This window comes from Daphnia pulex, chromosome 10, assembly GCF_021134715.1.
Source record: "Daphnia pulex isolate KAP4 chromosome 10, ASM2113471v1".
NCBI classification, from domain to species: Eukaryota; Metazoa; Arthropoda; class Branchiopoda; order Diplostraca; family Daphniidae; genus Daphnia; species Daphnia pulex.
Window position 1 is genome coordinate 10,994,848 of NC_060026.1, and position 124,270 is coordinate 11,119,117.

General features: G+C 41.7%; 2 protein-coding genes across 3 annotated transcripts; both read right to left on the reverse strand.

The window, feature by feature from the left end:
• Positions 1–12,934: 12,934 nt before the first annotated feature.
• Positions 12,935–14,858, reverse strand: LOC124204370 (mitochondrial basic amino acids transporter-like). 2 transcript variants are annotated; one of them, XM_046601421.1, is made up of 6 exons: positions 14,703–14,858; positions 14,507–14,625; positions 14,134–14,371; positions 13,869–14,025; positions 13,659–13,783; positions 12,935–13,574 (listed from the first exon to the last, which is right to left on the reverse strand). In XM_046601421.1, exons 1-6 carry the CDS (start codon positions 14,740–14,742, stop codon positions 13,330–13,332), a joined length of 924 nt encoding a protein of 307 aa, XP_046457377.1. In that variant the 5' UTR covers positions 14,743–14,858; the 3' UTR covers positions 12,935–13,329. The 2 variants fall into 2 exon arrangements, with proteins under 2 accessions (XP_046457377.1, XP_046457378.1); XM_046601422.1 differs by lacking the exon at positions 14,703–14,858 and having other exon boundaries at positions 14,453–14,583.
• A 34,999-nt stretch (positions 14,859–49,857) lies between these two features.
• LOC124204944 (homeobox protein homothorax-like) lies at positions 49,858–120,459 on the reverse strand. The gene is made up of 13 exons (XM_046602192.1): positions 118,852–120,459; positions 115,768–116,135; positions 113,812–113,953; positions 109,348–109,398; positions 107,920–107,970; positions 106,425–106,625; positions 95,906–96,047; positions 76,644–76,697; positions 69,497–69,645; positions 68,104–68,180; positions 53,400–53,458; positions 52,076–52,794; positions 49,858–51,899 (listed from the first exon to the last, which is right to left on the reverse strand). The coding sequence occupies exons 1-12, from the start codon at positions 118,864–118,866 to the stop codon at positions 52,616–52,618; spliced, it is 1,488 nt and encodes a 495-aa protein (XP_046458148.1). The 5' UTR covers positions 118,867–120,459; the 3' UTR covers positions 49,858–51,899; positions 52,076–52,615.
• Positions 120,460–124,270: the final 3,811 nt, after the last annotated feature.

The window sequence follows — 124,270 nt, forward strand, 5'->3', positions numbered from 1 at the left end:
GTTCAGCCGTTTTGAAGCGCCCAGCTAGTGATTTGTGTTGAGAGAATATATCTTATGCGTTCTTCTTCGCACAACAGCATTGCACGAATGACAAACGGTAACAGAAAGGAGCAGAAATCCGATTGGAGAAGGCAAACGGGTAAAAGATTAGCGAACAAATTTGGAGGTCTGAACGATCCAATCATCGTGCAAGTCAATCGGATTATCCAAGAATGTTCAGCTTGCTTCCACAGCAATTCATCGATGTTGTTGATATTAAAATCAACAGAAGAAGTAAAACGATATCGTAATTAAAATTAAAATATTGGATTTTTTTTAAATAAATCTAAGTTTATATTATAAATTAGTCAAATGAAAATAAAACTGAAAACAAGAACACAGTGAGACAAATGAGTCAAATAATCGGATGTATTGATGATAAAAAGAATGAGCTACTGAAAGACCGCAATGAAAACATTTTCAAACTCTTTTGAAGAAAAGTAAATTTGCAAAAGGATCCATTCCCGATCTAGCGTATGAATAAGTGAAATGTTTTCTTTTCTTATAATATTATTGTTATTGTTAAATGTTATTGTTATGCCATTGATAATATTATTGATTAAAAACATTATTTTTTCGTTTTTTTCTCGGTTTTTTTTTAAGAAATTAAAAAAAGAGAAGCTTGATAATGCTATTGCTGAAGTTCGCAGCGGCAAGGTGCAGCACAGCCCCCTACCAAACCTGCTATGCGGCGTTCCCATTATAGGCTTTTCGGCTATCAGAAAGATGAAAAACGAAAACCGAAAGACGACAAAATTTTGTTTTCGTCTTCAACTATTCACACTATAAAAATAAGAAAAGAATGACAGCAGACAGATTTGGCATTGCTAATGTTGCCCCTTTATCAAAAATTATTTGCGCTTCAAAAATGGAACGCTGGGATTGGCTGTTCAGTTTTCAGCTTTCGAATTTCGTCTTGCCGTCGATGTTCGCCGAAAAGTTTGGATTATTCCGTTTCCCCCCGTCAAGTAGCCAAAGGCTTCTTTACCATTGGTTGAGGGGTTCGGATGGCCAGATGCTCACCATAGCCCCCAGAGACCAGATCGGTCTATGATCTGGTTTTCTGATGACTTTGTTGGCATTTTGTATGCCAATTCGGCTTAAACTTCTCTAATACTCTAATAGGTTCTGGATTTGGAATTTAGGTGATCATGAGCCATTAGAACATTAGCAAAATGTATACATGCCAATACATGCCAATAGCGAATAGAATACGAAGGCAGGTGAAGAAAGATACAAACTGACCTGACGGTGAAACAGCGATCGATATGTCCTCGGGTAGATGTCCTCCATAGAACACATGTATGATTAATACAGGTATGGTAAAATTTTGTAACGATTCCGGCCCCAAAATTTGTGGCCGGATTGGTTATAACCGGAAAAGTTGGGGCTAAATAATAACTATTATTATTTAATATTATGTAATAACACTTACAGGGTCAATGGTGGTGGTGAAGTTATCCTTTTTTACTTCCTTCCCCCAAGTGATGTCCAATGGATGGGAACAATGGATGGAAACTCGGCTTAACTCAACTTTTCCACATTCAACATGTAATATGGTGGAGTACTTTCGGCAATACCGATTTCCTTTGTTAAGTAAATTAAATATGAGAAGGTTAGGGGGGTATGAGGCTCTTCGGGAAAAAACTTCCTCCAATTGTGCAATTTCCAAATTAAGGCCCATAATCTGGTGATTTAGAAACGAGCTCTGTGCTTCTATTACACCTCGTATAAATTATCTATGAAAAAGTTTGTATTATACATATATATCTTTATAGCAATTACGATGACAGCTCATGCCAATGTACCTGACCGTAGATTCAACAAAAGAATGCAAAACAAAAATTGCAAACGGTTAAGGCGAAACCGTTATAGAAACCTTAACAACTTGGCCATCTTCAGGTAGGACCAACTCCCTTGAACGAGCAACAGTCTCTCGAGAAACTGGAATTGGGCTACAGTATAATCCGATGCCAAGACGGCCTGAATAAATGAAAAATGAGAGCGTCACAATTGAAGATTTTAATAAAATGATAAAATGAAGTTTACCTCCATGCCTTGCTGGCCACTAATTCCAACTCCGATGTGATCCGTTTTGATAATTTTAACTTCGTTGGCTCCATCAACGATAGAAAGCGTGACGGCATGTTTATCCTTTTTGACAATATCGACCACCATGGCCTTTTGGAGTGTTCACCCGGCAACAAATCACCGCCTTCCCTGAAAGAAAATGTCAATGATGTTTTTGTTACTAGTTTCCAAGGGAAATTCGGCGACCACTTACATTGAAGGGTGACATCAAGAAAAAGCATTCTCATCTCGGTTTTCAGGGCGTAGACCAGCGAGTGGCGTAAACCGTGTTGCTATCCTCGTTTTCGTTACTCAGGGATTCTTTACTTTTCTCTAGCTGGAGCTTGACATCTTCGAACTGGTGTCCGTCGGCAATAAAGATGTTGACCATGTCATCAGCCAACAGTTTGCATGAATAGCCAATGTTGATGGCCGTTTCTAGAAACAAAAACAAAAAATTTTCACTGAGTCTGAGTCACTGAGACAACGAAACTTATTTGGAAAATTTCGAGGAATTACTCACCTTGTGTTGGAAAGGATTGGATTGAAAATTATTCTCAATTATCGACTTAATACTCCTTCTTGAAGTTTATCTTCAATGGCCGCGGCACCTAAATGACTCAAAATATTTAAAGCTACATGTTTGGGTAGTATTTATGACATCTTAGTCGCGCCCAAAGGGGCTGCACCTGTCGAATGTCTACTGTTTTCTATCAGTTTTGTTTTTTTGCAATTCGCTAACTGAGTTATTTGTCCTTGTTGGATTGTTGGATTGTGAATGTGCTGGGCATCTTTTGAGTGTAGTTTCAAGTTATCTATCGTAGCCATTCAGTGCCAATTTTTACTTTTTCTGTTTCTCGTTAGTTTTGTCAATGTGCCTACGGCAGTCTTACGTCTTGTACTTGAACGTCTGAACTTTCTCATTGCAGCGCAGAAAAGACCAAAAGAGAAAAAAGATTTCATGCACATAGACACACACCCAAGAGTTGGATGGGCGGCTGGAAAGAGTCTTGTAGCTCTCGTTGATCTACCCCCCATCTATCGATCGCCGATTGTGAACACTCCGTCCAAACAGGAAGAAGAGCACTGCAACCAGCTGTTAAAAGGTTATGGGAGAATACTAACTTAATCAAATGAGCGTCCCAGTAGTGATGGAGAAGTAATTAGTTTTAAGTTCATCACAATGGCCCAAATATTACTGGATTTCATTGACAACAGTACCGTGCAGCTAAATTAAGGAAATGAACACTTCGAAATGAAAAAGCCGATAACTGTTTCTTTCTTAACGACGGCTCTGTCTTCTTAATTTGAAATTTTGTAAAGCAGAACTCCCAATTTGTTGTCGTAGGACAGAAATTTCAAGAAAAGATTGATTTCTATTCTGAACATGTATTATCAAGTGAGATTGGATGTGTAACTGTACGAAATTTACAAAACAACACTTTTGTTTCAGTTGTAGAGATCTTTGCAAACAGATTTATGTTGCCGTTGTTTTTAGGATCCAACTCCTTCGTCGTCATGACTTTGCTACAATCACATGACCAGTGCATTTCAAGATGTAAGTAAAATCTAGAGCTCACTATGACATTAGCTTATTAACAAAGCGTAACTTTTTATCCAATATGTTTTTTTTCTTATTTATTATTTCAAATGTATGCGCGCCAAAACTACTGAAGGAAGACCTAAACGAAGAATATAAATATTTCATAACTCTTTTCGCTGTGTATTAAAATGTAAATACAAATTTTAACCCTGACTACACTTGTAAACATTTCATATATTAAAAAATCAATATGTTATACTATCAAATAGTATTAATTTAACAATAAATTCCAATTCACATTACTGCGAAAATTTGAAATGACTAATTAGAAAGAAATTTTAGTGGTCACTAGGAATATTCTGTGGATATGTAGTGCATATGAGCAGCAAAATTTCCCCTAGATATCCAAAAAAATTGGCTATTGGATGTCCACATGAAGAGCGCCTGGATCCAGATGTAACAGGGACATATTTATAAGATATCCATAGGAAAACTTGTGTCGGCTGGGATTGGGTCCTTTTCCTTTTTCTCAGTAATATAAAAAAAAAGTTTGGAGTTCTTGATAAAAGTAAAATTGGTTCATCATTAATTTTTTTTTCTACACCTTTTATTGAATTTCTTCCATCATTCGTTGCTTCAAAGATTGACATCTCTTGGATTAGTTTTCTACATTGTCTTCGACCTTTTTGTACATTACTTCTATTTTTCCTTCTAAATTTACAATCTTTTCACCATATGCTTTTGATTTCGCTTCTTTTTGGAAGGAGAATATGAAAAGTTCGAATTGATGCTCAATTGTACTATCTGTCAGATTTACGCAAGAAAAAGAAATACACCAATTCTTCGATCCCATACATTACTTTTTTTACCCAGAAAAGCAAACTTTAAACCGAATGGGCAAAAACGGACGTCCTTTTTTGAGAAAAACGAGTATTTCACAAAACGACTTTACAGTCAGCAATTGGAACTCAAGGTAAGACCATTTCTATATGGCCCTATCTACGGTACTCTAAGAAACTTTTAGTCCGTAGTAATGTTTTTCGAAGCATTGGATTAAGACATACATCAGAATAAAGCCAAAAACAAATGACGTAGGATTGAGGGAGACAGATTTCTCATCGTCTTTTTTCTCCTGCTTTACAAGATGACCTGGACCATTTCCGCGAAACATCGCAATTCAAACAATGCAAACCACTGAGATTGCTGGACTGGGTCCAAGATCACAGGATCTTCGTTTGAATAACAAAACTTGTTTATGTCTCAACTGGAAGATCATGTCTGTTTTTAAGACCACAATAGGTAGTTAATTTTATTTATTTGGATCAAGATATTTCGATTTTTCAATAAGCCTATTTCTTAACTGTTTGGTAAGTTTCAAGGCCAAATTTTTAGAAACAAAACTCAAAAGTGGTTCAAATGCAAAAGTAGTAAAGTACTATTGCTTCCTAAAAGGTTCTGATAATCTTGGGGAAATGAATACGATATTCCGAGTCTAATTACGCCGAGATGGATCGAAATGGAAAATGCGAAAAATTATAATAATGAAGAAATCTCTTAACTACAAGGTAAAAGGACGATTGCTTTATTTGCCAGAGGATAAAAATTCGTTATGAAAGATGTAGTTAATTACAAGAAAACAACAGGTTAAATATTTGCCTCCGAAGTCTTGTTACTGGGCTTCTTGGGAAAGTGACTTCTTTACTTAACCCCCCATTGAAAAGTTTTTTGGGTCATCCATCTCCCTTGTTAAAAAATTTCAGTTGCCTGTTGTCATTTTTCCTCGCCTGTAACATTAACTTTACTTTACTCGCTAGTTCTACAAGAAGCCTTTGATAGTTGGTACTTTTACTTTTTGACACATCGATTTCAGCAGGCCTATCCATTTAAATAAAAAATTTATGATTCTAAAGTGTTCAAACGGATTTTTGTACCTATAAACTTAAGGCGTTCGGCTGCCCAGAGTGAATTTTTTTCAAGTATCGGCGTAATCGGGCTGTAGTTGTGTCTTTTATTCGGTTAAGCATCGTCATTAATGTTGACGTCAATAGTGAAATGAAGTGTTTTTTCTCTAAAGTATATTCTCAAATTCTGAAACAAATTTCCCTCCCCGTAAAATCTTCTAAGATTTTATTCTGTAGTTGAACAAATGCTTCAATGCTTCAATCCATTACAGAGTTAAGTTAATATGCTATAGATGGGAAGATTAAGTTACAGCATTCAATTTTACCTCTTTTCGTAATTCGTTGGCAAAAATAATAGGATTTTTATGGTAGAGGTCAACACACTGGATTAAATCTACGTCGTGATGGATAAGCCCGGCAGGGTTTCTGCTTACGGCAATCTAAGCCAAAATGGACATACTTGCGGGTTTTATTCAACACATGGTGTATTCTTAGTGAGGCATTATTAGTTAGAGACTGCCAATCACTGCCGTCAACGTGCTTTTCTCCTTTCCAGTGCTAGGTAAAAAAAAATAATATGGTAAAGTCTCTTATAGAGCTTAAAAAACGTAAGAAGAGAAGAGTTCTTGCTTCTGATTTGTAAAGGCTGAAAAATGGCGCATGAGCTTAATCAAAGTCATTTGCCTAACTGTGATGTTTCCATCTTAATGTTCTTGTTCTTGCATCTGCTATTATTGTTAAATTCTACATTATGGCTGCATCTTTCAACAATAAATCTTCTTCGTTGTTCTACTGACCCGATACACGTGACCGTCAACAATGTTATCATCACCTTGTCCTAGTTGTTCAACAATATATTATGTGTCTTTTTTTATTGCTCATTGTCTATTGACTATTCGTATACATATAAGTAGTATAGATATAGTCGTACAGATAACTTTATCCAACTTTCCAGTATACCAATCATTTAGGTAACTGGATAAAGTTCTACTACGAATATTAAGTAAGAGGTGGCGATATGGTGAGTTGGGACGCTTTTTTTAAACTATGTCAAATATTTGCATCGATGTCACAATTTTTTAAATTTTTCATTGTTGGTTTGTTTTCAATATTCTCAGTCATTTTTTAAATAATTTCACAAAAATTGTGTACCCATAATAGTTCAGTATAAATATTTATAAATCGTGGGTTGCATTTGTGTTGAATTGACTAAAAACCAAAAATGCTGCCAAGCTATGTAACCTGGAAATGGTCAATACCATTGTGAATCAGTGTCAATCATTAACCTAGACTAATGAACCAAGAAGTACTATTTCTGTTTCATATTCTGCATCGATGTTTCAGAAACATAAAAAACACTGCCAACTTTTCATCATCTTTTAGTATCTCATCTCATCCAATCTTATCGTTTTCGGTAAAGTTATCATATTTCCAATTCTTTACACAAAAAAATCAACTGTAAGACCTTCACTGTGTGGTCGTCCTAAACCGGAGACGCAAATATTTAGTTACTAAATCAGATTTGAAAGGTGCATCATAATTCATTTATAATTTATTGCTGAGACTTTCCAAGTACGCCATAGTCCAAATACTTAACACAAAAATGAAAAAATAGTGCCTTAAGCTTCCGTGGTCCTCTGTCACCGAAGCTAAAAAAATTTGATGTTTGAAGATCTTCCTTTTTAGTTTAACGTCCACCCCCTGAAAATGTTTATTTCTGTGAAGCTTACAAAACTTAAAAATTATAGAATTGTAGTAAAGCTTACAAATTACAGAAATTATTACCAATGCCATCCGATAAAGAAAATTTTCGGCCGCACAAACGAGCAAAAAAAACATAAATTGCCATTGTAGTTTTACAGTTAGGGTACTTTATTCCCTTTCAGTGATGGGTCGTACTGCTTACATTCAAGAGTAAACCTAGATTTTGAGAGATCCGGACCAGAATTCCACTCAGAATCCCTATTCAAATTACAGTCCCCTTGAAATTTGTATGCCTGTAGGCTATAGACCTATTTTTTTAATTTTGTATTGTTCTAATGCCCATTCGTCGACTCTCATTAAGATTTTTCATTTGACAGCGCCACTAGTCTAGCTCTACTAGTTCCTAATTTCCATGAGAGAAAAACAACTTAACTCAGCACATTTTAGCGCTAGAACAATTTATATTATATCTAAAATTAAATTTATTTATATTGCAAAAAGTGTGAATCACATTCCGGGCCGGCTTTGTCCATTTCCGTCGCGATGGCATTAACTCTTAGAATGTGTAATGCCAGTGTTCTCAAAAGTGATTGGCCATCCACTGGACGTAACAGTAGTGCTCACAGGACAATCGAGGAAAGTCACTGGTCAGCATATCAGAGATTGGGGCTCTAGTTAAAAAGTCATTTTGGGCTATTAATCAGAAGTCGTCAGCGTCCGAGCTGACGTAGGTCAGTTTTCTGGAGTTAGGAAGGCATGACACTTCAAACAGCAGCATACGGAGAATTTCATCATTTAGGTTGCATTGGGCATTACTTTTCTTGCTGGAACCACTACCGAATACCAAAGGTCTATTTAGCATACGGGATATTTAGCTTGGAAATAATATGTAAGGGATATTAAGAAAAAAATTAATTGTTTGACGAATGATGAATAACAAAGGAAAAATTAGCATATCTTGAAAAGAACAAAATCTCAGATGGATGAAATTTACCTCTTCGAGAGTATTTTGACAAATGCGTCTCCTGGGCGAATCCTCTCCTTTGTAGACGATGCTGTTCTCCAGGATTAGGTCGACGTCGTAGGAGGAATTCTTCGCGATTGTGGTACTTGTGCGTTTTGACTTTTTGGTGACCGTTTCCAAATCCATTGGGTTCTTGACGATGTTGTAGTAATCCTTGACAAATTTCTTGTTGAAGGGCTTGAGGATCGGCTGGCAGAGGATTCAACTTTCCGTTGGTGATGTTGTCGAGGACGTAGGAAAGGACCACCTGATCTTCGTCATCCAGCAATTGATTGATGACCTTTTCCAGCCTCATGCACCTCTCTTCTTTCTAGGAAAGCCTTTCGATGCAAAGATCCAGCATCCACTTGGCAGTTGTGGTCAAAATGCTTTAATATTCGTTGTACAACGTGGAATTTCCCAGGATGAGGTTGATGTCGGACAGAAAATCTTCGTGGCACTGCTATCGCTGGTATCGCACAGGAAAGGCTGGACATCGGGCAAGCTTTATTGGTTCTCACGTGACCCACCTATCGATAAATTACTATTAGCATAATTAATACCAATCAAAACAAGGCTGTTGGTTATACGAAAGTAACCTGGCCGCAGGCACCGCATTTCATTTTCAAATCGGGCTTCATCAAGATTGACTTTACGACGACGATTGTTAACGATGCCAAATTTCTCCTTTTCTTGATTACTTTCAAATCGTCTGAGTTGCTCCTGGATTCGACGTTTCTTACATTTCATTTCCTCCTTTTGGTACTCGTTGGGCGTGAAAAACTGTTTGATAAAGGCGTCATATTTGGTTGTTCGTATACGGACAACGTATACTTCATTTTTTTTTTTTTTTAACACAAGAGCTACTTTTTATACTATTACAAGCTCAGTAAAAGGAAAGAAACAGTAAAAACTAAGCTGTTTTTCCGAAGAAGAATTCAGATAGAAATCGACCAAATATCTGAGGAAAGCATTCAAAATTCGAAAGCTATGCGAGTTTTAAATCTCAAAGTATTTATATTTACTATAAAGTTAAAAGCTTTTCTTCTTGAACGAAATGGTCCACTTACTGATCGTGTGTGGAGTAAAGATTTCTTATCTATAATTGAAGATTTAGTTTCCTTTCTTCTCTCCTAATCTTGACATGAAAAATCTATCCTTGCCGCCATAGTGAATATTATTTGTTGCTCACAGATAATTCCATAAATAAACATGGTTGCATTATTCTCTGTTTTGAGTCCGTGGTAACGACTCAAGAGAAAGGAAATGCTGTGAATTCGCAACGGTCCCTGAATTGACGAGTAACAAGCGCGTAATTGCCGGGCTGCGGGGGACCACCCCCCCCCCCCCCCATGAAATTACATTAAGGAGACACAGATCGTGGATCAAAACTGGAACCAAGTTTTTTTCGAAACACCTGGAATTCCTATCTCACGGTGTACATAACTCAACTTCATCCATCATTTACTGCTCCACAACCCTAAAGGTGATACGACCTGTTGGACGACTTTACACACAAGATATAAGAATATGGAATCTGTATATGTCCTTTCTTCCTTAAAAAAAATTTTAATGTCCACACGATTTCTTCCTGAAAAAAATATGTCTATGCATAAAATGACACGCCGATAGTGATTCTGTAATTTTTTCCTTGAGACGTAAAAAAACGAAAAGAATTACAAACAAATCCCATCAAATCACAAAATTAGCTTCACGAGATTGCGGTCACGACTTTTCCTCATTATTGATGAATAACTGATGAATCGTAAAATTTGTATTTTACTTGGAATTTAAATAATTTTACCGCCATTCTTATAAGAATAACACACGTTCCACTTTTAAATCAACAATCAGCATCAAGAAATCTAAACGTGTCAAAACCTTCGAATGAAATGCTGAAACCTGAAACTCATATTGGTTCAATCACTACCGTTTTTACGCTTTTCTGGTTTCTCGATTACTAGTGGTTCCTCAACAACTTCTGGTTCTGGGACAGGCTCAGGTACGGGAATAGGTACTTCCGGAAATGATTCTTTGGCTACTGGTAGTTATTTTGCGACAGGTTCTTCAACCACTGTTTTTTTATGTTTCAGCCACTGTTTTCTCTTTTTCGATGAAAGGTTCACTATTTCGTTCACTTATTCACTCAAGGAAAAATGGAAAACCTTAACCAAAAAATTGAGAAACCGATCGATCTGGAAGAGAAACCGCTCCCCATATTATCCACCACGACCTGGACAACCAATTCACTCTGTATTAAAGCCTTGATACGTTACATCGAAATCAAATTTCTGGAATCAAATTGAAAATGCAAATTTAAAATTTCCCATTCAAGTTTTTTTGTTTTTCTTTAATTCCTTTCCCTAAATACTAAATACATCCCCCTAAGAATTTTTACACGGTCAGCAGTGAGACTGCCCAACACATCCCTAGTGGTTTGCCTATGAATAGTGATGAGCCCGAGAAAAGTGAAAACCCCTGTGGTGACCCCTCTTCAGGAAGACCACCAAACAGGCGCAACAGTTTTGACGTAAGTTTGCCCAAAATAATTGAGATAATAATTTTCTAACATTTTTGTTTTTTTTTTAGATCTTGTGTTTGCAACATTCCCCAGAATGTCTGCAAAGATGAACTAATGGAATTGTTCATCTTTTTTGTTTTCTAGAATGCCTTTCCCTAAGCCAGTAATTGTAAAAATACAGTCCTCTAAGACTTTTTAAACGGTCAGCAGTGAGACTGCCAAACACATCCCTAGTGGTTTGCCTGTGAATAGTGATGAGCCCGAGAAAAGTGAAAATCCCTGTGGTGACCCCTTTTCAGGAAGACCACCAAACAGGCGCAACAGTTTTGACATAACTTGGCCCAACATAATTGAGATCACTATTTTCTAACATTTTTGCTTTTTTTTAGATCTTGTGTCGCAACATTCCTCAGAATGTCTGCAAAGATGAACTAATGGAAGTATTCAAAATATGCGGGACTATCTTGGCTATTCAGCTAGCTATGGACACTTCCAGAAATCTTCACCTTGGATACGTGTTTATTAAATTCCTGAAGAGCGAAGCAGCCCATGAGGCAATCGTATGAGGTAGCTGTTACCAATGAGGTGACATTTAAAACAGTTTCTATACCTTCAGATGTCAATAGTGATTTTGTTTCTTTTATCCAGTTGGACGGTGTCAAAGGATTATTTTACGGAAGACATATTGCAGGAGATTTTTGAGGTTCACGGACCGATCTAGTGTGTAAAGAGGGGCAAAATGTCGACTGCTGGACTTTACACAGATTAAGCCATCTCCTTATCTCTGGTCCAAAATGACAAATATCATTTTCAATTTGAAATTCATTATATTAGATGAAACTCAAAAATTTGAAAATGACAAATGTCATAGAGCTAACAAAGCTCTTTAATTTTGCACTTTTTGGCGTCTTTGTGGGGTTATTTTTCTTTTTCCCTATTAAGAGAGCGGTGAAGTAGCCATTTTTTAATACGCTTCTACAGCGTGTTTCCAAACTTCTACATCCATTTGTAGCTGCTCTTCCCTTAGATATAAAAATCTGAAAAAAATTCAGGAAGTAGCCAACAATTATGGCTACTTCCAAGAAAAATTGCAATACCCTCCGTCAAAAACCTGATTTTGGGGAACTCGGCGAAAATCGGCTTTTTACATAAGCTTCTCTCGCGCGTTTCCAAACTTCTGGTAGGTAGGAGAGACTGGAGTAAGGCGGGAAGGTTTTCTTTTTCCCCCTATATCTCCCAAACTAATCATTAAATTTATTTATTTATTTGTTTTTTATATATTCCATACTGTAATGTACCCCCATATTTTTTATATAATTTATTAATAAACCATTTTCCCATAAAAGAATTTAAAAGTTTTCTCAGATTTATGGAAGGAACTTATTTTGAGGGGTAAGAGAGGACATTAGGGTGGGTGGTGAGGGACGTCCTACGTTTTCGCCTTAAAATCCATTAGGAAAATTTTGAAAAATTGAAATAGCGTCCCACTGCATAGACTCTATAAGTTAATAAATGTTTCAATTTAATTATTGTGTTAATGAAATTTTTGTCTTATATGATAAAAAAAAACCTTATGGAGCAGTTGAACATCCTGCGTTGCCAGGTCTGGAAATCAATTTTGTGTCCAAAAGAGCCACTCAGCGTACCGACAGCCTCATTAAAACGCTGGACGCTGATTGGCCCGATTTCCCGATAAAGACAATTTTTAAAAACGTAAATATTATCTAAATTAATTTATTGAAAATTAAAATTTTTGTTTTTAACGATAAAGAAATGATTTAGCTTCATTTCTATGATAAATTTACATACCCTTTGCTCTTTTTTTCTATAAACCTTATATGGCGGAGAAAAAATTAACTAACAAAAATCCGTTTTTTTAGTTTTATTAATCACTGACCAGTATAGTTATTGCCAAAACTTAACCAAATTCCATGCCAAATTAGATGGCATGCGTCTAAATAACACAATGAAAAAGTTTTTAATTTTATTAAAATCTACTATTTTTCCCCCTACTGTCCCTCTTGACCCGGCGTCCCGGCATACTCCAGTCTCCCCTATTGTATATATTTGGGTTTTTAATCTTATCAGACACATAGTGTTCGGCAATTCATTCGACTGTCGATCGAACAGAAAAAAAACAGCAAACAATTTTGTAAGACACAGAAACAAACCCCTTTATTGAGCAATTCAAGTTTGAAGAAACATTTTGTAGTGGCAGTGAAAAATCACACACATTTTTGTAAATATAAACATTTTCCTGAAAAAAGAATACATTTAAAAATCGCGCTAAATTTGTCGGGATATTCTATTAAAAAGGCGACTCCTAATAAAGCCGTTCGTTTTTTTCTTCCAATGTGGGAAAAAGTATTAGATCGCATCATGCCCACACTGTTAATGTTTTACGACCCCCTTATCCAATTTTTGTTTTCTATACCCGCTGCGAATTTCATTGTATTTGCCAACGGTCTCACCCAAAATATAATGACCGAGGCTATATCGTGACCAAGTAGGCGATGAGTAGCCATTTTCTCTCCTTCTCGGTCAAAAATCACGTCTGCGCTGCGGTCAAATGCGTCAAGGTACTTTGATAGACGAAAAATGTGGCCGCGTTTACGATCATTGCGCGAAATGCGATAGCGTAGAATCCGCGAAAGAAGACGCGCCAACCTTCGGCCCTGTAGGAAACTCGTATGCAGTCCAACATTCCGCGGTACTTTGGATTAACGACGCAATCCGCCTGGATGCGGGACTTGACGACGTCAATCGGCAGGACTGAAACCCAAGTTACAGTTCCTGAATTAAGAACCAATTTCTTTTTGGTTATTCGGCCATTACTATAACGGGAAGGTCGTCATCAAAGAACTATTTGTTGTTTACCAGTTACACCCCCGGCAATCAAAGCCAATAATCCTTCACCCAATCCGCTTGTCGAGTATTTCTCTTTGCCCTCTCGTAAAATCAATTCGTAAAGGAACATATACAGGCCGTAAGATGGACCGTCCCTGTATATAGAAATGGCCGATAGATGGCCTCAGCTGTTTAGAAAACAAACAAAATAATTATCACAGGTAGTTTTTTGGTGTTTACCTCCAAAACATGGGGACAAGACCTTTATACCATCCCCTAATGCCCTGTGTTTTATACATTGTCATTAAGCAATCAATTGGCCCTTTGAATGGTTTACTAGCAATAGGACTAGCATTTAAAGAGCCATTTGTCTTTGGCATGGGACCATTCACAGCACCTGCATCAAATAGATAATTTGGTACTTTACACTGGCATTACATACATATTATGCCCCACTATTACTGTAGTAATATAGTTAGTTAAGATAATAAGGTCTCTCTCTCACTTGATCCTGTTTGCAGCTTGATTTTGACTAGATCCACAGGGCAGCAAACCAACAGTTGCACAGTGCCGGCCACCATCCCAGCAGCTGCAACAGTTTTATATTCTGGCACGCTGTTGACAGGTTTCTCAGAGAACTTCAACATGACTTTGACAGTTCCACCGTACACTCCAAAAAAGGTGGCATTGACCAAAGCTGCTGTATAAATTGGGGAGCTCATCCCTTTGAATAATCCAGTGACCTGTAAATTTTGTACGAAAAAACAAAAAAAACATTCAGCATCTGCACACTCACACTGCAGTTACTCATCAAGGATTCAAACCAGGGATTTTTCTTTCTTTCAATTAGGGGAAAAGGGCTTTTTATTCAAACTCACTCCTTCATTTTTCAAAGCCAATTGAACGCAGTGACGTGTGCTCAGTTGTCCATGGGGATGAGTTTGCTGTCGCACCTTGACAGTGTCAATAGGATGGCCAAAAAACGTTCCCGCGATCCCTGCACAAACACACATCGATAACAGACATGTTATATTTTAAATGGATATTAAACTTTGATGGATTGTTGACACGAACCACCGCAACACCCCGCGAAGAAATCCGTCCAGACGTCCATTCAAAATAGTGGACGACGACATCTGACACTGGAATTCAACAACCTTGAATAGGATTTTTTTTTTCCCCCGCCGTTCGATAAGAAAGCTAACAAACACACACACACAATTGATAAAAACACACAGACATTCCGGTATATATCAGACGATAGGCCCAAAAAGAATTTGGGAATGGAATGGCTAATGTCCGATAACGTCCAAGGGTCGTCCTTTTGGGTTTTTTATCATTTGGAATTTAAGTGAGGCCGATAGTTATGGGTTGACTTCTTTCTTTTTTAAAATAAGGCGAAGCAAAGCATGTGTGCATAATATACGACGGCAATATAAATGAGGGGGGCTAGAAAGGAGAAAAAAAAGGCAAATTAGCGGGAGCAAAGATGCATGACACATTTCACGCCGCGTTGGCTACTTGAATGTTTTTGGACATGTCGACTGTAATAGCTATTCTATGTGGCACACACACACGGATGCGGTAGCGAAGGAATGTGCCTCACGGTTGAGAACCGTATCGATTTTTTCGGAAAAGAACTCAAAATTAAATTCCTCAACTCTGCCATTTTTAAATTATTCAAATTCCCCAGTCTCATCTTTTATTGTTGGTGCGAAAAAGCGACACCCGATGACGAAAAAACGGCGAAATCCATTTTTCGGGAAAAAATGATCAAATATCCCGCCAAGCGTGAACTTTCTCCTGAAAAAACAAAAAGAAAATGGTGATAATCATAAAAAATAGAACAGAAGAAGAGAGAGAGAAAAGGTATAATAGTAATAAAAAAAACGGCTCAGACCCGACGGGCTGGATCGCTTATTATTAAATAATAACGTTTTCTTCTTTTTCTTTCTTTCTTTTTTTTTCCCGATCGAACCGGGAGCTGTTGCCATCCCGATACACTAGACGGCCCGAAAAAAATATAAGCGATGTGCGTGTGTGTGGGAAATATGGGAATATAAATACATATATATATCTTGAATGTAAGTAATATATATATATATAGATCTACGTATATATATATACGTTTTCCTTATTTATCGTTGCAATTCCGTCTCGGTCGGTTGAGAGATGCCGACGCGGAGAAACGTAAGAAAATGTTTTTCTTTTTCCCTATATATATAAGACACAGCTGCCACCTTTGTCTTGTCCACAGTTTTCTGCCACGTCTATGATAGGTAGTGGCTCATTCTTCTTAATTATTTCCACGTTTTTCTCGTAACATTTATTCGAAATTGGCGCGCGCGCGCGGGGTGGAAAGAATAAAGTGCTATAGAGAAGGCGATTGATTTCGGGCACTACTTCAAAATAAATAACCATACTATACATCTCTCACATTATTATTAGTTATGAAATTCTTTCACGTGTAACTAGACAATACTAACCGGGTGGGCGAAAACACACGTATGGCCGTCATCGATAGCAGAAGCCGAGTGACAGGTCCGTTTGATTTAGCCGTCGTCTGTCGCCTCTCTTTTCTTCAGGCCAAGTTCTTCCATCTTTTCTTTTTCCCCAATGGTAGTTTTTTTTTTTCGATAGACACTAGTATAGACTGTATATAGGAGAACAACTATCAATTACACAACTGTAGATATATATACACACACACACACGTTGCAGCAGCAGCTAGGGTCTATAACGTATATTTTCTTTCTCGTTTTCCCTTCCATTTATTTCTCGACAGGCATTTAACTCATCTCATCACAGGCAGGCGGGCCGGCCGCAGATTGCGTATTCACCGCATTCATGCATAATCCATTCGGGATGGTGGAAAAGGAAAAAAAAAACGAACGGACGGACGGTGGTATTATATTATATCCTATCCTCTCTCTCTCTGCGCAGCGCTGAGGAGAAATGGTTCGAATTCCAACAACTTTCAGACTCTTATCATCGAATATATAAAAGAAGAAGAAGAAGAAGAAAAAAATCTGATTCATGCAATTACAGCAGAGCAAAGGAGAGAAGAGGACTGGCACGGAGGTAATTGCCCACACGATATAAGAAGGGCCGGCGTTCGAGAAAAACCGTGCTTCGATCGTTTTCTTATATATAAGAAGAAGAAGACAAAAATTACTTTTAGACATTCTATATAATAATAATAACGGCAACATTTAAAAGACTCTGAAGGAGAGTCTGAGCATGAAGAAAGATTCGAGCGTGCGGGGTTTTTTTTTTTGGGGGGGGGGATAATATATATAAGAAAAAAGACACACAATAACTACAATAATAACAACAGCAACAACAACACAAAATGAATAAGGAGGACTAGTAGTAGTTATATCCCGCGATGACTGGCATCGCACAGAGTAGCCGAGTGCTGCGGTACTTAGACCATCTCTCTCGTCTACCTGGTGGTATAATTAAAGTGACTCAACTTTGAGGTACACGGCCGAGTCCCGGCCCGTTTCATCATGTGAAAACAACAATACAGAGGGGTGGGGGAGGTGGGGGGTTGGGATCCTATTCGTTGAAAAATAAAAAAAAAACAACAACACGACCGCGCGCTATTTACATTTCAATAAAAGAACCATCTCTCGGCATGTCGTTTCCTTTTGGCCGTCTACACACGGAACGCTCTGTTGTTGTTGTTGTGTGGTTAAATACCCGACATCATAATATACTTTTGATTCTCATTACGTTTTATATTTCGTAGATTATTATTTCTTTTCCCCCCTTGTTTTCTGTTTTGTGAAAGGGTCGAGGGGGCCTCCTGTTTTCTCTCATGTTTCATTTGTCTTTTTTAAATACATATTTATTTATAATATATACCGTCCGTGTGCTAAAAGAAAAAGAAGAACAAGTCCGTCAGATGCTTATTGCCTTTTCCGGGACCCGTTTCTTTTTTTGTTGTTGCTGGAGGAACTAAATAATAAAATTGTTTTAAAAAGGGCTGGCGTGGAAAAATGAAAAAGAACATGTTTTTTTTTTTTTTGTTCCAGGCTTTGGTTGTGCTGAGCTGTGTAGTAAGGTTAAAGGTTTCCAGGATGAGAGTTTGACACGAGAGTAATACTTAGCGATCCATCCATTTGAACTGCACTAAACGCAGATGGGGCATTATTATTAGTTGCTCTGCGCAAAAGATAAAACTCCGCCGGATGTGTTCCGTGGGTGGCAGTATACATTCCCCGATGTTGTACACTGCCTTCCTCCCCGCGCATTTTTATAGGAAGATGAATACAAGTCGCTCAAGTTTAATTCCCCAATCTTTTTTTTTAAATAAATGATTCGTTCCATTTTGAATTAATTTTATATTCCGCATCGATGGCCAATTTTTTTCCACTTTCGCTCGCTTTTTATTCAAATAAAACGAATATATAGGCCTACACGTATACAGTGAGATGGGCTAAAATTCCATAGTATACCGGAATCCACATACACAAGTCAATCAGCGGGCCATAATTCACACCAGACACACTGGAAACCCCTTCGCAACGAAGGAAGAAGAAAAGGAAAAAAAAAAAGTTATTTCCAGAAATAGGGGGGGAAACTGGGTGTTGTGTACATGACACCGTATCATTAAACAAGACCAAAAAGTACAACCCACACAGCTAGGAATTATATTTTTCTCTTGTAAAAAAAAAAAGAAAAGAGGAAGAAGAACGACACTGTCAGTTTGTTGGTTGCCCATCGGTGATGAGACAATTGCTGAGGGAAAGAAACAAAAGAGCCAAAACATTTTTTTTATTTTTTAGTACACCACCACGAATGATAAATATTAAAAAAGGGAAATCATATATCTACGGAAAAAGTCAGCAATGGTTAAAAAAAGAAGAACAAAAAATTATTTTTTTTTATTTAGTCCCGGTCCGCTGGTGTCTCTTTTAAAAAAAAAGAAGCAGCAGTTGTGTACAGCAGTATAGCCTCTCTTCTTCTTCTCCACGTACAAGAAAATTACAGGTTTTCCCTTAAAAAGGTTCTTTTTTTTTATTTTATGACGGCCGGACAGGAATATAAGAGTATACGTAGATATAATGCCACGGTATATGCATGTACGGCCATTTTTCCGCGCTACAAATTGAAACAAAACAACAGCTCACACAACACAAAAGAATGCGGCTCTATAGACCGTACGATGAGCTAGGGGGAAGAAAAAAGTTTAGCTCTTTCCGGAGGAAAAAAAAATACATTTTATATATATATATATATGCTCGGTGGGATATTGTGTGTGTGTGTCAAGTAGGTATACACACACATATAGTAGGCCTATATTATAAAGTCGAGGGGGAATGAGAGGGGCCCCCTTTTCCCCCCGTGGAAACACAAATTATAGACCTTTACCTGTGTTTTTAATATGCATGCGATAGTATTGAGACTCTAGCTGCTGCTGTTGGATAGCCTATATTAGAACTGGGGTTATTGTATACAGAGGAAATCGAAACATGTATAAGAACTCCCCTCCTCAGATATATATACATGTACATGTGTACACGGTTCTTGGAATCTAACCGGCAATTAAAAAGAAATGTGGAAAAAAAGACAATCAAACTATTTTTATTTTCTCTGTTGTTTTTCCAGTATATATCTGTGAAAAGAACGAAATGCATATGATTAATTATTCATGTTTGGCGGCATAATCACAATGGGGCGTACGTCTACAATACTGGATGGTCGTGCTGAATGTTGACACGACGGCGAACACGGTCGGTGGACGATATATTTTATCGGCAGTCATCGACGTGAAGGAGCCGCAGAGCAGCAGCAGCAGCGCGACAGGATTACATCGAGCATGACAGACACTCTAATTGGCTTTTTTTCTAAACCGAAAAAACCGTCGTCAGCTCAACAAAAGAAATTGATATCATTGACTCCCATCGAGCGATAATATAGTGAAGAAAAAAAAATGAATAAAATTTTTCCAGCCGGATCAGGCCGGATGACATGACATCAATGAATTTTTCTATTCTCCAATCTATCGATTTTGTTTTTTCCAAAAGAATCTGCGAAGTATAAAAGAGAAGAAATGGGGGAATTGAATATCAAACTTTTGTCTGGCTGTTGGCGATATGGCGAAAAATAGAAACTAGTTAAATAAATAAACTCCAAGTGTATATACCTTATAAGAACAAAGACGCAACAAGAAAAAGTAGCTGCTACTGCTGATCATATAATGGATCATCTACATGAGTCAAGTAACATTACGAAGGGCCGTTATATATTTCTTGGGTTGCTTTTTTCTTCTGGGAAAAAAGTTTGAAAAAATCTAAAGTTTTTTTTTAAATCGATAGAAAAAGGGGAAAAAATAAGAAGTGGGGAAATAGCATCGGCGTCTGTCGGTGCTGCTGCTGGAGAGACGCTGCTGATCGCCTGACAGTCTTGACAAACTGACAAACTCCTAGTCTCCCTTTTTTTGTTGTCTTGTGTTGCTCCTATCTGTTCCTCTTCCTTCTTTTATTTTTTCCCAGCGCGTGTGTGTCTCGGGATTCGCTCCCATGTCGTTCGCTTTCTTTCTATCGCCCACTGTTCTTTCCTTCAGAGTGACAGACACATAAAACAAAATAAGTAAAAATAAAAGGAAGAAGAAGAAGAAGAAATAAGAAAATCCTCCCTTATATATTTTAACCCGCTCTCGTTTTTCCCTCAGCGAGGGAGGGACCGAGCTCCTCCTTGTACACTCAGCTCCCGCCGACCCATTGCGACTATTGGCTGTACAAAAAGACTGGTTTTATTTTCTATTTCTTTTCTGATATATATTTCTTTTTGTTTTTGTGTGTGTCGCTCTCAGCGTGTGACTTGTTTCTTTGTTTCCGTTTACTATTCTTCTCTTTCTCTCTCGGCGGGACCCAGCCCCGTCCTGTCAATTAACACGTCTCCTTTCTTCGTTCGTCCCTAGCTCTCCGCCTTCTTTTCTTACGCACAGATCTTCCCCACCCCCCCCCCTTTCTTTTTCTTTTACACGCTTCTGACATCATCACGAGAATTTCAAAGATGATCTTCGTTCGTCTCTCCTTATTCGTCTTCATCTTTCTCGTATAGATGTGTACAAGTTGCTCCTAGTTTTTTTTGTTTTGGGTCTGGCGAGGTCCTGCCAAACCGATCGGATGATGACGACATCGTTTCGATCATCTTTTAATAAAACAAGTTACTAGAGTTGCCAACATAATCAGTTTTTTGGGGAGGGAAAGAAACTCATTCACGGTTCGACGACTTTTGTTTCTTTTATTTTGTAAAATAAATGACCCAGCCCTTTTGATATTCTCCTGGTTGTTCTAGACAACAACATACGGAGCTCGGTTTATATTATAAGTCATAATGGAGGCAACCCCCACCAGGCGAAACGCCATTGAGAATTACGCCGATTCGATATGAACAGTTACATTCGGATAAAAAGCGGCCAACAACAGAAAAATGGTACCGACTTGCATATTATGAAATATATATAAAAGAGTCGAGACGAGTTACAGTCACGAAAATTGTTTAGCGCCGAAAAAAGAAAAGAATGGTCTAAAGGGTCTAAAGGAAAACGAGCTCGTTAAACGTCTGAAAAGGAAGACAAGTCGCAGCTTATCATCTCAATTATACAACGGGACATTGATTGTCTACAAATGAACGAACATGATAGGGAAAAAAATAGGCATCACGCCGAATCAAAAAGGGCGCCAGTAAATGTATATAATAATAAACAGCAGCAGCAGCAGCTAGCCGAGCGATGAATATACTATAACCTCCGCCGGGGAAAAAAGAAAAAAAAAATACAAAAAAGAGAATATATAATATAAGTGGGCGCATAAAAGTCGAGCGTAAAACGTCAAGTTATTGGCCTCAAAGTTGACGTGACAACGATCCCTGATTTCATGCCCGTACATAATATTATTTATTGATATTTTCTCTTCTTTTTATGTCGAGAGAGAGACCCCATCGCATCACATTTTCCAATAATAATCAAGTAGCTGCATGTATATTTATCACATCTACACACACACAGTCTCCTTATATTTTTATCTATTTTTATACGGCGCACATATATACACACACACACTCTCTTTTTGATGATTATAAGCTCGTTTCTCCAGTATAAACCAAGCAAGCCAAAGAAGAAGAAGAAGAAAACAATCTTTCGTCTATTATTATATATTATATATAGTATATACAACAGGGATGAGATGTGGCGAGTTATTTGCGCTGGCATTTACGAGTCCCATTGGCTTGACGATCTAATAGGCTGTGCGCTGTGTGTTTTCATACGGCGGCCACCGACGCCGTTTGCCGAGGGTTATACGACGCAATCAAAGGCGTCGTCATTTTTTATATTACGCCGTAGTAGTAGTAGTAGTAGTAAGCTATACACGCGCATATAACAGCACACACATAGAGTCGCGCTGTGTGTAAATTTCGCCGTTTAACAGGTGCTGCTGCTCTTCTTTCGCCACAGTTATAAATTTGAAAAATGCTCTCATATAAAGTCATACGCCGTTTGAACTCTTTTTGTTTCTTTTCAATAAGAGAAATCACAAGAAGAAAAAAGACTTTCCGGTTATTTCGTTGTATATTTCCTCTCCTCGTTAGACACACGGGGTTTTTGAACAAATTGAAATTCATAAAAAGGTTAAGCCATTTTTCTAAAAAAAGGTCACCATCTTCTTATTATTATTTTTGGGGAACTATTTTACCTGTCGAGAGTTCATGGTCCTCGTTTCTGATATATTTTATAGACGCTATACATTTCTCTGTGTTGTTATATATATACGTGAGTGTGCTGTGTGTGTGTGTGTCTTGCGGAGTAATTGTTTTTTCTTTTCTTTTCGTCTACTCTGCTGATGCCCGGAGATATACGTTTGTCCCGCGGTGTTTTTTTTTTTTTCTAGATATCCTTTATGTATGTAATCCTCTATATAACTTTGATACAATAGGCAAGAACAACGTTACAAACACACAGGGGTTGATTACAGTCACGCTATACCCTCTTCTTCTTTTTCTTTTTTCTCTCTGCTCGTGTACGTACATCGCGGAGAGTTGGACTACATTACAACTGGTGTTGGTTGTTGTTTTTTTTTGTTTTTTTGATTTGGGAAAAAAGCTAAAGGGGGGGGGAGAACTGTATTTTTTTTTTCACACAACAACAACAACAACAACAACATGGGAGAGAGAAAGAGCAAGAGAGAGAGAGAAAAAGATATATACACACAGCACGACAAGGGGGCCACATAATTCGTTTGGATGCCCGCCAATCAGCTTTTTCTTTTCGTTATAGACCGTGCGAGCTGAGTCGAGAGCTCGACGAGCTGCGTTATGTACAGTGGGAAACTCGTCACTCGTCTATACACCTGGCTCCTCCTACTCTATACACTTTTTTTTTTATTTTTGGTTGTTGTATCGTCCTTTCCTTCACTTTGCTGGATGTATTGTCGACATCAAATTTGATATGCGGATATATATCGCCAGGAGAGAGAGACGGGGGTGGGGTTGAATGTCCCCGCATAAAAATCGTCCACACAGGGAAATTTAAAACGACTCGAGTTGTTTGTTTGTTTCAACATTTTGGTTTTAAGGAAGTGAAAAAAGATGATGATGATGATGAACAGGACGAAAATTATTATCCGGTCGTCATTTTTATTATTTTATTTTTTTCCTGGCTCGATTGACGGCCGAACCGACAGATGGCGTCGGTATTTTTCCTCGTCCAGCTCAAAGTAACAAAAATCTATAACGACGCCCAGTGTACCGCATAGCACTTACTGTTATTACTTTTTCTGTTGGCCTGTGTGTGTGTGTGTGTCTTTTTTTTTGTCTTGTCGCTCAACGTGAAAAAAAACCGCAAGAAGGGAAGGGAGTTGAGGGGTGGGGGAGAGAAATAATTAAATGGAAAATGACTGTTCAATTCTATATATTCTATGCGGGGTTATATGCAGCATTTAACGCCGTGCGTACTACTACATCTACACACACACACACACAAGTTGATAACGCGGGAATAAATTAAATTTTCAAAATAGAAATGTGTGTGTAGTACAGCAACACACAATAGAGCGAATGTTGCAGCGTCACGGCCAGCTAGATATATATATTGTATAGCTTAGATATATTCTTCTATTCTTCTCTCTGATGTATCGGACATGTGTTATACGATGATGTTTCAAATCAAGTGACACGTCACGTGCGCTGCTCCTGCTGCTGCTGCCCGTCTGATGCCCCCTCCTTTTTACTGGAGCGCAGACGGAACCGTCCGGCCATCCGACTCGTCTGCTGTGCCGATTGCCCAGCAAAAAAGGAAATGAAGTTTTCAGGACGGAATGAAATTCATCAATCCTCTGAGAAATATCTAACGAATCAAAAATTAAACAAACCCCACAAAAGGTCCAAAAAGTCAGAAATCATTGCGTCCTCCTGTCTGTGTCGTTGTTACATTTAAAAATTCATATCGAAAACCAGCCGGACAAATTTGTGTCTATGTGATGGACAATACTTGAAATTTGGACTTTTAGTTTTCATTTCTTTCTTTTGATATCAGTTGGAGTCTTTTTTTTTTTTTTTTGTTTTGGACAAGGTGACTGAGAGGGACCCATCATCTATCTCATGAGCCTCATCCGACAACTGGCTGCTGTTGTTAGCTATACAGCTGGCTGACTGGCATTCCGGCACGAACGACACAGAGAGCCACAGGAATCTGACGGCCATCTTATTCCATAGTGTGTGTGTGTATATATTTTTATAACTAAAAAAAGAAGCTCTCGTCGTTTTGTTCCACTTTGATAGGATCGATAGGTTACTATACATCTATACGGTGTATAATAAGCGTGCCATGTCTCTTGTGTGTGTCAAGACAACAACAAAATATACATCAGGAAATAACGCAATAATCATCGGCAAATAAAAATTGCTGGGCGTGTCTGTTATTCTGCGCTGTGCTGTCTGATTCGCTCACGCCGTTTATTTGGAGAGACGACATCGCCAAATATAAAAATTCCTTTTTGTTTTTTGTTTTTTCGTCCCAATTCTTAAATAGTTGATTACATTCAGACTCTCTCTCTGCTTCTCACTGCCTACAGCAATAATCATAATAATAACAAATGTATGTGTGAATGCAAGGAGCTCGCCGGCAATTCAATTAGTGCCGCAGCACACAGCCCCCTCACTCTCTCTAGCTCTCTAGCTCTCTTTCCCTTTCATATAGATGAAGCAAGTGTCATTCTTCGTTTAGATAAATGTGTGTATATATATGAGTGCTCTACAGCTCTCTGCGAGAGAAGGGGAAAAAAGAATAAAGAAAGAAAAAGGGGGGAATGTGTATATGTACAACTATTTATTTATTTATTTATTTATAGGATATGGCAGATCTATATAGAATAAAATAAGAAAACAAAAAAGAAGAAGAAGAAGATCCTCTTTTAGAGACGTGTTAGACGTAGTTGAGGAGATGTAGAAAATGAAGGGAAGATGGAAAGCAGTGCGAGCAATTGAGAATGTACGAAAATATCCGGCCAAAGGAATCCCAGAAATATATACACAACTGCATGGATAGCAAGAGAGAGAATAGTTTTCTATCTCTCTCAGCAGATATGTAATATATATATATGTATTAGATACTATTATTATATATCGCCGTATTTATTGGACCCCCGGTTTCTCTCTCGAGCTGGTCCCTCATTCCTATTGAGACGACGCTTGTATTTATATAAATAACAGGGCGCCGAGAGTCTAAGGGCTAACCGAGTTGGATGGAGGGGATGTATAGACGAATAAATATATCTACACAGCGCCGCGGAGAGAGAGAGAAAAGAGATTGTTTCATTCTCCAAATGGATCGGAATGATTGTATGGCTATACCGCCAACGCCTTTTTTTTGGTTCAGCAAGTGATGAAATGGTTGTGCCCGGCTCGCAGATATACAACAACAACTCGGCAGCAGTATACATCCAATGGCTGGCCTATATGATGGATATGCCCGACAGTGTTGCACTATACAGCCAGAAGAGCGCGGTTGGTATATATAGCGATTGTGTTGTGCGCCTTATTCGGTCGCCGCGACGCCAACGCGTCGGCTTTGATGGAAACCTAACGACGACGATACGACGGCTCCGCATTATTATAATATGCGCGGTGCTGCAGAGAGAGAGAAAGAGAGGCTGTATATTCAAGTGGTGTGCTGCTGCCACATCTCTTAATGAGAACTAATCCAAACCGACTGGTTTACGATCGCACTATTATTATAAATCCCGACGCCGTTTCTAATATATTTTTCATTTTTCCCAGTCTTATAGTTTCCCATCGAAATTCTGCTTTTAACTCATTGAGTGTCGCATCTAGTTGACATCGGCATCGCTCTGCTTAACTCCTTCTTAACGTCTTACAGATGATGGATCAGTAGTTCCGCGAAGAATGACGAATAAAAACATAAAACAGATCCACAGTTGAGTATCAAGTCATAAAATTGAAAATTGATGAAATTGACAAATCAGTGTGATGATGGAACAAATGTCAAATTTCACTGAACGGAGTAATTGGGCTGACAGGCCTAATTTGCTTCGGTTCATTCAAGAAATTCGAGTGCTGGGGGCGGCCGAAACGGACGGTTCGGCTGATTCTGCTACGAGATTATATAATACACACAACATCACAGAGCCCGCCCGAGTTATACAGATGACAGGCCCGCCAAGAAAGATCGATGAGATCCGGTGCGGTCTATACGAAGAAGAAGAAGAGATCGAAGCAGTAAAGGGAATAAGTTAGACGAAATGAGAAGATCGCTATCCAATTGATCCGGAAAAAAAAGGCTATGGAATATATTCGGCTGTTGCTTTATTCCAAGCAATATGAGACTCTGTGTAATATTAAAAGGGCCAGCGAACGCGGCTATATCGAAGGTGTGTCGAGTAATTTGATGTTGGTGCGCTGCGGCCTATTTGTGTGTGCTGGTGTGGAGAGTCTAATACAAAGTCTGCGGTATATAGTCGGATAGAAACCGCGGGGGAAACCCGGGGCTTTTTAGATATATATTATCCAACGGTTCAATTACATTCGCAACTGCTTTCAAGACTCGCTGCTGCTCTAGATTTTCCGCGTTTGTGCCTTCCCCGTTTTAAACACGTAAATTTTCCAAGTGACTTGGGCGCGTAAAACAGAACTTATATGCCTGTTGGATCCTTACATAACACCCAGCAGCAGCAGCAGCGACTATAGAGTTAATCCCGGCGGCTCTAATTTCATTACAAGTGCCAACCGGTCGTCTTCGTCGTCGTCGTAGCTCTTCACAAAAGACAAAAAAAAAAATAAAAGGTCAAAATATATTGATTTAAAAAAAAAGAACGCGGAATAGACGATAAATAATCAAACCTTTTCCTATAAATTCAATATCTTATATGCATTATTTTTTCCTTTTTTTAATCAAACTGGAATTCATCCACAGCGGTAGTTGCTTTTTAAAAATTGGAATGTTCAGCGATGTTCAGTATATTTTTTTCTAAAAAAAACTTAAAGGGTATTACATGATGTATGTATAAATAGTGTATAAGCGTATATACGTGTAATGATGAAGGCGGCGTTGGGGTGAAAAAAGAAAGAAGAAGGGGCCGCATACTGTGCGACCCGGCGGTTTTCTTCACGCGTTCGGCCATCTTTTTTCTTTCTTCCTCCTCTATACATGTACACCATACCACCCTCGCATCACTATATAGGAATATATCCTATTTAAAATACGTAAGGGGCTAAAAAAGAGAGAAAAAGAGAAAAAAAAATACCAGTGGGGTTTGTGAGGTCGTAGGAGGTTTTCAGGAAATGGTTCGGGAATGAAGAGTCATGGGGGCTAGAGAGCAGCAGCAGAGACGACGGCGAAGCTATACAGCAGTTTTCTGAGCTGCAATAGCACTTGGAGGTTTTTTTTTCTTCTTCTTCTTTTCTTAAAAGAAAAAAAGAGAGGGGCTAGAAAGAGAGAGGTTTTTTCTTCTTCTTCTTTCGCCCAAGCAGTTGCGTGGCCAACGATATTGCCCGAGCTGCCAGCCGGGGGTTGATATATATTTCTCAATCGCTGGTATACATATAGCTATAGCTAGCAAGCAGAGAGAGAGAGAGAGAACTGTGCTGCGCTTCTATTCCATCTTATAGAAAAAGAAGAAAATATATAATATCAGATAGAAAAAAGGGGAGAGAAAGAGAAAAGTGATGCGGGAAAAAAAGGAAAAAGGAACGGGATCAACTTGGAATGCTCCAATCTCGACCCGACCAACGTTGGTCGGGACTCTCTTTTGTGTTTTTATATATAATACGCACAAGTATGAGATGAAGAAGAAGAAGAAAGTCTAAAGCCCCGCTCCGCCAGCAGCAGCAGCAGCTCTAGCGCACAGTGAGCACAGCAGCAGACGAGTATATGATGGCATTGATTCCTGTTGCCAGGGATGAGCATCTCATTCAATTTGCTCGATATTTATTGATATAACCCGGCCAGCTCAGATTATATTAGACACAGCGAATTGTGGTCGTCGTCGTGGCCAGATCAATTTTGATACAGCGCAGCACACACACACACACACAAAAATACTAAAGGCTATATAACAAAAAAAGGCCTCGTATATATAACGAGAGAATGCTGTGTGTGGGAAGATGCGGTTGTTTTTACACGACCGAGACAAACTTTTGGCTTTCATTCGGTTGGGAAAACAACAGGACAACTTGGAAATGAATTTTTTTTCAGCCGTTTTACTGTTAAAACGGAATTAGATGGAAATAACCAGACCACACAACAGGAACATTTAGTAGACACATTTGTTTTGTTTTTTTCCCCCAGAAAAATCAGTTAACTAATAATTTTTTCAAAAATGTGTAATATACTGGTTATATTGATCAAGCAGCTGATTGTTATTCGTGGTTGCCAGTTCGAGTAGCTGCTGCTGTGTGCTGCCTTTCGACTGCCATTATATAAAAGCCCGAAAGATATTCGGACACGACCCGCGTGAATCATTGCGCAACGCTAATAATACATCGGCTGTATTCGAGCTGTATTATATTGTATTATTGTATCTATAAAGGGAAAGTAAAAAAACTATGTCTTTTGAAAACAAATCTGTTCGGCTAATAATATTTAATACAGAAAAGAATGTTAATCACTAGTGCCGAGTGGCTGAGTGGGTTATAAGGCGTTTCTTTCAACAACGGTTGTTTGCTTAGATCCGTACTTTACGTTGGCGAGAGCGCGGCGTTGAGTACGAAACAGAGTAGTAAAGGTAATAGTTTGACGTAATTACATTATTGCTTGATTTATGCTTACGGGAATGCCAAGTTAATCCTTTTTGAAAGTGCAGTTTTAGATGTTCGCGTTGCGTGTTCATTCGAGTTTAATTTAACGCGGGATATACCGTATTGAATTTGGTTCATTTGATGTAGTTTTTAGTTTTAGGCCATTACATGCAAATGTAAATTTGATATAGTGACTGGATAAGAGTCCCACATTGAAATATTTAATAGAAATAAAAATTAATAGACAGCTTTTTAGATATAAACCTACTTATTTATCTTTACTCTTTTTCCTACCTACACTAAAACTCTATCATCATCATGAGGACGAATGCCTCTGATGGTATGTAAATATGCTAACATTCAAATTAATTACTGGTGCCAATAAGTGGTTGAGTGGGTTAAGGCGCCAAATTATAAAGTTAACTGAATTTAACTGGGTTTCCTTTCAACGATGGTTGTTTGCTTTGTCCGTACCTTACGTTGGCGAGACCACGGCGTTTAGTATGAAACAGAGTAGTTAAAGGTTAGGCTTGACGTAATCGTATTATAGCTCGATAAATTACTTAGCGGGAATAATCCTTTTTGAAATTGCAGTTTTATAGATGTTCACGTTGCGTGTTCATTCGAGTTTAATTTAACGCGGGATATACCGTATTAAGTTTGGTTCATTTGATGTGTGGTCGAATTCGGAAGTCCCGGATCAATTCCAAGATCAATTTTGATACAGCGCACACAATTTTGATACAGAAAAAACCTTAAGACCAGTATATTAAAAAAAAATATGCCTCGTATCAGTGAGGGACTGCTGTGTGTGGGAAGATGCGTTTTTTTTTTTAACACGACACCGAAAAACTTTTGGCTTTTTCATTCGGTTGGGAAAACAACAGGACATTTTCGAAATGAATTTTTTCAGCCGTTTTTACTGTTTAAACGGAATTAGATGGAAGTATAACCAGACCACACAATATCGGAAACATTTAGACACTTTTTCCCCCTAGAAAAATCAGTTAAACAATATTTTTTAATGTGTCTACTACTATATTACTGGTTATATTGATCAAGCACCTGATTCTTATTCGTGGTTGCCATCAGTTCGAGTGGCTGCTGCTTGTGCCACGGTCATTATAAAAAACCCGAAAGATATTCGGACACGACCCGCGTGAATCATTGCGCAACGCTAATAATACATCGGCTGTATTTATATTGTATCTATAAAAGGGGAAGAAAAAAAGCTATGCCTTTTGAGAAAAAAAATCCGTTCGGCTATTTTATACAAGAGAGACGCGCATCTTCTATACGTAGTTATATACATAAAAGGGCATTTAAGCGCAGAGCTATCCATCTTGTTTCTTAATGGTTATTGCCGGTCTGGACTTATAAATACGTCTGTAATCGTCCCGGGGCCCCCCCCCCCCCCCCACACCCAACCGGGGAAGAAAAAAAGAAGAGAAAACAGAAGAAATCCCAACGATTTCTTCGGGATTCCTCTCTGTGCTGTTGCAAAGAGTAAAAGAGGGGGGATATCTATCCCCTCATCACTGATGACTTTTCGTCCTGCTGTATATCTATACAAGGCCTATTGCTATTACCAGATAGATGAGCTGAAGAGATGCACACCAACGAGCGACTATTCATTTCGTCAAGATCCTACAGAGCTAGCTATATATATACGGCAGCAGCAGCAGAAATAAAGGGGCATTAAGGACCTTTTTCTTATAGTCCTTATAATATAAAAAAGCCGGCTTAATTGGTTGGATTAGACTCTCTCTCGTCTCTAATGTGCAGCAGCCAGCAGAAAAAAAAGGGCAACATTCGTCTCTTTATATTTATAGTAGATATAGATAGATATAGCGCTCTGCTCTCTTCTCTCACTGCTGGGTATTTATGTGCATTTAGTTGTTTGTGATACATTCGAACACGCTCGACTGGCTCCGCACGGATATTCCTCCCGGTTCCTCCCCTCTCTGGTTGGGCATCGATCTCCTGAGCTCTTCAATATATTCGTTCCAGTATAAATAGAGACGTGAAACTGCTGAAAAGGCAACGGACCAATTTTTTGATGACCGTCAAAAATTCCCGACAAATAAGACCCCGCCATCCGAGTCTTTCTCGATGGGAAATTCATGCTGAGCGCTAGAGGCTCGCAAAAGAGCAATAACAACCGATGGCTCGTCAACTGGACATTCGCCCCCATGTCGCTTTTTCTTCCCCCCTGTATGCATGTGCGTATGGGCTGCGAGAGAAAGAGAGGAAGGAAGAATAACATCAGGGCCCCCAGTTTACGAGAGGAAATAGGCCTATGCTATATGTAGACGACCACATCATATAATATAGACGAAATAGTAATTACAAAAACAAGTTGGTGGTATATTTATATTCATGTGTGTGTTGCTGTTGTCTAGATATCCTTTTTCGGGTGCCTATAACATGTCGAGGTCGTTCGTTCCTGGCATTCACAGCCGCAACCTGGAAAAAAAACATTAAAAAGAAAGGAAAATTCCAATTAAATGTGTTGAAATAAAATGGGGGAAAAAGAAAAAAATATAGAGAACCAAATGGGAATTTACTGGTCCATTTTGAATAATTTATAGGGAAAAAACTCTTCTTTTTTTTAAAGGAGGTGCCAAGGTAGAGCCAAACAATCTTTTCGCTCATTTTTAATGTAATACGGTTGTTATTATAAAAAAAAGAGCTTGGAAATAGAAGCGTTTTTTAATGGCAACAATCCAATTCAAAATCGTTAAAATGTATTTCATTACGATGAAAGTTTTCTTTTTAAAAATTCAAAAAAGTCAATTTCTGGCCGATGTGGTGCAGCAAACATATATATAGGTCATTAAAAGGTCACCAGGTTCATTTTCGTTATATATTCGCTTCCCTATCATTGACGCTGAATTAATTTGATTGTTCAAACTGATGGGGAGAATTGTTTCTGCCGTCTGGTCCGTCGTGAATGTAACTGTGCCATTTGTCTTGACCCGCCTGTCAACAAACGCCGACCACGAAATGCGGCCACCATCTTTCCAGTGTCTGATTGACTGTCTGGTCAAAATTAGCGACTGTCCGTCTGCCAGTTGCCATTCACGTCCAGCCGTCGTCAAATTATTGATTCGCCCGTCTACGCCAAAATATACGACACGAGACCCAGGAGTACAGACCGATTATTTCGTTCGCTGTCGGCCGCTTCCTCGATTGGCTCAAATCGACAAGTCGGTCCTGTTTAATCAGATGTTCATCTTTATATATACAGGCGAGAAGAGGGAAAAGCAATTGATTTGCTATACGGTATCATCAATCCGATCTTGCCCGTTTTATTTAAACGAATTCATCGAGTCCTGTGAAATGGGAAAAAAACTGCGACGGCCAGCAGTCGCGCTCGACTTGACAAATTTATGTTGGGTAGGCTGGAAAACGGCAGTTTCGACGTGAAACACTTGAGAGTTTCTGTTCAACAGCTTCGGGAATTTCGGGTGATTTCACCCATGACGTCTGACAATTGAAAAAAGTGGATTTCCGTTTAATGAGTCGCAATAAACGAAATTTTTTGTAACGCGTAATAAGTCACCAGATTCATTAAAAATACCATTTATTTTTTTTCCTCTTTGTTATTTATTGCGATTTAATATTTTTGCAATTTGGGGGAAATAAAACTTGTTAAAGTGATAAAATGGAAAAATTAATAATGGACGATTTATTCAATTTGAAGGAAGGTCGAGGAATTTTAAATTCAGGATCTTTCTAGTTATTTTATATTAATACGGTTTTTTAACACGTTGAAATTCGTGCGTTTTAATGGCAAGAATCCAATTCAGCTTAGTTTGAATGAATTGGAATCATTTCAAATATTCAAACATTTCAAAATGTTCGAAAAATATTCACTGCGGGTAGGACTGGCACGGACACGAGTCTATAAAAGTCCACCAGCAGTTGCCATCATCACTCACATCTTCTAATTGGCGCTGAACTGATTTGAAAATCAAAATGGAAAACGATACAGTCCCACTCATTGAGCCGATCCTTGACGATGTTCCAACATGTTCATATTGCAATGGTCCAGCTTTAAACTTCAATATCCGCCTGATGTGCGACCATGCGATTTGTTTGCGATGTCTAATCACTCCTGGGCTAGAAAACTATAAATGTCCTACCTGCCAAATGCATTTTACTCGTCCTGCCTTGGCCGTCCCTGTTGCATTCGGTGGATTTGCTTTCAGAACGATGACAGCGAAGGAAAAATCGCGACTGATGAGAAAAATCACTAACATCCTAAAAACGCAATGGCGTCTAACAGTGTGGAAAGAACGTCGCAAGCGACGACGCAACCCACTGACAAAGATGATGTACTTCGTGGCGGAATTTTTGGATATTTGCATACTTAGCGAAGATATTCCTCGGCTGGAACAGGAAATGGGAATCTTGCTACTAGAAATCGGACATTTCCCCCCCGAAATTGCTTTCTTATTGGGAATCATCCGTCGGATTAAAGCAGTCAATCACGTGATCTCTGAAGTAGGCTAAAATGAGAAATAAGTTCGAATTCCAAATACCGCGATCACTCCAGCTACTCCGAGTTGCAGCGAATAAAAATGTCAACGAATACTCTGATGTGTAACGTTATTGATAAATGCAATTCAAGATTACTTCTGAATCCTCCTTTTTGTTTTTATTGCGATTTCATTTAGATAGAATATTCAACGTGTGCTATGAGATGAAATTAAAAAAATTTGAAATACAGACTAGTCCAATTTAATAAGTTGGGAAAATTTTTTCTTATGTTTTCGGGATGTTTTTCCCCATTTTATTTTAAACGGGCATTTTAACCAGTTCAAAAGTTTTTGAAATTTATGCGTTTTAATGCCGCGAATCAAATTCGGATTAATTTGAATGTAATTTTCCACTTTAAATATTTTAAAAATTCAAAATAACCAAATAATGTCCATTGCAAATAAGAATTGGACGACACAGGTCTATATATACAAGTCAACCAAGTTCAGACGACACACATCGCACAACTGGCGCTGAACTCGAACAATTGAAAAATACAAATGGGCAATTTTTTCTCGCGCACTCTGGACTATTTTTTCCCCGCTCTGGACTTTGATGATGGGCAGTGCGCCATTTGTATTGGCCCGCACGAAACCAAATCCCGACCGAAATGCGGCCATGTCTTTTGCTATCAATGCCTGACCCAATGGTCCCACATCAAGTTGGAATGCCCAACGTGCAAAGAGCCATTCAAGTCGTTCAATCACCAGGCCATCGGTTCACCCCCAACTGGAAATTATGACTCCGTTTTCCAACCCGATCCACCCGCCATCACCAACAACCGGGCGACTGCCAGCGAAGAGCGGGAAATAAGGGCGGACCTGAGGATCTATTTCCAACTGATAGTTGACATCCATCAACAGAGAATGGAACGAATTCGTTTGATGATTCGCTCAGGTGTGCAGGAACAGCCAAACGCCATTCATACCGAAATGACGATTGAAATCGGAGAAAATGTGCAAATTGTACTGGCCTTGGATCAATTGGAATGGTTATTGCCTATCATCGGACGGTTTTCGGCAGAAACTCGAAATTTGATCTTCTATGCCTTTCGTGCTGGAATTGGACTTATCAACTCCTGAATTTCCAGACTGATTATCCGGCAGAGTCGCAGTTAAAACTTAAAATGTCAAAGAACTCTTGATTTTAATTCTGTAACGTCATTGAGAAATACAATTCCTAAAGATCATTTCATTTCTCCTTCTGCTTGTTTTTTATTGCGTGATTTTATTTTGAAAACAAGAAATGACCGAAAATTTATCCTCCACTTTATTTTATTGAAGCCTTTAAAAAACCAACAACAACAGCAACACGGGGTTTATTATTATTATTAGCTCATATAATATCCCCTCTTTTTGTTTGGTTGTTGATCTTTTTTTAAATGACTATCCCATCGCACTCCAACAAAAAGAAAAGAAAAACCGACGCAATTTTATTTCATTTTCTTTCTTTTTAACCATTGATTCGGTTTATATATTTCTAGTAGTATAGTGCCTCAAGTGTGTGAGTTGCGTCCCATTTATTGGTATGCACATATGCATTCGAGTGTGGGGCCTCTCTACACACCAGCACAGCACATATATATATCCATCCAGAATATATATAAATAAATGTATAATGTTTAATATGAAGCAAAAGGCGATGCATAATGTTCCGTGTTTTTTTTTTTCTTTCCCCCCTCTCTATTCCATCGAGTCGGTCTTGTACCTGTTTTTTTTTTCTTCTTTTATTTTTTCGGCTGAAAAAAAAAAAGACAGCGGGGGGGTTGGACCAAGAATATTAAAGTGAAGAGACCCCCTGCTGTTTTTAGTTTTCTCTTTTTTTTTTTTTTTTAATTCCATCTCTCTCTCTTATATATATATTTTTTTTTTGCTTTTTAAGGACATGTTTCCATCCTTCCATGGCTGGTTGGGTTCTTATACTTCTTCTCTTCCTGCTTCTCTCTCTTGACCGTTCCCGATTCCGCGCACAGCCACACACACTCGGTTCATTATCTCAAACACGTTCGGTGCGTAGATATTTTATATTTATATATTTATTCGAGGAGGTGGTGGTGGTGGTGGTGGAGGCGAAAGAAGAAGAAGATGGTGATGATGAGATGCCACAGCATATTTCTTTTTTTTTTCTGTTAAGAAATTCCCTCCGCCATTCATCGTTGATTATATTCACAAAAATATTATAAACGCGCCACCCAAAAAAAAAAGGAAAAAAAGTTATTTATTTGAATTTCGCGCCACTGTCAAGTGCAAGGCAACGGTTCCAATATCTCCCCACACAGTGTCTGCCTTTTCTAAAAAAACGAATCTCATCGAACGGTGACGTTCTCACTAATGCGTCATTCACGAACGTTAGAAAGAAACCAAAAAAATTCTCCCGGTGCGGTAAAGAAAAACGACAGGAGGTAATATCCTCATCGTTTTTATAACGACTGAAAGAAGAAGAAGAAAAATCTCTCACGAAACAAATAAAAAAAAATCCTGGGGTCCGCTCGATAATAATAATTCTTGGTAACATTTCATTGCCTCATCGACTCGCAGCTATACTATAGGGGTAGTAATGTAGAAAAATCTGGATTAGAGTGGGAATTGTCAACACAGCCATAGCGTTCGATTGTTTTAGACTTTCTCATATCACATCAGTTTGTATATTGAATTGTGTCTAATATTTTCTTGTTCCTCGTAGAGAAGAAGAAAACATTAGAGGAGCGCTGGTGGTGGTACACTGCACAGTAGTTGCGAGTTATATGGCGACAGCAGCGGGGCCGGTTGTATATTTGCTGGGCGCTGCGCAGTAAATAGTCAAGAGGATGAAATATTCATTGGGTGGCCGAGTTTGTGCTAGACACACACACGGGCGAAGAAAGAGAAGCAGACACACACACGCAGGGCCGTCTTCTTCTGGCTGGCTGTAAGGGTGTGCGGGGGCCAGGAGCCACCGCCGTAAACTTGTCAGGAGAACACCCCCAAGTCGCGCGCCGATCGCGCCCAGCTGAACGGGCACAAAAAAGAAGAAGAAGAAGAAAACGCAGCGGGCAATCCGGCGGCGGGCTGGATACGTGTGTAAGGGGCTCCTTATTTTTTTTGTCTGTTGTGTTCCGGCGCGCGGCTGTCGAGTCTCCTGCCGTGTCCCCCCAACCGTTCGACCAGTCACTTAAATATCGACAACTAATCCCGGTGATGCTGCTGCTGCTGCTCCTGGGCCGCCCGGCTCCTATATCCTATATATTCGTTTGGAGGCTTTTAGTCGGCTGTCCGGCTGGATGAGGCACTGGCCGGCTGATTACATTATACACGAGAGAGTAGCCAATATTATGCGCGCCAAGAGAACGGACAACATCTCCACAGCTGCCGGACACAGCAGAGTTTTTCACAACGACAAGCCGGACTTATTATTTTCGGTGGTTTTTCCTTTTGTTTCTTAGCATTAAAAAATATTTTTTAAAAAGAAAAAAGAAGAAGAAGCAGAAGAAAAAAGAGAGAAAGAGAAGTATGGTCAGACGTCGACATGTCAGAGCTGGAAGAAGAAAAAAAGAAAAAGAAAAAAGAGATAAGCCGGTGATATTTGTGACCTGCCCGTGACTATCGTTGTAAACACGGGCTCAACCTTCCAGTCGACACATCTCTCTCTTTCTTCTTCTTATATTCTGGCGTTGCTTTATACAACACACAGCACAGAGCAGCTAGAGAGCAGAGAGACGGTTTGGAAAAAGAAAAAAAGACGAGAAAAAGAAATAGCGTAGATATATAATATCAAGATTCTCAGATCAGATAGACGCAGCTTCTCTCTTCTTCTATATACGCACCCGGCCATCTGTTCCAGCACAGGAGAAAAAAAGGCAACCTCAGGTGTGTCCGCCTCTCAGATAGTTTGTGACACACTCGGACACACGACGCTCTTTGATTCATTTCGGCTCTTTTCCACCTTCTTTTCTTTCTTATATATTCTTCTTTTCGGACCATATCTTGCAATCAAACACGTCCATATCCCCCACACACAGCACACACACACACACACAACCAGCTCTATCTACTAGACTCTCTCTGTGTGTTTTGTGTTATTGTTTTGTGTTGGTTTTTTTCTTCTTTTCCTATTTGAAAACGACCGCAGTAAAAGGCACATTATACTCTACAATATAATATATATATGTATTTTTTTGGTTGTGTTACATGTTGCTTGTGTGTGAGATGCGGGACTTGGGGGTATAATGTTACTACACTGACTCGGAGGAGGATATTAGACCTATTGTTTTTTTTCTGCAAAGGGTTAGACAGTTTGAGAGAGAGAGCTGTGAAGGACTTTGGCGCAAAGACGGTTTAATGTCGTCCATCAATTGTAGTTTGATGTCAATTATAAAACTCCACCCACCGTTGTGTGTTTCTTATCTTATATTCTCTCTTGTGTGTGTTTGTATGGCGATGATGTTGTTTTCTTCTTCTTTTTTTTCTTGTTGTTTTCCACGTCGCCCTGATATACTTGGGGGCTTCGTTGCGACTGACTCCCTACTCAAAATGTCAAGTCCTTCGACTTGAGTGTCTGTAAAAAGCCCGGCGCAGACCGACAGACCGTAACATTAATTTTTGTTTTAATGCCATCAACTGAGCTAGACTGTTATATATTTACATTTTTTTTCAAGTTTTCTTGGGAAGCTTGTCGAGTCGAAGTCGTCAAATCCAGTCTAAGATCAACCAACAGTTTCTCAGGATTCGTGGTATCATTCACTTTGAATCAATTGAAATCCATTTTTTTTTTAATTAAATACAGCGTGAAAGATCGAAATTTCAAATAACCCGCCAAAAATAATTTAAAAAAAAAAAGCTCAGCAACAATCTAGCCGAGGAAAATTTCTAGTAGAAAACTATGATAATCGTCTAAAACTAAAAAGACATTGCGCTTGGTGATATGTTGATTCTTATTCCCATTTCACACGCGAACGAATTGCATTATACCTGGCTGGTTGTTGGGCCATTTCACGACGACTTTTCCACCCACTTTGGTATCAGATAAAGGTCTCTCTCTCTACACTACCCCTCGCGTCTTCCTCTATCGAATTAAGAATAACTCTCTCTTCTTTCTCTGCTGGACTGGGTTGTATAATTGACGAACGCTGGAGCAGCTAGCGCTCTGGCTAATTGCATTTCAGCCGAGGGAATGAAGAAGAAGAAGAAGAGAAAATGCCAAGCGAAATAAGGACGAGCTGCTGCTGCTGCTCCTGCTACACCATCATCTAGATTGCTACTGTGTGTGTGTGTGTGTGTGTGGTTTGGTGGATTGGCTTTGCAAGGCTGAGTGATGTCGCAGCACTGCAGCGCCAACACAAGGGAGCCAATTATATCCAGTCCCGACCGATCAATAATTGTATATATATATACACACGTCCAGCTATTCACATCTCTAAACAGTTGAATAGCTCACGTTTGTACATCGGCTGCTGCTTGTGCATTAGAGCTCGTGGAAATTCCTCAACTTGAAGAAGAAGAAGCAGAAGCAGAAAGAGTAGCCGGTCGTAAATTCAACCGCACTATGCTGCTGCTGATGCTGATGCTCCTGCTGGCATGTCAGCTTCGGAACTTTTATTTTTTCCTTTTCTTTTCTTTCCCGGCAGGATTTAAAACTGGACGGGGCGGACGGGTTATATTCTATACAAAACTATTTTTTTTTTCTTTCCCTTCTTTATTTTTCTTTACTTGTAGTATTATGCTGCCATCTCTTCTCCTTCATCTCGGTGGTGGTGGTGGTGGTTTGTCCGGACTATGTCATAATTCAAGTTGCAGCAGCGCTTCTTCCTTTCTCGTTATCAGACAAGACCCAACATCAAGAAGAAGAAGAAGAAGAAGAAGAAGGAAGAAGAGGAAGCCGAAAAAGATTTATTTCAACAGCTCGTCGAAGACATTCAAATTTCTTCTTTCCTTTCCCCCCTCCGAACTGTATGTATGTATATATACACGTTGTGCAACCGTGCAAGCTTTTTTGGCCGGACCCAGCAGCGCGTATATAGAAACGATGCTGGCCGTTGGCCTCCCCTCGGCCACTCAAAAAACCCGCCCACCTTGTATCTATCTATCTATTCCCCCTCCTCTCCTTTGTCTTTCCTATATAGGTTCTTCTTCTTGTATAGCTGGCCGTGTACATATATACATGTATGTATGGTATAGAGTATTCATTAAGTGGGAGGATTTGATTCATTTCCCTGGCCGTTGGATTTACGATACGACCTTATCAATGAGAGATATGATTATCTTAAATGTATTGCATTAAAACATTATTTATTACGGAGATTATGTGTAGTCCGTTGACAGCCCCACGTTGTTTAGCGCAGGGCCCGGCTGGCGGGCAAAATGTCGTTCCACGGGAATGCGTTATGGTTATGTGATTTCAGTTGGACGGACGTCCAGCATCGATTTTTCGCATAGAGAAAAGAAAGGCTGCTGTTGCTGGACACACACAGAGGCCAGCCCTTATGTATAGGCTCACTTCTATTCCAGCCTGTGCTGTTGTATTGTGCTCATTTTACGACTCATCCGACATGTTAATGATTGAGAAATTAACTTATTCAGTTTTGAGAAAACTCTAGCTAAATGAAGAACTTGATGATTTTGGAAATTAATATTTGGGTGATGACATACCAACCGCTATATTATTAGTATATTAGGATGTTTTCCGTTAAAAAGAACTTGATAAATTTTTAAATTAAAGGAGAGGAATTTGGAATGCTTGAGAACTTGCTACGACCCGGTGATACAGGCTCCTAAAGCGGTGTGATATGCATTGCCATGACTCCGAGCAATTAAGTCAAAGTGCGTGGTTGTCTTCTAATCACGTTGCCGGTCAGAGCAAGGCACCTTGCCAGTCGAGAGATCTACTAGCTAGATATTGAAGGTGGGTTGGAATTCATTGAGCAGCATATATAGAGACGAAGCAGACGAACATTACATATGGGTTTACATACAACACAGTGGCGGGATACAATTGGGAGACACAAGGATTCGAACACGGGTCTTCTTGGTGAGATGCGAAGGTGATGACCGTTGATCGTTGAGTGCACATCTCGATGTGAATTTGATCGAGTCAGTATCAATTCCCTGACTATTCCCGTTAATAGAACAGCGTTGCTATCAACGTTCGACGTTCAGGCCCAATAAAAGTGGGCTTCACCGGCCTGCATGACTGGGCCTGAACGTCAAACACCTTTCAATTTGCTTTAAAGATAATTGACATTCCGAGAAACGTTTGGTTAAAAATGCACTAGACTTTATTCATTAGACACACAGCTGGTAGACGATGGTATTATAGAACGGGCGAAATCCCCCCCGGTTTGCTGGCCGGCCTGACGGGATACAAGTTTTTCTTTTTGTTTTTTCCCGTGGAGGAGATGATGTCGTGACGGGCCTCGCTAGACATTCGGAGGCCGCGCTGTCATGATCCACCCTCACCGGTCTAATGGATTGCACAGCAGCAAAGTAGACAAAGTTCAAACAAAACGAGGATAGCGTGCGACTCCTTGTTGAACTGGTAGTTGTGTGTATGTACGTATACGTGCACACACACACACACGGCAGGATAGAGAGAGCCGGCCCTCGCCGCGCGCTTATTCGTGTGTAGGCGTCCCTTTATTTGACTGGCCGTCCGCTCCGTCCATACATTTTACAAGAGAGAGATATTTTTCTTTCTTATTTTTCTTTTTCCTTCCAAAAACACCGTGCTACGCTCCATACTTTTGACTAGATTCCCCCCCAAAACTTTTGATTCGGTTATAATATTTCCAGCAGCCTTCAAAAATCCTAAACTGATGATGTCTAAGTTAAATCACTTTGAAATCCCCCCCAGCTCTTGACGTTAAGCGCCGGCTTATTTGCGCAACAGAAAACTTAAACCTGACGACGTCCAACGCACATTCGACATGACCGCGTTACTATGAAAGGAAAAAATTGAATAAATGTTTTTCTTTGGCCAGGGAAATCCCTGGGCCTTTTAATAAAAAAACAGCGGATATGCTTCTGGGCAATGGTCGGAATTTGTCCGACTCCCATAAAAGGATCATCAGGTCTGAGTGTCTCTTCTAATATTATTTAAAAAAGGGGGAAAAAAAAAAAGAATATCAACGAGACTAACTCATATTGTCCGGCTGTATTACGTATAATAGTAACGCATTTAAAGAGAAAATGAGCGCTGCGCTCACCGGTGCGTGATCGCCGACAGGTTGAACCTGACCAATTGAATCCGAATTTACGACGCTCTTTTTTTTTTCTTCTTCCTCTGTTTGTCCTGCTGGCTCCTATATCTAACAGGAGCTCTATGCCTGGACGTGTGTGTTGTCCAGACAAAATAAAAGGGGGGAGAAAAACGGCGTTTTGAGGTCTGCGTTTTTTTTTCCTTTTGAAAAAAAAATTTATGGTGGGATCCGATGCAGCCGTACGCACATGCGGTCTTATGGTACGTATCTCCTACGTGTGTACGTACATATATTCTGTATTTATATACGTATACATCTATTCTATTCTATATTATTTGATAGAAAAGAAAACGGTCAAGGCTTCTTTATTTGACGGGCCAAAGATCGTATATATGTACATGTACGTACAGACCACCTGGAGCAGCAGCGAAAAAAAAGGAGTTTTTTCTTTTTTCTTTCTAAGGATCCATTCAACTTGATTCCGCGCATAGAATCACCTGCTTTTTTCTTCTTCTTCTTGTATATTATTCAAGCTCTTATAATATTCTTTCGGGGTTTGGCAGACATACGAGGCCGAAAGGGGGGGAAACAAAAATACGAGAGAAAAGCGAGCTGGCGAGCTGTTGAGGTGGAATCACTTATGGCTCTCGCATTAAGTGGGAAATCCTTTTAGAAAATCGATGAAAAGACGAATCGAAAAATGTTCAAGAGTTTTTTTTTTTTTCCTATTCGAAAGTTTCTCTTCTTCTGCACAATGGCAGCAGTCGGAGTTTTCCGATCCGCCAACGGCACGATTCTCGACGAAGATAAAAAAAAAGTTAAAAAATATTTAAAAATGGTTGCGGTGAATTTAGGAGCCGTCCGATGTAAAAGAAGAAGGGAAAATTGCGTCACATTTTCGTGTAATTATCGCGTGTTCTGTGCGTATGACTTGGCTCTATTCATTCGAATTCAGAAATGATGACCAAGTGATAAGATTGAAGAGAGCGAGCGAGAGAGAGAGAGAGAGAGAGGCCGATTGACATAATACAAGATCTATGCCCTCCTCTTTGGCTAACGAAGGTGTGGCAGCCAGCCCAGCCAGCCCAGCAGCCAGCAGTCGAGTCATCATCCATCTGCGGGGGGACGATAGTTAGACCGGCACACTCTCTTTTTCTCGCCCCGATGACAATGGGAATCCTCTTCTTCTTCTTCTTCTTCCAAAAAAGAAAAAGATAAGAGCAGAAAGTTGAAGAGAAGAAAAGATCTCGTCATTTTGTGCTGGGTAACGTTGCGCGCAAATGCCGCCCGCCGCCATTTTATATATATAAAATAATGAGAGGAAATCATTTGGAGATATTTTCATGACTAAACGGCGGTCATCTATCTATCAGGACTCACGATGAGCTGCTTTTTCTGTTGCCCTCTCCAATAAGTCACCTTATTTTAATATTAAAAAGAAAGAAAAAAACCTTTTTATTCCACCCATTTAAAAATCGGAAAAAATTCGAAAAATTTATTCAGGAAAAAAAAATGAAACGAATCTAATCGGCGATGCCGTGAGTCGACATTTTTAGACACACGGCGAACGACGACGCAACTATGCTAAATAGCTCCCGTTTTTTTCCTGGCCTCCTCTCTTTCTTTTTATTTTATTTCCCCCCTTTACCTGTGTGGTGCTTTGGATTCCAGCACACGGCGCGCGATGTTCTATAAGAGAGAGAGACAGCCGCTTGTGCCGCATCATCGGATCATCGTCCAGTCATACACAAGAACCCGACATACGCCAGCCCTTTGTCAGCTGCATGCATATTTTTCAACAACAAGATAAAAATGGGGGGGGGGGAGAAAGGTTATTTCTCCCACAAGCTTCTTATGTATGTATATTTTTCGAAAAGAAACAAAATTTGTAATTCATTCGGCATTAGATTTAAAAATTACTGCGCCACCTGCAAGTCTTGTATTTAAGTATTTGGTTTAAAAAAAAAATTTTAATTCGAGTAGATGTGTGATACTTTTTGGAGATTTGGCGAGATGATTGATGAGATTGGCTTTAGTCTGTAATGTTCCCGTCGGGCCCAGTGTTGCACAAGGGCCTTGTTTGTGGCTTGGCAGTGGCGAATCAACTGTTTGTCTAATAAACTGACAGCTCACAATGATGCGGTTGTTAAAACTTATATGACCGCATCATATAAAAAGAAAAAAAAAGGAACCAGCCGTATATAGTCCAAAAGAGATATATAGGCCTAGAGCTGTAAAGCAGTCACGTCTCTATATAGTATATATATATAGGCCTGTGAAGAAGTTAATATAGTTTGTACTACCGAAAAAGTCGTTCATTTTAAATTATAAGAAAAAGCAGTTCGATCTATAACCTTGTCTCTATAACCCAAAAGCACAACACGTGTATAATAGCGCTGCTGGGAAATGGTGTACGCCATCAAAGTCTAATAATAATAACTGGTTTTCAATTCAAATGTCGACACGGCATTAAATTTCTTTCCCTATTCTTTATTCGCTCGATGGCCGATAAGAAATAAAAAACAAAAGAACAAGAACAATCACCAGAAAGAGCAACTTAGACACAGCCAGTTCGGTAGTCGTATAGACTACAACATTCAACTAATTATCTGCTGTGTGAATATATATCTAAAAGAAAACTGGTAGCTATATACATACAAGTATAAGCTATTTTATTATTATGCACAGATTTATTCAGGTTCTTGCCATAGCTGAAACTGCCGAGCTTATTTCATATATATTGAACCCGGCTGTTTATTATTTCCAACTCGTGTTATACTATAACATTTATCGGTGTGTTTTCTGGCTATAGTAAAGAGCGAGAGAGAGAGAGAAACAAGTATAAATATAGGCCCCGGTTTTTTCTCGGTTTCGGTCTAGGAGAAAAAAGGGATAACGCGCGTGAAAAGGGAATAAAAGTCAAGACGATGATGTTTTTATACGTTGCCGTATATACATCTATATTTCCTCGTTATCACGTATAGAGAGACTATATAGGCCATATTACGACGTGTCAGTACCCTTTAGATACAAGACGTTGTTATTAGCAATATAAAGCAAGCAGCATAAGCAATGGTATTTAGAGAGTGTCGGAAAGTCCATCAATTGCGCATTCGCCGCTAAATATGTTTGAGCGTGTGTGCGCTATTGGGCCGTCGAAATAATCAGAGTGGGCCGTTAACATTTAAAAAAGAAAAAACCCGGCGGTATTTTGTTTCATTTTATTTTATTTATTTTTAGAAATTAAAAGCGAAAAAAAATAAAATAAAAAACTCAAAATCTTTTTTAGTTTTTTTTTTTTGGTTGGTAATAGATAAAACAAGGCAACACATAAGGAGAGAGAGAGAGACAATAGCTTATGCGGGAAATGGTCGAAACCTACAAGGAGGGAAACATAGGGATTAAGCTTGACTTGTTCTATGGTCCATCAATGTCGCAGCCGATGATCTCTTTGGGGTCCAAACGCTTATCTGATGTAATAAATACGAATATCCACTACATAAAACCGGCAGTGTGTTTGTTGTGTGTGTGTGTGTGTGTGTGTCTATAGAGAGAGAGAGAGAGAACTCCCTTCTTCTTTTTTTCTTTCTCTCTCTCTTCTGGCTCTGATGATAATTTTCTTCTGGTTTTTCTTCAGTCCCCCCTCGCAGGAATATAACGACGATGGGAGAGCGATATCACGATATCATCTACCTGCGTCTTTTGTGAAAGATGCAGTGGCATCTGGAAATGCTTGGATATTTTATATTCTCTCCTTCTAAACTCTCTGGCCGTGTTATTTAAATGAAAAGAGAAGAAAAAATAGAAAGAAAAAAAAAAGAAAAAATAAAACAAATTTTCATTTTCCCAGTTCTTCTTCTTCTTCTTTTTTCCGCTGTGTGCTGGTTGTTGGGAGCGCTCACAGCCAGAAGGGTGAGAGAGTGTTAGACTCGGGGATGGTGTGACAGAGAAATAAATGCCACGGTCGTTAAGGAAGAAGAAGAAGAAGAAAAAAGAAGAGGGCAACCCATCGAGTGCTGTGTATATGTGTGTCCCTGTGGCGCTGCTGCAGCACATTCGTCCACGTCTCACGACTTTTTATATGTACCACACCACCCTCTCTTTTTATTTTTTTCTTCTGCTGTGCGTTAGAAAAAAAAAATATATATCTACTAAAAAATTCTAACTTCCTTTATAATATACCTTTTCTTTTTTAAACTCACTCTCCGAGCAACAAGAGAAGGGCTTTTTTGTAATCAATAACTTCTATTTTTTTTTTCTTCTCTCTTCTCTTTCTTTATGTGGACGAGATGATCAATGGCTGGTAATTTCGCAGCCGCCATACCACATAGAGAGGAGGAGAGGGGGGGGGATGTTTCGGCAACTTAACATGCATCGATGCGTATTATACATACAGGAAAATATCAAAAGACTTTTTAACCCGGATGTGAGCCTGTCTATTGGGTGGATAGGCCGGCCTATACTCATGAGAGGGTTGGAAAAAAAAATTTGAAACATTAACACACCGTGATCAAGTCTGAAAGTCTCGCGGGTGTCGTCACAACTGTACATATCCTCTTGATCTATTTCTATTTGATTTGATTCATTTAAAAAGAAGTCGACTTTGACATTTCTCGTGGCGCGAATATTTGAAATGGAATTTTTCGAATCGATCGAAAATGGGCGGACGAAATGTTGGTTGGAGAGGGGACACGACCGATTTAAATGTAAATCTTTCAGAATCTAACACAGCGCGTCTAGAGCTAGCAGCTAGCTGTATAGACAACTATATAGAAATGTAAAAGGGAACGGGCGAAGAATAAAAGAAGCCACACAGTCGACCGAGCTGCCGAGTCGAGGTCTATAGGCGGAGAGGAAGAAGAAGAGGCTGCAAAAGACGTTTCGTGTCGGAACATTTCACGCCCCGTCGACATTCATGGACCTTGGCTTTGCATCGGCACCTTTTATCAGCTCGTCGCTCCTTCAACATTTTTTTTCTTCTCTCTCTCTCTCTCTCTTCTTTCCATCTTCTTATCCGACCCCTCTCTTTCATCTATTTATACATACGTATAGATATTACATTATATCCAAATGCTAAAGGAAAAAAAGCTGGAGGGGGTTGGAAAAAATGCCATAGAAAACCAGCACGTCAAAGAACTTTTACAAATCGCTTACCGCCGTTCCCAATCAAAGGCGACCATTCGAATGAAAGGGAAATTCGGAGATTCGACTTTTTGACATGATTGTTGTTCCCCTATAAATGTATATATGTATTTTTTACATCATCGTATATAATTTTTATTTTATTTTGTATGAAAAAAGAATTGAAGGAAAGAAGAAAAAAACGGTTCACACTTGTTTGCCGCTCGATGGCGCGGGGGCGAACGATTCATCTTGGTCGGGAGGCCCGTGAATCCGTGAGTCGTAATGGATAGCATTTACGGTAGACATACAGAAAGAGGAAGAATTGTTGTAGTGGTAGTAGTGGTTTTAGTAGTCGGTCGGTCGGTCGGGGTATATATATAAACTGGCGGAAAAGTCCACCACTTACGATACGGGTTCTTTCTGATTGATCGATGGATCGTCTAGCAATAAACGCCCGCGTTAATCAATACACGATAATTACAGGATTCCGCTATCATTACCATCACGGCAGAGAGAAACAACACATAGTTGCCTGATTCTTTTTATTTTGTTTTTTTACTCTCTTCTGATTATGGCCGAGGACGTCGCTGGGCGGACAAAGGAAACCCCCCACCCGTCAAAATTATTTATTGCAACAAAAAATCAAAAACTAAAATTTCATTTAACTTTTTTTTTTTGAAAATGATCGTGATCGAAAAATCAATTATTCAACAACAAAAAAATTACGCAACAAAAACGCCCCATTGTTGTAAAACATTCAAATCTGATTTGTTCGTTATTACAGCGGCAGTTTGTTGCTGCGCTGGGGAAGAAGAAAAGGAGAAAAACCAAAAATAAACCCGAGCCGTTTTGATATCGGGAATGTCGATCGCGATCGTCGCGGGTCACGGGGCAGTCGTTTTCATCTCTCTGCCTTCCCCCTTGTTTTTTTCTTTTTCTTCTTTGTGTCTGTGTGTGTGCGCGCGATGGCACTTGATTGTCCAGCACGAACGATAGAGAGAGGGATATGGAAGCCCATTTGTTTGTCTTGTTTCAGCTGGATCACGCAAACCCATTCCGTCCCTATAAGGACGGCCAATGGCTGCTGCTGCTGGCTGCTGCCTTTCTCAAATATAATAATATAACAACAACAACAACAACAACAAAAATACCGCCGCTCCCGACAGAGTCCCGTATGTAATTCCCGAAAAAAAAAATGAAATTTTTTTTTTTTCGTTTCTTTATTATATACCGACGACGATTTTTATTCATTTCGGATTGAACTTTATTTTTTTTTTTCGTTCTTTTTTCTTCTTTGTTTCTCCGCGTGTAATCCGTCGCCCGTTCACGAGAGTTTTGCGGTTTCTGCGGTCTGGCGAAACCCGACGAAAAAGAACCAACCAAACGCGTGTGGAGTTGTAAGAGCAGCGGGTGGGGGGGAAATATTAACGGAGCGCTACGTGTAGAGAGAGAGGGGCGGGAGGGGCCTGCCAGTCTCTTGATTCCATCACGGGCCAATCAATGTTTCACACAGAAACACAATGGCTGATGCCGTCTGCAAGGTACACACACACACAGCTAGCTAGCTAGCTATAGCTGTAGCACGCAGTCAGAGTTGTATACTATGTGAAGAGCGCCCAAGGTTTTTTCTTCTTTTCTTTTAGAGAGTTAGATGACAGGATGTTTGCGGTCGAGTCTCTCGACAATAATAACGAACTGCTGCTGCTCTTGCTCTGTAATACCCCCGCAGATAATCCGTTTTCCCTGCGGGTCTTGTGCTCTGCTCTGTGTTGTATTTTAATCCGATTTCCAAAGAGTTTCCCATTAGATATATATGTGTGTGTGTATATACGTACGTATATAGCTTCCGCTTTTATTTTCTCTCTCTCTCTGTCTCTGTCTCTCTGAGAGAAGCCCATGATTTATTGATATTTTAATTACGATTCATTATTTATTGGCCGCAAGCGCTCGACTATAGACGGCTGATGAGCTCGGTGTTTGTGTCGAGTCGAGTAGTTGTACACACAACAACTAACTACATAGACACCGGCACTTATCCAGTCACTTTTGACGAACGCGATTGGACAGGCCAACATAATCGAATCGATTGCAGCAGCTAGCAGCAGCAGCCCGTCTTCCTTCGTCTATTCGTGCGGTCTCATTTGACACGCGGGATTTTTTGAATTCGCTTAATTTTGCTTCCGATTTAGTTACTGTCTATCCATTGCCCAGCTACTAATTCCACTTGAGAAATATGTTGACTAGTAAAATATAGATAACTATCGCTCTGTCATCTTCTAAACCAGCTGCTGCCTTTTTCCCCCTCAAACACGCGCATAATTTACTTGTATAAAGTCAAATCAATTGCGGTCGGACGGAGAGGAAAAAATACTAAAAAATAAAAATGAAATAAAAAATTGGGCGCTGAAAAAGGCCTCGCGTGTGTGTGTGGATTCAGCCGAGGAAAGAGAGAGGCGGCGAATCAAGATTGATGACTCGTCCATCTATTGCTGCGATGATATAACAACTCGACGAATGAGCGCGTGAGTGTTGATTCAAGAAAGAAATCGCGTGTTTAGAGCGCACCGCGCGCAGATCTCGAAATGGCGGACCGTATCGCGCCTACATTAGGCGATCTCTCCATCTTTGTATTTTCATTAGTCGCCCATAGCTCGCAGAAAGAAAAAGAAATCGATATGTAGAAACAATCAACGGAATATAATATAATATTCCTTTTTGTGATTGCGTTAGGTATATATATAGACGATCGCCCAGTCATCGCCGTCGAGATTAAACCACCGGAATTGATAACAGAGTGGAAAACCAACAAATGCTCTCTCTCTCACTTGCTGGAGAGGAGGAGAAGTTTTTTTTTCCGTTTTTTTCAACTTTTTGACTGGTGATTGATTTGGTGATGAATAAATCAGAAAATAAAACCAACGCAAATTGTTATTTTTTTTGTGTTTTTTAAATGTAATCGATTCTATATAAGAGAGAAACACGGCGCACATACACTCTGCCAACACACACAGCACGTACTTTTCCAGTGTTTGGTTTTTTTTTTTTTATAATAATTAATAATAATAATGGACGCCAACAGAGGGGGAGGGGGGGGAGAAAACTTGTAACGCAAAAAGGGAATTTTTGAAAAAAAAATTAATTTCATGAAAAAAAAAATATTTGGGAAACAAAATCGGGCTGGCACCACAACACAATTATTTCATCATTAATTTTTTTTTTGTGTGAAAGGATTGGGGGGGGGGCACAAATTTTTTAAAAATAAAAAGAACAAACAAACAAACGAAGAAGATGACATTACATGTACAATTTTCCGTCGCGAGTGTGTGTGTGAGTCAATATTATATTTATATTTAATAATACCAGACGACCAAGAAATGTGTTTTTTTTCCAACGATGATACAAAAAAAAATTAAAGTCAAAAGAGAGGAGGGGGCAGCGTGACACAATCGTATACACACACACACACACACACGCACAAACGAAAATTTTTAATAATTTTTTTTTCTTGTATAAAACGGGAATCGATTTTTTTTCTTCCAAAAAATTGTTTTTTGTTTTTTTTGTTTTTTTTGTTTTCGTGCGTCTGCATAATACACTGAACTGTCGTGCGTATACAAAAGGAGAGAAATATGTCAGAAGGAAGAAGAATTTTGTGTACCGGTATAGATGCGCAAATTCCCCGCCCGAAGAATTTCAAATTTCCCTCCCAAATATTTCATTCTGTTTTCCTAGTTTTTACGTAATAATATCTTTCAAGAATTGTGGTGGTGGTGGTGGTGGGATACAAATGGGATGTGTGAAGAATTTTGGCCACGTATTGCACGCTCAACAACATCTTTTTTTTTCTTCTTCGAATGCGCCATTTTTTGAGTCATCGAGGAGGGAAAAACAAATCAATTTGAAAATTCAAAAAATGGTCACCGGCCACGGGGGGAATAATACACGGATTTTTTTGAAATTTGAATTAAAAAAACAAGGAGGGCCAATTTTTTGTGAAAATTAATTATTGTTATTTTGCCTTTTTTCAATTTTGTTGTCCTTAAAAATAAATTCGAAAAAAAATTGGGGGGAATATCGAAGCACAGTCACACGCTCACACACATTGTTATTTTTTGATGGGGGGGAGGAGGACGAGGTGATAGATGGAAAGTACATAATGCTGCGAAATTGATTGATAAAAACGAAAATACGGTCCAAAAAAAATCGACGGTCAATTTTAAGACGAAAATCCTCTCACGAAAAAAAAAAATGTTTCAAATTAAAAACAAAAGTATTTTAAGAAAAAAAAAATGTTTGTTTTTTTTTTCTTTGTACAGTATACGTATGAGGTGTGGTGGGATTTCGCCACGCACAGAAAGGGTCAATCTCCCTGCACGCATCCCGTATTGGCTGCTCCCGAAGATGTTGTTGTTTGAAAATTTTGTTTTTTTTCTCCCTTTTGGTTGTTGCGATTATTATTTTGTTTCCATTGATCGAAAATTTCTTGTGTTCGTTTTTTTCTTTTTTTCGTTCGACGAAAGAAAAAAAAAGAAAATTTTGGGGGGATTTAAAAATTTTTTTTTCGGCGATTGAAAACGTTGCTGTAGAAAATGAAAAATTCTGGGATATTCGGGATGATGATAATCCCAGAATTGTTTCGCCGTGAAATCACAGACACTGCGCACACACACGACATGGTCCGCGTTTGATTCTCCTTCTTCTTTTAATATTTCAAATTTCCTAACATGAAAAACATTTCTTCTTTTCTCCCTTGTCGCTCGACTCTTTCATATCTTTCACGTCGAAATGGGAGAGAGAGAGGTGCATTCTTGCACCTGCACACACACGAGGATCGCCGCGGCGTTGAAAAGAATCTTTCGATTCGTATCATTTTTGTCTTTTCTGATTTCTCTCCCATTTTCTTTCTTCTTCTTCACTTCGGAGCGACACACACACACACGGCACGCAAACGCGTGTAGTCACAGCACACACACACACACACACACAAACGGAACAAAAAAAACAAAACACTGACGAAAATGTTCTTTTTCGAAATAAAAACAGAAAAATAGTTTTGATGATGATGGTGTTTTTTTCTTCTTCTTCTTCGTATCAGAAAAGGGGAGCAGAAATTCTCAATTTCGATCCACCGCTATGACACCCAGAGTCCGGCCGAACGGGAGAGTATGCTGGAAAGAAGAAAAAACACAAAAAATTTATTAAAATATGATTTTTAAACTATTTTGGAATTTGGAATTTCGAACAGGAAAACCATCAAATTCCACAGTTTATAAAAACATGTTTGTTTTTTGTTTGTTTGTTTGTTTTTTTATTGCGTGGATATTTGTCGGATATAATTATTTACCTGTCCACCGATGGGGAACAAATTTCGAAGCTGATGACTGGCTGATGATGGCGGATGAGTGGCGGCTGGCGCGTTCCTGACGGGATTTTTCGTGATGTTTCGGTCGAGAGGAGACGAAGAAGAACATTTGTGGCGTAGTAGACGACGTGATGTTTTGATAGTGTGATGACATTATGATACATTTATGTATATATATAATTTGTGTGGTGTCTTGTTTTTGCATTTGTTTTGTCTTTTTAGCTGCTTCGAGTAGTTTTTTCTTGAGGGGGAGGGGAGGGCGGCGGACATTTTGGACAGAAAAAACGAAAACATTTCGGCGTTCAATTTTTATAAAAAGAAAAGGAGAGGGAAAACAAAAACAAAAATGGGGGGGAAATGAGGGACAAAATTGTATGGGTAGCGGAGAGACACGCATGCAGCAGCAGGAGCAGCAGCCAACGAGAGTCGAGTTTTGTGTGTGGGTTCTTTTTTTCCAGTGTCGTTGATTTTTATTTTTAATTTTTTTTTTAAATTTTTGCTTCTCCTTCACTTTTAATTTCTTCAGAGGTGATGGCCGTAGTACTGTGGCGGGTAGTGGTACTCGGAGTGGAAGGCCATAGGATCGGCCGGCGGTCGATGCATCATGGCCGCCGCCGCTGCTGCTCCTCCGTCCATCATGTAACCCATACCGCCGCCATCGGGACTGTAAGCGCCGCTAGGGCCAGCCGGATACAAAGCCACTATATTTTTGAGAAAAAAATAAAATAAAATGTAGACATTAAAAATCGCGTTCAAATTTTAGATAGGCAAGAATAAAGGAGCTATAGTATTGATCATTGATTAGCTTAGGCCTACACTAAAAGGAGCGCTGCTGTTTGAGCGGGCGAGAGAGAGAGAGAGGGGGAGCAATAAGCGATCAATTAGCTCAGCGACAGTGTGTGTCCCAAGTATCATCACAACTACTACATAAAAAGGGAAAGAAAGGAGCTTATCTCCGGTTTTTCATGGCGTCTCAACAGCAGCGGAAGAAAGAAAAGGAAGGCAAACAGCTCATTCGTGCGCCCGTCTCTTTTTCTCTGTTCTCTTCTTCTACAATGGCACTGTCAATATTTAATGCCACGACAATTGGTTTTATATATAGCAAAAGGAGGGAGTGACGCTATAGCAGCGGCAGCAGCTGGGCGCCGGATGATTATACTCCAGTTGATGTTGGTCTCCGATCAACTTTTCTTTTTCTTTTTTTTTCTATGTGTACGATATTATCTGGGCAATCGAATCTCCACAGACGAGATAACGAAGCTACACGATACAAGATATATATAAAAGGAAGAAATCCAAAACTTACCGGCACGATTCGACTGGTCGATCATGGGCTGAACGATTCTACGCCGGGCGTTGATAAACCTGGAGGGGAAAAAAGAAAAATTTCTCCAATTATTAACAAGGCTATAATAAATTATTTTTGAAAAGGAAAGAAGAAAATAAGAAAAATCTCATTATTCGTCGTAGGGAATTAATTTTAAGCGCATACGCATTCACTCAAGTCTCCCTTTTTTTTCTTATTTATAAGGAAAAAAAATTACATTATAACTCTGGGGCTCTTTTCCTATTGTGTCGACGAGGACAATTGAAAAAAAAAAGAAAAAACATCTTTGAAGAGAAGAAGAAGAAGAAAAAAGGGGTAACGAGTAGAATAGTATAATCATCCAGGTGACGTCAGCATCAAAGACGTGTTCATAATGAGCCGTGTGATTCGACGGTCGAGACGACGGCCTGTCCGTCGCTTGAGAAAAAAAGGGGCCGGAATACGTATATATACTAGATATATTGGATGGGCCTATAGAGAGAGACTGGCTATAGGTGGACGGCCTCAGCACAATCATTACCTTAATTGCAGGTTTTCCCTGTATTATTCTTCCCCGATGTTGATAAGAATAGTTGGAAAAGAAAGACACACGGGCTCTCTCTCTCTCTGATGTGAGAGAGCCAGCAGCTGGTGTGCTGGCCAGCCAACTTATTTTCAATTTTCATTCGCAAGACAAAAGGTACCCCACAGAAAAAGAAGAAAAAAAAGAGGAGGAGGTGAATGATATGTCCGTCCATCTTCTTGACGCTTTACATACGGGAAGGCATTATTTTTTAGATGCCCGGAACCCAGAAAACATGTTCAACTCAATAAAATAAAAACAACCGAAATTACCAAAAACACAAAAAATTTAATTTTCTGTTTTCCCCAAAAAATAATAAAATAAAAACCTCAAAACGACTGGGAAAACAAACGGAAATGTATACATATATACATATATATCCAGCGCAGCGGAAGCCCTGGCCAAGCTGTCACTTGACCCCAGGAACTATTACAGTCATATAAATATAATATAGTTCTCTCTCTCTCACTGCTGCCCGGGTTTCGTGATGATACGAAACATCTCATAAATACCTGCTGACTTGTGTAACGGCTGTTGTGCTCTTTCGCAGGGGGCCAAGTTGACGTAAAAGGAGAAGGGGGGTGGGTGGAGGATTTAGGACGGGCGCAGAACTTCATCAAGCTCGGATATATAAGGTTGAGCCTCAGCACCCCACCCACCAGTATAATATATATAAATAAATATATAGTTTTAACCCGATGTCGCCATGAGTGTAATATCACCGTGATATAACTCTTGCTTCCTCCCCTCGTCGGTTCTCTCCCACCCAGATGTCGCCCTGATATTTTTTCGTTCGCAGATGATGAAGAAGAAGAAGTTTAGATATCACACAACATCGGGACTTGATCTATATCATCTGCCGGGCCTGCCCAATCTTCTTTTTCAGACAACGGACAGACAAAAAAAAAATAAACTTTTCTTTCTTTTTCCGTCCGGGGGATATCGCCATGGATTGTCGATATTGGCCAAACAAACGAAACAAACAAAAAAATGAACATCGCAACAGCAGGCCACGGCTCAGGAGCAAATAAGATGGAAGCTCCTGTTTGTAACACAAAGAACCCGGGCTAATGGATTCGCCCTGACGTGAACATACACACAAGAGGGAAAAAAGCTCACAGGAAAAAAAGACAAAAAAATGGGAGAAAAAGATTCAAAAGAAGAGAGAATTTTATTTCCCCCACCCAGCGACAAATATACATTATGTATGAGATTATAAGAGTTTCCCTTTTTATGGCAGAGGGACCCAAAAAAAAAGAGCATTATTCCGGGAAACTAGGCGAATTTTCCTATGCAAACACGGCGAGTAGGAAGAGCTGTATAGCTGTCCGTGTGTTTGCCGGACGCAAACACACACACAGACACACACACCAGGACGGAACTCTAATAGAAGAAACGGACAACAGGAAATCAGTCTGGAAAATTTATCATGAAAAACGGACTGCTGGGCCAGTTGGGGGAAATCAAACCAAAATGAATAAAAAGCCCCCCCCTCTTTATACATCTATACTTGGAACTGTATTGATTGTCGGCTGTATAGACCAAATAGTCTGTTTGGTGGGGGGAGGAAATTTTTATAAAATAATCCGGGCCGTTTCAACCAGCAAACATCATCCCGAGTATATAGGCCATTATTTTCCACGAAATGGTTCAACTATCGCAAGTTAAAAAACCACCTTTTCCCCCCGTTATTTTTTAAATGTTATTACAGCCGCCATGCAGCGATGGGGCGTTTCAATCAAAAGTGTAATAGTGAGAGTAAAAATATGAACAAAACAAAAAGACTCTGCCCTTTTTTTTTAATCGAAATTATTCCATAACAGTAGTCGGCCATTATACACCGAAAGGGTATAACCCCCGACGCTTTTGTTTCTTTCTACAGTATATCGACTCCCTTTTTTTGTTCAGAAAAAAAAAGTTAAAGAAAAGAAGAAGATGGGAATAATAATAACTATTTCGACCGTGGGTTGCGAGTGTAATCAAGTATTGAACCGCCTGTGTGTATGTTGCTTCTAGACTTTGGGTCGCACGAGGCCCTATTAGAGCCGATGACGTCAGCGTATATAATATAACGCAACTCCCCTTCCTGCGCTGGATAGACCAGCAGCTTCTGATGGGCCAGCCCTTTTATTTTATTTTTTTTTTTAAGAAGAAAAATGCTGGCCAAGGCCCATGTGTGTAGCGCCTTTTGAGTGCCCTGTACGACGCTCTGTGTGTGTGTGTGTGTAACGTCTAAAATGGCCGCATGCACTATTAAAGAGCTTAAGACCCAACCCCCGGCTGGAAAAGCGACAAAATGAGACTGGCAAAGTATATCTAAACCCTCTTAACAGCTTTATATTGTGTGTGTGTGTGTGTGTGTGTGTATAAATATAAGCATAAGGGGGTGGGAAGGGACGGCCCTGCCCGTTTTCGGGGTGTCAACATCGACGACTTTGTTATATAGACGAGCTCTTGTGAAATTCGTCAAAGTATTAGTTTTATTTTTCCTTTTTTTAAACACGGCCGATATTAAAAATACACGTTATTCATATTGGCTGGCCTTTTTTTTCTTAATGTCCAGCGCCATTTCCTTTTGGGAAAAGAAGAAAAAAATTTCCCGTCCATTTTTATCGGAGCCGCAACGTCCTAACGGCAATAACAATAAAACATGGTGGAAAGAAGAAGGAAAAGTGTGTATCTAACAGCTCTTTTCTAGAGAAAAAAAAAACTGTGATGGGCCGGGCTGGGCCGGGCTGCTGTTGATAATGGCAGCCATTGAATTTGTTGGTCAGTTTGGTTCGGCTTCTTATCGGACTTGAGCCAACTGACTATATAGAGCTGCTGCTGGCCCTCTTTCAAACTTTTTTTTCCTTCCCCCCCTTTATACTATATCCAACGTTATATTTTGGGTTGTCTGTACCCTATTTTCTTTTTTTTTTGACTTTTTGGATTTGATATGACGTAATGTATCATTTATCCGCATTATTTCTGATATATACTTGGCAGAGCCTTATTCTTTTTTTTCTTTTTCTTTTCTCCTCTCCAAGGGGTGACCAATGTTTCTCGTTTCGTGCCCGGCACCACAAATGGCCGTCAATTGCGACTCTGTGCGGGCCGTGCCGAGGCTATTATGGATCTGTCCCCCTGGATAAGTCGCTCTCTCTCATATCTCTATATGTGTGCTGTGGCGAGGGAGGGAGGGAGAGAGAGGTCATTTGAGTGTGACGTGGTCGCACTACTCAAAACGCGGCTAATCGATTCACGCGCCCGTGTGGAACCGCCCAGCCAGCGACGACGATATACAGACGCGCGGCTCTGTTGCATTCGGGCTGGGCAGAGAGAAAAAAAAGAAAACATATAGCGCAAACCAAGATGGGAAAAAAGAAGGTCTGTATGATATGAGGGATGTGAGTTGGATTGTTCATATTTGATCCCTAAACGGTCATACCAGCCGGCCAGAGAGAGAGACGAGTCAGAGAGATGAGAGGCAATGAAACTGACTTGAGGATCATGAGCCGTGTGTGGTTATTATAGGACGTGCTGGTCTGCTGCTGCTGCTGCTGCTGCTGCTGGGAGGGGGGGAGAACAAGGCCGGAAACAATTGACCCATTACCAAGCTGTTGGCAACCCCAGGCCAACGACTCTCGGGAGAGAAATCATCAGCGACTGCCACAAGAGTTTTGATTATTTCTCCACCAAAAAGAAAAGGATCATATCCTGTTTGTGTGGGCCTTTTTTTAGCTTCAAATAAACCGGACGAACATTTTGTTTTTTTCTCCCCCGTATGATTATTAGCCGACTGCTAGTTGTTCAAAAAAAATTACTAATGTATCGGGGCTCTTAAAGGATTTGTGCATTTCTAAAATTGACACCAACATGTGTGTGTAGTTGAAAGATTATACACTTCCCAAAAGGTAAATAAATATCAAAAGAGAGTCGGTTTTTTTGTGCCTTAGTGTTGAATTTCATTAGCGGACCCGGTGTGCGACTCTACAGAGAAAAGAGAGGGGCTGTCAATCAACCAAAGTCAGTCTGAAAAAGCAAAAAAGACCCCCTCGGTCAAAAAAAGTTTGAAAAATAACAATCGAGAAAAGAGCAATTGAACAGGTCAGAATCGTGTCAAATCCTCCGACTCTTTGAACTACGAGGAATATAATAAAAAATTGTAGTTAAGTTGCCTTGTTTACATGCCGCTAGTACCTCCTCCCTTTCTCGGTGCTCCTCCCCCCATATGTAGGGGAGGAGGGGGGACGAGACGGACAGGCCGTCAGCCGTCACAAGGCAATAAGCAACAATCGGATTTTATTTTTATTTTTTTTTCCCCCGTCGTCGTTGGAATAAGAAAAAGATGGCGCGGGGCGGGGGGATCTCTTGTCCGTTGTTGTTTGGTTGGCTTTTTTTCTATAGTAACGTGTTGTTCCGTGTCACTTTCTCAGGGCCGGCGGCGGCCCCGATTAATACTTTTTTTTTCTTCTTCTTTCGGATAGATATTATTATATTCTTTTCTCTTTTGTGACTCTCTGAGCATAGCGCACAAACTGACAGGTTGATTGGCAGCTCTCACTGACAGCTTGTCGATGTGAACGCGTTCTGCATCGAGGCGCACACACGTCCGCCGACCTAAAAGAGGGAGGGAGGGAGAGAACCCACTCCAATCATCGACGACGGCCAGCCCAGCGTGACGGCCCGGCCTGCAGTCGAGCCTACACAACCGAGTCAACTGAAATATTCGACGTGTTCACAGGATAGGAGACAAAAGAGAAAATATAGTAACATCCGAGATGAGCGCCTTTCATCGTTTTCGACTTGTCCAGCCCAAGCCCAACGCCCGTCGAAAAGGAAAGAAAAATGTTTAAAATGAAATATTTCCGTGTTTTGGCTGGACGAATTTTTCATTGGAGAAATGCCTGGAAGGAAGGACGGGCGAGAAAAGAGGGGTGGATGAATGAGTTTAAGTGGCCGCGACTGTTTTCTTATTAACTTTGAATGTAATTGGCTCGAACAATTGGATTTACACCAATTCGATTTCCTGTCCGCCTCGTCTTTTTTGTATTCGAGCAGCAGCAGCAGCAGCCACAACACAACAACAACAACATGCAATGAATGCTCTCTCGAGTCCCTCTCATTCCCCTTGGTTCTCTTCCCACTTTTAAAAACATTTATTCAAGAAATAGCTTTTTCTTCTTCTTCTTCTTCTTCTTCTCCCCTCTTATATATACGTATATCTTCTTATAGTAGTAGTAGAAAAAAAGCTATTTAAAACAGTATATTTCGGTCATGTTGTTCCCCCTCCGGTCGGTTTCATTTCATCTGTGGTCAGACAGAAAAAGAAGAAGAAATCTTGAAAGAAGAAGAAGAAGGACGAAAACGAGGAGGAGGTCTATGATGGGCCGACTCTTGTGGCTGCTGCTCCTGCTGCTGCTGCTGAAGGGGACCCCATTTTCATTTCGTTAGCTCAGCAGGAGGTCACACAGAGGAACCGAAGCACCGAAGCAAAGTCTCCTTTTGCCCTTCGTTACATCCAGACAGGGGAAAAATTGACTTTCCCTATTTTCGCCTTTTTCTTCTTCATTTTGCACCAAAGAAAAATATTTAGAGGGGAGACAAAAATGTTGTTCAAAGGTGGTAGGATATCAAAAAAAAAAAGAGCCATAGGTTCGGGGGGGATATCGAACTCCCAGCAGGAGATTTTCTTTTGGGGCTCTCCAACACAAAAGACATCGATCCTCTTTTCTTTTCGAGGGGGTTTGCGTGTTCCATATCTTTTGTTATTCACAGACATCTTGTATATAACAAGTCAGAGCGTGCCCACGTCTATACACAAGACTCGCATATTTGGAAAAAAAGAAATATAAAAAACCGGCCTAATTGCAGAGTCGACCGATGTGTGGCACCTCTAGCGAATAACCGGTCGCTCGTTAGAAAAGAAAAGAAAAAAAGAATATCAAAAGACACCGAATAAGGTCGTAAGAAAGAAATGTCATTTCACGTCTACCTCTCTTGTGTGTGTGTAATCTAAACCCTATAGAAAAAGCTAGGAAGAAGACGAAGAAAAGGTTCTAAAGCGTCATTTGCATATTTCAAGGCTGCTGGAAAAAGAAGAGGGAAAAAGAAAAAGCCTCTGGTATATAGTAGATGCTGGTCTTTTTTTGACCATTTCGGTGCTGACAAGAAACGGGCGAAAAACTTTGATTTTTTTGAATGTCGTCATTTTCTGCCGGAGCAAATAAAATAAAAGACTTAGCCGTCGGTAAGGAGAAGAAGAAGAAGACAAAGTCGCGGGTTACAAATAACAAATCGTGACAGTCTTCGGTGGAGAAGAAGAAACGCGCGTCATATAGAAGCGGACGGAGCGAATATGTTCCGTGCCTTTTTTCCCTCCCTCCGACTAGACGGAACGTCCAGTCGTGTGTGTGTTTGATGAGAATGATGACCTTGCTGTGGGCAGCGTGACCAAACGAAACAAGCGCCGGCCAACTCTGATGAAGATTGCCTTATATATCAAATATTTTAAAAAACAAAAACAAAACAAAAACCCAATGCCAAAAAACTGGGGGCCCGGTCCCATATTAAATTCCCCCCCTTCTCACCTTATATATATCTCCTCGTGATTATTATTACGTATTATTTTGATGATAATAATAAATACTACGGGGGAAATAAGGAAAGAAAAAACAAAAAATAGGGCCGACGTTGGTGGTGGTGATGCGGTGAACCTTGATTCATTTCCAACCGCACTGCACGAACTTGATGGCCGTCTTCTTCTTCCTCCAGTTTTTCGAATGTTCCAACGCCCGTTAAGAAGAGCAAAAGGGAGAACACAGAAATTGCTCCCCATTTAATTCAGAAAAGGAAAAAGATTGTGTGGAACTCTAATGGAAAAGGGGAGAAAACGAAGGGGAGAAAGAAAAAAAAAACAAGACGAAATTAAAATGGCCTGGAAACCAAATTAAAAAAATAAGGAGAGAGGCACAGGTGTGCGAGCCATTAAAAAATAAAAAAAAAAAAAACGAGAGAGGAAGAAAAAAAAAATTCCCTTCCTGGCCGCACCATAAATAGAAAATCACATTTTCTTTTTCTTCTTCTACCCCATTCCAAGTAATTTCAAATCAAGCACAACGAGAGGCCAGTTCAGACTTTCTGATCTACCGTCCCTTTTATTTTTCTCTCTTTTTTTTGTAATTAAAAAAGAAACGCCAAATATGATGAAGGGAAATGATGAAAAAAAAAGACATTCGAAATGAAACTGAAAAATTCGTTATATTCCTAGAAAAGGAAGTTTTGTAAAAAAAAAAGTGTTGTATATAATTCCACCGGCACGTCGAAAAAATAGAAATATGGCAGGAGAGCAGCTCGCTAAATGGGCAAGATGATATTCTTTTGTCGAATAAAAATCGAAAAGAATAAGAAATAAAAAAGATCTATCCATCTAAAAAGATAAATTTCAAAAGGTCGTCGAGAATGAGAGAGAGAGAGAGAAAAAAGGCTCTTCTTTTTTCTTCAGATGGCCTCAAGGAATCCATTATATAAAAAAAAACCTCTCTCTTCTTCTTCTTCTTCTTCTTCTGTGTATGGGTTTTCCATCTGCGCTTGATGAGACACGGCTGCATCCTCGCTGGGGTTTTTTTTTCGGTAAAGAAGAGATGGAAATCGGGACGAAGCGGGGGCACCATCACACACACACAACGCCGCTATCACACACACACAAGTTTTTGTATATAAAGCAGCCGTGGAAGAAACGAACAAGGAGAAGAAGAAGAAAAAAAGGTGCACACAGGTGTGTTGCATTCCACCGGGCAAAGCCAGGGGAAGAAGAAGAAAAAAGGTCGACAAACCTGAAGGCTCTTTTTTTTCTTTTTGGGTTTTTAAAAGTAAAAGAAGAAAAAGAAAAGATGGGAGGGTAAAAAGAATAGGACTCGGCTATCAGGCAATAACATCGTATAGCTTATATCTATCTATCTATGGGTTAGAGGGATGTGTATAACTTGAGGAATCCCTCAGAAGAAGAAATAGGAGGGTAGAAAAAGAAGAGAAAAGAAACATGTTGTCTGCCTTTTTTAGTAATCGACATTCCTTTTGATGATTCCCTTCTCTCCTTCGTTTGGTTTTATTTATTTTTATATACGAATATAAACGTAGACATCCGCCACCTATTATTGATTTTCCCTAGCTCCATTCTCTCACTCTCTCTCTCTCTCGCTGGATAGTATGTGGAAGCAAACTGATTTACGACCTGTTTTATATGGCTCCAATAAAAATCAAAAAGAGGGGAAGCAAACTCTCCGTTCCATACCGTCGCTCAGACTCTAACACACAGGGCCCTCCCTTTACCCCGACTGACTGTCTGTCCGTGCGTCTACAAAGAAGAAAAAAAAAAGGACAGACAGGCCTATAAGCGAACGGGAATATAAAATAAAAAACAACCAAAGAAAAAGCCCGGGCGATGATTTATAGACTGACGAACCCAATGGCTATAGGCGATACCTAATAGAATCTCGTTATTTCTGATTTCCATATCCCGATCGCAAGGGGTTTGTATAGTACAGCAGACCCATTCCCGCGTGATTGGCTGTTAACTCATCCGCAATTTTCGGCCCTTGAGAAATCCGTTGAAGGGAAAAAAAGAAACTAAAAACCCAAAACCCAAAAAAATTTTGTGTCGATTGAAACAAAAGAAATAACATTTTTTTAAAGATTTTTTCCAAGGATTTCAAGGGGGCCTTTTATGATCTTTTGTTTCTCTACCATGTCCGAGCTGACCGGTATCTCTGCCATCACAACAACACCTTTTCCTTTTTTTCTCATTCCTCTTGTTCTTCTTCTTTTTTATTTCCATTTTTATTTTTTTTCCAGTCAGCCCCCAACGTCTTTTTTTCCTTTATGCATTATGAGACTATATACAAGACGCGCAAGCCAACGGTTAGATTCCGGCAGAAGCCGAGAGCCATCAGCAACCCGGTGGCTTCTTTTTTCTTCTTTTATCTTAGCAACGAGAGAAACCCCACGCCGTTCGACTTTGACGACTGCTGGCAATAATAAAAAGAAAAAAGAAAATACGATTGCCAATTATTCCAGTTTTCATCCCGCTCGCTTGCGCGTTCAAACTCTGTAACGATTCCGTTGACTTGTCCCCTCCCGCTCCCGCTCACGAAATCTTATTGTTTTTTCCTTCTTTCTTTCTTTTTATCTCTTTTCTCATGCCTTTTCTAAACCGCAGTGTAAATTACCGGCATTGTCGCAATTCATTTCCAACTTGTTGGAAACGAGTAAAAAAATAAAATAAAAACGGACTTGTTTTGTCTCTAGTTTGATTTTCTGTTTCGGAAGGTGGGAGTTGCTTAACCGCTGGAGGTGCTGTCACGTCGGGACACGCCCCTCGTCTTAATCGGCACACGTCGCGATGATATTTCCTGGTCCGTCTACACCACCTTTTTGTTTTCCAGCAAATGAAACATTCGCCAGACGTGACAAAAGTAGCAAATTCCTTTGAAAATTCATTTTGGGTTTTTCTTTTTTGGGGGGGAATTTAAATAAACGCCAACCCTTGTGCAATGGGACAATGGCTAAGTCGATATAGTCAAACAAATTCCACCATTTTTCAAAAAACTAACCCAAAAAGAGGAGGGTATTGTTCCAGGTCTAATACAAATGAATAGGTGAGGGTTTCTGTTTGGAATGTCTTTCGCTTTAAATCAAAAACTGAGGAGGAATATTGGAGAGAGGGGGGAAACATTGTTTGAAGCCTGAGAAAATTCTTTTTTACTTCGAAATTTTTGTCTTCCAAATTTTGGCTGCTGTTGGGAGCTGCTTGTTCTTTTTGGGGAATGGAGGGAGTAGTTTTTTTTTCTATTTCTTTTGCATTTTGGGCCGCGCCTTTTAGCCAAGAGAGTCTGTCTGCTGTATGTGTGTGTGTGCGCTTCAGTGGCCCCCTTATAAGTTTTTTTTCCTGGGGTTCTTTTAAGCTGCTGGCTGGCTGGCTGGCTATGTGTGTGTAAGCTATACAGCTTTGTATATTTGGTATTGTACACATTCACATATAGCCCTGGCTGGGGGGATTTTCACTGCTTCATTAGACGGATGCCCCGGCGTGGGGCCTCCCTCTGCGAAACAACAGTTTGTCAGGGTACCCAAGAGGCCCCTCTCTCTCTCTTCCTCTCTCTCTACCAATGTTCTATTACTATAAAGAGCTATATATGCACAGAGAATATACACACAGACAAGGGAGGAGACAGGAGAGAGAGAGAGAGAGAGAGAGAGAGACTGTATATAGATAATATAAACCAAGTACCTCCGAGAGACATAAAGACACTGCACGTCCCTCTAGATGTGTGCTGTGCTGTGGGGGCCCCCTGCTGATTTTAGCGCAAAGTCAATTCTGCTTTCCCTTTAGTTTTATTTGGGCTTATTTCTTTTTTTGTTCTAAAAATATCAATTTATTTTGAACCAATCAAAAGACTAGTCATAAATCACCGTCGCTTTTTTTTAGTTTTGTTTTCTGTTTGTTCTAAATTAGAATATAGAACGGCGCTATGGCGTTGATTTCAAGTAGGAAAAATCTCGGTGAGAATGTCTATGGATTACGAATGTTTGAAGGTAAAAACAAAACAAAAAGCAACCAGCGCATTCCAGGCATTTTACCTGTCGCTCTTTTTTCCTTCTTCTTCTTCTAGTGTTTGTTGTCTTCGCCTCGGGTTACACCCGAGACTACCTTCAAGACTCTTGGTTGCGCACACATCTTTCGAACCGAACTTGTGAGCGTGTGCTATACATGTTATTAGCCTCAAGTGCTGAGGAGCGCACTGATGATTCTACCATCCAGATGATAATAACTAGCTTGAGAAATTTGCCAAAAGCATCTATAAAGACGAGAGAGAGAGAACAACACATTGGGGGAAAGAAGAGATGGCCAGGGTGGCGATGGTTCACGTGCCTCCTCACGGATCTCACAGTCAACAAGAAGCTTAAGTTACGAGGGAGAGAGAAAAAGAGTTTGCGAGGTAAATAGAACGAAAGAGGTCACCAAAGACAAAACCAAAAAAATAGGCCCTTGCCTCTCCCTGGAGGAAGTAAAAGAGCTAGAGAGAAAGGACTGCAGCATCATGCGGTCATTAAAACGATACCCGATACTTTTGTCTTATTTTCTTCTTCCCTTTTTGGCTTGGGCGCAACTGATACCCGACACTTTTTGGGGTTTTTATATCCCCCCCCCCCCCTCTCTCTCTCTCTTTCTTGGGCTGATTGCTCGGACATATTTTTGCCACTAAAAGCGAATCGAAAAATGGTTGCGTGTTGTTGTTGCTGGACATTCTGGAACACCTTTCCGGCGGGGTCATTTGTCACCCAGAAGCGGGAAAAAAGGGCGGACGCCGCCGCCGCCGCCATCGCCGCCGCCCCGGTGTGTGCGACATCATTATCTCCGACACGATCTGACCAGCGGCCAAACCGTATTACAACACCACCACCACACCACTAGAGAGGAAAAATGAATGTCCAAGAGTTGAATATCCTCCCTGAGTCCTGACCCATTGCCATCAGCCCACCCCCCTCTACCCACTTGGCAGCAAAGGCTATATAGCCACGTTAATGATCCGGTCAATAATAACTGGAAGATATCTGCCAAAGCCGCCACCTTTATTTCCCCCCTCCACTGTTGTTGTTGTTATTTGTAGTATTGAGTGATCCGAAAGGGGTTCGTGTCATTCATCGACTGCTGACCCCTCTATCCTCATCTATACACCTGAATTAATCATTTGAAAAAACATCGAGTACCGTAGTAGTAAGCTCGTAAACACGCGGGGGTATATTATAATAGCGGACGAAAAGTGAGGGACCTAAAAGAGCACGCAATGTCACTCGGAAATGAGAGAGAAAAGAACAGGCAAACGACATTGGAGAGCCCAATGGAATAGACAAAACAAGAAGAGTAGTACTGGTAGTAGTAGTAGAAGAGAGCGGTTTGAAATAGCCCAGTCTGAAAAAGAGCGTCGTCACCATCCGAGGAGAGCTGCGACGTTATTTATAAAAACTCTTCTTCTTTTTCTTTTTATTTTTCGTTTCTTTTTTGTTTTGCTTCCATCTCGGGAGGAGAGAGGACATAAGGAAGCGCTGAGTTATTTCGGATGGGGTGTCTTCAGCTGTCGGGAGAACTCTGGCCGCCCCCTTAAGCATCCGCCGGAGCATCCGCATCTGCAAGACCCACACACACACACGGCTCTCTCCGCTCTCTCTCTCTCTCTCAACTAAAATTATAACACACATGCGCGCAGTCGTACACGTCGATTGCCCAATACACACATGTATATATAACCAACCCCAACTTCTTTTTTTTTGTCCACAACACCCAAAATAGGCCTATCTCCCTGACAACGCGGGAATGTGTGGAACTTTTGAAAAACAAAAAACAAAAGGAAAAAATATTTTTCTCTCTGAAGAAAATATTTGAAAAATTTTCGGCCGACGCGAGATGGCGCTGGCTGAGAGTAGATAAATATAATATCCGAAGCAGTAAAATAAAAAAGAATACGATTATCATATAAGGATCCTTGTTCCGACGGGATTGCACATTTGATTCTATTGACTGGCGACATAAAAATCCCTCCTCCTACTCCTCCAAGAGAGAAATGAAATGAAAAATAAAAAAAAAGAATCCCCACCCAAACAAGGGGGGAGAAGCCAAAGGAGAAGAAGAAGAAATAAGGCCGATTGAGTTATACAGCCACCAGCGCGTACGACCGTTTCTTTTATTCAATCATAATAATAATAGTAATAAGAATATAAAAGAAACGAGCAAACAGCTGACAGCAGGAGGCGATTTCACCGGAGGAGGTCGCTCCTTTTTTTCTTTCTTTCCTTTTTTTTTCTTTTCCCTTTTAGTTCACCTTTAGTTCTTCTTCCTCTTCTTCTTCTTCTTCTATTTAGCTATACAGACATTTTTCTTTTTCTTTTTTCCTTGGCGCATTTTTTCGGGGATGCTGACTGCTGTGAGTTGCACAGGGTCGTGCGGCCCACCCCTGCGTGCCATGGCGATATGTAGCCGTTTTCTTTTCTTTTGATTTGGCTACTACCAGCACTACTGCTTCTGCTGGTTGTGGCCTCTCCTCTTTGACGTTTTGGCATCCAGAACTCGGCGGGACGCAAAGAGCCACGGAGAACAGAAAAAATTTTTGTTTTCGGGAGAACGAAGAAGAAGAAGAAAAAAAGAAATGAACGGACCCACCTCAACGCCAAAGTAACCGAAAATGAATCGAATCGCTTAAGGAAGAGTGTCGAAAATATTCAAATATTCAAATGAGGCTCACAAGACGATAGAGTGTAGCCAAGTGGAAAGATTTCCAATTTTGTACAACCCCAAAAAGAAAAAACAAAACAAAAAAACAAAAAAAGACCCCAAGGAGAATTTTTCTTTTTCTTCCTTCTCGAAAAAATAAAAATAATTAAAAACCAAAAGAACAAAAAAATATGAATAAAATATTTCAAAAGAGTCAAATAAATCTTGCAACCACGTTATATATCGAGGCGGTGAAAAATAGGAAAGGCTATCGGAACTGTCGCACGGTCAACGAGTCGACGAACGCTGAACTCGGTGATTGGTGCCGACAGGTTGTGCTCTTGATTTATACATTGGTTATCGTCTTCCTCCTATTCTATTTCTCTCGTTGTTTTTAGTTTATTTTATTTGAGTTTATTTTATTTATTTTCTCCCTTCGGTAGGGACAAGGTAATAATAACCGTCATCGTAAAAAGCCGATCCCGCCTCGAGCGCATCATCACAGGTACGCGCGTACCTGTTATGTGCGTTTATTTTATTTATTTTCTTTTTTTGTTTTATTTTGTCTCGAAATGAAATCAAACAACGAGACACGCATCTCGGGGAAATGTCGAAATGCCAGAGTGCGCATGAGTGATGCGTCACGGCCAATGACGTGCCCATTGACAGACGGGGACGACGCAATCGCAACCGCCGTCCCCCCCCACCCGAACGACCAATCGCCATCGATCGTGTCGTTTATTATCATCCATTTTTCAAAATAAAAAAATTCGACCATTTCGTCCTTTGCGGTGATACGCACCGCGAGTTCCCTCTCAGCAGTGAAGAAGAAGAAAGAAATAAGAAAAATAAAATAAAATTCTGGCACTCACCAGTTGTTGACTTGAAGAATGGTCAGGCCTGTGTCTTGGGCCAGCTGTTTCTTCTGGTCCTCCGAAGGGTACGGATGCTGCGAAAAAAAAGGAAAAGATAAAATACGAATTAAAGCAAATGTGTCACGACTCACGACAACACATCGACAGCTAGTAAGACCGTTCGAACGTGCGTACAAATGAGCTGAAAGCCCAACGACTTTGGGTGTAGTACATGTTATACGCAAAGTGGTGACGGGAAAAAAGAAAAAATTTCCCCCCCGCCCGCCACGTCAAAAGAAAAGCAAACTAGCCCTTTTTGTGTGTGTGTCTTGTGTGTGTGTGAGTCGCTTCACTGTCTTGTCTGTCGCTCAATCTAGCATATCTAAACGAGCCGGAGCAATTAGTCTAATGAGAAGGACGCACAAGAGACACACACACACACACACTGTTGGATGTCAATATAAATAGGGCTGTCAGATGGGGGAACCCTGTCGCCCAAAATGCCGACTTCTCATTAGATAGTTTGAGAGAGAGAAAAAAAAGTCCCTTTAGCTCTTTTCTTATATTGCCACTAAGAGATTCCGTGCACGCGAATACAACCAGTTCGATACAAATATCGAAGAAAAAATAATAAATTAAATAAAAGGTCTATAGCGCGCGGTTGTTTCAAAAAACAAATGATAAATAATAAAAATTGAGCCGCCGAGAGCTTTTAACATAACACGAGTCGAACCTTATCATTTCCCCTGGACGTTTTTTTTTTTCTTTTCTTTTCTTTTTTGACAGGTCCACCCACTTCTTGTCATCTTTTCTACACCACTATTTTTCCCCCTTTTTCTTTTCCCAACAATTTTTTTTCGTTAATTTTTCTCTTGTTCTCTTTCGCGTGCCTCTAGGAGAAAGAAACAAAAAAAAAATGCCGTACACGAAAACAAAACAGATATTCAAGTCGCCGGCACGTTCTCTCCATAAATCACTTGTTTCGCGCGCGGCCACTTTAGCCGCATCGGGACAACAACTCTCGGAGTCTGTCGTATAATAACTGGCAACTTAAAGAAAAATAAAATAAAATAAACCATAGGGCCCCTCTATTTTTTTTTTGTGAAGTAATACGTTGGCCCCATCAAAATATCTCGACAAAAGAATAAAAAGAAGAAGAAGAGAGAGAGAGAACCATTACGGCGTGATTATTATGATTAGTTGTGGGGGCCAAAGTATAACGATGTAGCTCGTATTATATGTAGACGCCGTAATGGCGTTTCTTTATTTTTTTTTTTCAACCGGTCTATAACAGTCATCATTCCGAGCGATTGGGATCTGTACACACGTACAACAGCCGGTTGAAAAGAAAAACAAAACCCAAAACGGCCGATAGAGAGATGGAAAAGTTAAAGAAGAAAGAGAGTCTTACTGTTAAATGCTGGAAGAGCCACGCCCTGAGGATGTTGGTGGCCACTTTGGGGAAGATGCCGCGTTTCTTCTGGTTCTTCTTGCTGTTGGAATCGTCGTCATCTTCGCCCGTGCCGTCACCGCTGCCGATGCTGGCGTTGCTGGCGTCACCTGCATCAAACACAAAATATCAAAAAATTATTTCTCTCGGTTATAATAATATTACGTCAGCCATGAATTGAATTCCGTCATTAATCAACATTGAGAGAGAGAGAGTCGCCGAAAAACGTGTTAAGCCAACCGTGAAGACAACGCCGGGAGCCAATGACAAATGGAATAAATCAAAAACGGAAGCGAACAATCGTCCAGGAGGAAAATATGAGCCGCATGTGCGGATAAGAGAGAGAGAGAGGGGGGAGCAGTGAGCAGTGAGCAGAGCCCTAAGGTTTTTACGAGGCAATTACTCCAGAAAGTAGCTCTCCATCCCCAAATGAAAATCTACTACACACACAATTCTGAAATGTAATATAGAAGATTGGAAAACCTCGGAGAAACTGAAAAACATGACATCATCTGTTAAAGGAGAGAATTAAAGGGGGGAAACTAGACACATAGGCGCATATAATACCCCCACGTTAGAATATATATCCAGTGAGCGCTGGCGTCTATACAATCGACCGAAAAAGGGAAAAACTTTTTCAAGGGGGTAGTAGACTGGTGTAGTCGACGGCAGAGCAGAGAGAGGGTTATGAAAAATGGGGGCGTCGGCTTTGACATTGGCCACCATTTGTCAACCTCCAGTCTCGGGACAGAGCAGAGAGAAAACCCATGTGAACTGCTGGCGGGGGCAGGAAAAAAGAGAGAGAAAAAAAAGACAAGAACAGAGTGAGTGTGGGATGAAAAGGGCCCTGTCGGAAGTGGCCTAGCTCTTTTCACTCTGCCGTCTATACTACACTCCCCCGAAAAGCGTTACGCACCAGAGGAACTAACTTACAGGAGAGGGAAGAGCCTTTTCTCATTTATTTTATTTGGAAAAAAATCTACTAGAAGGGAAAAAGGCTTTCAGCGGCAGCGTGTTCGCATTCTCTTAAGCTTCGACTTCCTCGGCTGCTGCTGCTGCTGCAGTGTGATTACGCAACGGTCGTTTCATCTCCAATGGAAAGAAGGGGGATATGGAGAGAGTGACCATTAGGAGCCTCTTTACCACACGGGTCCCCCTTCATTTCAAGATTGTGTGTCTGCAGCAGCAGGAGCAGGAGTGGTCGGGAATTGCGTGACGTTTTCATGCCGAGATGATGAACCATCGCGAGCAAATTGGAGCTCTTTTCTTTCGAAAAGACGGCAGTCAAACTTAATTACAGACAGTCTGCTGCTGCGGGACGTAGTCAATGGAAGAAAACAAAAAAACAGTCAACGTACTACGTCTATAACACTGGGTATTAAAATAATCATATCAATCTCTGGTTTATTGGCCGAGAAACAACAAAGCAGGTACGCTGTAAAAACGTCGAGTTTACGCACACATCTCACCAGCAGTACTATACTACTACTCGGTGTGTAGTAGTAGTGTGTAGTATATAGAGATGTGTGTGTATATAGCCGGTTTGTGCAATCATCGTGCGGCACAGCAGCAGCAACTATAGTGCGCGCTGTTTCGACTTAAGTGTTTGACATTTATGGCGGAATAATTCAGACCATTTTCCCTGCCTCTCGACACACACACCTCCTTGAGCTCCTCCTATCTCGTCCATTCGAGATGTTGTTGCTGGTACATATATTATATACACACACACACACTGTGCGTATTATAATAAAAAAGAGGTCTAGTGAATATAACCATTCAACGGGAAGCGAACGAGCCAAAGAGTAAAAAAGAATAAAGTGGGCACTAAAACAACCAACAACCAACAACAAAAGATCCCAGGGTATATGTTGTATATAGGAAATGAGCGCCAGACACAAAGTTTTTTCTCTTATTTTTTTCTTTCTCTCTTGGCCATCTGAAATCCGATCAACGCGTTTATATCGTCGCGTCCCTTATGGTGTGTTTGGAAAGGAATAAAAAGTAACTCGAATATAAATATTACGAACCCGCTTCTTATAACTTTGGGAAGTGCGCAAGGCCTATATAAATGCACATGATTCTTTGATGTTTTTGCATAACTCATTGATTTGAATTTATTTTTTTTTCTTCCCCACTCGGCTCATTCTTTTATTCATTTCAATATCAGCATGAAACAAACGTCGTGTATAATTTCCCGTTTTTTTTTTCTTCTTCGGGAATCGCCGCCGCCGTCCACTCGGCGCAAAATCTCCTTTAATGTATGTGAGCCTCTTTTTTCCTTTCGGACAAGAGAAGACGAAGAAGAAAATCACGGAGGAAATGTGCGTGGAATTATAATCGTGTAGAGATATGTTTATAAAAAAAGAAAAAGGAAAAAAACATATTCAAAAAAGGGAAGAAAGGCCCAAAGGACCGTCGGCGAAGCGGGAGAGAAGGCGCCGCTCCCCCGCGTAGCTCATTTGAAGGAGAGAAAAGAGCCCTGAACTCTCCACACAGCGAAAAAAAAATAAGAAGAAGACTTTGACTCGAATCTCGTTTTTATATAAGATGGCGCTCACATGTTTTTCAATGTTAAAAAAAAAGAGACGGATAGATGTGATAGTAAGTAAAGAAAAGAAGGGGAGACCGCCGCTTCTTCTCTGTAGACGGCCTTTTTTTCCATCCTCTTTGCAAAAGGCCTCCCGCTGCGAAAAAAGTCTTGTGTGCTTATAACACACACACAGACGCACCGGTGTGTTCTGCGCTACTCCCTGCCCCTCATCTACCTCCCCCCATCCTCGTTCCATCAAATACATCATCTTTAAAAAGTCATCATTTTTTGTTTCTTTTTATTTCTTTTAAAGAAGAAGAGGGGAAAAAATGTAATTTTTTCGTGAACAATTTTTTGTAAAATCTAACCGGGATGGATGAAATACGTCGCCTTCTATAGACATTTCATATTTATATGTAGTATATAAGCTATCATCTCTGGTGAGAAGTAATATCTGTCCATTTTCTTTGTCATCGTCAGAAATTCACAAGCCCATTTCCATCATTTAGAGGCTCGTAATATAATGAGAAAATCCGAAAAGAGTTGGAAGATGAAGAAGAAAAAATAAAAAAGAGTTTTTTCTTTTTTATTATTATTATTCATTTCTTTCTCTCGGGGAAATGACAGCCGTTGATTAAAGTATCGCTGCGTGTGTCTTGCTTCACTAGTTGCTGGCCGTGTCTCGTCTGACAGCGAAATATGTAGGCTGCATAAGATATACAGCGCCGCCCAGCCGCCGTATTATTATTAGACTATTGGAAAGGAGAGTGTGTGTGTCTAACAGACACACAGACACAAGTCAAAGAACAAGAAAGAGGCGAAATCAACCCGTCAGACGTCCATCTCCAAGAGAACACAAAATCCATTTCCCAGTGAATATGATTTGTGTGTGCGCGCGCGTTTCCCCGGAAGGAGGTTTTCCATCGAGCATATCCCCCCATTTGCTACTCGTCAAACACTTGACAGATTCGCGCGGTCAATCACACGTCCCCCCATATATATATAGGTACTCCCGTCTCTTGTTTGCATTCGTGTCCACATGTGGCAGCTCCAGTTAGGAGTTTGACGTAACGGCCGTCTTTTTCTGCGGTCTACGATTTTCGATTCTCTCACAAGGGAACCCAAAACATTTCAAAAAGAACCGCCGAAATCAAATGCCTTTTGAATGCGCCTACAATAGGGCTCGTTAGAGATGAGTCGGGGAAAGCCAGAAGAAGAAGAAGAAAGCCAAATGAATCGGAACGGGTGAAAAGGCAAATGCGCCATTTCCGATGCGTGTGAACTACCGAACAGGAGAGAGAGAGAAACGGGGACACGCCACAGAAGATTCTTTTGCGTGGGGGGGTTCTCTTTTTTCTAAAAATTTTTATTTAACCCAAGAAAAAAAAGAAGCCAAGGCATCATCATCATCCAGCAATGTCGGCATTCCTGACCGACCGTGACTTCTTTTCATTTCTCGTCTTTATATTTTTCCAAGGGTGTCCCCCCTCGGTGCGTTCGTTAAGAGAGGCTACTCGCCCCGTCGTCTGAGGTGGCCTTTTATTATCCGAGATGAGAAGTTGCTGGACGCCAAGGAAAGAATGGGAGGCTCAGTCAAAAGAAGTTGCCCCTTTTTTTCCCGATTTTTTTCCTTTTTCAAATGGGAGCTCAACACACAACGTCGAGTTGCACTGCCGACAAAGAAGCACAGCGTCCAGCAGCCGAGGGAAGAAGAAGAAGAAAAAAGTTCTTTATCCTTTTTTTTCTCTCTCAAAAAACAGAATCAAGAAAATGATGAAAAAGGCGCTGCGCCGACGCATATTTCGGTTCTGTAATAACACCATCCGCGTGATGCCACGATCTTCCGGCCAAAATATAACCAAACATGGTGGGGGAAAAAAATTCCGTCCGATAAGAAGAAGAAAAAAAAAATGACAGGAATTTTTTGGGGTTATCACCGATTATTCTACAAAACAAATCAATTGATCTGATCAATTCATCCTCCCCCGCGCTCACCGGACAACAACCCAAAAAATTCTTTTGCGCCAAGTTATGAAAGAAAAAAGAAAAAAATTGAGCGCGTCGTCCGTCGTGATCGCTCGCTTCTTTTGACACAATGACATTAAACATGCATGCGCTCACTACATCTAATATTTCCCCCCTCTGGCCCTTTTTATTCTTTTTTGTGTCGAATAAAAATAGAAAAGAAAAAAAAAAGTGCCGATGGCGCACCGAGGAGTTTTGTTATTTATATAATTCCTTTGAAGAGAGTCATGATAGGCCGCCGCCGCCGCCGTCATGGCACAAGAGAAAATATCATAGAGTCTAATATTTCTTCTTCTTTCTCGGCAGAGAAGATGATGCGATGCACCGACACGCCGACGGATCCCTGTGTCTTTTCTTCTTCTTTTTTTGAACAAAAAATATATACGGAGGAGAGAAGTCACAGGAGGAACGTGTGTGAGTTAAAGGCGGCCGACGCCGAGCCATCCCGCGCATTCATTACGGGGGCTGTGCGAGAGACTGCGGCCGAAAAAAACGCACGCACCGAATGCAGCAAACGAGAAAGAAAAGAAAAAGAAAAAACGGTGGGGATCGCCTTCACGACTCTTTGCGCACCGCGACGGCCTCATCATCTACGTGTGTGGGTGTGAGAAGGAGAGAAAAAAAAAGGTTCGGGGTGCTTTATGATGTTAGATAATGGCCATTTGAAATGCGACGGACGTAGCGCAGCCAAATGCGTCGGGACCGCGTTGCCGCCTATATACAGGGATTCCCTCTGAACCCTTTGTCGTATTTTTTGTGTGAAATGTATTCAGCTTGTTTCTCCCTGTATTGTATATATACACGGCCAGGTGTTTGATCCCTAAATATCTATACCTGCGCGTAGGGGCGACAAAAGAGCATCGACGCCCCTGTCCTCGCATCAAATCACAACGTTTCCACATGTATAACTAATATATAATGTAATGCAGTTCGTGTACTATAGATAAAACATAACCGTCACCATCGCTGTAGATTGTTGCCAGTTATCTCTCTCTCCCTCGTATTCGCACCCCCCTCATATTTTTTCCCGCTTCGCCATTCAAATTTTGAATGAAGGAGAAAAAACACGTCATCATCATCAGCTGGGGGATCTATATAGCTGCTGCTCTAGGGGAATATTCCGCACTGGTGATTTTGACAAACATCTGGTTAAGTAGATCAGCATAAAACATTCGGTAGTAGTCGCCGTAGTGGTAACTACCAGTTTTCAAAAAAGAAGAAGCAGGAAGCCTCGACACGATTTGAAAAAGTGCTGCGTCAACTAACCTTACACTACGTTACGCCACGGTCGTATAACAAATGTATGAGCCATTTTTGGGGATCATTTATTTCGTTCCTTTTTTTTAACTTTTTTTTCAGTGGGGGGATCATGTCCATCACTCACTTTCCGCCGCCACCTTCACGGAAAAAAAAAAGAGTTTCTCTATTGATTTGAAGATGTCGGACATAACAAAATGTCGCTGATGATTTCTAAAGATTTGATTTGATTAAGGCCGACTTTTTTTATTTTCTCAAAGGGCTTTGTGTTGTTTCTTCTTCGGAGGTTGGTTTTTCCAGCCCTTTAGCGTTGTATTTTTTCGGCCAGCATCATTTGACTTTCCCGCATTGTTTTCTTGGTTACTCAACAAACCGTCGACGGTGGGCAAAATGCAAAGTGCTGCTTTGTTGTTGGCTATGCTTTGATTATCTAACGAGACACCTCAGCGGGGTGAGAGAGCTGCTCGGTCGGAAATGAATTCAACAAAACAGAAAGAAAAAATAAATGCCGTTGTCTTCCTAATGTTGTTCCTCCGACGCTGTGTTTCTTTTATCGCAAGAAAGACACAGTTAAGTTTCCCTTTTCTTTTTCTTTATATTTCTCAAAAGTTTCCTTAGAAATTCGGGGCTGTTCCGCAAGCTCTTCTCTCCCAAATGAATAATGTTGTCTCTTAAGAGAGAGGCCCACCAACGGAGACATTGAAGGACTGCAAAGAAGACCAAAGGTTTGAGAAAAGAAAAACAAAAGAGTTGCCTGTAGAGAGAGAGAAAATAGCCGGAGGTCTATACTGCGTCTTTTTAAACTCGAAGGGAATTAAGGTTTACCTCGGTATATACATCTATTCTAGGAGTACATCCCATCCCAATATTCTTTTATCAACGTCAACCAAAGGTGTGTGGATGTGTGTGTGGGGGGCGCTATAGCTATTACGGCGAGAAACAACAACAGATGAGTGTGTCTGACGTGACATCAACCGAGTCGAATCTGCTGGTGGCTGATGGGCAAAACAAGAAGGAAAAAGGAGAGAAAAAATAAGGAGAGCGGTTGACTAGACCGAAAAATATAGACAGGTTCAAAGTACAACACTGCGGATGGTTACCAAGACGGAACCGAAAAATTAAAGTCATCTCACCGAAGAGAATGGATGCAACAACAACAAAAAATTTCCCCTTTTGTTTTTAAAAATTTTTCGTTTTTTTTTTTAAATGGGAGAGATCATTTTCATCCTTCTTAAATTTTTGGGCGAGTTCAAGAAGAAGAAGAAAAAATGTTGGTGATTGACTTTTTCTTACCTGAGTAGCACCGCGTCCGTTCTTCCCGTCTCGTCCACTGGTTCCACTGTTTGCCTATTAAATAAAAGAGAAGAGAAAAAAAAAACAATTTGTTTAGAAATCGATCGCTATTTGTTTAAAAAAATACGGGAATCGCTATGGTGGTGGTTGGCTCCTTTTTATATTTATTTGCGGCATTTACACAATAAGAGAAGAAGAAATAAGACGAACGGTCGATTCAAAGTGCCTAACAAAGTCTATTGTAAAAAAAAAATACAACAACATTTGCAAGTTTCTTATTTTGGTATTGCGGAGAGTCTCGGTATCAATCAGCTATCAAGCGCATACAAAGTATTTGATTTTGATATGAATTTATTTTTAAATTCAAAGAAGAAAAACGGAACGAGGAGTGCAGGTATTAGACATGTAGAATTGGATAGAAGGTGCGCGCTGGCGGAAATCTACACACACACACACACACGAGGGCTTTTTATTTTCTCCTATACACAACAGCGCATCTATAGCCTAGCTGGGCCAGAGCCCCTGCAGGGTTGCCTGACTTGATTTATGTCCCAGGTGCTTTTATTTCTTTTCTTTAGCGGCTCCTTCGTCCTCCCAGGTATATACACAACCCGAAGACGAAGAAGAAGAAGAAGGAGAAAAAGCGATACTAGAGGGGAAAATAAGAAGAAAAAAGAAGAAGAAAGAAACAAACCCAAGAGCCATGGCAGCCCGAGTATTAAAAGCAAAGGGGGGAAAATAGAGATAGATAGATAGAGAGAGAGAGAGAGAAAGAAACTTTGAGAGTCGGCCATCGCTGCGGATGGCGCTGACGCAACCAATGGCCGATCACGATGGGCGTGGCTTCCATCCACTCGTGTGTGGATGCAACCGCCCGCGCGCTTGCGGACCTTGTACACGCCGAACGAGAGAAAGAGAGAGAGAGAGAGAGGGCCCCGGCAGCCCCGCGCGCGCGTCCATCAATATGTACATATATGTGGAAGATACATAAATAGAGGCGTCGCTTCTTCAACTTCACACCACGAAAACGTCGGAAAATGGCCGAACTTTTCAATCAAGACCTTTTTCTTCTTCTTCTTCTATTTATATTCACGTACACGTATCTAGTAGATATATATGTATCATCGCCAAGCGGCCCTATACGCCGACGCCCACTTTCTATTTCTCCCTCACGAAACAAAAAAATAAAAATAAAAAATAAATTCCACAAAGTTTCTTCGCCAGTTGGGGATGATGACGGTCCCTTTGGCTGAACGCGCGAAGGATGTGCACTCACAGACAATTAGTCACTCTCAATTAGTGCAAAGATCATTTTCCAAAAGGAGCAACAGCCAAACAGCAAACACACACCAAAAAAGATAAATCAAATTCCACTCCTACTACTACTACTACCATTACAACTACTACTCGTTTTAAATATAATTATAGTAACGGTCAAGTTCTTTTGATGGATGGTCGACTAACGGGCAGGAGGAAAGAAGGAAAAGCAAAAGAAAGAAAAAGAGAATATAAAAATCGATTGTTATTTTTAAAAGAGCGAGCGAGTGCAGGGATGGTTGACAGCTGCTCTTCAACAGAATAGCGGAAATATAAGGGTCCCTACAACACCCATTTCCAACCCGGGAAAGAAAAAAAGGTGGGCCCCGTGTGGTATGCGCAGGCACATCCGGGCCAATTGGTGACACCAAACAACGGCAGCGCAAGGGAGCCCAGGCGAGAACAAGAGTAAGCGACACGCTGCACGCACCTTTGGTTGTTTCATAATACATTTTTTTTCGTTTTTTTCTATCCCTGTCCTATTCATTATTATTTCAAAACACTCAGTCCCATCTGCAAAAACATTTTTTTTTTCTATTTTTTTAATTCGAAAAAATAAAATCAATTCCAAATAAAAAGAGACGTGAATAATTTTATAGGCGATGATAAATTGCCACGCCCAATATTCCTGTGCATCTATTTTTTTTTCTTTTTTTCAAAAAACATTTTCTCCAACCGTTATGAATCGAGTGAATCAAATATGCAGGGCTGCATATTATTGACGAGAAAGAAAAAGTCTAGAATAGAACCAGATACATAAATAGATAGATAGATGCATTATAAGAGGGGGGTATAATATTTTTACTGGGCTCGCACATGCCATCGCCGGGGTTCGTGTAACACATCAAAAAAGAGAGAAGAAAACGCGCGTGCTATAACAGGGTGGGGTTATGTCATACGCACACACAAAAAATGAGAGGGGGTGTGTAGGTGGGGTGGGTGTCACCGGAGCCACACTTCCTTGAATATGTGCGAGCGGCTAAAAAATATATATATATACATTTATTATATATATAGGAAAATGGGGACATTGTCATTCATTCGTGACAATCAACGGGTCGCTGGCCCACCCCCTAGCCTCCCGTTATTTTTGGAATTTTTTCTTTTTCTTTTTTTGTAAAGGCACACAGAGAGATAACTGACAAAGGTGTGTGGATCATCAACCGAAAAAGAAATGAAAAGAAAAAATCAAGGAAGAGCGCGAGCGAGCGAGCTACTGTAACTACAACAGGTTTCGAATTACCCGCCTCTATCCAAACAGCTGCCCTTCCGATATCCCATCTTCCTTTTCATTAAATATATATCGTCCTAAATGATTATAGGTTATATATAGACACACAACAGACACACAAAACTCGGTATTAGGCTACTAGAGTCTAGGATGTGACTATTATGTATCATAAATCCCATCAGCGCACGAGGGGGATAATATGGAACAGGATGCGCGCGGAACAAATGCACACGTGCTGATTCAGCCAATTGCCACCGGATTGTTGCCCCCTCCTCTCTCTCTTTCCGTCGAGAGATAGGAAAAAAAAAGAATTCGAACCCAATCAAATGACGCATTCATCATAATCTATCATCGGTATTAGTCTTTCTCTTCTTTCGTAAACAAACAAACACAAAAAAACGAATCCCGATTTCTCCACCCAAAACCAGATTTTTTTTGTTGGTTTCTTTCGTCATTCGTCTACCGTTATATGCCATCGTGGAGAAAAATATTTCCTAATTAATGAGAATAGCTCGTTCGTCTTTTCAACTCTTCCGACAATATTTGTGTTTGCGTCATTTTTGGAAAGAAAAAGAAAAAAAAAGAAAGAAAATGTTTTAATACTTTTGATTTTGTTTTTACGAGTCGAGAGAAATAATTAGACTAGCGCTTGTATAGTAGAGAACTGAGCTGGGGAATGCATTTGCTGCTCATTATGCAAGCAAACATTCAGGCTTGGAGGGAATCTAAGAAGGGAGAGAGAGGGGACACACATATGCTCCGAACCAGACATGCTTCTGCTTTCTGGGCTGTATATATTTGAGTTATAGATAGAGCCGGAAAATGAGAGACGGGGTAAGTTTGAGAGCCCGACTTATCGAAGAGACACACACACACACACACTACCCTACCCCATACCACACAGACACAAAACTTTGGTTGATGCTGTTCAAACTGTCGAGCCTAATGAATTTGAAACCAGCAAAGTCTAAATAGGAAGAAGAAGAGAAGAAGCCGTATAGGAGTGTAGAGCAGAGAGAGAGCCTTCATCTGCATTTAGATGAAACGGGCGTCGGGTGTATATGCTATAGCAAAACTCTAAAAGGGAGAACGAAAAAGAAAAGAAAAAAAAAGGAATTCGATTTTCTGTTTTGCCGAGTCGACTCTCTCCGCACTGGCGCAAGTAATTAATTAGTGCCAGTTTTAACACTTGCGCGCGTTCTCTCTGCCCTCGCCAGGAGCTTCTTCTTCTTCTCAAATAAAATGTGAAATGAAAAAGAAAAAAAAGATTTCCTTGTTTTTCTTTTTTTCCTTTTATTTTTTGAGAGGGAAAAAAAAGGAACATGGCGGACTGCATCAACATTCCTGAATAAATCAACTTTTGTGCCAGGTCCTCACAACGGCGTGCTCCATGTGTGTGTGTGTGTGTGTGCCGAGCTGCCTTTCACGTCAATTGAAGATGCACCCATCACATTACGTATGCAGCCGCATTACCCGGGCTTTTTGCTTCTACTCTCACTATTGCATTCCTCCTAAAATATTGCACGGATTTATTCAAATTCGAAGGGGGGGGGGGAGCTATTGCCCAGCAACGGTTTTTTTTTTCTGGGAAATATTTTGAAGAAATAATTTATATTACAAAAAAAAGCTCTTTTAAAATAAACAACAAGAGTGGAGCGAAAAGGAAGAAGTCGAAGAAGGAAAAATAGACGAAATAATAATAACATGAAAGGCGCGCATCTCTTGCGTCATCGCTCCAATTCGGATCGACGAGCGCCGAATTCATCACGATCGCTATCTTGTCGTCGCGTAGTGTAGATATTCATAAGTTATGGTGAACCAAATAAATCAAGACGAGTCGTGTCCGCAACGGAATAGATATATCTTCAACCCATCGATATCGTTCCCTATATAACTGTACAACCGCACCACACGGAATATATCAAGTGAACAATCATTGGGCTTTCTCTCTCTCTTATAAAAAAAAAGACAAGCCGCTCCAATTTAAAATATTGGAAAACCGGAATCAAATTTTCTTTGATTTGCCGACCATCAAGAAAAATTTGATTTTGATTCTCCCCCCTTCTATATCTTTATCAAATGTTCTCTCTCTCTCTCTCTATCTTGTCTGTATATCCAATATTGGCGGGCTGTGGGGTATGGAAGGGACAGGGGAAATTTCCTCTGCCTCCGGAGATATGATAGGGCTATACTTGCACGAAAAAGACGACTATACACCCCCGGCCAGCAGCATGGTATTTGGGCCAGCACAAGGATAAGACTTGGTGTGTGTGTGTGTATATCTCCCAATGTCTAATCCCTCCCTCTGCGGTCCCTACGCGAGCGCTATCTGGGCCCACTAATGAGACGGGCTACGCTCATCCCGTGAGAGAGAGAGAGAGCTAGGAGAGATCTCTGATCTTCTTCACCAGAGAGTCTTGCACACATCTATTACACTATAGCGCAAAAAAGAAAAAGGGGGTGGCCGTAGAGCCCCCAAATGTCCAGTGTGCCGGCACAGAGTCCAGCGAGACTCATCCATCTTCGGTGTTGTGTGTGTGTGTGTGGACTGGGCGCGCGCGCGCACACAGCCCAGGGACACGCGCCCAGGGTCCCCCTTTCTCGATGCCCAGCACACATCAAGAAGGGGTGGGGACACAGTGAGAGAGAGACCCAGACATCGATCGCGCACAGCTCTCTCATGTATAAATATAAATAGGAGATGTAATGTATACTATGTACGAGCGACTGCTGGCCCGTCTAAGGGGACGACGACGTGCATATTCCCAGTGACCTATGAGTTGTGTTTTCCTCTCTTCTCTCTTCTCTTTCCATGTGAATCATAAAATAAGAGGAGGTAGTATATATAGTTTGAATAAGCCAAAGTTCGAGAGTGAGAGAGAGACTCTCTGGCTACTTTTTCTCCGTTTGGTGGATTCGTTTCAAAATGAAATCTCTCTCTCGCAATAGATATAAACATTGTGAGTTTGTTTGTGTGTGGCAACTTTTTTTTTTCGGGAGAAAAAAGAAAGAAAACGACCGGACTTTTTGGCTTGGTAACGGACTCTACGGGACGTACAACAACTACACGGCAAACACACAAGTGTTAAATCAATGTCACACGGGGAGGGAAAGGGGGGAGGGATGGTCACTGCTCCCACCTCTCCCAATCTATACCTTTATATATATTTCGGTGGGTCCACCTCCTCTTTCTCTCTCTCTCCCCCCCGGAACTTTTTATATATATTTCCATCCTCCTTTTTAAATGGCCGGTACCTCCCACATCAATTGCTCTCAACGTGCGTGATTGAACCTACCGGGTAACAACAACAGCAGCAGCCAGCCAGCTAGCCAACCATTTTTATTTATAGCGCCCAAAAATCAAATACGCGCAGCCGCTTTTTTCCCGTATTCTCTCTGCTGGCCCATTAGATATTCAGTTATTAAATTCAACTCTTTTTTTCTTTTTCCTCCGTGTGTGTGTGGGTATGGGACTTGTGCAGTAACGGATTCTGTATATAATATGAAGGTCGAGAGAGACTATCTATATATATTGAAGAGTAGCAGCTACTACTATTGGTATAGCGTGCGGGCAAACGTTGCCGCTACACGGACGAAGACGGGAGAAAGTCATTGAGACCGATCGTAAAAAAAGAAAAAGAAAAATGTTGGGCCTCTCTCTCTCTCTGTGGGCCGTGCATCATCCAAATTGGACGGCTGTAGTTGACGCATGCACTTGCTTCCTATAGATATAAATATATACTATAGTCGTTATTGTAAGTACACCCACAGAGAGAGAGAGCGAATATAAGGGAGGGGTAAAAAAAGTAGCGACCATTTCCGCGAGACGTCCATTTTCAGAAAAGGAAGAGAAAAAAAAACTAGCTGCTTTTCCCCCCCCTTGATGGCTCTTTTTTCTTCTGGCCAGTCAGAAACACAACTGTTTTTCAGTTGGATACAGCTGCTGATGTTGCTGCTGCAGCACCCCATTCGAAGGAGCCGTCCAACAAAGAAAGAAGAAGAAGAATCTTTTTAGTTTTTTTGGCCTTTTAAAATATTTATTTTTACGATTATTCTGATGGCTTGTTATTTGAATCGATAATCAGTTGTAAGAAAGTTGAAGGGTCGACCGCGCAAATGGGAAGGAAGAAAAGAAACGAGTCTATTATAGAATAGATATACACACGGCGCCGCTATATTCGGCGGTGGTGGGGTTCATGCAACGGCCCTGTTTGACTGTTTCCCTGATGGCCCCCGCGTCGTCGCGAACGAGCGTTTAACGACGTCGGGATTTCGCCGCCGCTTTTTGCTTGGCTGCTACACTGCTGGTGCTGGTGCTGGGCTGGTGGTGACGTGAGGATCAATGGCTTCCACCTCCGTTTGCTCTTTCTCTATTCACAGGGCCCCCGCCAATCCCTGACGCTATACAAGAGAAACGTGAAAGGCGTACTCAACCACCCGGCTTATTTAAATAATTCACTCCCCGTCAGCAACTAATAGATTTAAACATCTTCATTCGATTTTCCCCTTGTGCGTACCGGATTTTTTATCCTAATAAAACAAGACGAACGAATCGATCGAGTTCAAATCAACTCAAAGATAATTCCCTTTTCCGCAGTTAGTATTAAATATATATTATAGTAGCCATTTTCCTTTTTTTTGTGTCTGTGTGTTAGCCTCCTCCTGCACATAGTTGCGTCTCTTGTCATCTCATTTCTCTTCATTTTTTTCTGTCTGAACGACACTGAGAAGGGGGGGGGGAACAACTAGACAAAAAGGGCTTTGCTGCTCGCTGCTGTTCCTCCAGAGAGAGAGAAGAACTTACTGTGTATAGAGTAGGGGAGAGCAAATGGGTATAGGATATGAGTGTATGTTTCTTGTGCAATTCTCTCTCTTTTTTTTCCCCATTCTGAAGCTAAAAAAAATAAAATAAAATAAAAGGATCCAGAGAGACCAAGTCCAAAGCAATGGCAATCTGTCTACTGTCACAGGGGCAGCTCATGCAACCGTCTCCCATTTTCTCTGTCTTGTATACCATTATAAGCCCAAAGCCCCCCATCTCCTTCCATCCGACGAAGAGAAGAAGAAGAAAAAAAAAGGCCCATCAATTCTCTTTTCTCTCTCTCTGCAATGTATTTCTACTTGACTTATTCTTTTTTTTTTCTTCTTCCTCCCCCGACATTGCGCGCACAGTTGCTGATACAAGAAAACACATTCGAAATACAAGAAAAATGACTTTAGACTTGATACAGATCCAACGTTCAGATTTCCCTTTTTCTTTGTCTGTGTGTTTTTAAGGAAGAAGAAAAAAACTCAAAAGAACGAGGGTAAATAATCTTGATGAATCAGCCGCTGCATGTTGCCACTATGCATTAGACTATTACTAACTGTTATAGTTGTATACTCCTCTCCCAACGAAATGCACACATGTAGTATATATATTTTTAGACAAGCTAGGCAGCGAGAAAAAGAGAGAGAGAGAGAGACAGAAGGGAAAACACAAAAGAGTTCATTTCCGCTTGCTGACGTTCCTGGCTCTCAACAGTTTCAGTTAGTAAAAAAAAAGAGAATTTCCTTTTTATTTTGTATTTATTTTCGACTCGACTATTTTCATTTGGGTACGCGTATTTTCACGGTTCTCTCCCAGAATGAAGATGTTGAAGGATAAATAGGGGGAAAAAGAAGGGGGCCAGCAGAAGAAGAAGAAAACTGGGATCTCATCTCCGGTCCCGTTTCTTCTCCTGCTCTCTTTTCAAATGCTCCAGCAGCAGCAGCAGCAAAAGAGGAAATGGATGTTTTCGGCAAATCGAGCCCACGACCTCTGACAGTTGCCCAGCAGCAATATCGATCCTTGATTCCGCTAGTAGATAGCCATTAATACTGTTACACGTGTGCCATGTAAAAATGATTCACATCAAACGCCGGGACGACAAAGGGAATCTCCTTTTCTTGTTCCTCCTATCGCCTCCTATCCAATTTCCCCAACAGATGATGAATCATTTATGTGTACCCAAGTCTATTTTTATTTTTTGGTTAGAATCTTTTAATATCCGGCAGAGATAACAACGCAGCGAGAAAAAAAAGAGAAAAGAGTTTGTGTAAAAATAAAAAAAGAGTTTAGATGTGCAATCAAGCCGAGAGTTAGTCGCGACCCCCATCGCGCGGCGAGGTTGCTCATGATCTGACCTCGCGGTGACGTGACGGTTTCCGTGCTCACGGCCGTACATCAACTCCTCCTTTCACCCTCACTTAATTCCATCCTTTTAATATTCAAAATTCATTTCGACTCAAAGTTAAAAAACATCCGATATTGCAGTCAACCAGCCAAACTCAAACTGGTGTATACATATATTATTATTATTTCTTTGTGCGTGTGTGTGTGTGTGTGTTTGCCAGTCTCACATGGAACACGACTCGCCCTCCTCCCCCTCGGCTGGCCTGTCACCCAATGACTGACATGCACTGATGTTTCTACAAATGAGATTCCTCCCCCCCCCCCCTTCAAAGCTCTTTATTCCGTAATCCGTGTACTATGTTGTGTTTTTTTGTCGGCGCCGGGCTTCGTACATAAGGAGGGGGGGGGGGGGGGAGGTTTATTCCCAACATTAGAACTCGGAAATCCATGAGAGAGAGAGAGTCAATCCACCAGGCAGGCAGAAAATGACAAACAGTTAGACGTCAGAGCATGTGAGAGGGTCCGTGTTATCGATCGGGAAAATGTGTGTGTGTGCAGGTCGTCCAATCAGCAGCCGTGCATCCGCCATGTATATACCCTACCCCTACTACTGCTGTGCTGCTGGAACACACAAAAGAGCGTCCGGCGCAGTTAAAAGCTGTCGATCAGCGCATCCGCGTGACGTTGCACGTAGAAACGACGCCATACGTCACCTATCAAATGCTCGTGTCGGTTTGATAGTGCAGTGCGCAGGATCACCACAGCACCAGTGGCTCTCACCTCCCGCAGAGACGATGGCAAGCGATTCGTCCACGGCCATCCAGCCGGCCGGAAGAGGGCGGAGGAAACAAAATAAAAAGTTTCCTTTTTTTCTCTTTTGGGTGGAGGATCATTCCAGGATTATTACAGAGGGACATCTCGATACGTAATAAAACCTTCCGCAAAGCGTTTCCAGAATTGTGTGTGTGTACATGAGCGTAATTCAATGGGTCCAGGCATCATCCAACACAACAAACCAGCCACTGGGATTTGCTAAGAACTTTTTCTTCCTTTTCCTCGGCATCTTTGCCATCAATGGCATCCCCGATGATGAGCTCTTCCTTCTTTTCTACATCGTCAAACTCTTTTTTCCCTTTCTTTTCTTTCTCAAAGTTTTTCTCCTTTTCTTATATTACTCCCGAAGCAGCAGCTCCGCGCCATCCGGACTTGACGTTGACAAATGACCACTCGCCTTCCTTCTTCTTTTCTTTTCTCTTCTCTTCTCTCTCCCCCCGAAAGAAACTCTATGTCCTCTTGTGTTCGTCGTTCGTTCCTTATTTCTTCTTTCTAGCCGAAAAAGAAAAAAAAAATGTTTCCCTATGCACAACTCTTTTTCGTCGTCCTGTTGTATGCGTAACCCCCTCGATGGCCATTAACAGCCAGTCGAGTATATAGGAGGTTTAGGTTATGATATTCGGTGGAAGAAGAAGAAGAAGAGGGTCTTTTGGAACTTGTAAGGAATACATCACTCTTGATGGATTTTGATACACACACACATGTGTGTGTGTAGAGGAAAATAAAGAAAGTGGAGGGCCTTTTTTTTCGTCTCTAGTGGGGGAACGAGCGCGGTACCAATCAAAACATCTGGCAAGCGCTCACGACATTGGACAATCTCTCGGCGAGAGGTAGGAGAAGAAGAAGAAATCTAATATAAAGTAAATGTATAAAAGGAAATGGAAAAAAAACGAAACGAAAAATTCTTTCGTCGATTTCTCCGTCCAAGAGGAAAAAGTCCCACAGACACGTCTCTCTCCATCGAGCCGCTGTGCCGTGTGCGTCTGTCTATATGGGGCTGGAAAGAGAAAAACAAGAAGAAGAGAGAAAAAACAACGGAAATTTGGCTAATTTGAGGGTTGAAGGAAATGGAAGGTTACTCTCCCATGAGCTCTCATCATCATCGCCGTTCTCCTACAAAATAGTTGTACGCTCCATTCAGCGTGCCTACAGTCCATATTCTATCGGCGTCGTTTTCTTGCGGTTTTCTCTCTTTCTCTCTCTTCGGCGGCGCTGTGCACGACTTTGCTCCTCTTCACCATATCTCCTCCCACTTCACCTCGGCAACTACACCGCAACACCACCACATACATATATATACACCTCCTCCTACTTTGCCCTCCTTCTCTCTCTCTCTCCCCTCTTGGAAAAAATAAAAAATAAAATAACCTTCTTCTTCTTCTGTTTTTTTAACGACGGCAGCTTTGGTAGACTGCTTGGCGTCGCCCGTTCCTATTATCCTCAAATCGACAGAAAATGCCGAAGCGGCGGACAGGTGTGTCGTAGCCATCGTCGATCGGTCGGCACACGCAACAAGAAAAAACAAGACCACACCAACTAGAAGAAGAAGAAGTTCCCAATGAAGGAAAAAAGAACCTTCAAAAAATAGGGGGAAGAAGAAGAAAAAAAACGATCGAGCAAAGGGAATCACCGCAAAAGGCAACGTCACGGTTCAGCCGAGCGTGGATCTCATGGACGTGGAGTATAGTAGCCGGGAGGAAGGCCTCCTAGCTCTCTTCTTCCGTCCAGCAAACTCACAGCAGTCGTCCATCGGAAATGCATTTCAACTTCCTCCGTTTTATTTGATTTCCTTCTTCATCAAGACAAAAAGTAAAAAAACAAAAAAGTTTTCTCTTTTTTTCTTCTTCTTCTCTGGCCGTTACGCTCGTACGACTGCGCATTTTATACTGTCCGTCTGATTTTTGATTGCGCGAGTAAAATATTGATTCGGAGATATATGTGTGTACAGAGTCAATCTCATTACGCACCGTCTGGTGAAACACACAACGGGATGGTAATCGCAACAACATGGGTGGTCATTGTTGTTGCACAATCTTTTTTTCCTATTTTCGTTTCTTTTTCTTTTAGATATTCGCTTCTTCTTCTTCTTCGTCTACTGATTTGTTGATAGCCCGTCTTGGCGTGACCAAACGGACCCAGCCCTACATGTAAAAAAGAAAAAAAAGCTGTTCCATGCCATACGCCGATTCATTTCGTATGGAAACGGACCGAATGAATCGGATCGGATTTTTTCATTCCGTGAATCCCGCCCGGCACACCATACATATATATATCTCTTTCCCATCTCTTATCAATAGGAAACAAATCCCTCCGTTGGTACTATATACAAGGAGAAAAAGGGGTATGCAAGACGCACACAAGTCTTGATTGCTTTTTTCTTTCTTTTGGGAACGCTTCTTCGCCACTGGCTATTGGCTCCGGCTGAAGCATAGGAGGAAGAAGAAAAAAATATAAAAAAAAAACAAGAAACAACAGATTTATGCTTAGACACTACACAACACACAACAACAACAACCGTTTCCCCCTCGCAACTCCACCAATACCCAATCAGCCCTTTTTTCCTTCCTCTCTTCTTCATTTCATTTCGTTTTTCTTTTTTCTTTTCTCATTCCAATATTTTCTCTCTTTGCCTGGGCCCCCTTCTATTTCTATCTCTCGTTTCATACATCAAAAACAATACGCCGGAGCTCCGCCCAGGTTGTCAGACGAGGAATCCAACCAATCGATATGCCCTTCATTAAATCTCCTGCGCCTTCCCCACTCGTCCCTTCAAAAACCGATTGCGAGAAATAAACACAGGCACTAAAGTATTTCCATGTTTCCCGTCCGTTGCCACCTACGATGATGACGTGGTGTCAATAGACCTTGGAAGGCAACTAACACACACACACAGCGGATCGTGTGTGAGAAGACTTTTCCGAACAACACAAAAGACGGCCAACCAATAATAATAGTTCCAGAAAAAGAAAAAGGAAAAAAAGACACTGATCGGATTCTATACAAGACAAAGATATCGCCGTATAGCCGTAAGAGTTGCGGCTTGCGGGAGTCTTATTATTAGACGGAGCAGTGAGAGAATAGCTCAGGTAGTTATGGTTTGTAACATTGGCTGGTTTGGTTATACAAGAAGAAGTAAAGTGAGGGAAATCGAGAATTAAAAAGAAAAAAAAACGAATGAAAACGACAAAAGGAAAAACCTAAAAAACCCGACTTAATATATTATACGCAGTTGTTTCTTCTTCTTTTTAAGACCGTGAGTGGCCCTGGGCGATGAGGCCTCGGTTCCTCGACTTCGTCTATACGTTTCTGTGTGTGTGTGTGTGCGAGTCGATGAGAGACCCCGGCAATTATAATATTTCAAGCCAAACAACTCTCACAACGCAACAACATCAACAATAGTAACAAACTACGACGGAAAAAGATACACACGTCGAGAGCCCCAGCCCGAACCAGACGAGGAAATAACATTTCTCACCACCACCAAAAAGACTTCTTTTTTTTTCTTCTTCTTCTTCTTCTCTGCTCACGTTCTTCTTTTTTTGGGCTACCCAACCTGATTGCATTCGGTGGTGTGTGTGAGTTATAGAAGAAGAAAAGACAAAAGAATCACCAACCCGTTTTACTGGTCTGTTAAAAATATATACTCAATTGGCTGTCCTCCTCCTGTTCTTGTTGGCGTTCGATTTCAACACTACACAACTCCTTTTTTTCATTTTCATTCTTTTCGGTCGTCACATCATCTTTCGTTTCACGGAGACAAAAGAAAAGAAAAACAATTCAAACGACACGGGCTATTATTCAATCAGATTTTTTTCTTCGGGTTACCTCCTACTCGGCAATGGAAGGAACAACCCGCATGTTAAAAACTTCACAGTGACTGGAACGGACCCAGAAATATCAAAGAAGATGGGTAGGTAGTGTAGAGTAGAGAGTAGTAGTACCAGGTAGGTAAAGAGAAAAATAGGAGGTTTTTCTTTTTTCCCCCCTGTTGCATATCAATAAGATAGTATATTCTCTCTAGTAAATATATATAAGAACTCTATAGGAGAAAAACCGGGCCAGACTTGAAGCCGCCAGCGAACACAACCTCTTCTCTGTTGTTGTTTTTTTTTTATTATTTTTATTTTCCAGGGGAGGGTTGTTGTTGTTGCTGTTGTTTCATCCCCCCCATCTTCAACTGTGTTATTGTCTAGAGTAGATCGAGTGTGGGATTTCCTTGACGTCTATCTACCTGGAACTTATGGCGCAGAGGTATGCTGTAGCGAGAAAAAAAAGTGCCTCCTAGTATATACCTGGACTCATGTATCAGCTCATAGATCGCCTACACATATCACAGGGTCCAGTGTTCTTTTTTTAGGGATAAGGGGGAGGAGGAGGAGGAGGATAGCTGGATAAACTCGTAGAGGAAATAGAAGATGGAAGAAACAAAACAAGAAAACCGGTTGGATGAACCTTCTGCTCTCTGTCCTATTTGAAAACAAAAAAAATCTTCTTTTTTTTTTCCTACTGTGGAAAGATGAAACAAATGTGTAACTTGTAGTGGAATGAATTTTCTGTTACTTGATCAAAAGAACCCCCCACCCGCTAACTTTCTTTCGCCACAAAGTTAGTGAATTGACTGGGCCGTCTGACAAGTCAGCGACAGCTGCACATAGAAACCCGAGAGAGGAGCCATTTCCTCTGACTGCAGCAGTTTTTCTCCCTCGGCTCTTCAACTCTATAAGCTTTTTTCGGTTTCTTTCTTTTTTCTTCTTCTGCTGCTGGCAATTGGGTCGGCCATGTCGTTCAAACGAGTTCGACACGAGATTTCCATATAGATCTTATAGGAGAGAAGCAAAACAAAAATTTGTCCGAGCTGCTGCTGCCCTTGCAAAGGGGATCAAGCCGTCACGATAACGACTTGCAAAGAACCCGACTTTAGGAACTTTTATACACACACACACAGAGTTCCTCTCGTTATGATGATGATGATGATGATGATGATATTTGATGTGATTATAGAGCAGATATCAGCTGGCTAGCTGATGCTTCACGATTCTGGGTCAGTGCCAGTTTTGTGTCTGTCTGTGAGACTGTGTGCTGTGCTGTGTCTTTTTTCTTCTTAGAAGAAGAAGATTGTGAAGAGAGAATCAGAAAAAAAAAAGAGAGAGATGGAAAAAGGGGAAGGAAAAAGAGAATGAGAGAGAGAGAAAGAGAGAGGTCGTTACTTCCAGGCAGTTTGGCCCGTCTTTCTATAAGAGATGCTGTTTTCGGGGGGGCTACGGTTACTAGGGTTGGGCACAAGGAGGAACTGCAGAGAGCGTCGGGGAGAAAAAAGAAAAGAAAAGAAGCGTCGACGTCGTAGGGGCCTGGGCGATTTACGAGCGTCTCGACAACGCACAAGGAAAAAGAAAAGAAGAGTAGACAAGAGAAATAAGAAGAGACGGACGACATGGACGGAAAAGAAAAGAATCCCCCTAAAACCAGTTTAAGTTAATTCCCTTTAAATTTGTACAACAAATCCAACTGGCCAAGGGGATTTCCCAACAACAAAACAAAAGAAAAAAGCCTTTCCGTTTTAAAGAGTCCGTCTGTATCGTTTTGCAACAATAAATGGCGGGCAGTGATGACTGCTGAACTCCGAGTTATAGTCTACATCCTCGGTCGTTTGGCTCCGTTTTTATTTTTGAGCTGTGGCTTATGGCGATTGTTTCTGAATGATCTACAAGTCCGAAGTCGCTATATATATTTTTCGGGGGGCGACAATTGACGGCCATGAATGTTCTTCTTCCCTCGTGGTGGTGGCGGCGGTTGCGGAAGTGGCTGATAAACCGACAAGAGTTTTTAAACGTCCGTTTTGCCTTTTTTCCTTCTTCTCCCCCCTTCCATCTTGTCACACACACACAACCCATCCGTGTGGCTCATTGCTCTTTTATTCTCCCGTCTGTTTGTCTGTCTGTCTCCCTCGTCACTATATCCGACTAAAAACCCGAAACAACAAACAAGACGCCCCCCCCCCCCCAAAAAGAAGTCTTAAGTCTCACACCACAACCCAAAAACGAGCGAAAGAATGATCCGCTGGCTGCTGGCGGGTTGGAGGCTCAGTGTCGTCGGAGACAACAGGAACAACAAGAAGCCCGGGTGATGAATGAGCTGCAAATGGACGAGCAAAAGAAGCGGACTCGGAAAAGAATGGGAAAGAAAAATATGTGTGTGTGTACATGAACGTTGTAGTAGTAGTAGTAGTAGTAGTAGTATAGGTGGGTTGATTTGCTGACGGCTTCTGTCACTTGCTACTACCGCAGCCGGGCAACTCCCCCCCTGCGCCACCGCCGTTGTCATCAATGACAAGACGACGGGGCACACACATCAGCTACTACTAGCTACTCCCAGCCCACAAAGGCAAAGAAACAAAAACATATGCTGCGCTGATACACAAATGGAGTGTCGGGCTAATCGAGCCGGGAAAAAACAAAACGCTCGACTTGTTTCACATCATCGTTTGCAGCTCGGGAAAGAAAAAAAGAACGGACCACCAAAAGCGCCAGCTATCAATTGTTGGGTTGGTTTTTTTTTTCTTTCCTTTAAAAAAAAAAAAAATCTCACACACTGTTATAATGTGTCTTTGTCCAAGACTCGTTTGACTTGAAGACTTTTTAGAGGAGAAATGCGATATCGTTGTGACGTTAAAGCCTTATATAAGAGACGGGTGGGGGGCGAGCAGCTCAGAGAAACATTCTTATTTGAAAATGCATTCGAGGAATGTCAGGTTTAACTTGGTAAGAAAGAAGGGAAAAGTGTGAAATTCGATGCGTTTCAAAAAGGCAGATGAAGGGGAGAAAGAAAGAAAGAAAAAATAAAACCAAAGTCGCTGGAAGAACATGGAAAAATGTCGGCGGCGAAAGGAACATAGAGAGACAAGATGTGTTTCACATTTCCAAACTCCATTTCATCCAACCTAGATATTCCATTATGCTGGATGCTGCTGCTGTGTCGCCCTTATTTAAATGTTGAAAAATTGATATTTATTTATACGCGCATTTCGTGGAATAAAAGCGGGACACGAGGATTCAATTTCTGTCGACTTGCAAATGTGAACTCGTTAAGGGCAATGAAAAAAAAAACGAAGAAGAAGAGAAACGGGTTTTTCCTCTCGAAAATTGTTTGCGTGCGCATGTAAATGATTTCACATCATTTTCTTATTGAATGAATTTTGACATTTGGCAATCGATAGCCCCCCTTATGGAAGAGAGCACGCCATGGCGATCATTTTCTCGCTCAAAATCGTCGAATAATCAAGAGAGAGAGAGAGACGAGCTCGCGAGAGTTTGATACATTTCCCCTTTTGAGAGTGCAGAGTGAACTGGTTCGACGCGTCTGCACGCTGGCCCGATTCAAATTCAAATTCCCCTGGACAAGAAGGGAGAGAGTAAAGAAAACACAACAGGGCCCCCGAAAAAAAGAAGAAGGAAAATATTTAAAAGTCGAGAAAAAAGGGCAGCAGCAGCAGCAGCAGGAGCGAAGTAGAAGAAGTGGCGTAGAGGACGAAAGAAAGACGAGCACAAGCAGCTCTAGCAAACCACAAGCCAAATAAACAAAAGTCTGGCCTCTGCCGAGAGACGTATATATACACACACACACATCCCACGTCTTATAGGCAGTACAAGAATAACCCATCAAGTTTCGGCGGTTGTATAGGGGAGAAGAAGCTCGGCACTACTACACTACCGACTAGACTTTGCCACTCGTTGCGGTCCATCGGCGACGCTCTTTTTTCTTCTTCTTCTTCTTTCCCTACGAAAAACAGCAGCCGCAAGAGTGAGGCTGGCCCGTTCACTCACACATGGCGAACGCATGAAAAATCTTCCTCCTCCTCCTCCTTCTTCCTCCTCTTCCCCTCTACACACACACACAGACATTTGACGTTGTTGGGGGCGACTGTAGGGGAACTTTTGTTTTTCCCCTACGAGTCAAATTCAAAGCCAAAAGGGACCGAGGCTGCAAAAGAGGCAAAATGAACTTTGTCGAAAGAAAGTCTCGCAGCGTCGCTGGGAGGTGGGCCCCCGTTCCTCTTTTTCTAAATTTAACACTCGTGTACGTACACACACACAAGAGAGATAGGGAGGTTCTTCTTCCTGGAAGTCCCTTTTCTCGCAGGAGAAGAGAGTCCAAGGATGTGGGATTTTTTAAACGAGGAGGCGACGAGTCAATACACAAGGCACTCGTTCTAGACTTAGCAGCACGAAATAAAACCCCAGAGGAAACACATAGACCCCCATTGAGTTGATGAAACGCCAGGAAATGGAGGCGCAAAATCCCGCAGCTGGATCCTCCGATTTAGTTCTATTTGAATTTGTAGAAAAAATTCCCAATGAAAAGATTGGCCCATAATATTGACAGTCTCAAACGACGATCTCTTGGCGTGTTGTTGTTGTTGTTGTTGTGTCAAGTATCTCTCGACAAGGTACGGCCCCGTCTACTCTGCGGGACTATTGTCCGCCGCCTTTCCAAGAGTAGTATAGTACTGTCACCCCCATCGAAAGGCACAATCCAAAGTACTTAAAGATCTAACGACTAGTTGTAGTACTTTCCTAGCTGGAAAATCCTCCTTTTCACACCAGCCAAAGTTCTGTATAAGTAAATAGAGTCCTATAACACAAGGACGGGGTGGGCTGGGGGGGGGGGATGGCGTGTTTTAAAAAATAGAGGCTTCTAAACTCTTGAACTTTCCCTTGTCTCTTTCTCTCGCTGGATGCAAAAAGGGAGAGGTTTTTTGGGAGGTTTGCGGGGGGAGAGACGAGAGCACTTAACCCGATGGATTGACGTAATTCGTTCTCCTTAGCCACCCCTCGCTACACACTGCAATTCTCTCCCCCCGACCAGTACACCTCCCCCCGAAAAAAAAACCCCTCACGGACGTATATATACATGTAACATGCATGGGTTCACCATCCATACACGACAATCGCATCAACTCTAGTACACTGCGGCCCCACCCAGAAAAAAAGGACAGAAGAATAAAAAAGAGAGAGAGAAACCTATCGATACAATTCATCAATGGACGAGAGAGATGTGCTCTCTTACTTTTGCGTCCGTCTCTAGTGGCAGGCCAGCACAAATCGTGTTAGAACCGGTGAGAGAGAGAGGCCGTCACCCATTGAATGCATTATCGGAGGATGTCCCTGAATGCCCGTTACTAGGTTACCGGCTCCTATTTTATTTTGATTATTTTTATTTAATATTTCCGACGACGGGTTGCACACACAGAGAAGAGAGAGAAATGGCTAACGTGATCATCATAATCGCCCGCACATTTCGGTGATCGACCGTATCACGGAGAAAACGGGATTCTTCCTAAATAGTTAAACAAGTTGCCGAAAAAGGTACAAGGGCCGCTGATAAAGACAAGTCCGGCATCAGTCGATTTGACAGCGCTGTGTTGTTCTCTGATGATCCGCAAGAGAACCGACCGATAAGGACGGCAGGCAATCAATTGTTTTCTTCTTCTTTTTGGGGGTTTCTTTATCGGGTGACGCAAGAGAAAATAATGGTCCGTCATGAAAAAAGAAAAATATGACGGGATAGCATTCGACATAATAATGGGAATGCCGTCGGTGGGTGGAGTAAAAGTTCAACCGCAGACCCGAAAGAAAAAAAAAGGAGCCAACGAAAGACTGAAGGAAGCCCAACGTTGATGGTTGGTGGTGGCTTTCGTCATTTAAAAGTGGTAAACGGTGCTGTGCCTACCTGCTTCGCTGACGTTGTCGACGCTCTGCTGTGAGAGGGGCGGGGCGGCGCTCAACGGTCCGGGAGTGCCTCCGACTGAGCCGGGCGACCGCGTGTCATCATTACCAGGTCCTGAATACGACAGTGAAGACGACGGAGGGCGCTGTAATAACCAAAAAAAGAAAAGAAAAAGAAAAAATTCAATTATTTTAGTGGCGAAATAAAAATCATCGGCAGAGGGAAACGGGCGCCAACAATAAGGCGCGAGACTTTGACGCTTCCGACCGGAAGACATATTCACCGTCGCAAAGTTTCTCATTCAGTCTTTTCAAGCATAAAAAGAAACAATCAAATAAATGATGTCTATTCCACGAGTTTATGGACTCGTAGACTTATACAGTCTAGAGGCCGTGTAGCGCACCGCAGTATCTTATAGACACACTCGTGTGTGTGTGTGTGTGTTACGGTTTATATAAAATTGACGCTGCTAAAACACAAAAGGGGGAAACTGGCCCTGTTGCCCGGCATTTTCTTCCTTTCGGCAAGCCATTCTGGCAGTTGTGTGTGTGTGCGTGGTGGTGGTGTAGAGGGGCTCATCAATGCAAATTGAATCCGGATATCTATCCCGGCGACTTGTTTTCCTTCATTCGATTTGAATAATACGCACACAGAAACGAATAGGGAGAAAGAGACAAGTCTATATAATAATAGTCATACCGTCGTCGTCTCTTTCTTTATTCCCTTTGCACAAAAAGCCAAAACCGATCAAAGCCCCGGCGCACGCCTGTGTGATGCCTGTGCAAGAGGGTGAAATAATACACAAGGAAGAAGAAGAGAAGAAGAAGAAGCTTTTCCTCTTTCTTCTTTCTGGTTCCGGCCTACACACAATCAGTCGATAGGAAATTGGAGATGAGAGCGGGCACAGAAGATCCCGGACGCGTGGCCTTAAATCTATTTTTTTGGTTCGTTTTTTTCCTCTTCTTCTCTACCACCACTAGGGAGTGTAGTAGAGCTCCTGGCGTGTGTATATTCTTAGAACCCTTGTTTACATCAGTTGCGCGGATCTTGGCGCCCCTATCCGCCCCCTTTTGTCATCATCCCGCACGCTACGAGCGTTAGACACGAAAACACGCAAGAGAGAGCGGGTGACCGTAGCCTCTTTAGTCCACACAACAACAACAACAACAACAGACGCGGGAGAGGAAAAGAAGAAGAAGAATTTTTCAGGGACGCGCAAAATAAGCGCAAAAAGGCAATCGGCTGAAAAGCTCTTGCCCGCAGAGACTAGTAAGGGGGGGGGGGGGGCAGGGGCAGGGGCTACATAACGGGCGGGGGGTTGCGCGTTGCTCTTTTGAGCAGCAGCAGCACAGAAGCAACGCCGATTATGAAGCAGATGGGACAGGCGGATTTGACACACACACATACACAAAGTCCCGATTACTTCCGCCATGCTGCACACTACTCTCCCCCATCTTCTGTGTACCCTCTATTACACCTCAGTTGCGACTCTCTCTCTCTGCTGGATGTGTATCCTCTTCGGACACTGTTGATTTATCCAGTGCCACGTCGCTCAGACATCCATCCATCAGAGTTGTTCGTCTGCCCGCTGCTATAGAGAGAATCGAGCGTCGGCTGGAATTTCCAACCAATCGATATAACGTCAAGAGTATAGAAGAACTCTGTATGCGATGGCGAGGGGTGACGGCGCTGGCGCGCACGACCCGACCCGAAGTCCCGCGCGATGAATAATCGATGGCTAAAAAGTCTCTCTCCCCTCCTTCGCCGAGCAGCACACCCTCGTCTCTCCTTTTTGGCCTTAACTCGATTGTGCGCCATTGAAAGAGGAGCAGAGCAACTCCCCTCTACTGTCTCTCTCTCTCTCTCTCGCTACCCATAGCTCTGGCAGACTCGATCTAATCAACGGATTGCTTTTCAGGGACCGATGGCAGCCAAATGGACGAGTCTGGCTGCTTCTTATTCGACATGGCCCCCACTTTTACCCCAACCCCCTCAAACACTCTTTGACTCGGCTCCTGCGCGCTCCTTGCTCCTTCCATTTCAAATAGCCAAAAGCCCAAGGTAAGGACAGAAAAAACCCATGAACAAGAGAGAGAGAGAGAGATAGAGGGTCCAGCTATGGATCGAACAGTTTCTGGTCTCAACATTTTCGAAAAAAAAAGGTTGGAGCTCTCATGTGGTTGGGTTGCAACAGAGAGGGGGAGGTTATAGATGTGCCAAGCGTGAGTTGGATGTATATGCTGGTCACAATCGGAAATCAAACGAGCCACGTCAAGGGCGCTTTATATAGGTACGTAGTCCTTAATACTCGTGCGTGTACATCGCTCGCTCCCCACTCAGCGAGCAGCGGACCAATTCTTTTTTTCTCACTCTTTTTACAAACGAATCAAATCAAGGGGTCATTAGTCGTGACCGAGTCGGTCGGGATTGCCAGGGAAACTGGGAGAGAAGAGACAGAACACACAGAGAAATAATCTAAAAAGAAAAAGAAGAAGAAGAGGAATCCCAATCTGGAGGCTATCTGGCAGCGCCCAAACGACTTGGAAGGCTCTGCTCAACTGTGTACCTCGAATTGGTTCCATTGATTGTCATCATCGAACACAAAAGTCCTTTCTATCCTCTCTTTCTCCCCCCTGATTCCTTTCTCATGTCGACTTTTATATCCATCGGATTTCGAGATTCTTGTCCATTTCCTTTTTCTTCTTTTTTCTGACTTTCCTATTTTGGGTTAAAAAATAAAGAGAAAAACGGTTCGGTTCTTTTTTTTTCTGAGAGGGGAAGTTGATGGCATCAGCCATCTGGTCTTCTTCTTCTATGATTCCCATTCTATCCATTTCATTTCTACCATGTTTGTCCGTCTACATATGTGTGTGCGTCTTCCACAGCCCACGAAAAAAAGGCACCGGCCGACCCACCTTTACCCAAAAGAAAAAAGAAAGAAAAACATGTACACCATTTTTCGTTAGCCGTGAAGAAGAAAAAGAAAAAAGAGAGGCTCTAGCTGTAATGGGACTGTTGCACAGTTTGAGGCTAAGCCCTAATAAGCATCTTGAAGGCAACGCATAGCGTGTAAGCGACCTAATGACTGTGGTTAGCGGTCAGCCTCGGGCCAACTCTTCCTATTCTTCTCGGCTGTACTCATTTCATTCCTTCTCGCTATCTTGATACTCGTTCAACTTTATCCGGTCTCGGGATTCCTCAACTAAAGTCTACATCACATACACAAGAGGGAATGAAAAAATGTTTCTCTCTTCTCTGAAAAAGGAAAAGATAAAAACACTCTCCATGTGTAATTCCATGGCTTCTTCTTCTTCTTCTTCATCGGCCAGGTGTGTGTGTGTGTGTGTGCTTTTTCTCCCTACCCAAAGTGGAGAACTACTTTTTCTCTTCATGGGCCCTCATGTTGTTGTTGTTATTTTCTTGTAAGATGTGTACCGGTCGGGACACAGGTGGAACATAATCATCCCCTTCCTCTCTTGGATATTTATTTTTTCTTCTTCTTTTTCTTCTTCTTTCCCTTGATACCTTTTCCCGCCTCCTTCAACATCCATTCCCTCGTAACGTGTGCGCAACTGTGTCGATAACACAGAGGGAAAAAAAAACCCCAAAAAATATTCGTATAAGGTAATATTCATGTGTAAAAGAAATAACAAACTCATCCGGAAATATACCACATCTTTTTTTTTTTCGCTCACACCGCTTTCACTCGAGGCTATTATTCTTTTTCCTTTTTCCTTTTTTTTAAAAATAATACAAGACTGTATATATATTATATGTACCTATATAATGTCGATAACTTTTGGTTTTGTTTCTTTTTCCACCAACAAAAGTTGCGGTCGGTTGATTGAAATAGGAAATTGTTACCGCCGAAAAATGGTGAAGGGCAAAGCCGTGTTTAAAACAAATGTTCAAAATAACATAAAAGAAGAAGTAGAAGAAAAAACCCTGAAAAAAAGGATTGGGAAGAGATAAGACGAGGAGAGAATCATTGTAATAACAAGTCTAACGGGACGGGCAGAAAATTACCGACAGCCCCCGACACACACACTGTCGAAGAAAAGGGAAAAACAAAACTGTCACGGACCCTGAAATTTGCTCAAAAGGTGAGAGATTTAGCGAGCGGGGCAGCAAACGGTTCAGGTAGAAAAAGGAAAACAAAAAACGGGAGAGTGACGAAACGTCAATAAATCAACTTTGAACACGAAAAAAAAAGAGCGAAAGAAAAAGAAAAATCCTATCATCAAAACAAGAGCGCAATGGAAGGTGGTGGGAGGAGAAAAGGAGGGCGGATGGGCCGGTCGTCAATAAATCAGCTGTTTTTTTTTTCTTCTACCAACCCTCCCGTCCATTGTTGAACGAACGTGATTTCGTCCCCATCATTTATGTCAACGTTATCATCTTTTGACGAGAGAGAAAGAGAGACGTAAAGGTCGTGAAATTCCAATCGAGGAACGCCGAGTTGTCGGCTGCTGTTGCGCGGGAAGTCTCAAACGTGAGCCGGGCGGGAGGACGCTGAGACTGCTGCGGCTGCTGCTGTAAACGACCAAGAGTGCCGTCGTAGTTTACGTGACAGCTTGACGGCATTGAACGGGCGCTCAAAGTCAAAGGAAACGTCGACGGGCCACTGCCTCTTTTCCATCATCTCTGTCGGCTGATTGCCCGTTCATTTTCATAAGGAGGTGGGCAGGGCGAAAAAGAAACACTTTTGGGTTGTTGTTGTTGTTGGTCTTATTGTTGTTGCTCTCGGAGAAGAAGAAGAAGAAACCATTTTCACACAAATAAAAGAAAATAAACGCTTTGGAAAAAACTATCAATTGCCTCTTCAAAAAAAGAGTTGTGCCGGCCCCGGCGGATGGTCCATTCCGACCCGCTGCCAGAGAAAAAAAAAACCCGGACTTGTTTGAGCTTTTTCTCTCTGTGTTTTTTTTTTCAGGCCTTTTGTGTGTTCGGCATCTGCCCGACTGAAATGTTTTTTTTGTTCTGAATGCTCATTATGACCCCCACGTGATGTTGGGTACCATTTTGACACGGTTGTCGGTCTCGTGAATGATTTTTCAGTGGTGTTTTTTTGTGTTTCGACTTTGTTCTTCTTCTTTTTTAACGATTTCTCGTTTAATTCTCCACTTTGAAAAATAAAAACAGACGTCTTAAAAAATATATAAAGGAGATGATGGTCATGTGAAAAAGAGGGTGGAACTGCACGAGCTGCTTTTGTGTGTGCTGTTGAGTTTGATGGTTACGACCAGATAGGAGGAGGCCATCTTTTGTGTGTCCCGTGGTTGTGTGTGTGTGTGTGTGGATGGTTTCTTCTTCTCCCGGCCGACCATGTCCCCCCGCACGACCTGCCAACGCCAGCCGACGCCGAGAGCTCTGCTTTTGCATCTCTTCAGCTGACAACAATGTCCGTCTGTATATATATTTATACACATCTACACACACAGACGTCGGTGGGTATAAACGAGGGTGGTGGTGGGGGGAGGCGACATTTTATACAGTCACAACTGTGGAGTTTTTCAAAACGGGCGGGGGTGGAAATTTCTCTCTCCCCCACAGTTTCCTAATGACTGGCCAAATACAAAAGCCGCGCAGGAGTCTAGCAACAACAACAACACGCTCCGTATTATTCCGCCAAAAGTTTCCCTGGGAGAGAGGGTTGCAGCTAGGCAGCTAGGCAAAGGCGGCGGCGGCTTCTGTGGTTGTCACACACAAGACTCAAACCAGAACAACAACACAACCATCTCTCTCCCTTTTGGAGCCGTGATGCGCCCAGCAGCAGCAGAAGGTGATTGTTGTGCGCATTGTCGTTCCCTGGGCCCACATCAAAAGGCCCTCCGCCTTAGTGCTGCTGCCTTTCATAATGTTATAACATATAAAAGCAAAGGCCCTGGCCAAATGGAACAATAGTCATCTCATCGCTACTAAAAACCTCTTTCACTCCCGACAAGAGAACCGGGGATGATGTGTACAGTGTACACCCTCGGAAAAAAAAAGATCAAAGTGCAACTGGAACACCCAAACAAAAGTTACACCACCAAAAATAGAATTTCTTTTTGGGGTTTGGTTATCCCGCAAACAATGGGATCGAACGTTGCAGGTGTGTGCGGTTCAATAAGTTGCTTCTTCCTCGGGATCCAATAGGCTATAAGAGACGAAGTCGTTTCGTTATTGGACGAGACAGACGTGCGCACGCATCCCCCGCTCTCTTCTCACCCCCGGGTCTCAACTATTTCAGCATTAGCACAAACTGCTCACAAGTTTCTAGATTCGTGTGTGTACCGCGTTATTTAGTCATTTGTATACGCAAAGTTTCGGGGGGATCCGAAACGAGTTGTACTACATCTCGGGCAGGGCATATGAGCTAGACGGTGTCACAAGCAGCAGCTAGTGAGTACAGGGCAAAGTAAAAAGGTTCATCCGGGTTCCCCAACTTATATCCCATCCTATACTATATATATATCGGATATAAAGTTTCCATTTTCCACGGGATGTGTGAGTGTAATACCCCCCATCCAACCCTACAAGTCTTTTAAGTCTATTCAGGATATATACTACTTAGAGCTGCTGCTGCTGCTGTTGGAGAGGATAGTAGAGTAAAGATATTTTCTTCATTTCGGTTCCCCCACCCCCTTTTTCCCTGTGTGAACTGCTGTGTGGGAGACACACTCGTAAATCTTCGGTTGATGGCCTCTGCCAAAAGACGAGGGAGAATGGGAAGTTGGGATCTTTCTTCTTCTTCTTCTTCTTTTTGTTCCCCTTTCGTACACGACCCAAAACGCTTGCCCCTGTCTGTTTCGAATGCTTCACTCTGCCGAAGAGAGAGCTAGAGAGAGAGAGATCCGTGCGACGGCCGTTCCAGCATTGCACCCGCCACGACAAGAGACGGTATATATTTCACTCACAAGACGACAGAAAGGAGAAAAAAGAAGAAGAAGAAAGTTTTTTTCTTCCTCCCCTATCGTTTGGGAAGGAGAAGAAGACAAGGCCGTCCATCTTGTTTCCCGCAGCAGCAGCCCGGCTTAACACATATTCTGGGGGCCGGAAAAGAAATGCACTTGACTTGATTCCGTCGCATCTATCAAGGTAGATTAAGAGAAATAAAAAGAGAGAGAGAACAATCCGTTTGACTGGAACGAGCTCCAAACGAATTAAATCTGATCGTGAAAAAACAAATTTCTTTTCGTTTTTTTTCCGATGGGCGGACAATGCAAATGAGCAATTCGTTTTGATAACAAGACGGGCAAATGACCCAGTTATGGTCCGGCCGCTTCTCTCTCAACGGGAGAGAGAGAGGGGAGAAAAAATAAAATAAAAACGTGAAGAAAAGGAAAAGTTGTTTCGTCGTTTTATTTTATCAGCTAGACAAGTCAAAGTTCACGTCTTCTATCGCTCCTGATATCCAGATTATCCACGACCACCTTCAGTGTGTGCGGAGCCCCCAAAAAACGTCGGCTCTAATCTGGCCGTGTCGATCTCATAAAAACCGACGGGAGAGTCTCTTTCTCTCTCTGCTCGCCAGGTTTTTCTTTTATTTTTATATTTTTCCCCGTCCAAAGTCGGTACCGGTAGAGCGAAGGCGGCACGAAATCTCCATCACGTCTCCGCAGTTTCGTCTAGTAACCGACAAGAGTCATTATTCGGAACGGTTGGTTTCGTTTCTGATTGTGGGGGACCCCATGTATAGCGGGAGCGGCTCAACTGCTGGGCTGCAGGAGCTGTTGGCAAGCGGAATGGGCCGATAGATTGAGAGAAGAAGAAGAAGAAAACTCCGCCTCGGGATAGATGCGTATAGGGAGACGACGGCGGCAGCGGCGGCGGGAGAGGGTGGATTTCCGAGTGGCGTCGTTGCGCTCCGTCGGTCAGAAAGACGCGTCCGCAAGGGTCGTCGCAAAGACCATCAACGGTCCATCAACTCCTTCCTTCTTTTCTTGGGAAGGCGAATGAAAAACAACATCTTTTCTCCCTTTCCATCTACTGCGCGATCCAGTCAGCCGTGAGCGGACGGGAGAAGCGCGTGCGCCCACCGTCCCATATCCACCCCACCACTCTCATCATCATCTCCTACTACCAGAAAAAGAAAAAAAAGCCTCTCCCGTTTTCATCACGTTTGATTCTTGCTCAATGCTCATCTTTCTGGACCACCACGACGGTCAACATCCCCTCCGACCCATTGACGACGAGATACTCTTAACCCAAACTTTTAGCGATAGACACACACTTTCGTGTCCTATCCTAATAGCCATGTATCCTCCTCCTCCTCGTCTACTTGAGTAACTTTCAGATCCTTTTTTTTTTCCAACCGACCCATATTGATTTATCCTGTCCGCTGGGGAGAGTTATAATAGTCATAATAATACCGGCCCAGTCTTATATCGTTCGGCGCACTGTAGACACACACACACAAACGCCGGGATCCTTTTTGCCTACAGTACCTCTCCCTTTTATGGATAAGAAAAAAAAAGAAGCGGTGGGGGGGAAAAACCGTCGATAACACTGTCAAATGTTTTTTTGTGTTTTTATCCCGATGGACGACGCCATAGACTCCCGCTGCACAGCGGCGCGACAACGCAACGGTGTGTAGATGAGCTATAGAGACGGTCTCGATCTGACAAAACACAAGCGTCAATAGCTGATAACACGCCAACAAACACACACACACACACACAAATAACCCAACAAAAATGAACTCTAGACTTTCCCGCTTCGGCTGATAATGCGCAGTACAACTTTTTCGACATATTTCTACTGGACTTTTATTTATTTTATTTTTTTAAAGGAAAAAAATTATTATTGAACGAGAATTGAAAATGAGCATTTTCGGCAGCCTCTCCACGTAAAAATATTTTCGTTTAAATTTACAGAAGAAAATGAAGAAGCGGAGTTGACTCCACTCACGCGATGGACTTTTCCTATCTCTCTCTTTAGTTTCTCCCCTCTCTCTGCGTTCCTGTTGGGTTCCGATACGGTTTATCGGCGACAATGTCCATTCGAGTGGCAAGGAGAAAGGAAAAAAAAAAGACTTTTAAAATGTCGACCGAAAAGGTTTTTTCTTCGTCCCTGTGATCGGTCAAAAAACGAGCCCGTTATTTTCAACGGGGAAACAAATAAAATACAAAACAGACGACGACTATTTTTTTTTTTTACGATTTTTCAAAAGAGTGGGGGATATTCAGTGTGTGAAAGTTTTGTTGCGGTGTTTTGTCTATTATTTGTTTGTTTGTTTGCGGACCCCGTTGGGAGGAGAGGATCAATCGACGAGGATTAAAAAACAGACCCTCCTCATGAATGGTCGATGCGGTTTGCTGTCATATGGTAGCCGAGGGGACGACGCGGTTTTTCAAGAGCATTTGAATTTGATTCAAACTGTATTTCAAAATAGAAAATCATAATAAATAAACATAGGAGAGCCGAGGATGAAACGTGGCTGGTGGCAAACGACAAGCCCCAAAGCGGATCAAGCGTCACCCTCAATGTTTGCCCGATTTCTATGGTACAGAAGGGAACGTGTGTGTCTACTGTGGAAATCCTCTACCCCTTTCTATGCTGCACGCTTAGCCCCCCCCCCCCTTCCTCGATTCATTTCCAAACTCCCGGTCGATCGGCCAAATCGGACGGCCACCACCCGCTCAGACACAACTGATGGCAAATGATGGGCTTTATAGAACCAACAACGGCCTATTGATCAAAAGCATTTCAGCTTCTTCTTTTTTCTCACAGTTGTTGGCCAGCACACGCGCGGGCGCCGACAATCGGCCAGCGGCACCAAACAATTGGCGGACGAGAGGAGATTAAGCGGCGACCGCGGACGCTGAGCGGATTGTCCGGCTGTATTTTTATATATCCATGACGCTGTGAAAGAACTGAACCCCTCACACTCCCCCACAGACGCCGGGGTCCGTTGGTCCCAACCGAATGAGAGGGGAGGAAGGAAAGAAAGAAAGAAAAGAAGGTCCTAATGATCAAACACAACAACACTCCCCGGCGATTTCCCACGTACGCAACACATAACATTCACTTAAGCCGCTAATACCTCGTCGCCCATATTCTTCTCCTCCATGTCCCATTGCCACCCACCCACCCAACGAGCAGCACCAGATAAGAAAAGAAAACTATTTAGAGAGACTCTCTCTCACACACACATGGGCTGTAAACGCCAAAGCTGTAACAAAACGAAATAAAAACGACTGTGGCCGGGCAGTAACTGTGACTGGATCGTGTCATCCCCGTCGATGGCCCCCCCAAAATAATAAAAATAAAAAAGGGGAAAAACAAAATCAGATTTTTCTGTGTGTGCCTGTCGGGTGTGACTTATGATAACGTCAATAGAATATTGGAGACGGCCTGGTGGGCTGCCGGGCGACGATCGGAAGTCGTCCGTCTCCGACGTCGACACCGACTGTGATGGCTCGTGTCATTTGCGCATGTAACACGTCAACGACGTCACACACACAAAAGTCGTCGACGGAAGAGCAAGTGCGATAAGGAACAAAAGAATGGATGCAAAGGCACAAAATGAGAGACTGACCACGTCCGGTGTGCTGGATCCGTCCGTGTGGCTCGTGTCGGCGGTGGAGGCGCGGGCGTGATGGGCGCCCGAGTTGTTGTTGGTGTCGCCCAGGTCGGGCTTGCTGGTGCCGTCCCGCTCGTCGATCACCAGGTCGATGGGCATCTTGCCCTTCAGACAACTGATGTAGCGGTGGCAAAAGTTGTCGCACAGCTCGTGAACCTGTTGTCGTTCGCCAATGAATCACGGACGAAAAAAAAAGAAATAAATTAATGATGGAAAACACACACAACGTCATCATTTGTCAACTATAGTCAAGCAATGCCTCTGGCGCATTGGCCAGCTACGCGTCTCGTCATCCGATCCGTCTCATGCCATTCCACGTCATTACCAAGATGACGATGACGGTTGTTATGATTGCCAGAGATCATTAGATCGGCTTCGAATTTCCCAAGGACGCCGTGCCACCTTATCTGCACAACACATTTATATTTGTATACGACGCCCTAACTGTACATAGGACGGATATATATATATATATGTTTTATCATCATCATCAGAGAGAGACCAATAGATAACTGAATAACGCAATGTCTCACTCGGCAGAATGTCACAATATACACCAGCCCGAGCAAAAAAATAAAAATAACCAAAATAGTTTTATTTATTATTTTTTGGCCAGAATCAAAAGAAATGTAAAGCTTTCATCACTAGCATCACGAAATGTCTCGACTATGATTTACATCCATCGTTTCCGTGACAAACGATCGAACGGCATCTTTTGTGTTATCAGGTTCTCTCTTTGGGCCGCTGCTCGGTAGGTTCTTTTTCTATTCTTCGCATTTTTATTTTTTAAATATATAAAAAGGGGGATCTGGCGGGCCCCAAAGGGCGGGATTGGAACGAGTCGATGTTAGTCGTCTATAGTCGTGTGTTGTGTAAGGGATGTGCTCTGCAAGTGACACACGGTGGGAGGGCTGCGAGTGAAATGTTTCTCGCACGCGCGCAAACGTCGGGTGGGGAAAGGCAGCAGCAGCAGCAGCAGGCGGCGCCGTCACCTGCTCGTGACAGCTCCTCGCTCAGTCGCAGACCTCCTTTTTCTTCTTTATTTCCCTCCCACCGCCGCCACCCCTCCCCCACCCCACCCCCTTGCAAGGCGCACACACACAAAGACGCCGGCAATTCAACAGCAGCATCTCATCAAGGCTTTTTCCGTTCTCGATTTCTTTCTTTCTCGCAGCGAGGAGAAAACCCATCTATTCATCGTGAAAATGGTGCGACCAAAACTAGATGGGAATGAATAGGTCATCCATCTCCTCAAGAACCCCGTTGCCAATCGCTTCGAAACCCCTCCACCACCACCACCCTCAGACTATCTTATATAACAGCAGCGCCGTATCACCTGCCAAAATAAACTTTGCCTATGCCTCGTGCACGTCAAAGTCTATCTCTCAACGTACATACTTATTTTCCATCGATATATACATCGAAATGAAATTTTCAACAAATTTTTTACCTTTTCTAATTCCAGGAGGTGGAACCGGAGCACTTGAATGGCCTGCACCATCTATAAAATTTTAAAAAACATATTTTTAGTCAATTTTTTTACGACATATTGTGTAAAGTGATTACAGAAGATATAAGACCGTCGTCACGATAAGACATTTTTTGAAAAGTGAAAATTTTGAAAAAATAAAAATTAAAAATCGACAAGAAAACGGCTCCGCTTGACCGCCGTTTGGTACGGTTCTTGACACTATTCTCTTATCATTTGCCCGTGAGTCGGGGCCGCGCCGCTGCTACACGGCTCGTAAATATACAAATTTTGACTCGTTGGTTCGATATGAAGCGCATCGGTCACACCGAGCGACAGAAGGACCTTCCAGACTTTTTTCAAACAAAATTTTTAGGTTTTTAAAAGAATTCACGAAGCGCTGGTATCATAGACACGGCATTGAGTTGAGCAATACACGTTGATTTGTCCTCGACACGGGATGAGCAAACGACACGGTGAATGAGCACACAGGTAGAGGACCCCAAAGTGTTTGGCAGCTCTTTCTCTCATTTCATTTTTGTCTCTTTTTTTTATTTTATTTTCTTTTACGGGTTGATTTTCTCTAGCTGACGTCTACGAGCCGAAAAAGGCAAAAGAGAGAGAGAGGAAAAAAGAATCAAATGGAATTTGATGGCCGGAGCGTGGCGAGGAGCAAATGCGATCCCGCGGCCAGGCCGAATGACGTGATGAATACAAGACACCCAGAGAGAGACGAAAAAAGAAGTGGCCGCTCGAGCGCGACCAATTGACTTTCAAATCGGAAACCGTCGAAGGCTCCACCGAGTTTTGTGTGCGGCTCCTGCCACCGTCGAGTCTCTCCGGGGTCTTGATGCAAAGGGACAATTTACGATCGCGGCAGAGAAGAAGAAGAAGAAGACTATGGAGGTATCGAATTTCTACCAAGTTTGCCCATTCTGATTATACTATTATACAGAAGAAGCCACCCAAGACTTCACATGTACTTGCCTGCATTAAATCATAAGAAATAACGCTGGCACCCAGGACAAATCAAAGAGAGAGAAAGCGAAAAAGATGAATAAAAGTTGAGGGGCTGCCCCCACCAACCAACTACTACCCCATCGAGCGAGAGTCAATGGCCCGCTACGACCGCCGATAATCTGTCTAAACTGTGCCATCGAACCCAAACGACATGCACTCTATATAAATACAATGTTGTTGTTGTTGTTGTTGTTTCTCCTCTATTCTTCTTCCGTTCTATACTCGATGCGCATTTTTCTTTTATTGATTTCTTCAATGGAACAACCCCCCTGGTCCTATTATTTCATTGAATCACGCCCAATTCCATTACGCCCAAGTCACAGAGCTAGAAGAAGAAACAGACCACACAAAGACATAACAAGAGAATTAGAATATAAATGTAAAACTCACCAGGGAGTCGACTTCTGGGTCGGCTATGTAGTACGGCTTCTCCTGACGAATCTGTTTTTTGAGAGAGAGAGAAATAAAAAAGGGGGAAAAAATATAAATTCACAATTTGATTTCAATGCGTCTTATTTTATATTAAATGTGTAACTCTCTGCAAAGGATAAATAAGGTTTTTCTCTTCAACCACGAAAAGCGTGTAATCCTCAAAAGGTGGAAGAGAGAGAGAGAGAGAAAAAAGAATGCCGATGCATCATCGCTTTCCTGACAGGGACTGTGATTTGCCCGGTCAGTCGACTGTCATTTGGGTTGGAAGAAGAAGAGGCCAACTGTGTACACACACACACACACACACACAGACATAGTGGAGCACACGCTCGAGGGGCCCACCTTACCACCACCACCATCATCATCACGTCCACTATTACTTTCTCCATGACGATGGCATGCAGTATAGTGGTGGTGGTGGTATATAGTGTCATTTGAGGCACGTGCCAATACATCTCTCATCCGCCAGCCGTAGAATTAAAAAAACCCGCGGCTCTAAAAATAAATGGCGCATATTTAAATATATAAAATGCGGATGCCTTCACCTAGGAAACGGGTTTACTCTAGCGGTGATTTCTTTCTTTTTTATTTTTCCCCCCAAGCAAAGTTCACCAAGTCTACACGTTTCCTTGACATCTGTCGATGGAGTTAAATGCATCCTGTTTCTTCTTAGGCTAAATCCGTCGCCAAATGGGAAAGAGATACACACACCAAAGGATTCGGCGTTGACCGGAATCGTCGAGAGAAGATCTCATCAACGCATGGGCGCATGCATGAATGAGTCGAGTCGCTACGTGACGGTATAGATCTTTTTTTCCGTTTCAGCCAGGCCTATAAGGAAGAAGAAGAAGAGTTTCCGTCGGTCGGCTGGGCGTTTGATGGACCAAGTTAACGGGCCGTCAACCCCAGACATGTCAAGTCCAGACGGACGGATACCCTCCCCCGCCAAACACTCTTCTTTCTTTCTTTTTTCTTTTAGACTCCGGAGCGACGCTAACTTGAAGCAGACCCCCACGAGAGAGAGAGAAGAGAGTTTCGCATGCAACGTGTGTACCACTTCCCCTCCCCCCTCACCATCTCTTTTTTATTTTAGGGGGGAAGAAACTTGAGGGTTTCTATCTCATTCGACTTCCTTTTGACTTCAATTACTGATCAACAACACGTATAGAGTCGGAGTTGATTCGGTTCGTGAGCTCGTCGTTTCCGCCGGCCTCACGTGAGACTAGCCACACGCCATCCCGGGGAAAAGGGAAAAAAGATCATCGACTCATTGGCGCAGCAAACGAAACACACACCAACAGCTCATTATTATTAGTCTCCAACGAAACAACTCGAATGATATTCTCTCCTTTTTTAGGTGTATAGGTTGAGCTAGTTAACTGTTTGATTTGAATAAAAGATATACCCATGTACACTCTGACTAAAGAAACAAGTCCCTAGCCAAGAAAAGAAGAAAAAAAACTCCTCTTGTTCCATGGGAAAATGAAATTGGATGGCACAGTTGTGCACCGGAGTCGAATTTCAACTCCGGACATGTAGATCTCTTTTTTCTTTTTTTGTTTTACTCTTGATGAACTCCAAGGGGAAGAAAAATACACACACAGAGAAAAAACTGGTTCTTTTTCTTGTTTTTAAAATATATAAGTTAATGAAATTGAAAGCTGCTGAAGACAAAAAAAAAGTCTCAAGTTTTTTAAGGGGGGCGCACAAAACTCTGTGGTGGAAAGAGACGAATTCCAGCCAGCCGTGTGAGGGGGGGGTTCCAAAAAAACGCGCAAAACCAGAACCAGACGTCGAAAGTGTCAAATTACAACCGAAAAAAAAAGTTCTCCGGTAAAGAGAGACTCTCATGTGTTTCTTTACTCGGCCGTGGAGTTACCCGCCCCCACACACAACACAAAAAAAAACTTTTAAACACACACCCAACTGAAACAAATTAACTTTTTTTTTTGGCATGGGGCATCAAGAACGTTCCCTCGAAAAATTTTAATTTACAAAAAAAAAAAAAAAATAGGATCCGTACAAGGAAGGGTGTTTCAGGTTTGTTGTAATAAAGACTCTCTCTCTCTCCCACTTGGAGTGGAACGGTTTATTTTTTGTATGTGTCGTCGCGGGCAACGGCGGACGCACGCAAACCGCGTCTATTTTTCTTTTTTTCCTGGCTGGAAATAGCTTTCAGCCGACGACCAAACGGGACCGGCAATCCCGCCGTCGTTCCAGTATACTACGTGCGATGGAACAACACAATAAGAGTTTATACCGTAGAGTAACGAAAAAATATTTATATAAATCGCACATCCGGAAGAGAATATAACTACTACAAGACTACCCCTCGAAAAAATAGAAAAAAATAACTGGGGGCCCCCCAGTGGTTCCAGTTCTTATTTTTTGATGGATTCACGGTTCGACGAGACGATGACCGGCTCATACCGTATCTTGTGCGTGAAACGAGTCGACTCCTGGTCGGGGGGTCTCTCTTCTTTCATTCTCTCGTTTTTGTAAGAGTGTAACAAAGTCCCTTTTGCTCTTTCTCTTTCTAAAAAAAAAACTCATTTGAAATGAATCGTTACGTGAGTGGGGGGGTTCTTCCTATTGTGTGAAATACCCAACAACTCTATTACCAAGTACGTTATTACTTCTTTAACTCGAAATAATTCTATCGGAACGCTTCACATTTTTGTTTTCTCGACATCTAAAAAAAGTGATGGTGGAAATGGTTCATCAGATTCAGAAGGTCAGAGGCCGGAATGAATCGTTTTCTTTTTAAGAGAAGATGGGGTACGGTAGATTCATTGTTGGGAAACATTTATCATATACAATGAAATATGCGGAACTTGTTCCAGTGCATCCCATCTTCCCAGCTAAAAGAAGATGAAGAATAGAATGGAATGAAACATTTTCGTCTTTTTTTAACCCCCCCCCCCCCCCGCCATAAAAAGCCCTTTACTCTGATGATTTTTAAAAGCCAAGTTAATCCTCCAAACACAAAGTGGAACTCGAGGGAAATTATCGATTAACTCTTAGAAAAGAAAAAGGAGGGGGGGGGGGACACACTGTAAAGAGAATATACCACACATACCAAATCCGGTATTTCCCTCTCGGATAAGGGAAGAAGAAAAAGAGAGTCTGACCCACCATCTCCTTTTCTTAACTTTCGACTTAAAATTTTTTTTACCCAAAAAATAAAAAAAAGGGAACTTCTTCTTCTTTGCCTATCTCGTGGGAGGCAGTTAGTGGCTACCCTCCTCGGTCCTTTTGGGTCCCTTTCAGGATGAGGATTTTCTTGTACACATTTTCTACACCCGAAATATTCTTCTTCTTTTTTTGATGGGGGGTATATGGGGAGGAAGAGAGAGTCGAGGTATTTGGAGGAAAGAAGAAAAAAAGGTTCTTGAATAGAACAGAGCGCCCCGTTTTCAAAAGCACATGGGGGGGGGGGATCAACTAAGAAGATCTTTTCGCTTTTTTGGGACTGGTTGTACATGTTGGACTAGCTCTTTTTCCCATTCACTTTGACCCCCCTCTTACTGACCTTTACCGTTCGCCCAGAATGCTATGGCTTGCTGGCCCCCTCTCACTATTTTCCGTTTTGCTCTTTTCAGTTTTTATTATTTTTCATTTTACTGGGTTAGGAGGAGGGGAGAGAGGAATCTTTTGTTGTGTGTAGAGCTGGTTTCTATAGAGTGACTTACCCATCCGCACACCCACTACCCCCCTCAAAAAATGTGTTTTTGTGACACACATAGAGCACAAAAGTAACCAGGCCGAGCTACCAAAAAACTTTTTTCAGCCGATGGTGGGTCCCGCAACAGCAGTAGGAGCAACAGCCGTTGGTTTCCTATCGAGTCCTTGTAATATTTCTGATTATTATTCCATTTTGGCCCCCCCTTCTCTTATATATATGGAGGGGGGAGGAAAAAAAAAAAAAAACCTACTCGGAGCAGCAGCAGCTTCTTCTTCATCAGTATTCATGTCTGGTGTGTCTATTTTGGTTGTTGTTTCGCTCTCTACGGCCCCTCGTAACAATAACAGGAAAAACATTTCATAACGGCGGGGGCCATGAATAAGATTGTCGCCCATAAAAACACACAAATGAAAGGAGAGCGCTGATAGATACTAGTCTCTCTCTCTCGCTCTCTTTGCGCGATAAGTAAGTAGCAATCACTCGCTAATCCGCTGTTCAAACACACAAAAGCCCAGATTCTCCTCTCTTTTTTATTATTCGATTCGCTATATTGCGATACGAGGAAATGTTATTGATTTAGATTAGGGCGGGGCCCAGCCAGAGGGAGGGTGATATATTCGTGACTGTGAAATCGGATAACCCGATTTCCCCCCCATCAAACGTGAAATAAATCCATCGCGACGATGAATGTGGCTCTATATAGAGATATCAAATTGACGATTGCATAATGTTTTTACCTGTTTGGAAAAGACGGCAATGTCCTCGTTGAAAGACTCGGATGAGCAGACGTCTCCACCGGCCACGCCCGGCTCGCGCGGCGTGCACGTCGCCAGTTCGCATTTTTCGAAAATGAGCGCCAGCAACGGGAAAAGCGGATGCCTAAAAACAAAAGCAATCATAAATACAGATTACAACATATTGTGCATGTTATTAAACGATTGGAAATCAAATGTATACGCAAACATCGTTTTGATTATTTGGATTTTTTTTTGTTTTCGAGATCGTTGTCGACGCTATTTGGATTCTTTGATCACAGTTTGATGGGTTCTTATATTTTTTGTTATATCCCCCTTGTTATGATGGATGACCGCCTAACTTTGATCTCATCGGCGAGTCTAAGACAAAAGTGAGCGCGCGCGCGCGCGCCACGAGAGAGGAAAAAAAAAAAAGCCGGCGTCCCCTCCTTTTGATTGATTACGACCTAGCGGGGATAGCTAATTCGTGAAATCTTAAAAAAAAAATAAAAGAATAATAATAAAAAGGGAAACTGTATCATCTAATACTTGCGCACTCGACGACCAACTGGCATTCTCTTGGCTCCTTTTGAATGGTGTCTGTGTATACGAGCGATTTTTATTTGATTTTATTTTCGGGTAGAGAGCAATTCACGTCTCGCTATATATATATATAAACACCCAGAGAATAAACGAAGCGAACGAAATAGCGAGAAGGAGAGAGAGAAGGGCCAGCGCCAGCCCCAGCTGAGAAAAGAAGAGAGAGGCATATCTTTCAGTGGCTTCCGGAATAAATTGACTGTTTACAATGCCACGGCCAGTCCATAAAAGCTGACGGGGTAGAGGGCCATCAATGCCAACCGGTGTATACTATAGACGATATATACGGCCTCGTAGTAGTAGTAGTCGTCGTCGTCTTCGTCGTGGTATCGTATAGTTACACTAGTAGTAGCACAGCACAGCACAGCTCCTCCATACCACTGAGGGTATTGCCCGAGACGCCGACGTCTCCCAAACCCGCGGGACTGTCTGTTTTTTTTTTTTCTTCTTCCTTCCACTAAATAACCTGTCCCTTTTTCTTTCTTTTTTTCCCGTTTGGCCCATCAAGACGCACATTCTATTGGGCATTTATATTTTTACGATGACAACCGATCGACAGTAGATGGAGGGCGGAAATTTTTGTTTCGTTCGTTTTTTGAAGAAAACGACTTCATTTTCTTTTCTCTTTTCTCCATCCGGAAGTGAGCAACAAACTATCACGTTTGCTCCGGTGCAAGTCCCGCTGTGCGGGAGCGAGCCCAAATGTTTTTTTATCTCTCCATTTTTTTGGGGTCGACGTATCTATTTTTACGAGGCGATATCAAAGTTAAAACGATCTTATAAGAGCCAGAAAAGAAGAAGAAGAAGAAATGGTGAGGAAGAAGGGAGGTCCGTGATGATGAGAGAGAGGGGGGGGGGGGCGCCCTATTGCACCAGTGATTTACGACCCTCAAAAAATGGCACGCATGTGAACATTTGGATGGGAAAAAAGGATACGATCCATCTGGAACATGTCAACAGCACTCGACACAGAAAGAAAACCAAATCAAAAGGCAATCCCATCAAAATCGACGACCCCACCCATCAAAAGAAATATAAGAAAATTCATAATTTAAAATAAACAGGTAAGTCTGATAAAAGAATCGACACGGGTGAGTCATAAATCTCGTTTGTCCCGTTTTATTTTAAATTTTAAATTTTAACAAGTGGGTCCAATGGCATATCCTGGTGTCTGTTTGTCTCTAGGTCGAATTTCAAGTTGATGTTTACATTAGAGATCCTTCTTATTCTGGCTACTACTACTACTCTGTCCGTCCTGTGTTATCCCATTTCGCAATGGTCTTGTTTGCATCTCTTTGACGGGCGAAAAAAAATCAAACAACGTGAAAGGGGGTTGCGGGAAAGACAAAATGGACATACCCGTAGATGGCGTCCTTGTCGCGTTTGTGGACGTCGGGGACGGAGGAGCTGGCAGCGGAGGAGGTCATGTGATTGGCTCCTACTTGCTGGGCATGATTGCCCAGACTGTGATAGGGCGACTGTGAGTGCTGCTGGGCAGCGGCGGCTGCGGCGGCGGCCGCGCTGTGATGCATGGCGGCGGCTGCTGCAGCGGCTGCCGCCGCTCCGTGACTGTTGAGGTGGGCGGCGGCTGCAGCAGCTGCCGCCGAGGCCGGCGACACCGACACTGAGTGGTGCGAGTGAGAGCTGGCCAGGGCCGACCTGTGGGCCGCGTGTGGGTCACCGTACATCTCCATGCCGCCGTAGTGAGCCGCTAAACTCTCGTCATACTGTTGTCATCCATCAAAGAAGAAAGAAAGAAAAAAAGGTCACGTTAGATAAGAGCCAATGCATCAACGACGGGCACACACAAAAACAAAAAGATCACACACACACACAAGCAACAACAGCAACCCCCCCGCAACGGAAAGGCGCAACGTCATTGTCAGAAATCAAACGGACGGGAGTGATTCATGATCACGAGAGCCGGTAGCAGCCAACACACACATATACACACAAAACACACCCAAAAAAGAAGTAAGAAGAAGAAGAAGAAAACAGATTGTATCAGTCGAGAGACCGCAATACGTCATCAAATAGTGCGGTTCACAGCTTCACGTGACACCATCCATTCCGACACGTAAATAGCCTCGTTGAATAACCTCAACTGCATTTTTTCACTTCGGCTGCGATAGATACTCCCGCGTCCTTTATTAGTGACAAAACGATTCACTTTTGTTACCCCAAGTTTTAGGGTATATATAGAGATGTCAATCTCTATTTCATTCAAACAGTTGCACAAGTTGTTTCTGTTACGTCTGTGAATAAATTCGTCAGCGTTCAAATTACTCGCACCAAGTGAACGGACAGAAGGTCTGCTGTGACGTTGTTTATTTTATTATATTTTATCATCCCCCATGTGCTTTTTTTCTTTGTCCCCACGAACGGCAAACAAAAAAAAACCCGTCGCCTAGTTCTAAACTTGTCGACTATCTCAACTCGGCTAGCTTGATACATGTAACGTTACACTAGCCCTATATCTTATTTTTCTTATTTCAAAAATGTCTAATGACCCTCTATCTGAATTACCTCGAGATTTGAGTGTGTGTGTGTGTGTGTGTGGCGTGTGTTATCTCGGGATACTGTCGATATTGATACACAGGTCGAAATGGAGCGCATAGCTACGGATAGAAAAAACACCCAGAAATGCACGCGCGTGTGTGATATTTATATATACGTGTGTGAGAGTTGCGTGGTTTATTTCTTTTGACGAAAGAAAAAAGAAAAAATCCCGGTTTCATCTGTTTCGCCATTCACACGCTCAAAAACAGGGAGGTCAAACCCCTCGCACGACCCCCTCATTCTTCTGCGTGTTCTTCTTCTTCTTCTTCTACCACCGGTGCGCCCCTGCTGGTACGGATTGAATCGGAGCTAATCAACCATTTTCTTTTTTTCTCCTGTGTACGTGTATAAAAACCTTCTCTCTCTCTCTTGTGTGTGCACCTTTTTCTGCCTTTTCTTCTTCTACTACGTTGTTGTGTCCCCCTTCTTCTTCATTCTGTGTCTTGTGCTTTGGCTCGGTTGCAGCCAAAGCAACTCAAACCCCCCGATGCGATGGCGAGAGGCATCAAACTGCTTCACAAACCATGTCTTTTGTCTGCCCCGGCTTCTCTCTCTCTCTCGTTCTCTCTCTCTCGGTCCTTTATATTATTTTTATACACATTTGAGATATCAAAATGGCTCTGCCGGCAGCTAGTGTGCATACGGTATTTTGATACATGTAAAAAAGAAGCGAGCGAGTGAGAGAGTGAGAGAGAGAGAGAGAGAGAAGGGAATAATAATCTCTACACAATATAGAAATCACCTGAGGGGCCCCCTTTACCTGCATGTTTCCAACGAGACAGACTATAGGAGGACCTCACTTGATCACATTCCAATCACGTTGACGCAACCGTCTGAAACGGCAATGTAGCTAAAACTTTTTCTTTCTCTCTTTCTTTCTCAAACGATGAACGATGTCAGAGGCAAGAAAAATCTCTCTGGCCATTGTGGAGAGGAAACAGCTAATGTTTAAAAATAGGTACCCGAGCTGCTTCTCTATCAAAATCTATTTCCACAAAAGAAAAGAAGAAAAAACCCCTCCGAATAATAATAATAATAATAATAGTGACTGGGGGTCGAGGTTATACCTTTTTGTTTCAAATGGGTCCCAAAACGATTTTCTGACGGGGTACAAAAATAAAAAATAAACCAAGGGGGCCTACTGTCTATACTTAAAAAGTAATATCTATTTCTGGTTCTTTTTTTACTTTCATGACTGTGTGCTGCTTTTTGTCTTATGGGACATTGATCGCTGGCCGTTGGTCTCTACACCTTTGGGAGATTTATCACAATAGCCCCCACCAAAATTTTTTACTTTTTTCTTTTGACTGAACCCAACATAAATTGACACCCACGAGGCCCCCCCTTCTTTTAAACAAGGGGTGGTCCGACATTATACCCTCCCATCGAAAAGGGGTGGAGGAGACAAGAAAACCATCTTCCTCGTTTCTTTTATATTATTATTAACCCAGTTCTCTCTCAATAGGAAAAGAAAGAAAAATAAAGAAGAAGAGTCTAATCACTAGGTAGATTTCGGCCTCCATTTTCCCCCCCAAGTGTCAAAACTTGTCCGCGCCGACCACGCGCGCGCGCTTTTTAAAATGTGAAACGGACGCTCACCCTCGCCATTTACTTTCTTCTCCTTTTTTTTACAAGTTAAACGTCTACATGTTTTACGATCCGACCCCTCCTTCAGTCACGTCCTTGCAACCCCCCCTCGAAAAAAGACTGTAATTAGCAGCCGAAAAAGTCAATCATCTGCTACCGTTGGCACATATATATCGTAGTAATTTCAGCGATATGAGACATTTCGAAAAACCCGCCCAGAGCACTTGGAAATGAGTTTTTACGACGAAAAGAGTAACGAGGCCTAGAAAGGCGGGAATTTTCAAAAAAGAAACTTACTCTTGGTTGAGCCATGAATGTGTTTGAATGTTGACCACCGTAATGGTTGTCCGACGATGATGAGAAACGCTCGACTTTGAGCTGGTGAAGTTGAAGCGGAGATGGAGCCGGAGTGCAGGCTACAAGAGCGTGGCCGTTGTTGCTGCTGTTGTTGTTGTTGTGTTGCTGATGGCCGACGGCTGCCGGATGAGCTGATGCCGAGGAATTAGACGCAAAGATGGACGTTCCGCCGCCGACGGACGAGAACGGCGATAGTGGCGGGGTCGGCTGAGCGGCCGCCGCGGCCCCCCAACCGTCTTCGACTCGACGTCGATCTATGGTGGATTACTACCACCGTGTTCCTTTCCACTCGTTTCCTTGTCCACTTCGTTTTTTCTTCTTTTCTTTTCTTCTCGTTAACTTTTTTCTTTTCTTTTTCACTTGGGGTGCCGACGGACTCGAAGCTTAGACGAGCGCCGGTCCAGCCAAGGAATTTGTGAACAACGATAACCGAACACGCACAATCAAAAAGAAGACTCTCAGGCCGACGGAATAAATCCGGAAGGATCTATTTCTTTGATACGGCGAAATGGGACGTTGGCACGCAACACTCGCAACTCTCAAGTTTCTTTTCTCTTTTGAAAAAAAGCCGTCGGCAAAAATTGAAATCAAAATTCCCTTATCTTTTCTTTTCCGTTTGCACTTTTTTAGAAACACTTTTGGCTTCGTCGGTTATTTATTCGGTGGGTCGAAAGTTGTGTGTGATATTGTGTTAAATGTCTGAGAGGGTAGAACGAGAGAGAGAGAGGGTGGTTGGTTATAATCCGCACGGGCAACAAGTCGCTCTCTTGACGACGGTCGATAAACAAAAACACACTTCACCAACAACAGGCCCGGCGAGTTGCTATATATATTTATTCGGCGTCAAAAAAAAGATGTTGTAAACCACCGTAAAGTGTGACAGTTGTTGAAATGATTCTCTCAAATTTCTCTCTCAAGTGGTGAAGTGAATGCCGGTAGGGAATTTTTTCGAACCGAAAATTGAAATTAAAAAGATGATGACGATGCACTGAATTTAAACCAACAAATAAAACACTTTTTCTTCTTCTTGAAGCACTTTTTTTGAAATAAACGAAACTTTCTTGCGCCGAATTTCCACCAGGGTAATTTTGAAGATGTTCCGACTTCGTTCTGTTGGCCGACTCAACGAAAGAAAACACTGAACTTTTTTAGCTGGGCAGCAAACTCACACTCACACTTTGTGGCACTGTTGAATCGAGTTGGTCAAAAAGATGGAGGAGAGAAAGAGAGAGAAAAATAAAGACAAGGTAACACTAAAGAGGAGGAATTAAAAAGCAGTTGAGAAAATGAAGGGATAAAAACCGAAGTGAGAGAGAGGGTTCCAACTAGAAAAATACCCGAGTATCTCTGTCGTGGTCGCGTAGTGAATTAAATCGGTACTGGGTATGTATGCGATACTGTAGTACTCGATTTGTAGCAGAGCAGAGCAGAGAAATAAAAACGCAACGTGTTGTACTGGTGTAGTAGTAGTAGTGGTGTAGTACCCTGGGCCGGCTGTCAATCAGCGTCAGGCTCGCGCCAAGGGCGGACTTGAACTGCCACTAGTACCCCGACTCGCTCCACGTCACAGAGGGCGCGCAAAACCCTCCCCGTTTTTCCTTTTTTTCTTCTTCTTCTTCTTCTCCTTTTTCGAAGGGGAAGAAGTGGAGGAGAGAGAGAAGGAATAGAGGGAAGAGGAGGAAAACGATAGCCGAGTGGGGGAAAGGGAGCGAAAAAATAAAAAGCCCCAAAAAAGAAAAAAGGGACAGAGGGCGGAGTCTACGTCACTGGCGAAAAAGGGTGGAGCCAGCCCTGTCTTGGGAAGCCACCTCCCATTATCCACCCACCGGCATGGGTTCTCGCCACCCCGAAGGCCAGTGGAAACGGGCGCGGGAAAAACGATCCGAATGGGACGCACCGCCCTGCCACCTCCCCTTTGCACTACCCATTTGGGGCCGCTCCGCCCGATGATGACGGGATAATGTCCACCTCGACGTGCCAGTCGGACCAATGGCGAAGTGGAGAACCTTCTGTGATGGAATGCTGTCGACTCCGCCCACTAGCAACCTCCCTTTTTTGTTAGTTGCTTCTTTTTCTTTTCTTTTCTTATAACTCGGTTGCGAGAGACGCGCGTATTTTGTTTTTTCGCTCCTTTTTTCTCTTCTTCTTCTTCTTCTTCTTCTTCTTCTTCTTCTTCCTCCTCTTCTTCGGAGCTTGTTACAAAGTGACTGTTTTTCTCAGCGTGAGACACTATGCGTTTATAAGGCGATTACAGCGCCCGCATAGAGCGACGAGGGCCCCTTCGCCGCGGCTGCTGCCGTGTTAGACGCCGCCGAACGTCAGAGGACTTTTTTTTTCTTTCATTCTTCTTTTCGATTATTTATTTTTTTATTTTTTTATTTTCTCTCAATACTCCGAAATCGGATTTTTCGTGTCTCAATACTTTGTTTCGATAATAATAATAAGAAAATGGCCAACGAGAAAAGATGGACGATTTCGGTAAACCATCCGTTAACTTTTGGGTGGTGGTGCTGGTGGTGTGTGTATCATCTTTCTATACGCTCATCTCTTTTTTTGACTGCGTCTTCCTGGTGATGGAACCTCATTAGCATTTTTAGGGGGGTCTCGGCAATCATCGTGATGGTACGGTGTGAATACAACGTTCCATTTCAATTTCCTATCGAGAAAAAAGAAAAGAAAAAAAGAAAGAAATCAAAATGAAGTATTCGAGAAATGCTAATTTCTTTTTCCCTTCCCACGTACGATCTATCCGTGATGGCGCTCAAATGAAACCGAACGAAAAGGAAAGAAAAAAGAAAAAAGAAAATATTCTTTTGATATTTTTTAATCGAAAACAAAATTTCTCATTTTTCCCGCTTTTATTTTCTTTTTCTTTTCTTTTTTTCTTTTTTAAACGATCAACTCGAGGGTCCTATATGGATTCCGGATATTATTATTATACAAGCCCGTAAGTTAACACACGGCAGAAAGGGAAAAAGCGTGGCGATGATGAGATGGGCCATCCACCAATTCCAATAGCAATCTCCTGAATTTTTAATCATTTTTTTTTTCTTTCTTTACCTTTTCGCCTGTGCAGGCTGTGCTGCTGCTGCAACAAGCCAAGGCAAGTGTGTAGATATACTATATTGTTTCGGTTTCCCTCGAGCATTTGGAAAAGGGAACCTTTCTCGATAATACATTATACTGAATACATTATGACTTGAGAGGCTAGATCTATAGGAAGACAGGCCAGCCAGTCAGACAGACGCACATTGATGCAACACATAGCCAGAAAGCCAGCAAAGAGAGATACATCTATACACGCGTATAAAGTGCCTATAGTTTGTAACGTGTACCAAGAAAGCCGGACAGAGAGACTATGTTGTTGTTGTTGTTGTTGATGGCGTGCTCTGGCAGCGACTCAAGAGCCCCACGGTTACAAGTTGGTAGAGAGGAAAAAAAACAACAAACCTGTTGACGGTTCGATGACTGACAGCCGCATATTGTGTTTGATCCATTCGTCGGCGGTTGCCGTGCTCACACAGCACAAATCTCTTTTGGGGGAAATTGAAAATTGAAAAAATAAAAGAAGAAACAATAGGCCTCGCCCATTTGAGTTTCTTCGACATTTTAGCGCTCCTTATCGTGCGAGCGTTTTTTTCCAACAGTTTTCGGGGATGGGCCGACTGGCGGGTGATTTGAAATTCGTCGACTTTGTCCATTTCTTTTTTGAAAAAAATATGAGGAATGGAACATTTCATTTGTCTATAATCAATAATTGTGTATATATATTTCTCATCTGCGTCTGTCTGTTTTCTGCCCACCTCCGTCTCCACCTCTTTCCTCCTCCTCCTTTTTTCTTCTTTTTTATTTTTTGGACGTTTGAAGAGGAGACGACGAGTAGTTTGCTGTGGCTATGGGGAAACTGCTGCCATGTTTCCCATGGTTTTGATTCCAAAACAACATGGAAAACAAGTCGGAGGAACAAGAAGAAAAGAGCTATATAGGAATGTTCCGTCCTCCTCCTACTCCTCCCCCTTCTTCTTCTTCTTCTTTTTCTTCTTTTGACTTTTTTATTTTTTGAAAAGAAGAAGAAGAAAAGTCCGGAGCGCGGCTTTTTCAGCTTGACTTTAGAGGAACCGTGCTCTGCTGGTGTGTCTTCTCTCTCTGCCATCTCCCATGTTGTGTACGTGTGTGCTGGCAAGGGGAGTATTTAGGAGGGGACGGAGATACTGTCAACCTGTCCATCACCAAATCATGGAAAACAGGCCGTCCTCCGACGTGTTTCTTCTTCCCTTCAAGAAGAGACGAAATGGAGAAAATCAGATTCAAGACAAACCCCCCCCACACGAAATAAAAAGAAAAAAGATATTCGACAACACACTCGTAGATGTATCTTTTCTCAGCTGCATTTTTTCCACATCTATTTTATATATTATAACCCACAGCTCGCAGCGCAGCACACTGAAATAGAATTTTATATTAAGACCTATAGGCTATATTTATATATTAGATTTATAAATACGAATCATATGACGAGAGCTAGAAACCTGTTGGCTTTTTTTTACACGAATGGACTTTTCAATTTTGATTTTGATTTTTCGTTTTCAAATCAACGATACAGAGAAACTTTTTCTTCCCCTCTTTGATCTCAACCAAAGATGGCTCTCTCACCTTATTCTTTTTGATTTTATTTTCTTCTTCTTCTACCATTTTTATGATATTGGAAGTTTTCTCTCTCTCTTTCTCACCCTCTCTCCAGCTCTTCTTTTGACTCCGCCCCATCGCCACATTTCAGACCTGTTTCATGTAGGACCGGCGGTCTATAGAGAAAAAACGGTACGGTACATTTCATCCGATTTTCTTTTCCTCTTGTGTTAAGAAGGTCTCAAAAGAACTAAAGATCTCTTTTCTTTTTTCCTTTTTTTTTCTTTCAATGTATAGCTATAGGATATACCTGACATCAGAGTCGAATAGCCATTCAGATTTCGGACCCCCCCACGTATATATGTACACATAGAGAGACCACTCTAATACCTTCCTGGGGATATACTAGCCACAGTTGCTTTTCTTTTAATTCCCTTTCGATACACACACACACACAGCTGGATGAGTTTTCCCTTATTGCCTTTATAAACCCTTCGCCCTATCCCTTTTTTTTTTGGCCTCTCCTTCCGGCGTAGATCTCATATTCCGCACGTCCAGCGAAAGGCAATACGCGCGCAGATCTACAAGAAAAAGAATAAAAATTTTTAACCGAATCCAATTATTGAAGCGGAACGATGGCGACTGTAGTACATATACAGATGCCAATTTATTTTTCCCATTGGCTTTTTTTTCTTTTTTTGATCGACAAAGAAGATTTTAAAATCTTCTCCCC

What these genes read in the sequence shown, in the direction of transcription:
- LOC124204370 (XM_046601421.1), bottom strand. Translation starts at nt 14,742, where the DNA reads ATGGACGTCTGGACGGATTTCTTCGCGGGGTGTTGCGGTG. An exon ending in CTTGTCCCCATGTTTTGGAG is followed by an intron (nt 13,784 to 13,868) that starts GTAAACACCAAA and finishes TTCTATATACAG; the next exon opens with GGACGGTCCATCTTACGGCC. An exon ending in GATTGCCGGGGGTGTAACTG is followed by an intron (nt 13,575 to 13,658) that starts GTAAACAACAAA and finishes TTCTTAATTCAG; the next exon opens with GAACTGTAACTTGGGTTTCA.
- LOC124204944 (XM_046602192.1), bottom strand. An exon ending in GACAAGGACGCCATCTACGG is followed by an intron (nt 113,954 to 115,767) that starts GTATGTCCATTT and finishes TTTTGTTTTTAG; the next exon opens with GCATCCGCTTTTCCCGTTGC. An exon ending in ACCTCCTGGAATTAGAAAAG is followed by an intron (nt 106,626 to 107,919) that starts GTAAAAAATTTG and finishes GAACGACAACAG; the next exon opens with GTTCACGAGCTGTGCGACAA.